Source organism: Manis pentadactyla, chromosome 3, assembly GCF_030020395.1.
Source record: "Manis pentadactyla isolate mManPen7 chromosome 3, mManPen7.hap1, whole genome shotgun sequence".
Taxonomy (NCBI): Eukaryota; Metazoa; Chordata; class Mammalia; order Pholidota; family Manidae; genus Manis; species Manis pentadactyla.
The window spans coordinates 207,746,849-207,854,274 of NC_080021.1; the positions used below are offsets into that span (position 1 = coordinate 207,746,849).

The 107,426-nt window shown below is 36.9% G+C and overlaps 1 protein-coding gene across 2 annotated transcripts; it reads right to left on the reverse strand.

Moving 5' to 3' along the window:
* Window positions 1-3,176: 3,176 nt before the first annotated feature.
* MEGF9 (multiple EGF like domains 9) lies at window positions 3,177-103,030 on the reverse strand. Of its 2 annotated transcripts, none has more exons than XM_036915497.2 (6): window positions 102,323-103,030; window positions 58,907-59,108; window positions 37,359-37,498; window positions 10,495-10,638; window positions 9,788-9,958; window positions 3,177-7,930 (listed from the first exon to the last, which is right to left on the reverse strand). In XM_036915497.2, exons 1-6 carry the CDS (start codon window positions 102,894-102,896, stop codon window positions 7,479-7,481), a joined length of 1,683 nt encoding a protein of 560 aa, XP_036771392.1. In that variant the 5' UTR covers window positions 102,897-103,030; the 3' UTR covers window positions 3,177-7,478. The 2 variants fall into 2 exon arrangements, with proteins under 2 accessions (XP_036771392.1, XP_036771391.1); XM_036915496.2 differs by having other exon boundaries at window positions 9,689-9,958.
* Window positions 103,031-107,426: the final 4,396 nt, after the last annotated feature.

A 107,426-nucleotide genomic window follows, 5' to 3' on the forward strand; every position in this document is an offset into this window, starting at 1 on the left:
CTCTCTTATGTTCCTTTGAATCTCTGTGGTATCAGTTGCAATACTGTTTCTTTAGTACAGATATCACCAAGTTCCTTCCAAACATTTTCTGTATTTTTCAACACAGTTAAAGTCGTGTTGTATCTACCAGTTTACATCCTATTAAAAATTTTCACCATGAAATGTTACACGTATACCCGAGGAGGGATAGGTATATATATACACACATTTAAAAAAGAATACTATGAAACACATGTACAAACACACTACCTAAGAAAGAACATTACCAATACCTATGAAGTCATCTGTGCATCCCCCTTTCTTTTCCAAAGTTATCTTTCCTTTTTTATTAATCATTCCCAGGTTTTTCTTTAGTTTTCCCATATATTTTTAAACAACATATTCCATTTCCCATTTTTGGCCATTATATAAAAAGAAATTATATATATTCTCTATGATTGCTTTTTTTGCTTGACATGTTTTTGAGATTCATCCATATTGATATATATAGCTGTAATACATTCATTTTCTACTATTGCATTAAATTCTGTTCCAAGTATATGGATAGAACACAATTTATCCATCCTTCTACTAACAGTTGGGATGTTTCCAATTAATTTGCTGTAAAAAAAGATGCTGCACTGAAGAATTTGAAATGTGGATCCTGGTGCACATATAAGGGTTTCTCTAAACTATATACCACACAGTGGAATTCTATGCATATCTTCAAAATATCCTGTTTTTCTCCACTAAACTTTGTTTTTTTTCTAACCATTCTTCCTAATACTTTTTAATGACTGTATATTATGTCAACAAGTGTATGCACTAAGCCACATCTCTGTTGTTGAACATCTAGAGTTTGTCCCTATTTCTTTCTTTCTTTCTTTTTTTTTTTTTTACTTTATACACTACTCTGGGGGGAAAAAACATTTTTGCACATGTCTTTGCTTTTTAGGTAGTTTCCTTATGAGGGATTCCCAGAAGCAGATTTTTTAAATTAAGGCTGTACCAATTTACATTCAGTGGGAGAGTTTTTATTGCTGAAATACACAAAGTAATCCCCATCCAAGTAGCTGTTAATCCTCTTGGGAGCATAGATCCCCTGGAGACTGATTAAAAGTATGGACATTTTCTCCAGAATAAAACAACACACAAATTGTTTGTATTCACAAACAAAGCAACATACAATTACAAGAAGTTTATCAGACCCTCAGAAGCCCATATGCTGACGTCTCTATTAAACATGACTTACCTACTGAATATAAGATTTCTTATAATACACCAAATACATTTACATATGAACTCAAGTACCTTTGTTTTAAATCACCATTTACTGAGTACCCACAATGTGCCAGTTCTACCCCAGATACTAGAAATAGAATTAAATGCTCCTAAATTCAAGGAATATGAGTCTACTGGGGAAGACATAAAATAACAAGTACTTACAACAAATTATATGCAGTATCAGAGGTATTCATTAGACAAAATGGAGATGTAAATTAAGGATCAACCAATTTTTCTTTTATCAAGGAGTTTCAAAAAAATGAATAAACATTCTTAAGGTTGTTATAAATAAATAGTACTAGCAAAGGGAGAAAGACATCAGATAACCTAGCATATATAGGAAATGCATATGTGAGTTTAACGTGGTTGGGTTAGAACATCAGGGAACATAGGAGGGGGAGAGACTTTTCCTTATTAAGGGCAGAGATGAAGAAAAACTATACAGCCATGAAAGACTTTAGCTGTTGGTCTGACAACACAAAGGAAACCACAAAATAAGATTTCCTCCCAAACACTTCCTTTATTACCCAAACCTACACTTACTATAATCAGAGAAAACCTTCAGTTTGCTTTTTCTGTAGCAGTTCAGTGTTCAACACACAAGGTCTAAAACCTACTCATTAATATAAGCAAGCAACACATTTAAACAGTGGCTTTCACTTTGTAAGCAAGAGTATTAGAAAGCCTGTGCAATAATTGCAATAATTTCTTCAGAGTTGCCTTGAATAACTAAATGATAGGTGAAACTATGATGTTTAAACACTTAGAATATTGCTTTTCAGCTGATCAGTTAACACTATCATCGCATGAAAAGCATCTTTTTAAATTTAGCTTAACTATTTATTGAAGTATAGTTGATATTACCTTAACTTTTTAAATGTAACTGAGCACAACTATTACTTTGAAGTTACTGATTTAATTGTAAATGGGAGATTTTTTTTAAAAACATGCATCTTATACTTCTGTGTAAAATTAAAACAATTAAGTTTGGTAACGTAATCTAGTAAATGTCTTTACTTGATAGACTTTCATCAAAAGTAGGAATACAATACTACAAAAGTAATGTTCTTGACAATATTTCCCTTTGGTGTGGTAAGACTGTATAAATATTCACTGAAATTTTAATTTGTTTAAATTTTTGCCATGCTCACTGTTTCCTTAAAATAATACCCAACTCATATACATCATAGAACTGCATGTATAGATGATGTGTATAAATATGTAAGGAGGCATTATAGTGTACTACAATTTATTTTCTTGTGTGATTAGAAAAGAAAGGAAAAACAACAGGGTTTTAAAGTTTAAATATCAACCAATTGAGGTTGAATAAGCCAACTGGAGTTTACCAAGCTCTCAGTACAAAGGCCTGACTTTTTCTTCTTTTTTGAAGTACCCCTTGGATCTCCAGATGGCATCCCATTAAAACCACTGAGCTTTGTCAAAATCGAGGATCTTTAAGGGGATCTCAAAATAATAAGATGATGTACTCTCATTTTCTAAAGAGGCACAGATTATCTAATAAACACATACAACATGGTTCCTTTCAGGTATATACTAAAGAAAGGAAATTTTTTACATGTATTAAAAAGAAACCCAAAAGGGGCAAGTGCTTTCTATGAAAATTTTCATGGAAACCCCAGTGGATCTCATAGGGGACAGGCAAAAACACAAACAAGAATATATGCTTTTTTTCTCAGGGTTTTTAGTTTTGTCCTAAGAGGGGAAACTTCATGTGGCTTTTTTTTTTTCCTAAGTGGAAACCATTCTTTAAAGGAAAAACAAAAAATGGTCAATAAAGGAAGAATTCAAAGATTTTCCTGAAGTGGTTTGAAAATAAATGGGTTGTGATGTATATCAAAAGACTTCCAAGAAAATTCTGACCACATAAAAAAGTAAAACAAATCTACAATAGGTACAAATTATATACATTTATTTTTTAATAATTTTAAATAACACTCTTGTATAAATTCTTTCATATATTCAAATCATACACAAATTTAGAAATGCATCATGAAGCTTAGTACAGCATATGTATGAGCCATGTTTTTAAAATTTGTGTTAAAATTTTAGTGACATAAATACAAGTTTAATGCTTCAGAGACATTCCCTAATTACTTGGGCTGAAATTTAATGTATTACAGAGTGCTTATGCCTAGCATTAAAACTAAACTTTAAACCATGTAGCTTTTGGACTTAGATCTGAATGAAGCCCTGGGCTCACATTCTAGGGCCGCTGTCATGGTTACTGCATATGCATAAGTAACAAGTAAGAAAGATTCCCAACTGCCTTTGAAAAAAGCATCATTCAACCACTGACATTTTAATGATCCAAAACCTTCATTCTACTTGATTTCTATTTGACTCCTTTGGATGATTCAGTGTGTTCTTCCTGCTTTCCCCTTGGCATAGTCATGGGGTCAGGGTTAGAGAGAAAACTTGCACTAACTTTCCATTACTCCCCTGCACACACACCAAACTCATTTTAGCTCCCAAACTCCATCCTATCAAGAAGATCATAACATACCAAATGTTCTTTGTGGATGAAACCAGAGGTGCTTTCTTGGCTGCAAACAGGTTCCACTGGGTTGGTTTTTACTTCTCTGAACTTTTTATCAGAGAGCTTCACTTGAGATATATAAATTCAACTCCTACCCACATACCTCAAAATATCAGAACCAGGGAATGTCCATTAAAAATAGTATTATGTTCACCATGTGTCCTACAAAAAACATAGGACCAAGGTGAATGATCTAATAGCCCAGTCCCAACTGAGGCTGTCAGGAGGACAAGCTATTGCTTTAGTTCTCTGCCTCCAAAGCAGCACAAGAAAGGCTAACTGTCCTGAAGGCACTCAGCTGACCTAAGTGAACTAGTGGGGCAGTGACTGCTGCTTTAATGATCTCTCTTCCTGGAAATATTGGCGCTAGAGAAGAGCCATATAATTGGATGCCTCTACAAATCTTTTCCCCCCAAAATCTTAACTCCTCCCATCCCATGTCTGCTGTGTTCTCTTAAAATTCAGGTATCCCTAAGAGGAACACATGAAGTCCATAGGATCTGAGTATAAATGAGGTTTAACTTTTATTATTTTTCTCTATAACTGAAGAAATTCCATTAATAAAGAGACTTCTGGGAGCCTGAGGGTGGAGGGAGGAAGGGGAAAGTAAGGGAGGACAAACATATTTAACAACACTACCTAGGACATCTGTCAGAAATGCATAAAGGCTTACTAATATAAATTAATGAATATAAAAGTACCACTTAATAGCAATATCTGTCATTTATCAATAGATTCACACTAGTCTTATCTTGTTTGACAATAAAGACATTTCTAATCCTTAGATCGTAATTTTTCCCATATTAGTTTTTCTGTAGGACTGATGAGCTCCTGATGCTGAACCCTATAGCTCATGGGATCGTGCCTTTACAGGAATAAATACTGAATATGTGCCATACTACTATTCTAGTCTGATTTTGGTGGTAGATCACCTCATGATTGATTTATATTTTAGAGCAAAACTGTTTCCACCAGCAAAAAACAGGGGAGACTAAAGAATATTATTTAGAACAAATTTTAAGACCTCAGTTTTTTTCCATTGGGAAAAATTAAGAACATGGCCTAAGAGCAATTAATAAACTACTTAAAGGCAAACATTCTTTGTGATTCAATTTTTGCAATACCTTTTAAAGTCTGCTTCCAGGAATCTCTACATGGCCAGAATCCAGACAACTTGGTTTTGGCTCTGATATCCCCAGCAGACACTCATTCTTTCTCTGTGGGCTAACTTCTGTTTAACAGATGTTTATTCTCACCATTCTCAAAACCTGACTTTGAGGGGGCAGTAATCTGGGCGAAAAGCAGGTATGTCCGTTTTCACAATTCCGTGGAATTGCGCAGTACACCGCCTGTGTACACATACGTGGCAGATGCTGGGGAAAGCAGGTTTTCCCTCCTTGCTTGGGAGGATTAGTTCACTTAAATGAAGCACAAACTGGTAGTTTTGTTTTCTCATCACAAATACTGGCTTCAGATAGTAATCCTCCTGTGTTCTTTCCATGAAGTCCTTCACAGCTGTGTGGCCCCGGATTTCACCTCATACTCACAAAAACCAGAAACATTCAGACAGGACTCCTCCTCCAGCCTTCTTGTATCTGGGGCTAGGCCATTTCTGCACTAGATCCAGTTAAAAGAACATGTGCTTTAGAGCTAGATTCCTGATTCCAAGCCTAATAATGACATATTGTGTTGCCTTAAACAAGACACTTAACCTCATCTATGAGATGGGGACAACAATTACTGCCTCAGGGACTATAGTGAGAAACAAAGGACACACATATGGAAAGGTGCTTTGCAAACTGCAAAGGGCTATAGAAATTTTCACTACTTTAATATCATATAATGTAACCTCCATTCTCATGAGCAATGGCTAAATATTCACAGCATCTCAGGTTACCAAAAGTAGATTATCTACCTGCACGTCCTCCAGCGTCATCTCCGAACCCTGAGAACAATTTAGGGGTCTCCTACAGAGGGATGACCAAATTCCAAGTTTTTCTCTGGGGAAGTTAGGCAAAGTTGTCAACTTGGATTTCTTCGGTCTAGTAAGTTTTTGCATTTTTTTCTAACCACTTGATAGTTTGCTGTTCCTCCTAATAAATATCTATATTTGACTTCTGGCTGCTTGTCCTGGCCTGTTTAATTCACAATCTGTCAATATCATAACAGATGAGAGCAACAGTAGATGGTCTCTAGGAAATAACTGTGTAGAAGCAGGCACTAACTATGCCCACCCGACTACAGACCCATTCTCAAACCAGACAAGAAGACAGGGGAACTGAAGCACTGCAGAGAGACGGTACACACCTCATGGCATATGAGTGATAAGCTATGTTTAAATGGAGGAGGTATTTTTTTGAAGTAGGGGAAGAATATAACAGGTATGAACACAGGGGTTCCCAAGTGATATGATGGCTTTTCTTTTGGAACTAAAATATTTCTAATTCCTTTGGAAGACAATCTGTTACATTTTAAAAAACCCATTTTTTAATGAGGGTATATTTTACATTAATCTATAGAATATATAGAGTGGGTAGTGTCTAATCCAGTGAGTAGTTTGGAGAGCACAGCCTGTGTCCCAGCTTAAGAATCACTGACTTCAAAATCTATTGCTTGACTCTACAGTAGGTCAAAGAACATACAACTCTACTTTCAGGTTGAGAGAGGGAAAGAAAGATTAGAAACATTCAACCTCTTATAAATTTCAACAATGTCCAAAGAGGGACTAAAAATGAATGATGCTCACCAGAGTCCCAGCTCTAGCAATATTGCCATCTATTTTACAATATTTCAACCAATCCCCATATTTTCTTTTTACAACACCAGTAACTACTGTACAAATAAATTCTAGATGATAAAATATGACATGATTTTTTACAAATAGATACAAATACAATGTTGACCAGATATGCTACATTAATTATATACACATTACTTCTCTAGAGGCAAGAATATTCCTTGTTTTTAGACAATTTCCCATTTACACTGAGACCCTAAGGAGGACCAGCAGCTTCCTGCTCCCTGATGTTGCCTTCCCCTCTCTACTATTAGAAGCTTGTCCTGTGCTTTAATCCTATCACTGAGCAAGCATTCTGGAAGGAAAAATCAAGCCCTTCTAAAAATCTTATTGGTACTTTTCTGCCCCTATTCTAGAAACAATCAAGATTGCTTATTGTGATACAGCCCAGTATCAGCTCTTCCTTGCTGATGTCTTTCAGTGCAGTGAGACGGACATCATCCCTCACTCTCCTTTAAAACTGCGTCTCGGGTATGGAGATGAAGCCTTCCAGCAGTCCTTCCCCTCCATTCCCATCGTCCTGTTTTCGCTGATGTGGTGGACACTTCCCCCGGAGTCTATATGGAGATAATAGTGGATTTGGGCTGCACTATGGAGTTCAGCCTTTCTATACTCTCATGTGGTTTGGTACAAAAATATACTTTACTTCAAGTCCTTCCTGACAGTGACTGCTTCAGATCTTCATAGGAAAAACCAAGAAGAACAGGCTAAGTGCATTACACATTGGTGCCTGAAAATCCCAGCTGTGCTCTATGCCTTTGCTTTCTCAGCGATCTCCACCAAGGCTTTGTCTGGCCCAGGAGCTGACACTGTCACAGTAAGCACTGTGGTCTAACAATGCAGGAGAAGAGTTCGAGCGCCTTAGGCTTTGTAGTTATGTATGGGAGTCGTCAGGGTCAGTTGCCCATTGGGGGCCACTTCATTGCCATCATCTTCCAGCAATCCTGACACATCTGCATTGGGAATGCTGTCATGGTAGCTGCTGAAACTGATGTTGTCCTCTTTCAGCTCGATGGTCCAAAAGGGGGCATTGAGCTTCCGGTTTTGGTACTCCCGGTACATGTATACAGCCCCCACAAATCCCATCAGCAGCACCACCACAATGATGATGACTGTCAAAATGATGATGTTAAACTGGGTCCATGATACATCAGCTAAGGCTGATGTGCTGTTCTCAGCAGAGCTCACTGAAAAGATAGTCTGCTGGGTTGTGGGGGCAAATGTACTATTTATAACAGGGGTGGGCACTGATGTGGTCAAAGAGGCATTGGAAACCAAAATGGTAGAACCTTCAGGTGTTGGAACAATAACTTCTGAAAATAAAAACAGAGAATGAAATGTAAAAGACAAAATTATCTAGTTTTAAGAAACAAAAGAAATACACATGGGAGTGGAAGTTGATATGGGATGTTGACATGATAGTCTGCTATAAGGTAATGCAAGTTAAAAATAATTTTTAAAGAAATGTAATCTGGGTGAAAATAATCTGGGTGTAGCAAGCTAGATTACTACATCCATGGCTGTTCTCCAAAATGTATTTCTGTGTATGTTGGAGTTTTCCATCCTTCTTTATTCTTGGAGAGATTCATACAAATTCCTGCAAAGGCAGTAAATATGTCACTACTGAGTTCTAAATCACTTGGTTAAAAGCGACAGGGATAGGTGACAATCATTTGAACTAAAATAAGTTCAACATGTCCAATGGCATTTCATAAAGGTAAAATTCTCTTCACAGAGCAAAAACAAACTAGGAAAAACAGTACTTTTATTACTTCTGAAAAACATAATTTAAATGTCGAAAACTGATGTCAATCAAGAGAAAAAAAAACAGCCTTCGATTTCATGAGTAGTAATTCTTCTTTTGTATTGATTATAGCTGTTCATAACTAAGGTGCTATGCTTTGTACTTCTAATTCAACATAGCTCAGTGGATATACCAAAGGCTTTGCAATCAAGCAGAACTGTGTGGCTAATGATAAGAAAGTCAATCTTTTTAAAATCGAGGTTCCTCTTCTGTAAAATGGGAATAATAATGTCTACTTTGCAGAGTTCTTAGGAAGGCTTAAAGGAGAAAATGCTATATACAACAATACCACATTTAATTGTTACATAGTAGGCTTTGCATGTAGTAGGAACTCAACAGAATGATTACTAATAGCACTATAATTCATCACTCCCAAGCCAGTAACATTAATCTATCCTAAAAAGAGGCATGTTTTACATTATCTAATAACTAATAAGAAAAATCATCACAGTCCTGTCAGCTAAGTATGGGCAAAGTATGCCTCTAAATGGGAAAGAGAATTGAGTGACAATCTCCAGGTCAGTGACAGGGTTCAAAGAGAGTCCTTCCACGTGATCACAACAGAATAAGGGCATCCAGAGAAGGGCAGGAGGATGACATTTGCCACAGACCCAACTGTCCATCAGCCCAGTATTCAGCATCTGGCAGAGTAAGAGTGGTTTTCGTAAGACTATGGTCTAATCTCTCTGTGACCTAGTAAAGCTTGAATAGCCCTAACTTGTCCTGAACTTTTGATCATTAATTTTTACCTAAACCCTTATTGAACATTCCTGTAAGAAACACTTTGCCATATGAATAACTTTTTTTTTTTTAAGTCAAAAGGAATATTACTACTATTCCCTCCATCACACATGGGAAAACTTCAGCCCAAATTAGGACAGATGCTAGAAGCAACTATTGTTTCTCAGCTAGAACTTCTAACCAGATTACTGTTGATGGTCACTGGAAGTGATGAGAATACAGGAAGCAAAGGATAAAAGAAATGATAGGACTTTTAAATTATTAACATAAAAATAAAAATAGATGAAGAGAAAATGTGAGAATACTGCAATGACTTTGTCTTGGTCCTCAAATTTGTGGAGTCGACTCTGGAGTATCAGGAGAGCAGTAGGAAAGAAGGCAATCTCTTTAGGGAAATATTTATCACAATCTATTTCCAGAAAACTCCTCTTGTGGGATTGGAAGATTTTATAGTTAAAGGCAGCTGTCCTGAAATTTTCACTGCTAGGCTCAGATATTAAGTTTACAACCTTAGGTGAAGTTTTACCTTTCTTGATGCAATTTTCCTCGAGGTCTCGAACATAACCTTCTAAGCAGTTCTCACACCAAAACCCAGTGGTGTTACGGAGGCAGTTGATGCACTCACCACTCTCGGGCTTGCAAATCTTAGGAGTTTTAATTGGGTCCACGTGGCCATGACATTGGCATTTTATACAGATGCTGTCAGAATTGTAATAGCCATTTTCACACTTATTGCAGTTCTGGCCTGTGTAACCATCTTTACACTGGACACATTTAGGTTCCAATTCACCCAGTTCTAAAAGAGAGAGAACACCAAATAATTTAGTACAGTCTCAAGCTACAATTAAAAATGCAAAACAACTACTAGTCCTCAAAATGGTTTATAAACCCTCCCTACTATCTCCTCTCAAACTTAAGACACATGATATCAAATTGATGATCTGCACTTTATTTATTAATTATCCAGTTCATAGTGAAAATGATTGGGCCATCCAGAGAGCTTATTTAGATAGAGTACAAAAGAAATATGCTCATATAAGGAGTCTGAATAATTGTAATGGATGATTATTTTATATTTTTTTATTCCTTCCTCTCTAGTTATGACAGGTGGAATAAAATATGATTTTAACAAAAACTCCTTACCCTTTCCTCAAGTCTCATATCACACATGTATAGGAATTTGATTGTAAATCCTTAGAAAGGAAAACCTTTGCTATTTTTATAATTCCCTTTCACTACAGCATCAAGGACTTTATCAACATGCGTTATACCTATTGATAACTGATTGACTGATTTTTCCTTTAAAAATGAAGATTGGGAGAAAGGCCTTACTTATGATGCAACTGCCTGTAGATGTCACTAATGAACAAGGGCAGTGAAGACATTCTCCAGTGACATCAGGACTCTGATAGTACCCCTCTTTGCATTCTTCACAGTGATCGCCTTTGCTGTTTTCCTGGCAGTTTAAACAAGCACCTAAAGGAAGCAAATTATTTTAAGAAGTTAAAGATTTACTCTGAAAGCAGAGTAGCTTGAAGTAAAATCACACATGCAGCCAGAAGACCATACTACTTAACTAGAAAAAGTTACCTAGTAGGGATTGGACAGAGTTCAGTTTCTACCTCTTTTTTTTTTATATATACTATCCAGGTCTACAGATTCTATGTCTCCTACTAGATTGTAAACTCTTTAAAAAAAGGCTGGGTACATGAGTCATAATAAGCCCTTGTTGAATGACTGAGTAGCATACTGTAAGCAGTCCAGATATTTAAACAGAAAAAATAAAAACAATTTAAGGATTCATTAAAAGAAGAGCAGATAAATTGTAGTATTTTTATAGTTAGGATAATTAGCTCAGTAAGTGAACTAGACCTACATGCATGAATATGTATAAATCTGTAAAACATCAGTGGCTGAAAAAAAGCATATTGCAGAATGATACATACAGAAGAATACTTACTGTTTTTGTAAATTTAAAAAAACCCACATTAAATAATACTAAGTAAATGGAAACAATACACTAAGCATATGGACATATACATAAAGGCAAAAATTAAATGTGAGCTGAGAGGGCACAGGCAAGTTTCATGCTCTGCTTATCTCTGACTAGGGAAGAAAACTTTATTTATAATTACGTATTTCAAATATATAACTATATACACATATGTATAAATATTAAGCAAGATTTCAAAATGTTAATATTTATTAATTCTAGGTGTGGGTATATGCAAGGTTGTTTGTTATAATATTTTCTATACGTTTTTATATTTAAAAATTCAAAATAAAAATGAAAACAATTAACTAATAAAGAAAATGAAAAAGGAGGCAAGCAAAGTTATGAGTTTAATAATAGTAATACTCCTTTTGTACCCTATTAGTAAGGATATTCTACAGGTACCAAAGAAGCATAATATCTGAAAACAGGAAAGGAAAAAGTACAGTGTAATCTACATTCCTTTTTTTGGGGGGCCACAGAAATTCAAAGGGACATTCAGAACTGCTATTACAGAAATAAGTGAGTAAACTGTATATGGAAATCTAAGAAGACAATGAAATTTTATATGATAAGCTAAATACAGTTCAATGTTCAAACTATTCATAAACAGTTTTATTTATTTTTTCTTACTAGTGAAATATTTACAAAAAAGGGAAGAGAGAATGAGGCTGTGAAATAAAATGGTCTGACAACTAGAGCAAGATTTGAAATAAAAAAATGAAAATGTTATTAACATATGTGTTGAATCTCATTTCTTAAGAAATGAGTTACAGCACAGTTCCCAGAAACTCCATGAATTTACTGAGAAAGACATCTTTAAAAGTTTATTACCTGAACACCTGGAGTTAAACTTGCATGTAAATATCATCACTTCCAATCATCTAATTTTTAAGGCCTGATCACGTTAATGATATTTTACACATATGTAACAAAGTAGTATGTACTGATTTTTCTCCAGATCTTTTTTTCTGATCCCTCTTTGGCTATGTATGTTTGTGACAATAAAAATAGCTGAAAATACATATTAGGAAAAAGCAGGTTTTAGCTCTAAAAAGAATAATCTTAAATGTCAAAGTGCATTCTACAGGTTGGAAAACTCAAAACCTGCATTATGTGTAAATCTTCCTAGTTGCTGTCCCTCCCCCTATTAAAAATGTCCAATGGAAATAAGTTTTAAGAAATGAAGTTCTGATAAAGTCCTAAACTTTAATATAAAAGTACCTCAAAAAAGTTAATAGTTCTATATCAAAATGTAGATGGTTGGAGAAATAGGGGTTTCAATAATATGTCATTTGCATGTGACAAATGTGGCAAGAAAGATCATGTTAAGAAGTCTCATTAAAGAATGGTAAATATATATACTTTTAATACTTTGCTCCTACAGTGCTACTGGGCCTACATGCTTATTATTTGATATTCTAGATAAGATCCCAAGCTTTGTGCTTATCACAATATAATTTCACTTTCTTAAATCATTTATATTAGAATATTTAAAATTTTTTTCCAGAATAATTTATTTCTATGTTTTATGCCATATCTTGCAATAAGAAAAAAAAAATCCTACAGGAAACTCATTCCATCCTCTTGGCTAGGAAGAATTAATATAGTCAAAATGGCCATCCTGCCCAAAGCAATATACAGATTTGATGCAATCCCTATCAAATTACCAACAACATTCTTCAACGAACTGGAACAAATAGTTCAAAAATTCATATGGAAACACCAAAGACCCCAAATAGCCAAAGCAATCCTGAGAAAGAAGAATAAAGTGGTGGGGATCTCACTCCCCAACTTCAAGCTCTATTACAAAGCCACAGTAATCAAGACAATTTGGTACTGGCACAAGAACAGAGCCACAGACCAGTGGAACAGATTAGAGACTCCAGACATTAATCCAAACATATATGGTCAATTAATATTCGATAAAGGAGCCATGGACATACAATGGGGAAATGACAGTCTGTTCAACAGATGGTGCTGGCAGAACTGGACAGCTACATGTAGGAGAATGAAACTGGATCACTGTCTAACCCCATACACAAAAGTAAATTCAAAATGGATCAAAGACCTGAATGTAAATCATGAAACCATAAAACTCTTAGAAAAAAACATAGGCAAAAATCTCTTGGATATAAACATGAGCAACTTCTTCATGAATATATCTCCCCAGGCAAGGAAAACAAAAGCAAAAATGAACAAGTGGGACTATATCAAGCTGAAATGCTTCTGTACAGCAAAGGACACCATCAATAGAACAAAAAGGTACCCTACAGTATGGGAGAATATTTTCGTAAATGACAGATCTGATAAAGGGTTGACATCCAAAATATATAAAGAGCTCATGCTCCTTAACAAACAAAAAGCAAATAATCCAATTAAAAAACGGGCAGAGCTGAACAGACAGTTCTCCAAAGAAGAAATTCAGATGGCCAACAGACACATGAAAAGATGCTCCACATCACTAGTTATCAGAGAAATGCAAATTAAAATCACAATGAGATATCACCTCACACCAGTAAGGATGGCCACCATCCAAAAGACAAACAACAACAAATGTTGGCGAGGTTGTGGAGAAAGGGGAACCCTCCTACACTGCTAGTGGGAATGTAAATTAGTTCAACCATTGTGGAAAGCAATATGGAGGTTCCTCAAAATGCTCAAAATAAGACTTACCATTTGACCCAGGAATTCCACTTCTAGGAATTTACCCTAAGGATGCAGCACTCCAGTTTGAAAAAGACAGATGCACCCCAATGTTTATCACAGCACTATTTACAGTAGCCAAGAAATGGAAGCAACCTAAGTGTCCATCAGCAGATGAATGGATAAAGAAGATGTGGTATATATACACAATGGAATATTATTCAGCCATAAGAAGAAAACAAATCCTACCATTTGCAACAACATGGATGGAGCTATAGGGTATGATGCTCAGTGAAATAAGCCAAGCAGAGAAAGACAAATACCAAATGATTTTACTCATCTGTGGAGTATAGGAACAAAAGAAAAACTGAAGGAACAAAAGAGCAGCAGAATCACAGAACCCAAGTATGGACTAACAGTTACCAAAGGGAAAGAGACTGGGGAGAATGGGAGGGTAGGGAGGGATAAGGGCGGGGAAGAAGAAAGGGGGTATTATGATTAGCATGTATAATACGGGGGGTGGGGGAAAGGGGAAGGCTTTGCAACACAGAGAAGACAAGTAGTGATTCTACAACATCTTACTATGCTGATGGATAGTGACTGTAATGGGGTTTGTCGGGGGGACTTGGGGTAGGGGAGAGCCTAGTAAACATAAAAAAAAAATGTAAATGAATCTACCCTTAAACGTAAAAAAAAAAAAGAATTCCTAGTAAAATTAAGTCTACACAAATTTTTTGTTATTGAAGATATCATTAGACAGTGTCGAAGAACTAAATTTATTTCGATAATCATTACAATGATGAAAAAATTCCTTGCTTCAATAATTGATTTATGCATCATTTAAATGTACAGAGTAGTTCCAATATAATTTCTTATTAACTCTAATGACAAATTTTAAAGTAGCATGGCTCTGAAATAAAGATGAAAATTCTCCATACAACTTATTGCATTTAAATGGATTTAATATTTAATATTTAAAAAATCATTTGATGTAAATAGCCATCATGAATCACTGCAAATATACTAAGATGTAATTAAACGCTTTTTTTCTTTAAAAAAAAAAATAATAATCCTACATGGTAAATACAGTCTCAAAAATAAAGATGAAAACTTTACTCAAAAGTAAAAATGAAAACATGTATAACAATAAAACTCATCAACTCTACATTGCTTTTAAAATAGCATACACCTTGAACACAGTTATAGAAAAAGAAGATTAATAAATTAAAGGCAGTTCAGACATAATACACCAAAATGCTAACAGTAGTTGTGAGGGGCAGCTGTCCTTTCAGTATTTTTCCCTCTAATTCGCAAATTGTCTCTGCTATGCATGTGTTGAGATAGGTAGGGGAAAAAATGGAAAGTCCAGTCCAACCTCACATACCTAAGTCTTGACAAAGTGCCATGTAACTCAGTACATCTTGTTTTTCATGTCAACCTATTGTTTTAACAAGTTTTATAGCCACCAGTTTAAGTTTGGAGACCCCTTGGAGATAATCAATGGGCCAAGACACAACTTGTGACACGTACATAAAGTAAATTTGGTGTTGGGTAGTTGACTTTTTCTCATTATATACTAAATTTCCCACCCCTGGGTGGAGGTTTCATATGCTAATGCTACGAGATGACATTGCAACATACATGTATGTAATCCAACTACACATATGCTAATTGAAACCCTCCCTACTCATGCTAGGTGACCGAATAACTGATGAATGAACAGTTTCGCTCCTCATAATAGGAGCCATCCTGATTCTTCTCAGTGCTGACTCTCTCTTGAGCAGCCCACCTTGGCCTATCAAGGTGTTTCTGTTTCCTCACTTCTCTAATAAAGTGCACTGCTTGTTTGCATACTCCTAAGTCTCAGTGGTAAATTCTTTAAATATGCAAGGACAAGTACTGGGGACCCCATTCTAGTTGTCTGCTAGTAACACTATCACTTTTATTTTTATTATCTTGGCTTTTTTCAAATTATAAAATGAATACACCATAATGTATATTACATGAATACTGTAAAGTGTTTCAAAAAGTCAAGCAGTTAAAAAATATCTCATGTAGAAACTTGAAGATTGATTTTTAAATCTAATATTTAAATAAAAATAAGGATCATGACCTTTAAAATCCATACACAGTAGGAAGTAATCATGTGAATTTGCTCTTCTAACAGTTTACAACTTCTCTCTGAGAGGCAGCATAGCATATGAAAAATGGCATGGTATTTAATGTCACATCTGAGTTCCATTCCCAGCTGAACCTCTTACCAGCTATGTGACCTTCAATAAGTAGCTTCTCTGAGTTTTACTTTTCCAATCTGTAAAATGGGTTAATAATTCCTTGGCTAATGATTTAATATAATGTGAGTATTTCAAAGGGTGAAAAACTATTCAATATGACATGTTTTCTCTCTCTGGTTTAGTTTCCTCATTAAACTTAAGAAAACTCAACTAGATGAGGTCTAAGTTCTCCTTAATATCAAATTTGAGGATCTTTCTTTTATAATAAATGACATATAAAAGTTAGCTGAAGTTTAATTTTGTTCATTATGCTTTGCTTGGAATCTCCCAAATAACAATACTGCCTTAAAAATCACATTCTCTTTGCTGAAAGATGGCCAAGGAATCACCATTAAAAAAAAAAAGGAATGAGTGTTTCTTGAAGATGATCTCATGATCCTTGGCTAAGCATCAAAACATTTGGTAGGGTAACCAAGACAATAACTGGTCAAAGAAAAGAATGCCAGGCCCCTTTCCAAGCAATTCAGTGATAAGCTTTGAAATCATAAATCACCACCTGTAAAAAGCCTTTTCCTTTTTTATTTTGCTGTTTCAAAGTTTATATATAAACCTGTCAGAAATAGAGCAGTGTACTTTGTTGTAGGAAGAAATGACTGATCCTCTGTCCAAGACAGAAGGCAGCGTTACCCTGTCAAAGAGAAAGAAAGCCAAGTCTGAGTGAACAAAGGCAGAAAGGAACAGGAGACAAGTTGGAGAGAAAGGGAGGCAGGAGCCAAAAACTGTAAAGTCATTTAGGCCATGGAAAGAAGTTTGCATTTTATTCCAAGAGGGATGGGAAGCCACTGGAGGGTTCAATCATGGGAATGATGTGATTTGGTTTTACATTTTTAGAAGCTCATTCTGGTTACTAAATGGAGACAGGACTTGGGTGGGGTAGGGGTGGGGGGATTAGAGAAAAGGTTAGGGCAGACAGATCAGATGAGAGAATGTCAAAATGGCTCAGAGAGATGACAGTAGCTTGGACAAGGATGAAAACAATAAACGTCATGAACACTAATCACATTCAGGGTGTATTTGAATGTTGGGCTGATAGAACTTGCTGATGGATTAGATATTCGCAGTAAGGAAAAGAAAGGAATTAAGTATGACTCTTGAGGTTTTGGACTGACAACTGGCTGAATGATGCCAGTCACCAAAATGAAGAATGCTCAGAGTATAGCAAGCTTGGCTTAGAGGGTAGAATAATGAGTTGTCTTGGGTGTGTTAGGGTTAGGAAGCCAATTAAAGCATTCAGTAAAGATACCAAGTGAACTGTTAGGTCTGTGAGTGTGAAGCTCAAGGGAGAAATATAAATTTGGTAATCAACATATATGGAGATGACACTTAAATGAAATGCAGGGGACTAAATGAGATCACCTAGGGAGAATAATTGGAGAAGACAAACAACAAAGACTTAGCTTTCTTAAGGCACTCCCGTGCTTACATTTGAACAGAGGAAGATCTAGCTGAGCTGACTGAGAAGAAACAAGGAAAGTGTGATATCCTAAAGTGAATAAAGTCATTGAGGAGTGAAGGAGTGATCAACTCACTTGAGCTGCTGCAGTCACATTACTAACTGTCAGACACAGTGAATACAGGACACCACCTTGAGTTCTTAAAAAGAAGTATGGTATATGAACATAAAGATCTAGTTTAAAAAATAGCCCCCTACTACCATTTTAAGGGAAATATGTACTCAATAAAGAAAATCTAGAAAAATATAGGAGAGTAGTAAGAAGAAGAAGAAAATCACCCTAAGAAATCTGTCCTTAAGATTTTGAGTAATTTTCCTTGAAATCTTTCCTAATGTATAGAGATTTGGGGCTTGCTTGCTTTTTTTATCATTATTTATTTAATTTTTTAAAAATTAAGGTGGTATTGATATACACTCTTCTTTTATTATTATTAAGGTATCATTGATATACATTCTTACAAAGATTTCACAAGAAAAACAATGTGTAACTACATTCACCCTTATTGAGTACACCCCATACCACATTGTGCACTAATCATGATAACCCACAATCCCCTTTACCCTCCCTTCCCACCCACCCAACACACTTCTCCCCTTTGGTAACCCCTACTCCCTTCTTGGAGTCTGTGGGTCTGCTGCTATTATGTTCCTTCAGTTTTGCTTCGTTGTTATATTCCACCAATGAGGGAAATCTTTTAGTATTTGTCTTTCTCTGCCTGACTTATTTCACTGAACATAATACCCTCTAGCTCCACCCACGTTGTTGCAAATGATAGGATTAGTTTCTTTTGGCTGAATAGTATTCCATTGTGTGTATGTACGACATCTTCTTTATCCATTCATCTACTGAGGGACACTTGGGTTGCTTCCATATCTTGGCTATTGTAAATAGTGCTGCAGTAAACATAGGGGTGCATATGTCTTTTTGAATCTGACAAGTTGTATTCTTTGGGTAAATTCCTAGGAGTGGAATTCTCAAGTCAAATAGTATTTCTATTTTTAGTTTTTTGAGGAACCTCCATATTGCTTTCCACAATGGTTGAACTAGTTTACATTCCCACCAGCAGGGTAGGAGGGTTCCCCTTTCTCCGCATCCTTGCCAGCATTTGTTGTTCCTAGTCTTTTCGATTTTGGCTATCCTAACTGGTGTGAGGTGATATCTCATTGTGGTTATAATTTGCATTTCCCTAACAATTAGCAATGTGGAGCATCTTTTCATGTGCCTGTTAGCTATCTGAATCTCTTCTTTGGAGAAGTGTCTGTTCATATCCTCTGCCCGTTTTTGAATAGAGTTATTTGTGTTTTGGGTGTTGAGGCATGTGAATTTGTTATATATTTTGGATGTTAACCCTGTCAGATATGTCACTTACAAATATATTCTCCTATACTGTAGGATGCCTTTTTGTTCTATTGATAATTTCCTTTGCTGTACAGAAGCTTTTTAGCATGATGTAGTCCCATTTGTTCATTTTTTATTTTGTTTCCCTTCCTGAGGAGATGAGTTCAGGAAAAAGTTGCTCCTGTTTATATTCAAGAGATTTTTGCCTAAGTTTTCTTCTAAGAGTTTTATGGTTTCATGACTTACATTCAAGTCTTTGATCCATTTTGAGTTTACTTTTGTGTATGGGGTTAGACAATAATCCAGTTTCATTCTCTTGCATGTAGCTGTCCAGTTTTGCCAACACCAGTTGGTGAAGAGGCTGTCATTTCCCCATTGTATATCCGTGGCTTCTTTATCATATAGTAATTGACCATATAAGCTTAGGTTTATATCTGGGCTCTCTGGTCTGTTCCATTGGTTTATGGGTCTGTTCTTGTGCCAGTACCAAATTGTCTTGATTACTGTGGCTTTGTAGTAGAGCTTGAAGTCGGGGAGCATAATCCCCCCCCCCACTTTATTCTTCCTCCTCAGGATTCCTTTGGCTGTTCGGGGTCTTCTGTGATTCCAATGAATTTTAGAACTATTTGCTCTAGTTCATTGAAGAAAGCTGTTGGTATTTTGATAGGGATTGCATTGAATTTGTAGATTGCTTTAGGCAGGATGGCCATTTTGATAATATTAATTCTTCCTATCCATGAGCACGAGATGTGTTTCCATTTATTGGTATCTTTTTAATTTCTCTCATGAGTGTCTTGTAGTTTACAGGGTATAGGTCTTTCACTTCCTTGGTTAGGTTTATTCCTAGGTATTTTATTCTTTTGATGCAATTGTGAATGGAATTGTTTTACTGATTTCTCTTTCTGCTAGTTCATCATTAGTGTGAAATGCAACAGATTTCTGTGTGTTAATTTTGTATCCTGCAGCTTTGCTGAATTCAGATATTACATCTAGTACTTTCGGAGTGGAGTCTTTAGGGTTTTTATGTACAATATCATATCATCTGCAAACAAGGAGAGTTTAACTTCTTCCTTGCCAATCTGAATGTCTTTTATTTTCGTGTTGTCTGATTGCCATGGCTAGGACCTCCAGAACTATGTTGAATAAAAGTGGGGACAGTGGCATCCTTGTCTTGTTCCCAATCTTAAAGGAAAGGATTTCAGCTTCTCGCTGTTAAGTATGATGTTGACTGTGGGTTTGTCATATATGGCCTTTATTATGTTGAGGTACTTTCCCTCTATACTCATTTTGTTGAGAGTTTTTACCAGGAATGGATGTTGAATTTTGTCGAATGCTTTTTCAGCGTCTATGGAGATGATCATGTGGTTTTTGACCTTTTTTTTGTTGATGTGGTGGATGATGTTAATGGATTTTCGAATGTTGTATCATCCTTGCATCCCTGCAATAAATCCTACTTGATCATGATGAATGATGTTTTTGATGTATATTTGAATTCAGTTTGCTAATATTTTGTTGAGTATTTTTGCATCTATGCTCATTGGGGATACTGTTCTGTAATTTTCTTTATTGTGGTGCCTTTGCCTGGTTTTGATATTGAGTGATGCTGGCCTTGTAGAACAAGTTTGGGAGTATTCCACTGTCTTCTACTTTTTGGAAAACTTTAATGATGATGGGCATTAGGTCTTCACTAAATGTTTGATAAAATTTCGTGGTGTAATCATCTGGTCCAGGGAATTTGTTCTTTGGTAGTTTTTTGATTACCAATTCAATTTCCTTGCTGGTAATTGGTCTGTTCAGATTTTCTGTTTCTTCCTGGGTCAGCCTTGGAAGGTCGTATTTTTCTAGAAAGTTTTGCATTTCTTCTAGGTTATCCAGTTTGTTACCATATAATTTTTCATAGTATTCTTTCATAATTCTTTGTGTTTCTGTGGTGTCATAGTGATTTTTCCTTTCTCATTTCTGATTCTGTTTATGTGTGTAGACTCTCTTTTTTTCTTGATATGTCTGCCTAGGGGTTTATCTATTTTGTTTATTTTCTTGAAGAACCAGCTCCTGCTTTCATTGATTCTTTTGTTTTATTCTTCTCAATTTTATTTATTTCTGCTCTAATCTTTATTATGTCCTTCCTCCCACTGACTGTGGGCCTCATTTATTCTTCTTTTTCTAGTTTCGTTAATTATGAGTTTATTCATAAGGGATTGTTCTTCTTTCCTGAGGCAGGCCTGTATTGTGATGTACTTCCCTCTTAGCACAGCCTTCGCTGAGACTCACAGGTTTTGTGGTGTTGAATTATTGTTATTTGTCTCTATATATTGTTTGATCTCTGTTTTTATTTGGTCATTGATCCATTGATTATTTAGGAACATGTTGTTAAGCCTCCATGTGTTTATGGGTTTTCTCATTTTCTTTGTATAATTTATTTCTAGTTTCATACCTTTGTGGTCTGAGAAGCTGACGGTACAATTTCAATCTTTTTTAATTTACTGAGGCTCTTTTTGTGGCCTAGTATATGATCTATTCTTGAAAATGTTCCATGTGCTCTTGAGAAGAATGTGTATCCTGTTGCTTTTGGATGGAGTGTTCTGTAGATGTCCATTAGGTTCATCTGCTCTAATGTGTTGTTCGCCTCTATCTTCTTATTTATTTTCTGTCTGGTTGATCTGTCCTTCGGAGTGAGTGGAGTGTTGAAGTCTCCTAGCATGAATGCATTGCATTCTATTTCCCCTTTTAATTGTTAGTATTTGTTTCACCTATGCAGGTGCTCCTATGTTGGGTGCATAGGTATTTTTTTTTTTTTTTAATAATTATTTTTTATTGAAGGGTAGTTGACACACAGTATTACATTACATGAGTTTCAAGTGTACAACACAGTGGTAGAACATTTATATACATAATTCTAGGTTCCAGCTATCACCCTACCAGGCTGTTACAATATCTTGACTATATTCCTTATGCTATACATTACATCCCGTTTACTTATTTATTTTACCATTGGAAGTCTGTCCTTCTTTTTTTTTTTTTTTTTTTTTTTTTTGTGAGGGCATCTTTCATATTTATTGTTCAAATGGTTGTTAACGACAATAAAATTCTGTATAGGGGAGTCAATGCTCAATGCACAATCATTATTCCACCCCAAGCCTAATTTTTGTCAGTCTCCAATCTTCTGAGGCATAACAAACAAGTTTTTACATGTAGAACAAATTCTTACATAATGAATAAGTTACATAATGAACAGTACAAGGGCAGTCATCACAGAAACTTTCGGTTTTGCTCATGCATTGTGAACTATAAACAGTCAGTTCAAATATGAATACTCATTTGGTTTTTATACTTGATTTATATGTGGATACCACATTTCTCTCTTTATTATTATTATTTTTAATAAAATGCTGAAGTGGTAGGTAGATACAAGATAAAGGTAGAAAACATAGTTTAGTGTTGTAAGAGAGCAAATGTAGATGATCAGGTGTGTGCCTGTAGACTATGTGTTAATCCAAGCTAGACCAGGGCAATAAAACATCCACGTATGCAGAAGATTTCTCTCAGAACGGGGGGGGGAGGTTCTAAGCCTCACCTCTGTTGATCCCCAATTTCTCACCTGATGGCCCCCCTGCGACTGTGCCTGTCTTAGGTTGTTCCTCCCTTGAGGAATCTTACCCGTCTCTGGCTAACCAGTCATCTTCCGGGGCCATACAGGGAAATGTGAAGTTGGTAAGTGAGAGAGAAGCCTTATTGTTTGAAAAAGTTAGCTTTTTACTTCTTTGCATATTTATGCCCTGTGGCTTCTATGCCCAGCATTTGTCTTGAGGTATCTTTACCACTTGGAAGAATTATGATACTCGGTAAATTTGATATGAGGCACGAATTCTATTTAAGGGTTGTAATTAGGAAGGAAGAAGAAAAGCTATAGAAGTAGCAGGCAGAAGAAAATATGGGAAGATTGATTCTTTCTTTGATATATCTTCTTTTTTTTTTTTTTTTTTTTTTTACGTTTTATTTTTTTTTTTTTATTTTTTATTTTTTTTAGATAATTATTTTTTATTGAAGGGTAGTTGACACACAGTATTACATTACATTAGTTTCAGGTGTACAACACAGTGATTCAACATTTATATACATGATAATTCTAAGTACCAGCTATCACCATACCAAGTTGTTACAATATTTTGACTATATTCCTTATGCTATACATTACATCCCGGTTGCTTATTTATTTTACAATTGGAAGTGTGTACTTTTTCTTGGTTGTTGTTGTTAGGGCATCTCTCATTTTTATTGATCAAATGGTTGTTAACAACAATAAAATTCTGTATAGAGGAGTCAATGCTCAATGCACAATCATTAATCCACCCCAAGCCTAATTTTCGTCAGTCTCCAATCTTCCGAAGCATAACGAACAAGTTCTTACATGGAGAACAAATTCTTACATAGTGAATAAGTTACATGGTGAACAGTACAAGGGCAGTCATCACAGAAACTTTTGGTTTTGCTCATGCATTATGAACTATAAACAGTCAGTTCAAATATGAATACACATTTGATTTTTATACTTGATTTATATGTGGATACCACATTTCTCTCTTTATTATTTTTAATAAGATGCTGAAGTGGTAGGTAGATACAACATAAAGGTAGAAAACATAGTTTAGTGTTGTAAGAGAGCAAATGTAGATGATCAGGTGTGTGCCTGTAGACTATGTGTTAATCCAAGCTAGACAAGGGCAATAAAACATCCACATATGCAGAAGATTTCTCTCAGTACAGGGGGGGTGAGGTTCTAAGCCTCACCTCTGTTGATCCCCAATTTCTCACCTGATGACCCCCCAGCGACTGTGCCTGTCTTAGGTTGTTCCTCCCTTGAGGAATCTTACCCGTCTCTGGCTAACCAGTCATCTTCCGGGGCCACACAGGGAAATGTTAAGTTGGTAAGTGAGAGAGAAGCCTTATTGTTTGAAATGGTTAGCTTTTTATTTCTTTGCATATTTATGCCCTGTGGCTTCTATGCCCAGCATTTGTCTTGAGGTATCTTTACCACTTGGAGGAGTTATGATACTCGGTAAATTTGATATGAGGCCCGAATTCTATTTAAGAATTCGTTGTAATTAGGAAGGAAGAAGAAAAGCTATAGAAGTAGCAGGCGGGAGAAAACATGGGAAGATTGATTATTTCTTTGACATATCTTCTTGTAGAGTAACTTCAGCATGTATATATTTTAAGCTACTACTTAAATTGCGCACACACATTAACATAATAGGAGTATAGTTACATAACCAAAGCGTACCTGTAATTACCAGCCATCTCCAGTGAAACCAAGAAAACCAGTTAGGCACCCTAGGCATTTGTGAAAACTTATCAATGATATGATGGTTATTATCTAACTGAATTTGAATAGTTTGAGAAAAATCAGACAAATTAAAACAACCCATTCCTGGGCACTGTTCACATCCCATATGTTCTTTTAACAGTAAATAGTCTGTAGTTGTAAGATTTTGGAGCACTACAATTTGCACTTCTCCTAATTCTTGGTTGAGTTCCAACAGTATAGATCCAGTCAAATTTGTTGTTTTACTGTATGCACAGGCCAGCTTAGATATCTCCTTCATTCCCATGGCAAGTCCAGGAGCTGGTGGGATGAGTGCATCTACAGCTGTAGCAGTGATATATCTTCTTGTAGAGTAACTTCAGCATGTATAGGTTTTAAGCTACTACTTAAATTGCACACACACATTAACATAATAGGAGTATAGTTACATAACCAAAGCATATCTGTAATTACCAGCCATCTGCAGTGAAACCAAGAAAACCAGTTAGGCACCTTAGGCATTTGTGAAAACTTATCTATGATATGGTGGATATTGTCCAACTGAACTTGAACAGTCTGAGAGAAATCAGACAAATTAAAACAACCCATTCCTGGGGACTGTTCACATGCCATATGTTCTTTTAACAATAAATAGTTTGTACTTGTAAGATTTTTGGAGCGCTACAATTTGCACTTCTCCAAATTCTTGGTTGAGTTCCAACAGTATAGATCCAGTCCAATTTTGTTGTTTTACTGTATGCACAGGCCAGCTTAGATATCTCCTTCCTCATTCCCATGGCAAGTCCAGGAACTGGTGGGATGAGTGCATCTACAGCTGTAGCAGTGCGTGGATCTTTGTTGGGGTTTTTTGATGATCATCTTCTGGCATGAGTCTTCCAGAGAGTGCAGATGTTGGAAGTTCTTTTTCATATCGTATCTTAGTTCATTTTCGGGGTAGCCCAATTAGGCTTTGATCCTCTGTATAAACACAAACAGACCCTTTGCCTACATTTTTATATGCCCTTTATACCCTTGTGTAGAACACGTTGGAGGTTACCACACAGGAACTGCCCTTTTTTTTTTTTTTTTTTTTTTTTTTTGCTATCACTAATCTACACTTACATGACGAATATTATGTTTACTAGGCTCTCCCCTATACCAGGTCTCCCCTACAAACCCCTTTACAGTCACTGTCCATCAGCATAGCAAAATGTTGTAGAATCACTACTTGCCTTCTCTGTGTTGTACAGCCCTCCCTTTTCTCCTACCCCCCCATGCATGCTAATCTTAATACCCCCCTACTTCTCCCCCCCTTATCCCTCCCTACCCACCCATCCTCCCCAGTCCCTTTCCCTTTGGTACCTGTTAGTCCATTCTTGAGTTCTGTGATTCTGCTGCTGTTTTGTTCCTTCAGTTTTTCCTTTGTTCTTATATTCCACAGATAAGAGAAATCATTTGGTATTTCTCTTTCTCCACTTGGCTTGTTTCACTGAGCATAATACCCTCCAGCTCCATCCATGTTGCTGCAAATGATTGGATTTGCCCTTTTCTTATGGCTGAGTAGTATTCCATTGTGTATATGTACCACACCTTCTTTATCCATTCATCTATTGATGGACATTTAGGTTGCTTCCAATTCTTGGCTATTGTAAATAGTGCTGCAATAAACATAGGGGTGCATCTGTCTTTCTCAAACTTGATTGCTGCGTTCTTAGGGTAAATTCCTAGGAGTGGAATTCCTGGGTCAAATGGTAAGTCTGTTTTGAGCATTTTGATGTACCTCCATACTGCTTTCCACAATGGTTGAACTAACTTACATTCCCACCAGCAGTGTAGGAGGGTTCCCCTTTCTCCACAGCCTCGCCAACATTTGTTGTTGTTTGTCTTTTGGATGGCAGCCATCCTTACTGGTGTGAGGTGATACCTCATTGTAGTTTTAATTTGCATTTCTCTGATAATTAGCGATGTGGAGCATCTTTTCATGTGTCTGTTGGCCATCTGTATTTCTTTTTTGGAGAACTGTCTGTTCAGTTCCTCTGCCCATTTTTTAATTGGGTTATTTGTTTTTTGTTTGTTGAGGCGTGAGAGCTCTTTATATATTCTGGACGTCAAGCCTTTATCGGATGTGTCATTTTCAAATATATTCTCCCATACTGTAGGGATCCTTCTTGTTCTATTGATGGTGTCTTTTGCTGTACAGAAGCTTTTCAGCTTAATATAGTCCCACTTACTCATTTTTGCTGTTGTTTTCCTTGCCCGGGGAGATATGTTCAAGAAGAGGTCACTCATGTTTATGTCTAAGAGGTTTTCGCCTATGTTTTCTTCCAAGAGTTTAATGGTTTCATGGCTTACATTCAGGTCTTTGATCCATTTTGAGTTTACTTTTGTATATGGGGTTAGACAATGGTCCAGTTTCATTCTCCTACATGTAGCTGTCCAGTTTTGCCAGCACCACCTGTTGAAGAGACTGTCATTTCGCCATTGTATGTCCATGGCTCCTTTATCAAATATTAATTGACCATATATGTCTCGGTTAATGTCTGGATTCTCTAGTCTGTTCCATTGGTCTGTGGCTCTGCTCTTGTGCCAGTACCAAATTGTCTTGATTACTATGGCTTTATAGTAGAGCTTGAAGTTGGGGAGTGAGATCCCCCCTACTTTATTCTTCTTTCTCAGGATTGCTTTGGCTATTCGGGGTCTTTGGTATTTCCATATGAATTTTTGAATTATTTGTTCCAGTTCATTGAAGAATGTTGCTGGTAGTTTCGTAGGGATTGCATCAAATCTGTATATTGCTTTGGGCAGGATGGCCATTTTGACGATATTAATTCTTCCTAGCCACGAGCATGGGATGAGTTTCCATCTGTTAGTGTCCCCTTTAATTTCTCTTAAGAGTGACTTGTAGTTTTCAGAGTATAAGTCTTTCACTTCTTTGGTTAGGTTTATTCCTAGGTATTTTATTTTTTTTGATGCAATTGTGAATGGAGTTGTTTTCCTGATTTCTCTTTCTGTTGGTTCATTGTTAGTATATAGGAAAGCCACAGATTTCTGTGTGTTGATTTTGTATCCTGCAACTTTGCTGTATTCCGATATCAGTTCTAGTAGTTTTGGGGTGGAGTCTTTAGGGTTTTTTATGTACAGTATCATGTCATCTGCAAATAGTGACAGTTTAACTTCTTCTTTACCAATCTGGATTCCTTGTATTTCTTTATTTTGTCTGATTGCCGTGGCTAGGACCTCCAGTACTATGTTAAATAACAGTGGAGAGAGTGGGCATCCCTGTCTAGTTCCCGATCTCAGAGGAAATGCTTTCAGCTTCTCGCTGTTCAATATAATGTTGGATGTGGGTTTATCATAGATGGCCTTTATTATGTTGAGGTACTTGCCCTCTATTCCCATTTTGCTGAGAGTTTTTAACATGAATGGATGTTGAACTTTGTCAAATGCTTTTTCAGCATCTATGGAGATGATCATGTGGTTTTTGTCTTTCTTTTTGTTGATGTGGTGGATGATGTTGATGGACTTTCGAATGTTGTACCATCCTTGCATCCCTGGGATGAATCCCACTTGGTCATGGTGTATGATCCTTTTGATGTATTTTTGAATTCGGTTTGCTAATATTTTGTTGAGTATTTTTGCATCTACGTTCATCAGGGATATTGGTCTGTAGTTTTCTTTTTTGGTGGGGTCTTTGCCTGGTTTTCGTATTAGGGTGATGTTAGCTTCATAGAATGAGTTTGGGAGTATCCCCTCCTCCTCTATTTTTTGGAAAACTTTAAAGAGAATGGGTATTATGTCTTCCCTGTATGTCTGATAAAATTCTGAGGTAAATCCATCTGGCCCGGGGGTTTTGTTCTTTGGTAGTTTTTTGATTACCTCTTCAATTTCGTTGCTGGTAATTGGTCTGTTTAGATTTTCTGTTTCTTCCTGGGTCAATCTTGGAAGGTTATATTTTTCTAGGAAGTTGTCCATTTCTCCTAGGTTTCCCAGCTTGTTAGCATATAGGTTTTCATAGTATTCTCCAATAATTCTTTGCATTTCCGTGGGGTCCGTCGTGATTTTTCCTTTCTCGTTTCTGATACTGTTGATTTGTGTTGACTCTCTTTTCTTCTTAATAAGTCTGGCTAGAGGCTTATCTATTTTGTTTATTTTCTCGAAGAACCAGCTCTTGGTTTCATTGATTTTTGCTATTGTTTTATTCTTCTCAATTTTATTTATTTCTTCTCTGATCTTTATTATGTCCCTCCTTCTGCTGACCTTAGGCCTCATCTGTTCTTCTTTTTCCAATTTCGATAATTGTGACATTAGACCATTCATTTGGGATTGCTCTTCCTTTTTTAAATATGCTTGGATTGCTATATACTTTCCTCTTAAGACTGCTTTTGCTGTGTCCCACAGAAGTTGGGGCTTAGTGTTGTTGTTGTCATTTGTTTCCATATATTGCTGGATCTCCATTTTGATTTGGTCATTGATCCATTGATTATTTAGGAGCGTGTTGTTAAGCCTCCATGTGTTTGTGAGACTCTTTGCTTTCTTTGTACAGTTTATTTCTAGTTTTATGTCTTTGTGGTCTGAAAAGTTGGTTGGTAGGATTTCAATCTTTTGGAATTTTCTGAGGCTCTTTTTGTGGCCTAGTATGTGGTCTATTCTGGAGAATGTTCCATGTGCACTTGAGAAGTATGTATATCCCGCTGCTTTTGGATGTAGAGTTCTATAGATGTCTATTAGGTCCATCTGCTCTACTGTGTTGTTCAGTGCTTCCGTGTCCTTACTTATTTTCTGCCCAGTGGATCTATCCTTTGGGGTGAGTGGTGTGTTGAAGTCTCCTAGAATGAATGCATTGCAGTCTATATCCCCCTTTAGTTCTGTTAGTATTTGTTTCACATATGCTGGTGCTCCTGTGTTGGGTGCATATATATTTAGAATGGTTATATCCTCTTGTTTGACTGAGCCCTTTATCATTATGTAGTGTCCTTCTTTATCTCTTGTTACTTTCTTTGTTTTGAAGTCTATTTTGTCTGATATTAGTACTGCAACCCCTGCTTTCTTCTCACTGTTGTTTGCTTGAAATATGTTTTTCCATCCCTTGACTTTTAGTCTGTACATGTCTTTCGGTTTGAGGTGAGTTTCTTGTAAGCAGCATATAGATGGGTCTTGCTTTTTTATCCATTCTGTTACTCTGTGTCTTTTGATTGGTGCATTCAACCCATTAACATTTAGGGTGACTATTGAAAGATATGTACTTATTGCCATTGCAGGCTTTAAATTCGTGGTTACCAAACGTTCAAGGTTAGCCTCTTTAGTATCTTACTGCCTAACTTAGCTCGCTTATTGAGCTGTTATATACACTGTCTGGAGATTCTTTTCTTCTCTCCCTTCTTGTTCCTCCTCCTCGATTCTTCATATGTTGGGTGTTTTGTGCTGTGCTCTTTCTAGGAGTGCTCCCATCTAGAGCAGTCCATGTAAGATGTTCTGTAGAGGTGGTTTGTGGAAAGCAAATTCCCTCAGCTTTTGTTTGTCTGGGAATTGTTTAATCCCACCTTCATATTTGAATGATAGTCGTGCTGGATACAGTATCCTTGGTTCAAGGCCCTTCTGTTTCATTGTATTAAATATATCATGCCATTCTCTTCTGGCCTGTAGGGTTTCGGTTGAGAAATCTGACGTTAGCCTGATGGGTTTCCCTTTATAGGTGACCTTTTTCTCTCTAGCTGCCTTTAACACTCTTTCCTTGTCCTTGATCTTTGCCATTTTAATTATTATGTGTCTTGGTGTTGCCCTTCTTGGATCCTTTCTGTTGGGGGTTCTGTGTATTTCCGTGGTCTGTTTGATTACTTCCTCCCCCAGTGTGGGGAAGTTTTCAGCAATTATTTCTTCTAAGATACTTTCCATCTCTTTTCCTCTCTCTTCTTCTTCTGGGACCCCTATAATACGGATATTGTTCCTTTTGGATTGGTCACACAGTTCTCTTAATATTGTTTCATTCCTGGAGATCCTTTTGTCTCTCTCTATGTCAGCTTCTATGCGTTCCTGTTCTCTGATTTCAATTCCATCAATGGCCTCTTGCATTCTATCCATTCTGCTTATAAACCCTTCCAGAGTTTGTTTCATTTCTGCGATCTCCTTTCTGGCATCTGTGATCTCTTTCCGGACTTCATCCCATTTTTCTTGCGTATTTCTGTGCATCTCTGTCAGCATGTTTATGATTCTTATTTTGAATTCTTTGTCAGGAAGACTGGTTAGGTCTGTCTCCTTCTCTGGTGTTGTCTCTGTGATCTTTGTCTGCCTGTAGCTTTGCCTTTTCATGGTGATAAGAATAGTTTGCAGAGCTGGGACGAGTGACGGCTGGAAGGACTTCCTTTCTTGTTGGTTTGTGGCCCTCCTCTCCTGGGAGAAGAGCGGCCTCTAGTGGCTTGTGCTGCGCAGCTGCGCGCAGACAGGGTTTCTGCTTCCTGCCCGGCTGCTATGGAGTTAATCTCCGCTGTTGATGTGGGCGTGGCCTGGCTCGGGCAGCTACTCCAAAATGGTGGAGTCGCGTTGGAGCAGGAGCTGCTGGGAGGCTATTTATCTCCGTAAGGGGCCTCCCTGCTCCCTGCAGCCCAGGGGTTAGGGTGCCCAGAGATCCCGGATTCCCTACCTCTGGATTAAGTGACCTGCCCTGCCCCTTTAAGACTTCCAAAAAGCACCCGCCAAAACAAACAACGACCACAAAAAAAAACAAGAAAAAAAATTTTTTTAATTAAAAAAAAAAATTTTTAATTAAAAAAAAAAGGTGGTCGTTCGTTTTTCTTTATTCTCCGGTGCCAGCCTCAGGCCTCTGCTCACCGGTCTTTCTGCCCTGTTTCCCTAGTATTGGGGTCCCTGTCCCTTTAAGACTTCCAAAAAGCGCTCGCCAAAATAAAGCAGCAAAAAAGCAAAAAAAAAAAAAAATGGTCGCGCGCTTTTCTTATGTCCTCTGTCGCCCAGCCTCCAGTGCCTGCTCACTGTTCTTGCTGCCCTGTTTTCCCAGTATCGAGGGCCCTGCACTCTGGCCCGGATGGCTGGGGCTGGGTGTTCGGCAGCCCTGGGCTCCGTCTCCCTCCCGCTCTGCCTGCTCTTCTCCCGCCGGGAGCTGGGGGGAGGGGCGCTCGGCTCCCGCGGGGCCGGGGCTTGTATCTTACCCGCTTCGCGAGGCGCTGGGTTCTCTCAGGTGCGGATGTGGTCTGGATATTGTCCTGTGTCCTCTGGTCTTTATTCTAGGAAGGGTTGTCTTTGTTATATTTTCATAGATATATGTTGTTTTGGGAGGAGATTTCCGCTGCTCTACTCACGCTGCCATCTTCCGCCCCTCCCTCTGCATAGGTATTTATAATGGGTATATCCTCTTGTTGGACTGACCCCTTTATTATTATGTGATGTCCTTCTTTGTCTCATGTTACTTTCTTTGTTTTGAAGTCTATTTTGTCTAATACAAGTACTGCAACTCCTGCTTTTTTCTCCCTATTATTTGCATGAAATATCTTTTTTCATCTCTTAATTTTTAGTCTGTGTATGTCTTTGGATTTGAAGTGAGTCTCTTATAGGCAGCATATAGACAGGTCTTTTTTTTATCCATTCAGTGACTCTATGTCTTTTGTTTGATGTATTCAGACCATTTACATTTAGGATGATTACCTATAGGTATGTACTTATTGCCATTGCAGGCTTTAGATTTGTGGTTACCAAAGGTTCAAGGGTAATTCCCTTACTATCTAACAGACTAATTTAACTCACTTTGTATGCTATTACAAACACAACCTAAAGGTTCTCTCTTTTTTTCCCCTTCTTTTTCTTCCTCCTCCATTCTTTATATATTAGGTATCATATTTTGTACTCTTTTTCTATCCCTTGACTGACTTTGGGGGTAGTTGATTTGATTTTGCATCTGCTTAGTAATTAATTTTTCTAGTTTCTTTACTGTGATTTTATTTCCCCTGGTGACAGCTATATAGCCTTAGGAACACTTCCATCTATAGCAGTCCCTCCAATATACACTGTAGAGGTGGTTTGCGGGAGGTAAATTCTCTCAGCTTTGCTTATGTGGAAATTGTTTAATCTCTTCTTCAAAGTGAAATGATAATCTTTCTGGGTAGAATGTTCTTGGTTTGAGGCCCTTCTGTTTCATTGCATTAAATATATCATGCCACTCCCTTCTGGACTGTAAGGTTTCTGCTGAGAAGTCTGATGACAGCCTGCTGGGTTTTCCTTTGTATGTGATCTTTTTTCTCTCTCTGGCTGTTTTTAATAGTCTGTCCTTATCCTTGATCTTTGCCATTTTAATTATTATATGTCTTGATGTTGTCGTCCTTGGATCTCTCATGTTGGGAGATCTATACACCTCCACGGCCTGAGAGACTATCTCCTTCCCCAGACTGGGGAAGTTTTCAGTAATTACCTCCTCAAAGACACTTTCTATCCCTTTTTCTGTCTTCTTCTTCTTCTGATACCCCCATAATGCAAATATTGTTCCGTTTGGATTAGTCACACAGTTCTCTCAATATTCTTTCATTCCTAGAGATCCTTTTTTCTATATGTGCCTCAGCTTCTTTGTATTCCTCTTCTCTAATTTCTATTCCATTTACCATCTCTTCTACTACATCTAATCTTCTTTTAAATGACTCCATTGCATGTTTCATTTCAGATATGGAATTCCTTAATGATTGGATCTCCATCCTAAATTCATCCCTGAGTTCTTGAATATTTTTCTGTACCTCCATGAGCATGGTTATGATTTTTATTTTGAACTCTCTTTCAGGAAGATTGATGAGTTCAGTTTCACCTGGCCCTTTTTCTGGTGTTTGTGGGATTTTTGTTTGAACCAGGTTCCTTTGACATTTCATATATGTATGTGGCGCCCTCTAGTGCCCAGAAGATTTACTCTCTGGAGCTGCTCAGCCCCTGGAGTGATGTTGGTAGTTGCAGAGGAGTGGTACTGGTGCCTGGCGGGAGGAAAGATGTTTCCTGCTTCCCAGCTGCTGTGCCTGCCTCCACTGTCAGAACCAGTGGGCTGAGCACAAAGGTGTAAGCCTCTGTGCTTTGCATCTGTAGCTGCCTTAGGTAGGGTCTCCCTCTGTCTGGCCTGTCGCCAGGGCAGGAACTGCCCGTTTGCGAGCCGGTGCCAGAAGGCCAGGAGGAAGGCACAGCAGGCTGTGTATCACGGTGGAGGGTCTCAGAGCTGAGTAGTCAGCCAGGGGGATGGAACACCTTCAGCTCCTGAAAGTTTCCAACCTGCTGGGCAGAGTGCGCTTGGACAATTTTTCCACCTATCCTTTCTCCTGAGCAGCAAACTGTGCAATCCTTGCCTCTTTAGCAGCCCTCTCAATGTTAGGAAGTCTCTCAGACTGCCCACCTTTCTCTTGTCCCAGAATAGTCAGATGTGGATCTGTTTTCCGCAAATGGCTGGAATCTCAGTCTCTCCAAGTATTCTGCCTGTCTTAGCTTAGCAACTCCACTAATCTCCAGAGCACCAGTGCAATGTAGGTTCATGTTCCCAAAGCAGATCTCCAGGGCTGACTGTTCAGCAGTCCTAGGTTTTCACCTGCTCCCGGCTCCATTTCTCTTCCTTCCGCTGGTGAGCTGGGTGGGGGAAGGGCTTGGTTCCTGCCAGATCAAGGCTTTGGTACGTTACCATGTTTCATAAGGTCTGCTCTTCTCTCCTGGTGTATGCAGTCTGGCACAGCCTTCTTTCCTGCTGCACTTTTAGGATTAGTTGTATTAACTATATCTTCGTATTATATGTGGTTTTGGGAGTTCACTCTCACCTGTCATGCCACCATCTTTAATCTTCTCTGATACACACTCTTATGAAGGTTTCACATGAAAAACATTGTGGTTACTACATTCACCCATATTATCAAGTCCCCCCCATACTGGGGCTTGCTTTTTAAATCATCAAGGCTCATGTCCTTTTTACCGTGCTTTTTTTCTCTCATGTTGTTACATATCACAGTGTAAAACAATTTAATGGCAATATAATAGTCACCATTTATTGGTTGCTTATCATGAGTCAGACACTTGTTAGAGGCTTTATACAGATAACTCCATTAATCTTCACAACAGTCTATTAGGCAGTTATGTTATTACCTCAAATTTCTAGATGAGAAAACAGATGAAGTAACTTGCCCGTGGTAAAGTCACGATTTCACTAGCAACATAATCTGCTTCATTTCCTGTTCTTAGAAATAGGGTTGTCTAATTTTTTTAGTATCATAACTAACACTTTGGTGAGTTTCTTTGAACATGAAGTTTTTTATGAACTAAGAATTATTTCCTCAGAATAGATTCCTGGAAGCAGAATTATTGGATCAAGTCAGTATTTTTAAGACTCTTATTCTCATTGTCAAACTATTTTCCAAAGTGTTTTTACCAATATTTTTTATCACAAAAAGGTTACTTTAAAGATTTACTTCAATCTAAAACACAGGTATAGAAAAGGACTATAATAATGACTGTGAAATCCACATAGGAAGTGGCCACCAGAGGGCAATCAAATCACAGCACTATTGAAAAAAATCTCATTGGAGACAAAAGGAGAGACTGATTTATTTTAAGCATGGAATTTTAAATCAAGTATTTGCCCTCCTTCATGTTGATTTTTATTATATTTCCAAATGCAGAAAACACTTATTTCTCTTATTACTAGCTGCTTTTAGGAATTATAACCATGGAAAGGATTTTTTTTTGCCAAAAATTATGTCCAGAGCAAGAACAAGCTGGGATTAGCTTAACATTAAAGACAGCTATCTCACTGCTGCAAGGATAAGTAGAAGTGAAAGCCAGCAATGGAGACTGCTTTCTGATCCTGTACAAGACCTGGTGAGAAATTTAAATCAACTTGGTGTAATGCAGCATTCCTGTCATTACCCAGGTTGAAATTCATCTTTCCTCTAATTGTTTTTCCATTCATTTTTTTCACATACTCAAACTTTTAGTGAGTACTTACTGTGTATCAAGCTCCATGCTAGAGATTATGTACAATGGTGAACAAAATTGATATTGCTGCTACCCTCATGAAACTTATAATGTAGTGTGTAAGCCATATATGACTCATAATCAGAAATAAATATATAATTATAAACTGGAATAAGTGCTCTGAAGAAAAACCCAAGTGTATATATGAGTGTATAATTGGGAATCATCATTTATACTGGAGCATCAGGAACTGCTTTCTAATGAAATTACCTTCACCTGAAGGCATGAAGGAAAACTGTGATTTGATAAAGCACAGGGGCTGGGGGTAGGGGTAAAGGAGTATTAGAAAGACCATTCTAGGCAGAGGAAAAATCATATATGAGAACCTTGGCACAAGGGAACACAGCTTGTTTTCAGAATAGAAGTCAGTAAGGACAAGACCATAGACAGTAAAGAAAAAGAATAGCACAAGAGAGAAATCGCAAGTAAGCAGGGACCAGAACACATAACAAAGAAAATAACACCATTTCATGTATATCAATTTGCTTCACCATAGAGAAGAGGATCAGAATGAAGAAAAAGTTTTCATAAATTTCAAATATTCTGCTACCCTGATATCATAAAAACACTTGTACTTATCATACTAGTTTGCTCCATTTTCTGTTGGGGGAAAATAGATTTCTGAGGAAGTATCTCTAATCCTAACATTTAGGAAAACTGGAGATCAGAACAGCTCCTTGTCTTTATTTTTTAATAATTTGCCTAGATGTGGTTTTGCTTGTTTTATACTGCTGAGTTTGCTGAGCTTTCTGAATCTGTAGGTTGATGTCTTTCATCAGTTTGGAAAACGATTGGCTGTTATCTCTTCAAATACTGCTTCTATCCCAATATCTTTCTCTTTTCTTTCTGGGTTTACAATAACATTTATTTTAGACCTTTCGGCTATATCTCATGTGTGTTTGTTGCTATGTTCTTTCATTTTTTTTCTCCGGGCTTCAGTTTGAATATTTTTAACTGAGCTATATTCAAGTCTACTAACCTCGTTTTCACTGTGCAATCTGCTGCTAAACCCATGTAATGAGTTATTAATTTCAAGTGTTGTATTTTTTAGTTCTAGATTGTCCTTTTGATTATTTTTATAAATTCAATTCTGTTGAAATTTTGCCTCTTTACTGATTGACTGGTTTTTCCTCTATTTTCTTAAAATATTAATTTTAGTTATCTCAAAGGCATTGTTTGCTAACTCTAACATCTGGATCATCTGTGGGTCTGCTTCCATTGTTTACTTTTTCTCTTTATTATTGTTTACACTTTCCAATCTCAGCATTGTGTAGTATTTTTACTGCATGCCAGATACAGTATAAAAAGAACCACAGATGACTCCCCCTTACCTCTGTTAAGACATATGAGAGGATCACCTCAATCCAATTAGAAATTGAGATGGGTTGAGGATGGACTGCAATTTTAGTATGAGTCATTTCACCTTGGGTTCAACACTTTTCCTTGGTCATGGCCCTCTAAAACTTTAGATTGGGCATATAGCAGGCATAAGTCTCCACAGCTCTGAAAGACTGCAACAGACCCAGAACTGCCCTGTAGTGGTTTGAGCCAAGGTTCCACTCCATGCACCTTCAGATCTAGCAATGTCTTGGGAGAGATGGTCATATGCTGTAACAGGCCCTCTGTTCCTAAAGAGATTTTGACTCCCAAACACCACAAGACAGAGACTTCTTTATACCTTTTGAACCAGCCTCCCATCTCCTGCAGGGTCAGCTAATGTCCTCTGGGAACATTGGCCTTGTGTTTAAGGCTCCTTGAGTTTATGATTCCTCATGCAAGCCCCAAACAATTGCCAAAAGTTCTTCTTGTATCTCTTTACTAAGAAGAATTCCTTTGCTTGGGCCAAGTCTGCTCCTTAGTCGGTGCCCAGAATCAGCACATGTTCCCTGGAAAGAAAATGGCTGCTGATCATCAGCTTACTCAGGAAGAGTTCTACCCTTTCTGGAATTTTAGCTTCCTTGCTTCCATAGCTCTCCAATCAATATGACTTTTGAAATGTACGTATTTTATTTTCAAGTTGCTATACTAGGCATTTGGCTTGTTATGGCTTGCTATTGCATCCTACTTAGGATAGAAAGCCCCTTACATACTATTTAGGAAGAATGAGCCTATAAACGAAGGACTTGGAAATGAAAAGAACAATAGGCTAATTACATAACAAGCTTAAGGCATGTATGTACCTGTGAGGGCATCACAACTGGCAGACCGATTGTGGCATCTGCAGGGCAAGCAGCCACTCTTATTAAAGTCATAATACCCGTCTTGGCATCGATCACATGTAGAGCCGGTGACACCCACTTTGCACTGGCACATTCCGGAACTGCAAATGGAAGCAAATACAATGAATAAATCAGTTTGAAAGGTTTCTTGCCTAACATCCCATCACAGGTGATCTTAATGAAGAAATACTTTCAACTAGATTTTTGTTATTACAAGTACTGTGATTTTTATTTTGAACTGGAAGCCAACTTCATGGCTGTATAATTCAAGTAACATGGTACTAATATTAACTATTTGTGACAATGTAATCCTCTGCACTTGGGTAGTTTAAAATAAATGATAAAGGAGCCATAGAGAATATAAGTCCCCCATGCTTAGAAATCTTTGCTAAGCACCGGGCATAGAACTGGTACCAATGCTACATCTCATTCGGATCATTCCACAGTTCCATCACCCCTCCCAATCTAGAGAAGAGCCTTCACCCAACCTAGCTTCTGGTTGAAGAATATGAAGACCACGATCCTAATGAAACTTGATGTAATTTTCTGCTTTAGATCCAAACTGTATTAAAATCATATTTCTGGTAGTTAAACTGGATTCATAATTAAGTAAACATGACTATAATGGGGACCCCTATTGCTTTCCAGATTAAGTCCATATAAAAATTCTAGACTGCCAACCCAAAAAGAATAAAAATATAAAGAAGAATATTTTATTTAGTAATCCATCTCTTATTAACCTATTTTCTTTCAGTGTCCATTACATCAACAATATCATCTCTCTCCAATCAATGAAACTCAAAACTTTCTTGTGATTTTCAACTCCTCTATCTCTACCCCAAGCTTGTATGACAACTCACTCATATTCAACATATCATCAATTTGTCAAATTTTCTTTCAAAATATCTCTTGGTATTGTTTTCTTCTACAATTATCCCTCCTTTTCACCTCTCAAAAATTTTCCTGCTTTCAGGCTTATCTTTTTCTATGAAACTTTCCCCTGACTGGTCTGCAGAGATCTTTTGGCTTCCTGACTTCACATTTTCTATGCCATACATTTTAATCTTAATTATGATCTGTCCTATATTCTTGCATATACGTTAAGTCTTGTTTCTCTAGTAAGACTGTTAAGGACCTGAGGCAAAGGCTGTATCATGCAGGCCTTTTTAAATTTTTATCCTCAAGACCTAGCACAAGCCTAGGGATAGTGTACTATTTTCATTTCACACACCTTACTCAGGAAGTTTCCTGAGTACAGGGACTACATCTTAGCCATTCTGGTCTCCTCAGAGTCTAGTATGGTACCTGGTTTGTTGTAGGCACTTACTATATGCCTGATAAATAAATGCTCAATAAATGCATAAAACTGAATTTTAGAGGTAAGCACTAGGAGGGAAAAAGAAAGATGAGAGGCTATACTGATTACTAGGGTTCTAAGAACAGCTCAGATATTTTCCCTTTTTTCCAAAAGTGTGATCCTTCTTTATATGCTCATTCTCACTCACATTTTAAGACTTTACCTGAGTAGATTATGGCACCAGTTATATTGTATGGGAGAAAACTTAAAATAGAACTGCTTTCAGTGTAATTTTTTAAAAGAGACTCAGCTCCTAAAAATAAGCCCCCATGGGGTTATCATTTTAGTTCAGGAGCCCAAGTTAAAATTGTTAATACTTACACAGCTCTTACACATATCAGTTAAAGTAATCCCCTACTATTTCTATAATATCCCATATTCCTATTTCTGTAACAAAAACAGAAGTTCTAAATTTGAGAGTTACTGGAATTCTGGGTTGAGCTTCGCAGATTGGAAGTAAAGCAATTTTCAACCATGTATATTCTACTTGTAGTACACAACCTAAGGATTGTTATTGTTGTTATTATTATTGTTTGAGATTTGCCTCTCTGTTTGCCAGCATCCCCTGGAATAAGTAATGAAGCTTTTGCCTTCTATCCCTAATAAACTATTTTGAGCAGCTAGAATTGAAATTTACTTCTCTCTCCCCACTTATGGGTCTCTGCACTATCCCAGGTTATGCCAAAAAGGAATAGAAAAGTAGGAAAACTGTTGTACATGGAATATTTTAGGGTTTTATTCAAACACAACCATCCCAGAAGGGAAAGAAAGACAGGCTTATGTAAATAATATATACTTTACATATCTCAAACCCTTGTATGCTAAGAAGTCACATACCATATATTCCTATATTAAAAGCTGTCTAGTGTATTGGGTTATGCAATTTCTTGACTAACAAATAACTTGACAAAAAATATAAAACAGAGGCATCTGAAAGGAGTGATGATGATGATGATGATGATAAAAACAATGAGCCATCATTTATTGAAGACCTGTGTCAATATCTCCAACCCTCAAAATAACCCTAGTAGGTAGAGTTCATAATCCTCGCTTTATTATTGAGAAATTCAGAGATGTTAAAGTTATTGTCCACACCTAGTAAGTCAGGTTTATTTATACACAGCCAGACTTTTCCTTCTACACCATGCTATGTGCCCTTCCTAAGTTTGACTCTACATTTCTACAAGAAACTTTGCCTGCCAAATTATGTGATATCTACAGGGTATCAAGCTTCATGTAGTAGATTCCAAGCACCACTGTTCATCATTTCTTTAGGTTCTGACTCCAGTGAGCTATTTCTAACTTGCCCAGAATAAACCCCGGTCTCTTCTCTCACTGCCAGCAAATTTCAGGTCTTCCTTAACAAGAAAATGAGAGTTCTTACTACTTGAAGAAAAACTGCAGCCTAACAAAGTCCAAGGTTATCAGAGATAAAAGGCCAAATATTTTGATGCTTAAAGCTTAGTTAAATAATTTGTACTGATCATAGTATAGAAGATGAGCACTGATTTTTAAAATGCAACAGAAATGTACATAACCAAGCACATCTCTTAAGTAACTTTGCAAAAAAGAAAACAGAAGGAAAAAACCCACACACGTACATATACACAGTCTTACACAAGAATATCCCAAGATATTTAAAGATCTAGCAAATAAATCTGTGTTCGTCAAATGTGAAGTTCAGCATTAGCTTGCGACTCCACATGAAGGAACCAGTCGATTTAGGGCTCACTATATTGTCAGAAAACTATAAAGGATATAATGTACCTCTCAAAGAACGGCTAACAACAATTTGTTAGCCAATTTCCAAAGCTTTTAAAATGTTAATCAAAATATGCTTGTTCCTCATTTCTCTACAGACATTAGGTTATTTGGTATAAAGAAGAATAAGCAGTTATTTTTAATTAACAGCACATGCCCAATCTACTACCTACAAAAAAATGGTACTATTATCTTGGAATACCTAATGACTCAATAAAATCTCATAACCATAAGATGGTCAGTATTCTCAAAGTAGTTGTTATTCCTATAAATGGACTTCCCCTTCATAATTCTACTCTGGGCACTCAAAAGATAGATTTAAGCAGACATCTTTACCCCCAGAAAATATGATCCTTAGTTGCTAATTTAAAAAAATATATATGAATAGCTTTATGAACCCTGATAAAGCAGTTGTTGACTGGTCTAGATACCATGTTTCACTCTTTCCTAACTAGATCTTAAAACAACAGGAAAGGAGGTGCTTTCTTAGAATGGAGTGGGGAAGTTTGGTGGCGAGGCTGCATTAATATTGCTTTTCCATCATGTTACTCATGGCCCATGGCCAATTTCTGCATGTATAAGATTTAAATCACTCAGCAAATATAAAGCTTTCCCTGTGTGACTTCTTTTACAGAATAAAGCCTTTATAACACCCCCTTTTATGGTCTCCCTCTGTTAAAGACTGTTGAATGCTTTTTGAAGCAAAGATCAATGATATAAATGCAAGGGGGAAAAAAAGGCCTGTTAACAGACCACTTATGCTTATCCATAGGTTTGAAATGAAAGAACCAAAGACTCACAGCTTCATATATGGAAAATAAGGGCAAGAACTGGATTTTTTTTAATATAAGTCAGAAACCTATACTACCGAGATTAAATAACAAAAGAGTGTAAGATAGAATTTGTTCATCTGATGTCACTTTTTATAAACATGAGCTAGTTGCTAGGAAGTACTAATGTAGTATGGAGAATTATATCAGAAATAAGAATATAGAATTATTTATAAAGGAAGTATAGCATTGTGGAACTAAGCTGGATTAAGTGTAAATACACAGATACTATGTATTTTCTAAATTATCCCAAATAGAATTCTCCAATTTTCTTATGGTGTAAAGTGCTTAGTTATAGAATTTATAACACTCATAGGAGTGAACAACTATTACAGAGTTTGAACACTTAAAATATTGTCTCTTAAAATGCAAACAGATATTTTCTGATATTAATTTATAATAAAGTTATTAATTTTTGAAAAGGAAATTCAGTGATGTATCATCTCAAGATATGGTACATATTTATGTCATACAAGTACTAACCAAACTGTCCATTTTAAGGTTCTGTTCTATCTAAGATGAGTGGGTAGAGAATTTTCAGAATTTCCATTATTTTATAATCACATTGATTAGGGTGGGAAGGGCAGAACACAGGGAGGTATCGGTCTCTGGAAAATTCATAGCCTAAAGAGACAGAGAGCTTGGTTCATAGTACAGCTCTGTTAGTAACTAGCCAGTACCAAGTACTTACTCTATCTTAGACTCAGTATTCTCATGTATAAAATGAATACAATTATACCGAACTTTGTAGAATGACTATGAGAATTAAAGATTGCATATGTGGGTACTTAGCACAGTGCCTGACACTAATCAGTACTCAAAAATGAAGCAATTATGAAGATGGTGACAACACTCCTAGATCTAGAATTTTTCTGAGAATTGTAAAGAACATAGATTAGAATCTCCAGTAGGTAAAAACAGACAAGACTAAGCTATTTGCTTTTAAAATTCTGTTAACAAACCTAGAAAAATGGCAAGAATTTATGGGGTAATTACTGGTTGGAGCAAAAATGTGGCTAGAAAAAGAGCACACCATGAACACATGGTAGAAATGGTTTTGGAAAGAAAATTTTTAAATTGAGAAGGAAAGGGATCTTCAAAATCCTACATTAGGTGGGACCAAAGCCAACGAGATGTGACATGCTTTTGTACCAACTAGCTAATTGATTTTTTTCTAAGCTGTCAAATGTCTCGGCATGTTTGGTGTTACCAAAAACCTTGTCTGTTTTCTTCCTAAGATTTTTAAGGTATAAATTATGTATGGTGGCATACTTTTAGACATCATGTTATCAATTTTAATTCAAGCAGTCACAGAATGAATAAAAAGATACAGTTCTAAAAGGGGAAGTTATGTTGTTTGTGGTGATTCAGAAGCCTTGTTTTTCCTCCTTCTTCTTCAGACAGTTTGCATGTTAGTAGTCTGAGATGGAAAGAACAAGAAACAGAAAAAATAGTTACTTAAGTGTATCAATTTTCTTCTTCTTCTTCTATTTTTAATAACTAAAACCAATTTAGTTTAGGAAGAGATGAAACTACTAGTTAAAATAGAGTCTGAAATTAACAGAAAATAGCTGATTTTTAAACTCTCAATATATTTAAAAAATATTAAAAACCAGCTAGGAAAAGTAAGTTTTTCTAGCTAGAAAAAGCTTTTACATGGGAAAACAAACAAAATGAAAAGTTATTAGGGATTCTTAATTTCATGTTTAGGTCATAGTAAAAAAAAGTACTTTCTCCTTTTTGTTATGAAAGAAACTCAATAATTGGACATTTTGGCAAAAGACCATCTGCATTTAGTGTTCTTTTATCTTCTAAAATCCTGGAAAAGACCATTATGCAGTGAGCAAAGTTCCTTTTCTGGAGGAAATAAAAAGATAGCTTTATTGCTGGAAACATTGGGCTATTATACTAAACATTCCTAGTATTTTTGAGGGCAAGTAGTCTAAAATATGTTTAGAAGAAATCCATATTCAGACAGAAATTCTTAATATTAAAAGAGTATTGCCTAAGTGCAAAAATATTTTCTGATAGCTGATCTTATAAAAATCAAATTTAAACATTTATTTGGAAAGGCAGAAGTAAAACTTAATGGCAAAAGAATAAAAAGTGTCATATTTCCAAAGCCACACTTGGGGAGACTAATTCAACTAGGAAAGTTACTTCTTTCTTCCTTTACTTTTTTTTTAAATGGAATAAATACAACCATAAGAATCCTCAAACCCACACAATTACTCCATTATTTGGGAGAGAATTCTGCATTTTGAAAGTCATTTTGAAGAGAGTAAAAGCAGAAGTTCCAGTATCATTATCTTGAAAAGAAGATGCTTCTCAAATACGTGAACATTTGTATTCTTTTTATAACCATTATAAAAGGTTTGCCTAATGAAAGGGTAATCATTAGTATTTGATTTGTGTACATGCTGTGTTCTAAAAATTAACTTATAGTGCCTAGAATTTAGAACTCATTTTCTCACAGAAATGACAGCATCAGTGGTGGCTTAGTTTCCAGATAAGCAACAAAAACCTGTTTAACTCAAAATGTTGCCATTGACAGTGCTGAGGAACAAGTCCCTTAACTCAAGTCCTAAGCTTTTGAGTTCTGAACCCTGTAGGGGGTGGAGTCATCAGGAGGCAATATTAACATTTATTGAGTTCTTACTGTGGGGTTGTAAATGAAGTGCATAGCACAATATTTATATATGCATTACTTAATTTAGTCTTTACAATGATTCTATAATATTGATAAGTCTCAGCTATGTCACTTTCTAGCTGTTTGATTATTGGGCAAGTTAAGTTTTCACATTTGAAAATTAATAATCATCCCTGTTTCAAAAGGTTGTGAAAATAAGGTAAAAATATTACTTATTTAAGTACTTTCCAAATATTAGGTTGATAGATGACAAAATACTAATACTCAACACCCCCAATCAGTGGAGACTCAGCAACTTAAACTGACTCAGTTTTCAAGGTCACAGCCAGAGGGTAGTCAGAACTAGAATCTAGGTCTTCTGCCTAATGATACTATGGCTTTTTTCTCTCTCATATTATACATTACCTCTAGGCATTTAATGAAAGCAAGACAGAAAGATTTACTTAATAAATCTGCCACACTCTTAGAAGCTGCTTTTTGTTGTTATCATTAATCTACAATTACCTGCAGAACATTATGTTTACTAGGCTCCCCTCTTCACCAAGTCCCCCCCACAATCCCCATTACAGTCACTGTCCATTAGTGTAATAAGATGCTGTATAATCACTACTTGTCTTCTCTGTGTTGTACAGCCCTCCCCATTCCCCTCCCCACATTATACATGCTAATCATAAGGCCCCCTTTCTTTTTCCCCGCCCTTATCCCTCCCTTCCCACCCATCCTCCCCAGTCCCTTTCCCTTTGGTAACTATTAGTCCATTCTTGGGTTCTGTGATTCTGCTGCTGTTTTGTTCCTTCAGTTTTTCTTTGTTCTTATACTCCACATATGAGTGAAATCATTTGGTACTTGCCTTTCTCCTCCTGGCTTATTTCACTGAGCATAATACCCTCTAGCTCCATCCATGTTGTTGCAAATGGTAGGATTTGTTTTCTTCTTATGGCTGAATAATATTTCATTGTGTATATGTACCACATAGAAGCTGCTTTTTTTGTTAATCTTCTCTTGGCTCAATTGTCAGTCATTTAAATATTTCCTTTGATGAATGGGATTTTAAAATAATTGCCGAAGAAATGAGACATTGCTTTTGATCTGTCTCAATACAATTCTAAGACGTGGGAGCTCTAGTTTCCTACCTGTATCTATTTGCAAATGCTCCCATTCTAGCCAGTTTCCTTGCAAAACATTTTCCCCCCAACAGCTTTACTGATATAACTGATTAAAAGCTTTTTTAATCTTCATTTTTAAATTGTGAAATATATTCATTCATTCAGAAATTTAAAGATAATAGAATTAAAATAACAAACTCAACACTTTGATTCCCACTAGAAAGACATTTGAAGCTCCTTGTGTGGCCCTCTTTAATTGTACTTCCTTCTCTTGTTTCAGATGAAACTAAGTTTTAATCACTCTTTAGCTCTTTGGTAAGAGTTTTACCATCTCTGTATGTTATACTAAATAATATATCATGTAATTTTGCCTGATCTTCAACTTTATATTAATAAAAATTATGATGTATTCATCAATCATACATTTGATGTATGTTTTTTTGTAGTATTATGTTTTTGAGATTCATCAGTGTAAATTTGTATAGCTGTAGTCATTCATTTTTCACTGCTGTATTATATCTCATCAAATGAATATAACCCTATTTATTTATTCATTCTTCTAGACATTTGGATTGTTTTCACTTGGTATTATTGATAATGCTTCTGTGTACTTTCTTGTATATGTCTTCTGGTGCACATGAGCATGCTTTTCTCCAGTGTATATACCAAGGAATGGAACTGCTAGGTAACAGGGTGTCCATGTGATCAGCTTTACTAAGCAATGCCTAACTGCTTTCCAAAGTGGCAATATCAATTTATACTCCCATTAGCAGTGGAATAATGGTCTCATTGCTCTGTTTTCTCACCAACACTAGATATCATCAGCTTTAAAATTTTTGTCAAACTGGAAACTTAAAGTGGTATCTCATTGTGGTTTTTAATTGCATTCTCCTGATTATTAATGAGCTAGAACATGTTTTCACATTTATTGGCCATCTGAGTTTCCTCTTCTATGAAGAATCTGCCCAAGCATATTTTTTATTTAAGTATAATTGACATGCACCATTATTTTAGTTTCAGGTGTACAATATAATGATTCTATACTTACATACATTGCAAAAAGAATCACAATAAGTCTAGTTACCATCCGTCACCATACAGTTCCACAATTTTTTCCTCAAAGTATTTCTGACATTAATTTGTAGATGTTCTTTACATATCCCTGGAAAAGCAATCCTTTGTCAGTTTAATGTGCTACAATTATCATCTCTCAATTTGTGGCTTGTCTTCATACTCTTTTTGTAAGTTTTATAGTTTAATGAAGTAGTTAAGATAGGAACTCTGGAGCTAAACTACCTGAATTCAAATCCTGGCTTTATCACTTACTAGCCATATGCCCTTAAGTAAATTACTTAAACTCTTTGTATCTCAGTTTCTTAACTTGTAAAATAGAGAAAATGATAGTATCTCTCACACAGATTTGCTGTAAAGATTAACTTAGTTGATATGTTAAGCAGGTAGAGAATCTGACACATAGTAAAAACAATATGAGTATTACTATCACATTAACATTACTGAAAAAATCCTCTCCCACCTCAAGGCCATTAAGATGTTTTCCTAAAAGCTTTAAGTTTTGCCTTTCACATTTAGGTCTTTAATCCACCCAAACTTTATTTTTGAATATGTTAGAGGTCCAATCTCATTTTCTTCCTTACAGTTAACCAAACTCCAGTACTATTCATTAAAAGTCCTCTGCTTTTCCCTAAGCTTTAGTACCTCCTCTGCCATATGTCTTTCTTCACATGCATTGTTTCAGGGCCTTTTGTTTTGTCCTTACCTATTTGTCTACCCGTGAACCAATAGCAAGTTGTCTTAATACTATAGCTTCCCCCGACCCACATTTTTCATATAAAATTTTTCAAAAACACAGGTATGTTGAAAGAACAGTATTTCTTATAACTGTGTATATATTTTGCTTCAACAGTACTCCCCTAATAGACCTTCTCCCAGCTTACATCACTTAAGCTATTGCTCAAATGTTCCGGGCTTGTTCCTGCATCAGGGACCCAGCACTTGCTACATTAGCAATACCCTGCATGCAAGAGACCCTCATGGCATGCTCCCTTACTTCTTTTTACTATTCATTCAAATGTCATATTCTAAACAAGGCCTTAGCTAGCCACACCATCTAAAATTAAAATATTTCTTACTACTTACTATGTAATATACTATATATTTCATTTTATTATTTATTATCTCTCTCACCATCTAGAATATCAGCTTTATGAGATGAGGAGGTTTTAACTCTTTTTTCCACAGCTGTATTCCCAGGACCAGGCACAGTGCCTGGCACATGATAGACATTCAAACTTTTTGTTTAATGATTGTGTAATCTGGCTCCAAAATCGATGCATACTTTCTTCATCAACTCATGATGCCTTCTGAGTACAATATTTGTCTTCAATTTAGGCTATTGAATATTTTCCAAGCACCTAATCTTGTTACTTTATGTCACATTTAAATAAAATTTGTAGAATCTTGGAAATTGGATATTTATTCTAGGTGAGCAAAATGAGACATTTAATAACTGGTCCATGATGGGCCAATCAACCTTGTAAGACACTGATTCCTTGCATTTGTTCTTTAAAATAGACAAAGAAAAACTGATGGAAAAATTTACTGGCCCTCAAAGAAAAGTTAACCCCAATATTCTATTATGACCCTGCAAAAAGGGCCTCTTTAGTTTATATAATCCTCATACAAACAAAGAACAAAGGTTGGAATGCCTCACACAAGCCTACTTTTAATTTGTTCTGGTTTTCTTCTGCATGTAAAGTGACCTTAGGGTTTTGGGGCAACATACTGTCCACCAGATCAGTGGTTCTCAAACTTTAGCATGTATCAAAATCATCTGCAACAATTTGTATAAACTGATTGCTAGGCCCTATCCAGAATTTCTGATTCAGTAAGTCTGAGGTTAGGCCCAAGAATTTACATTTCTAACCAATTCCCAGGTTATGGTAATATTGGTCTGGGGACCATGCTTGGAGAACCACTGTACTAGATTAACTGGAAAAATATAGCTAGTACTTATTTCACTCCCTACTTTTTATAGTTCTGAACCCTTAATTTGGTATCAGTTCTGACCTAAGAAGAGGGTACTTAAGATAATCAAACTCAGTGATCTGTCATTATGTTCCATTTGCTACTGGTTCCTCTGACCTCTGTCCCCTATATTCTCAGTGTCTGAATTACAACAATTGTCCCTAGTTTCTCAATGTCTGACTCCTGGTCACAGTTGTCCTGTCTCTCCACTTCCCACCCCCATGACCAGGGCCATGGCATTTGCTCTCAGATCTCCCACATGTCAAATGCCTGCCATTTAAACCCCAGCAAGTCAGGTGCACTCAGCTCAGGTATTTATAATGTCTTAATCTCTGCCCTTCAAATGATTCTCTATGGATACTTTCATTACTTCATATTGCCTTTTCCTATACAATATTTATTTTCATTGTAGCTTAGATCTGACTTTGAGATTTATGTATTCATGGATCAGTCCCTAAATTGGTGGATCAAAATCAATTCAAAACAAGCAGAACTAAAACTTAATTTAAGACATGGTCATAGTGTATGTGTTAGGAGTTGGCAGAAGAGAAGGAAAGGATTCTGTTATTCACAATATAAGCCATATTTTCATTGCTGCTTTTGGCAATATAAGAAGAATGTCTATGTCCTTCCTGTATAGTATTCAAAACAAAACTTTTTAATCTTGATGGTATCTCAGATCTGTCTGAGAATCTGCTGACTTTGTCCACAGGAAAACGTACATATTCACCATAACATTTCATGTGCTTCCCTCTTCTCAGGTTAAGACTCTAACCTCAAGCATAGGGGCATATACTAACCTAAAACTGAATGCCATGAGAGTTTAAAGCAACAGAAAGAACTCAGGATATGGTGTCAGAAGACTCTGAATTGACTCTTTATGTTCTGCTTATTTAATAGATACCCAAGCTTAGGCTTATCATGTAAACTTGCAATTATTCTCATCTGTAATTTGGTAGATAATCATCCTCACTTACCTCTCAGGGTTGTTGTTAGAATCAAATGAGAAAGTGTACGTGAGAAAATAATACTACTAATTGTAAATGACTTTAAAGGTATTAGTTATTAACATTCCTTGGAAAACTACTGAATTTATAAACACAGGAACAAGCTTGAAATATCCAAATTGTTGAAACACATGGAATACATCATACCAGAGGATTCATTTAATATGTGAAGAACCACAATAACAGAATTAGAATTAGTAATTTTTATACTAGTCCTATATACTTTGAATGTCAAGATAATCATGGGTAAAGCACTTATATCCCTTTTTATAGGAAATCTGGAGAAAACTCAAGTCCAAATCTCTCTCTGGGATTGACAAATTTAGATATTTTGAGTGGAATCAAACCCAAGGAGAAAAAAATATGAATAGTCCCATATTTCTCTCTACCCACTAGGAAACATTTCTTGCTAAGAAAAAAAAAAAACCTTGAGATGGAAAAAAGTCATGCTGATTTAATTTTTTTTCAAAGGACAGAGGGGAAGACAAAGCCTCCTCTATGGAAACAAGAATCCATCTATTTCAGCTTAAGTCTACTAAAATAAGTTTTAGAAGCTCTTATTTTAAAGCTTTAGAGAAAAAAGATATTTGAAACATTAAAATAGGCTATGACTATAAGTGTATATTCTAACCACAACATCATACACCTAAAATGACAGTTGTTCATGCCAGCAAAGTAAATTTACTTCCTTATCCTGATTCCTCTTCTGGATGTAAGGCTAAGAATTATCACTGGGACCACCTCTGCCCTCATAACAAGATGGTATTACCATTCATAATCCCTCAACTGACTGCTCCAAATAACAATTCTGTTAACTTTTTATTTTGAAATAATACTAGATTTAAAGAAAAGTTGTAAAGATAGTACAAAAAGTTCTTGCATACCAGTCACCCAACTTCCCCTGTTAATTATATATACATACATATATATATATTTATATAACCATAGCATATTCATCCAAACTGAAAATTAGCATTGCTACAATGCTATTCACTAAACTATACTCCTTATTAGATTTCCCTCATTTTTACACTAATATCCTTTTCTGTTCCAGGATCCAGTCCAGGATATCACCTTACATTTACTCATCATGTCTCCTTAGCCTCCTTCAATCTCATAGCTTCTCGGCCTTTTCTTGTCTTTTATGACCTTAAAGCTTTGAATAAAGGCACTGCTCAGGTATTTATAAAACATTCCTCACTGTGGGTTTGTCTGATGTCTTGTCATGATTAGACTAAGGTTATAGATTTTAGGGAAGAATATCACAGACATAATGGGATCTTCTCATTGCATCCTATTAGGGGGTACATATGATGATAGCAGCCATGGGACATATTACTGATGATGTTATCTTAATCACTCGAATAATAACTTTCATACTAGTAATCTGTATGGTAGCTAAACTAAGGATGGTTAACAGGCTTATTTAGAAAATAAGCAGAGGTTCAGCCATTAAATTAACAAACACTGGGACCTACTAAAGGAAGTATAGTCACACAGGTGTTGGTCTGAGCCTGTTTCTGCCACCTATTTGTTGTCTGTCTGGGGACAAATTATTCACGTCTCAGTTTCCTCATCTGTAAAATAAGACTAATGGCACTTTAATCAGTTGTTATTTTTCATTACAAGATAGTATATATAAAGCACTTAGCCTGGCACTTGGAAACATTCAATAAATGTTAATTCTGTTCATTCTAGGGTTGATGGTGGTAGTAATGTTAATAGTATTTATCAAGTTGTGTTGGTATTTTCATTTCAGAAGTCCAACTACAGATCAAGAAAACACTGTTTGCAAGATTTTAAAACTTTTTAAGTATCACAAAATGTCCTATCAGAAAGATTTTTAACTAGAGATTAAATTTGTGGTGTCTTTCTTCTTTAGCAAGAGAAGTTTGTAATTGTTTTGCCATTTGGGCAGGGGTAGAAAATAATATTGAAGAAGATCCTCCTGATGGGGTGACGAATCATTTAAATTAGGTTTTTCTTAGTTATGTAAATATAGAGTGAATAGGCAGCCTGACCTAAGAGAAAGGTTTAATAACACCTTTTGTATTAGAGAGGAAGGGAGATTTGAGGTTTGTTAAGTAAAAGATTCTACAAAATGTCCTAAACCAGTACTCTCAAGGCTAGCTTGCACCCTGGAAAATGGCTGCATGTATAAATTGAAACAGCCATTTGTTAAGATAGAACTTTGGACCCCCAATTTGGAGACTCTTTGAAAGAACTTGGCACTGAGAAAGTGGGTTCATTCTCCCTCAAGAATCATAGCTGCCTCTACAAGGATCTGGACCCATAGAAGCATCATCACAGTAGTGAGTGAGCATCATCCGTCAGGTTGTTCAAGGTCAGGCCTCAACCTAGCAATTCCATGCAGGCTTGAGAAACAGCAGTATCAATGAACTGAACAGAATCATGTTCCCTTGATACTTAGCATCACAGGAGGATTGACTCCTAGAGCTATTGGAAAGTTAGTAATTAATTGCTGGAGAATGGGTTCCCTCAAAAGGAAGGGCACTAGATTCATGCTACTGAGGCATATGAGTGTCAGAGTAATTAATTGGAAAAAGAAAAGAGGTAAGCCTACATTTGAACACTGTGGAAGAATTTGTCAGTTATGTAAGCTTTCAACTTCCTCATATCTATTATATTTGCTACCCCCATAGACCTCTCTATAAATATGAATAGTTTGTAAAACTCTTAAAAGGTAAAGGGTTCCTGGATTTATTTTTAGCAACACAGAAAGAACATGGGTATGGGGACACTGCTTGACACCCAGCAGCAAGGCTTGTGGGAGAATAAGAATCCCATGGGACACAGTGGTGGTAGCAGCTACAGAAGCATAGGAAAGCAGATCCAATTCCTGCAGCCTGCAACAAAGGGAGACCGTGTGTGCCTGAAAAGGAACCCTGGGACTGAACAATTCCTTAAATTCGACTTAGAATTACAAACTACCTTTAGATTTGTGTCTGTGTGTGTCAATGCCAAACTCACAAACTTCCTAGAGATGGAAACACAGATGCAGTGCTTCCATGGGGCATATCACCCTACTCACTCTTTTCCAGTATCTCAATATTCTCTCCATTCTCATTATTATCATGCTAATTTTAGCCCTCTCAAGTTTTCACTCTGCCTCTCCTCTGCTCTACTTATATCCACCCATTCTGCTACTGCTGGAACACAGTGCTAATGTTTCTTCTGCTTAAAAACTGCTTCATGAATAAAATCCAAATCATTTGTCTAGCCCTTTACGGCCCTCTGTGTCCTGACCTTAGCAGGACTTGCCCAATTTATCTCTTCTGACCATTCTTCTCTTCCACCTTACATCCTGTGTAAGTACAACTCTGAGACATTAACCTTGCTGTTTCCTGTTCTATAATACCCTTTCCCACCTTTTCCTCTTCTGTGTATCTAAATCCTTTCCTTTCTCCAAAACTGAGGTCAAAAGCTGTCTCCTCAATGAAATCATCTCTGATTTTCCCAGCTGTAAGTGAGGTCTCCCAGAGTCTTAATCCCTTTTACATCTTATTTTTATATTTTATAATGTTGATCAAATTTAACTTCTATTATAATTATTTATATATATTTCTTAGTGTCCTTACTAGGCTAAGTTTCTTTGAAATAAAGCCTATTGTCTTATTTACTTTTTATTTACCACAAGGTCTATTACTGTATTTTGCACATAATTTATTGAATAAGTAACATATTCTGCATTGATATGAACTTGAATATTTCTTCTATTAGCATATGTACAACTACAGATTTGGGAGGGCTTTTCAGAAGAAGTGAAATAAATGATCTTTTAATATTACCAATATCAAAACTTTAACTTTAAAATATTTCTTTTAAAAATTCCAAACTAGCCTAAAAGTGGCTTAATAAAATAAAAAACATGCAATATGGTTTAAGGAGAGTAACATGTTTGATTGACAACAACTACATCAATTCACTGTGACATGTTATGTTGATGTTCACAAAGGTCACCAATAGCTGGGGAAAAGGTGATGATGGTGTTTCTTCATTCATTTGACTATAGTTGATATCTGGTTAATTAGAAGACTAGGGGGCAGACCAGGCTCTGTAATGAATGGAGGATTTAAAATAGATATGCACTGAAAAACACACAGAGCTTTCCACACTATAATAGACATGCATTATTTACACTTAAACTTCAACGCCTTGCTGCTGGGTGTCAAGCAGTGTCCCCATACCCATGTTCTTTCTGTGCTGCCTTTTTCTGAATAAGCCTGTCTGGCTATTTATTAACATTCAAATTTTAGTCTAATTTTTTTAACATAAATGTAACATGATACTTGGTGTAATGTGCTTAAAATATCTTCTAAGACAAACTATTTGGTACTATACATTTATTGAAACAAGTCAGCCACAATAGGATAAAGGCTGAGATCAGTTACCTTCTTTTGACTGACAGCTACCTGTTAAAATTCTACCTTCAAGGAAAAAAATATTGACATGTACAAAAAAAAAAAGGTAATTTAAGCTAGAGATTGGTACAATTGCAAGAGTAATAACTGGGGTATAGAATAAAATTATTTTTAAATATATGAGGCTTTACTCTGTTATCCTATTTTTAAAAAACCATAAGAATATGCTAGTTCAGAAGATTTCTTGAGTTTGGCACACAATATATATGCAACTGTCTACCAAACAACTCTATCTGAATGTCCAACAGTCACTTCAGAATGAACGTGTTTGAAACCTAACACCATCGTCATCTCCCATCAACTTTCTTCTTTATCTGTATTCTTTATCTAGTTAATGGAATATCTCTGTATTCTTCTGCCTAAGCCAGAAATAAACATGGGAGTCATCTCTCTCTTTCTCCCTTACTCCATACATACAATCAGCCATCTAGCCCTGCACATTTTATCTTCCAAATACCTCTCACTTGGATTCCCTCCTCTCCAGCACCACTGCCAGTGCCCATGTCAATGCTTTAAATCAGGACTTTAACTTCTGCTTGGATGGTTACAGCAGCCAGCCTTCTCACTAGTCTCTTTCCCTGAGCTTGCTCTCTCCAGCCACCAGACTTTTGACAGAGTAATTTTTCGAAAAAGCAAATCCAAATGTCACTCCTCACTCCATATTACACAATGGGTTAACTAATTTGCATAGCACACCAAACCCTTCATGGACTGGCCCTGTTTATTCTTCCTTCATTTAATTCATTCATCAAGTACTGAATCTACTTTGCCCCAGGATACTATTCAAGGTATTAGAGACATAACAGGAAACAAATAGACAAATGTCTCCTCTCTTACCATTTCCCACTCCTTCAACCCTTCCTCTCCACCATTACCAAGTGTTCCTCAGCTTCATGAAATAGTGAGTCACTTGCAATCTACTAAAGATGCTTGCTCTTTCATACAAACTTCTACTCATCCTTCAGCTCTCAATTTAAATGCAATTTCCTGTCTCAAGACCTCCCTGGATCTACTAGGCACCTTATGCACACTCACATTTTGTTTGCATTTCAATCTTCCCACTAGACATTAAGTTTCTTGAACACGGGGATAATGTCTTTGGATACACAGTTGGCAAATGGAATGTCTTTATTAAATAAGTGAATAAAATGAAGCTTTCCTCAATTGCTAATTGTTTGCAGTGATCAAATAACTTTTTCCCTGATCTCCTTATATTATAGGCCAAGTAATAAATAAGAGTTTACTCAAGCAGCTGCTACTCCCAATTGTTACACAAGAGATGATTTTTAGAGCCCCATAGGAATGTGAGCCTCGGAGGTTTTGTCATCTTTCTGTTTGACATTTATTTCAGTGTAAGTTTACTTCATGAGTAAAATCTTGCCCTCTGTCCTGGGGCATATTCCCATAATTAAAAATGCAGAGAAGTAAATATTTCAAAATATCCTGTACAACAGCAACCATGGATTTTATGGAAAATGATATTATACCATTATAAAACTTATTTGTTATCTTACAGAGACAGTCAGAAATGATGCACTTTGTATTCAATTATGAATACACGTAAAAATCTCAAATCAGTATGTAACTGCCTACATATGAAGTCAGCCCTGATAATATTTTAATGGTTAAATTAAGAGATTCAGGCTCTTACGAGGCATACTGATTTTTTAGATAAAATGCTGACTTCTCCATTCATCTATTAAGCATATGTCCAAATGTAAATCAGGAAAATATTAGAAATGCATTCCAAAAGCAAAACTGAAAACTTAAAATATTGTAGACCAACTCCTCCCCAGTAAAACAGGTTGGAACACCAATGGTGATGTGACGGGGTGGCCATCTGCCAGTACATAAAGGACTTTGTGTTTGCACACACAAAGACATTGCTCAACCCACATCTGGCTCCCATAGCCAAACTCTACCCTTAGCAGGGTAACTCCCACTGACACAGAGGGGCACAAAGAACAGGGAAATGAATTTTTTAAAAGCCAGCTGTTCATTCCATGGGCATTATATATGAAAGAATCAGTAAAGAACTGAGTCCACTTTTCCACTTTTATCTATTTTTAAAAAGAGAACAAACATGGAGGTCAAAACAGAAGAGAATTTGAGCAGGTGTTAGGTCAGGTTTCTTGTCTCACTGTACAATCTTAGGAAATTCATTTGAATTCACATGGCTCTTTTCTCCTGATAAAGTCTTCTCATCTCTCTGCCTTCCCAAATCATAACTTGGAAGGCACATGTCAGTTCCCATTTCCTCTGGAAAGCTTTTCCGTATTACTTCAGCTCATTCCTGCTCTTTTCCCACACTAAACTACTCCACTTAGAAACTTAGCAAATACTTATGAACTGTTTTGTACTGGCTTCTGGTAGTTTGGTCTCCTTTATTCTTGCAGAGATTGAAACAGATTAAGCACAAAGAGACAGCAGTATAATAGATATTTTAATTGATAATTACGGATTGAAGGGCTGATCCTCTCTCTGATGGTCTCAACTTCTACTAAGCGAAAATGGATTAGTCCTTACCAAGAAGAGTTATTTATACAGCATGAGTCACACCACTCCAGGATCAGGGTCCAACCACCAGAGGACAACCAGAAGAAATTCCTTTAAAATATTAAGTAGTGTGCACCACAGCACCCGTTCTTACGATGCTTAATCACTTTGCCCAATATCTGAGATTCTGAGATTCTGAGAAAGGCTGAATGAGCACAGTGAATAGGAATACATACTCTACATCAGCCTGCAAATGTTTCAGCCCCAACTCTTTTACTTACTGGCTGTTACCCCAGAAATTAGACAAATTATCTAACTTATAATATTTTTCCTGTGCAAATGAGAATAATAATAATAGTGCCTACCTGATACAGCTTCTGTGAGGACTAAATGAATTACTACATGCAAAAGGCTTAGGATAGTGTCTAGTAAGTGTTCAATTAATTTTAGCTATTATTATTATTCTAAAATATAGAATGTCCAATTGCACAAGATTTAATGGGTTTCTTTATGAAAATGAAAGAAAATAAACTTTTTTTTTCTGTTAGAATGAACAATTTCTTCTTTAGCCTACCAGCAAAAACAAATGCCCAATTCCTACTCACACCCAAGTCTGGTGAACTTAATCCTCTTCTTTGTGAGTTAACAATTCTATTCCTCAATTTTTGTCCTTTAAAAACAGAATCAACTGCTGGGGAGTTATTGAGCCAAATCTATGTGCCAACCACACATAAGCAGGTACAGAAACACACACACATATAATTTAATTCTAACAAAAATCCTTCATGCTACATATATTAATTCTTTATAAATGGAAACACTGAGGCTCACAGAGGTCAAATATCTGAATGTCATACAGTTAGTAAGTAGCTAAACCAAGAATGGAATCCAAGTCACTAATTTCAGATTCCACTTCCTTTTGCACTACTTGCCTACAATTTCCTTTTTTCCCATAATGCACTCACATATAATTTACAGCAGAGCAGAACACAGAGGTGTTTCCTCATTGTTCAACCATATATTCTTGCCAAAGCATATAGTCCTGCAACCTCCCAGGTCTGTTCATCTAGTCTCAGATCAGTTTAACTTCCTTTCATAAGAAATGCCATGCTTAGAGCTGGCTTTAGAGCTCTGAGGCCTTCCTTCTAAATACTTCCTTTAAGTACAGGCTTTTAGATGACTTTAGTGATGTACTGCTGGTTCTGACAAATTCCCTGACATTCTGAAATAATGTTGTTAAAAATTTTATATTAAATGTTACTCTGCAATAACCCATAGAAAAGAATTACGGATTTAACTCGAAACTTAATATGCCTATCCTTCTAGCCAAAGATAATCAAGAAATAGGGCAAGTAAAAGAAATAAAGGCTGGAAGGAACATGAAAGAAACATCAAGAAAATGAGAGGCCAATGCCTTGTGAGAGCCATCTGGATGCTGAAACCATTCAGAATTATGACACATGCAGTGTCAGAGAGACAACAGTGAGCCATGTGTAAGAAATAAGGGGTATTAACCTGGGAGGGGGAGCAACAACAGGAGGTGTCACAGCATATAGTTTGTTGGTACAAGCTTCAAGGCTGAGATTTTTAGAAAGGAAGAAGGGCAGCACTCTGGGAGTGGAAATAAGGAGCAAGCAAGTGATCTATTCCAATTCCAGGTCCAGAGGTGAGAAGAGTGAGAGAGATACAACAGCCATCAAATTGTAAGGGCTGCAGGGGAAGCAAGGTCCCCAGATTTCAATTAGAAGATGATGGTAAAGAATGTGAGAAGTCAGTATACAGTATACTCTGACAATATGCAGATAATACAAAGTTATATGTTACTCATTTTTTATAAAGACCTACTAAGAATAATAGAATTTAGCAAGTTTACTTAGAAAATAGTCCATGTAGATCATGTAATAATAATAATATAGTTATCTTCTACTTCCTGCTTAGCATCAATAATCCACTAGTGAAAATCAGATATTCTACATGAAGTGATAACAAATAACTTATTTTCCAATATTTTAAATGCAAAAAATTATAGTTCATTACCCAAAATTACAATTACAACCTAAAGCTGCTAATCAACTTCTTGAAGTGTAACTATCTAAAACACAGTAAAGTACCTATACAAAAGTAACAAACTCCCATATTAAGATGTAAAATGCTTAAAATATCATGTTCCTGATCAAAAAAAGTTCTATGGCTTATACTGCACATCTTTGTTAACATGTGGTATTCTTCACAAATTGTCTACATGTGATCCTGACATTCTACCAATTACATTTGGAATTTAATACAAGAGTTACCATATATTATTTTGTTTAAAATGTTGTGTAAGGCTTTATTGAGTTTCTGGGACATAAATACAAAAAGAAATGCCAAAACACATTGAATTGAGAGACAGGACATGGATTATTTTCTTCACTTCATAAATGAAAAGACCAAAGCATAAAGAAGTAAAGTGACTTGCAAAGCTACACGGTTACCTGACCAATACCTGCCGCAATTGGAACCCTAAACCAGGGGTGTGCAAACTTTCTCTTAAAGAGCCAGATAGCAAATATTTTAGGCCTACAGGCCATATAATCTCTGGTGTAACATGTCACCTGTGCCAGTGCATGACAGAGCAGCCATGGATAATGTGTAAACAAATGGATGCACCACTGCTCCCGTGACACTGTTTACAAAAATAGGCAGTGGGTTAGATTTCGTTCCAATGGTAACTACTATATTCCCCCTTTATTTAAATCAGTCTGGTCCTCTAGAGCAGATGTCTGCTTTTCTTGATAAAATAAAATTAACTTCACCTCCACCCTCTGCAACTTACCTGTTGCAAAGTATGCTGAGGGCTCCATGCGGACTACAGTCACAGGGCAAACAGAGCCCAGAAGTGTGATTCAGGTAAGAGCCCTCCTTGCAGGTGTCACAGTGAAGTCCCTGATAATGTGGCTGACACTCACACTGCCCTGTGGTCTGGTTGCAGCTATTCTTATCCAGGCTTCCGACCACAGAGCAGTTACACACATATTCTGCAAAGGAAAGAAGGAAAGAGACAATATTAACTAAGATTTAATGATTTCTTAATAAAATGAACTCTACTTTATTTTTCTTTATAAATGTTCATGACAACTTTGTAAAGATGGATAAAATTCATTCTAGTTCAAATTCATTTTCTGTTCTGTTTAAATTGGGAAATACATACAATAAAGTACATAAAACCATGTATCATTCATAATTAAGAAACTAACATCCTCATTTTCCTTCCCAGTACTCTCATCTTCTAGCCTGGTTACCCTAATGAGAGAACTCATTAAATGTTTTTCTGGATTAGAAGCCTACAAAGGCAGAGTCTATACTTACCTACATGGCACTGAGAGCACATGCTGCAAAGGACAACATGTTAAATAATAAATAATTCCATTGTATAGCAGTAAAAGCCTAAGGCTCCAATAGTTGATTGTGGTAACTTATACAGGTCAGACAAGATTGTGCTATAACTGGAATCTTAAGCTAGTATGTTCTTCCCAGGAAGAAATCAATGGAGAATAGAAACTTTAGGGTGAGGAAATGAACAATAAATCCCAAATGAGAAGGCTTATAGGGTCATCCTTGATCATGGGTTAAAATCAATCACATTTTGAATCTCTTTCCCAAGTTAAAAGATTTAGAAAATAAACATTTTCTTTAGATACATTTCTAACAGTCCTTTGGATGAAAATATTTACAAGTCCTTGGCTTTAGCCTTTCAATGAAAATACATTTAAAAGCCAGCTAGGGTTTGGATTTTGCTATTTTTTATACTCACTTTGTCAAGAAGAAAGAATTTTCAAAATAGTTAATAGTATCAACATAGGCTTTGTAAGCATGTGCAAAAACATGTACTTAAAGTCAAATGCAGATAAAATAAAACCCTGTGCATATTTTAGGAATAAATCCCATTTCAAGTTAGCTATGAATCTAGGTTTAACAAGCCCAGAGAAATCTACAGTACAAATTATACTTCTGAATAGGTGACATACCATATAAAATGGCATATATTGATAAATGTTTAGTTTGGGAAAAAATCTTTAATGTAATTTTTAGTTCTTTTTAATTACTAAACTAAAAGTTTCTACATAACTGCAAATCTAGAGTCTTAAATAGAAAGTTATAAAGGAGTTCGCTTTTCTATTCTAGAAAAGGAAATTAATCTTAAAAATTCTTAATGTCATCAAAAGCAGCTTATCTACACAAGTCAAAACAAAGGATTCCACAAAGAAATTCCCACTTGGCCAGGTCTCTGCCAACTCTGCCTCCCACATTTCTTCAGTTCCTAACCAGCTTCTATCTCTGCTCCTCACCTCTTCTAATTTGTAAATATATCAGATGAATGAATATAGGTATATTGATGAGTGACTTGTTTGTTTTACGTATATTTCAAACTTGGGTGTTGAATTAGTTACAAAACCCAGAGGAGATTTCAAGATTTTTTCAGCTCCAATCTTAAGAAAGGAATGAGCTTCCTATCTTAATTAAAATTCTTATTTTTACTAGACTACTTAAATATGACATTTATTTGACAGAGTTACAGGTTTTCACATTATTTCTAGTTTCTGTGTGTGTGTCTGTGGTTTTTGTAAACAAGGAAGCCATGTTCAGGAGTCTGAAAACCTGGCAATAACAACTTCATGGCAAGAACTTCATTCCCCCAAAAATGACCAGAACACTTAACATGTTTCTCCCAGAATCTGTCAGAATTTCAAAATAGATCCAACTGCTCCTGCTGGACCAATTTCTCCCAAGTTAAACTAACCAAATTATGTTGGTGTGGGCAGAACTGTTGGTGTGGGCAGAACTAGCTCAAGAAAACAAACAGGTTAAAAAACTCTAATAAAGACTGAAATTGGAATCTGAATCAGTGTTCCCAGTGAATGAGATACGATTCATAGTATTTTTTAAAAAGAACCTAATTAACGTAAAAAATTTGAAACAAATTTGAGACAAATTAAGCTTTTCAGTAAAGTTCTAATAGATAAATCTTCAGTACTTAAACAAGTTCATTGGTTATTTATTATTTCTATAGAGTTAATTTAATCTGTTTATCTCCTAAGCACACTCTTTTTAGTTCCATCTTCAAATCCTTGCTCATTCTGTGTTCCTTGGAACGCTCTCATCTCTTCATATATTCAAACCTATCCCCAATTTCAAAAATCAGCTGAAACTTACTCCCCCACAAACTTTAACTCTATTGCTCCAAGTGTGGATCCATAATAACATCTGTTACCTATAACACTCATATGACAATTTGAAGAGGCAGTGAAGTGAAGCTCTATGAGCACAGACTGAAGAGGCAGAGAGTTACAGGTTTAAATCCAGGACTCACTAACTTCATGACCTTAGGCAAGTTATTTAGCCTCCTGTATCTTCCTTTCTCATCCATAATCAGGGCATAATACTTGCAACACAGCCCCAACACATAATCTGGAAAGGGTTTGGAGCACTGCAATAATTAATACAATAGCTGGAAGAAAGAGATACCAGATAAAATAACGGAAGTACAATTCAGGTGGCAGATCCATAGGCTACAGCTTTGTTATACCTTCTGGACAAGATCTTAAAGTCTGGGATCAGGTTTATTACCATAGCAGTCTTGGACTGTGTCTGGGAAACAGAATTGGTGTCCTGATATTCAGAAAGCCAAGTTGTGTGTCATCTAGGTAGAGATAAGAGGGTATCCTACTTGGGCTCCATATACTACTAATATGAATGCCTACAAATACAATGATGGAAACAGAAAGGTTTAGGACATGGTTTCAGAGAGGATGAAAAGAGTATTTAATGATTATATCCACTTGGTATTAATCATGCTAAGCAGTAATGGAGTGAATGACAAATATTTCAGCAAGAGAGCACCCTACTGCCAGGAAGGGGGCTGATGTACCAAGACAAAAAAAAAAAGCACTATCCTCCCCACATTAACTGAAGGAAAGGAACGGGGAAGTGAAACATAACAAGTACCAGGGAACATGTGCATCTATTTTGTTTGGTGCTCAGAATATATGAAGCCTTATCTCAGTAATCAACCTCAAATGAAATGACCAAAGTTAAATGAATAGTATGAGCAACAGTAATAAATGTAAAGCACTATGAATATCCATTAAATTGTGTCAGGATAACTTGTTAGCTTATAAGTAGAGTAAAAACATAGAGCCTTCACAGTTCTTGACATTCATGTGGAACCAGACAGGAGTTAATACAGAAACAAGGCAATTTACTGGGATGTTGGCAATAGGAAAAAGAAGAAAGTAAATTTCAACTGATAGAAGCAGTGGGAAGGACCAGCCAAAGACAAGAGATGAAGTGCTGACTTTTTAATGAGGTAGAATCTTAGATACCAGAGCACTGCAAAGGAGTCTGTGACTAATGGCAAGTCACTAGTGTGGATCTTAATAGGAATGCAATAGTATGAAGAGGACACAAAAAGCCAATCACAGATAAGTCCAAATGAAATGCCAAAAACCTCATTTGCTTGCCAAAGAGTAAATAAATTCTCCATCATTTGAGTAGCAGCTTCCTTTCAATAAAGAGCATAATTCTTAGGAAAACTCTATAGAGAAATAAATAATTATTAAAGAAATAAATGTTAGCAGAAAGATGACAATCTTTAGCAATGTTTCTCCTTTTTGTTTAGCTTCCCAAGAGCAATGAAAAACAGTCATTTGAACCTTGAAGAAGAATAAGAAACTAAAATCTGGTACCAACCTGTTTGAAAATAGAAATATAAAGAAAAGAAAAAAGATAAATAAAAAACAAATTGGCATTTTTCTCTAAGAACTTAACTTATGTGATGATTATGATGTAAAAATAGCGAAAGCAATCACTGCATTTAAATCAAACACTCTACTTTTTCAAACCTTCCTTACCAAGAACCAAGAGATGAAAGTTTTAAGCACTGAAAAAATAAAACAGTAATTTTGTTTGGAAGTCCCATAAATCCCCTCTCCATACACAGACACCTGTCCTGGAAAGGGATTATCCCCTTGAACATACTGAAGGCCTTTTCTGGGCCTTTCATACACACCTGATAGGTTTCTCTCTGCATCCAACTTTTAACCACTCATGTCTCTACTCAGTAAAAAGTCCATCATGTCTTCCAGAGAATTTTAATTGTGTTTTTGTATCTGTAGCTACTTTGATAGAAGTTTTTAGAAAAATATTAATTGCAATAATATGTCCTAATTAATGTGTCCTCTCTCACTCTGTGCCTCTTTTTGAAGTCCTTTCTGAGTGCTGTTATTAACTATGATGTCTGGAGACTCCAGTAATTTGGTAGAATAGTGTGTTAGCCTTTTGCAGATAAAAAAAGAACTTTAAAAGCAGTAAATGAAAGATCTGAATAAGGAAATGAAAAAATTGTGTCCTCAGCCAATGTTAATGGATAATAGCACTGCTGTTGAACTAAAATGATTACAAAACAAGTATTACATTTAAGCACATATACTGGAAAAATACTTGTAAACGTAACACTGAGTACTCATAGTTATCTGGTTCAGAAACATAGCCTGAAATACCATCTATAACCTTCTGTGAAACTGTGGAAATACCTTTGCAAAACTTAGTTTCTGACTCCTTTTAATTTATTCAGCAATAATATCATTCTTGCTATTCAATGTTTTCAGATATTAGAAAAATTAAAAATCTAGCAAGAATTTAAAAAATGTTCTAAGCTATTCTGAAACTTTTCACTCTTCCCCATATTTAAGAGACATACAAAATGTACCATAATATTGATGGCATCTTCTGTACAATCTCAAAGTAACAAAAACTAGAAGATATGTATTTAAAATGTATCTAAGTCCAGTACTTAATCTTATAGCCAAAATTTTAAACAAAAATTTCAATATTTAAAATCTGAAAAATATTTTTAAAACACTATCAATATGAGCTATAAAGAAAGTATTCTAAAGTGTATTTTTTGTTCTTATTTAGTATTATAAAAGGTAGTTTTTAGAAGCACCATCAGGTTTCTAATTTTCCAAGTGTTCCTTAGAGCAGGGGAAGGATTTACTCCCAGGGCTTCAAAATATCTATAAATTACATTTCTATTTGATAGGCATACTATGCTTTAGTATCTTCATCAGTAAAACATAACTATTTTGAGAGTCAGTATAATAACAGAGAAACTGAGTTTCTCAGGCTTTATTATTAAATGGTAATAAGCTGATTCCAAGATGTATACTTGGGAAGCTTTATGAACTGGGGTCATATGATGGGTCATGTCATCACCCATCAGACTAGAACAATTGTTACCATCTCCTGCATTGTACCCTAAAGCCAAAAATAAAAACACACGTTTCCTACCAAATGATTTCACTCATCTGTGGAGTATAAAAACAAAGCATAACTGAAGGAACCAAACAGCAAGAGACTCACAGACTCCAAGAAGGGACTAGGAGTTACCAAAGGGGAGGGGTGGGGAAGGGTAGTTGGAAAAGGAAGGAGAAGGGGATTGAAGGGCATTATGATTGGTACACATGGTGTGCGCAGGGGGTCACAGGGAAGACAGTGTACCACAGTGAAGACAAGTAGTGACTCTGTAGCATCTTACTTCGCAGTGATTGCAATGGGGTATGAGCGGGACTTGATAATATGGGTGAATGTTGTAACCACAATGTTGATCATATGAAACCTTCATAAAAGTATATATCAATGATACCTTAATAAAAAAAAATACACCTTTCCAACTTCCCATGAAATAATCTCCTATTCCTCTATTCCTTTTCCTCTTTTTTTCCCTATTAACTGTGGTCTAATGCTTGATAATTACATGAGACAAAGAATGCAATGCAAAGTAGATATGCAGTACAACATAAAATATTATTTTTAATATTTGGACACACATTATAATTTAGTATCTTTATCAGAAGATCATGATCACTTAGCATTTTTCCAGAGCTAAACAGTATTTATTTATTTATTCAAATCCTAAGTACAAAATGGATATTACAGTTATTAAAAGAGTTAGAACCACAGCCTGACTTGCACAAATGAACAGAAGTAGTTCTATTCTCTACACACACAATGCAGCCACTGAATAGAAGTCAAAGAGCAAACTGCACATTAAGAGAAATAACCACCCACCTGTTAGAATGGCTAAAATTAAGTAAACAAAAAACCCTGAAAATGTCAATTGCTGGCATGGATGCAGAGCAACTCAAACTTTCAAAAAATACCGGTATGAATACAAAATAGTACAGATACTTTGGAAAATAGTTTGACAGTTTCTTATAAAGTTAAATATACCTTTACCCTTTGACCCAGCAATTCTATTCCTAGGTATTTATCCCAGAAAAGTGAAAACCTATGTTCACACAATGTTTAAAGCAGCTATATTCAGAATCACTGAAATCCATAAATAACCTGAATGTCCTTCATCTGGTGAATTGGATAGACTGTGTGTTATATCCTTACAACAGAATACTACTCAGCAATAAAAAGGAATGAGCCAATGATACAAAAATATGGATGGATCTCAAATGTACTATGTTAAATAAAAGAAGCCAGATGTATTGTATGAGTCCATTTACACGACATTCTGGAAAAGGCAAAACTACAACAGCAGAGAACAGATCCTGGCTTTGCCAGGAGTTGGAGGTTAAGGGAAGGGCTAATTACAAAGGAGTAACACAAAGGAATTTTGAGAGGGTAATGAAACTGTTTGTATCTTGGTTGTGCATTTGTCAAAACTAATGGAACTGAATAGCATAGAGAAGACAAGTAGTGACTCTGTGGCATCTTACTACACTGATGGACAGTGACTGCAATGGGGTGTGTGTGGGGGTACTTGATAATATGGGTGAATGTTGTAACCACAATGTTGCTCATGTGAAACCTTCATAAGATTGTATATCAACGATATTAATAAAAATTTTTTTAATAAATTAATAAATAATAGAACTGAATACAACTGAGTAAATTTTATTGGATTTAAACTTAAATATAAACAAAGACTTTTTTAAAAAAGCAATGAACTTTTACTAGACTACATTCTTAAATTTTGCTGGAGGGAAGCCTTGGTGTACCACAAGAAACTACTTGAGCTGGACTGTGGCACTAATGTCGACATGGGACCCAAGTAATAACTCAGTCTCTTTCAAAGCTAATGTTACAATTTAGACAGTAAGAACTGATCAGTGCTTCAGCTGATTATTGCATAAGGAGTTGTGGAACATCTTAGGATTTAAAATAATATTTAACTAAAAAGAGTAGAATCTTTTCCCTTTGGCTCCAACTTAAGCCTTGGCTTATAATTGCCCCTGTGTAGAACTAGGGAGAAGAGTAAAAAAAGGATTGCCATCCTTTTTTCATGTACAATTGTTTATTTCCTTTTGAGAGTCAACATTCAAAATTATACTGTTGACAACAGGCTTGATTTCCTAGGTGTATGGTGTTATTTCTTAAGTGTACTTTTAATTAATACAGTATTTCATCATTGTAGGTGTAAAGGAATCTCAAAAAGGCCTCATTCTAGGGAAAAGGAATTATCAACACAGAGTTTTTATTCTTACAAAAGGTCTTACTCTAGAATAACACTGATCCTCAAATTACATTTCACATTTATGTTATGCCAGGGCAGGGTCACAAATCTTTGCAAAGCTGGGAAACTTAATATTAAGCTGATGATTTTCTTGAGTTAAACCAGACTTTATAGAAACACGGAAAGTTTTAGTTACCAATTTTAAAGAAAAGCTTTAAGCTTTACCTTTTAAAATAAAAATCTGTCCAGTAAAATTCCCAGTCACAATTCACTACTGCAAAACCTTTTCTTCTACTTTATGGTAGACATTAGAATAAAACAGCGTAACATGATACAGGTTTTGTAGAAACCTTTCTGTCTCATGCTTAAGGACCATATTGTTAGCACTTGTCCCTCCCTAGCTCACTGCCAATTTTCCACTATTCAAAGACAATTCATCTTATTAATGAGACAGGATGACAAGTTATGGGAAAGGTTGTAACAATGATATTTTACTACTAATAATGACAAAGATGATATTACCAGTTATTGAAAATGTACTACATGTCTATCAAACATCACACTAAAAACCTTAGTCTTTTTTTGTCTTCACCACAATGCTATGAGTTAGGTACACTGAAAGGGGGCACTGAGTCAGAGGGAGGAAATAAATCATACAGTGAACTGAAAATAGATAGGAACCCAAACTGAGTAACTCCAAAATCCATGTCTTTTCACTATGTGAAATTTCTGCCTATGAAAACCAGTAGAAAAAACACAAGACAGACCCAGAACACCTTAAAACCAGAATTTGTTGCTCATTAACCAGCTCTGTGACTATCAGTAATTCTAGTAATTCTAACTGCTCTGAGTTTCAGCATCTCAATCTATAAAATGTGGATAATTCTTGCCATCTATCTATATGAAATGTTTAATCATAAACTTAATATGTGTATGATCTTTATGCTAAAAACTATAAGATGCTGATTAAAAAAACCTAAATAAATGGAGAGACATACCATAATAATTAGATCAAGAGATGCAATGAACCCCAATAAAAAATCTAGCAGAATTTTTTTGGTAAATATTCACAAGGTGAATAAATAAACATGAAAAAGGAAAGAAATGAGAACAGCCAAAGAAGAACACAGTTGGAAGACTCTCAATAGCTGATTTCAAGATGTACTATAAAGCTACAGTAATCAAGACAATGTGTTATTGGTGAAAGAATAGACACAAAGGTCAAAGGAACAGAATAGAGAGCCCAGGAATCAACCATCACAAATATCATCAACTAATGTGGCAAAGTATAAAGGCAATTCAATTTCCATTGAGACTGGTATTGGAACAGCTGGACATCCATATGCAAAAAGTTGAACGGTGTCCAAACTTCACACCTTGTAGAAAAGTTAACTCAAAATAGACCATGGCTCCAGATTAAAACCTAAAACTATAATACCTCCAGAAGAAAATGTAAGAAAAAATCTGATTGACCTTGTGTTGGGCAAAGAATTTGATTTATTTACTTACTTACTTATTTTATTTTGTTATCATTAATCTACAATTACATGAAGAACATTATGTTTACTAGGCTCCCCCCTTCACCAAGTCCCCCCCACAAGCCCCATTACAGTCACTGTCCATCAGTGTAGTAAGATGCTATAAAATCACTACTTGTCTTCTCTGTGTTGCACAGCCCTCCCCGTGCCTCCCCCCACATTACACATGCTAATTGTAATGTCCCCTTTCTTTTTCTCCCCCCTTGTCCCTCCCTTCTCACCTATCCTCCCCAGTCCCTTTCCCTTTGGTAACTGTTAGTCCGTTCTTAGGTTCTGTGATTCTGCTGCTGTTTTGTTCCTTCAGTTTTTTTCTTTGTTCTTATACTCCACATATGATTGAAATCATTTGGTACTTGTCTTTCTCCTCCTGGCTTATTTCACTGAGCATAATACCCTCTAGCTCCAACCATGTTGTTGCAAATGGTAGGATCTGTTTTCTTCTTATGGCTGAATAATATTCCATTGTGTATATGTACCACATCTTCTTTATCCATTCATCTACTGATGGACACTTAGGTTGCTTCCATTTCTTGGCTATTGTAAATAGTGCTGCGGTAAACATAGGGGTGCATCTGTCTTTTTCAAACTGGACTGCTGTATTCTTAGGGTAAATTCCTAGAAGAGGAATTCCTGGGTCAAATGGTATTTCTATTTTGAGCATGTTGAGGAATCTCCATACTGCTTTCCACAATGGTTGGACTAATTTACATTCCCACCAGCAGTGTAGGAAGGTTCCCCTTTCTCCACAACCTCGCCAACATTTGTTTTTGTTTGTCTTTTGGATGGTGGTGATCCTTACTGGTGTGAGGTGATAACTCATTGTGGTTTTAATTTGCATTTCTCTGATGACTAGCAATGTGGAGCATCTTTTCATGTGTCTGTTGGCCATCTGAATTTCTTCTTTGGAGAACTGTCTGTTCAGCTCCTCTGCCCATTTTTTAATTGGGCAAAGAATTTTTAGATACAAAACCAAAAACAAAATCCATAAGACAATAAAGTATATATTGGACTTTAAATTTTGCTATTTAAAAAGACTAAGAGAATGAAAACAGCCACTAACAGGGAAAATATTTGCAAATCACATTTCTGTCAAAGGACTTGCTTCAAGAATATACAAAGATTTCTCAAAACTCAATAATAAAAAACAATTTAAAAATGGGGAAAAGTCTGAACAGACATTTCACCAAAGATGTATATATAGCAAATAAGCACTTGAAAAGATGCTCAACATCTTTTATTAGGGAAATGTAAATTAAAACCATAATGATATACTACTACACATCTAATAGAATGGCTAAGTTTTTTTAAAACCTGACATTTCCAAGGGCTGACAAGGATGCTGAGCAAATAGAACTTTTACATGTTGCTGACAGGAATGCCGGGAAAACAATCTGTCAGTTCCTTATAAATTTAAATTTGTACCTACCCTATGACCCAGCAATTCTACTCCTAGGTATTTACCCAAGAAAAATGAAAACTTATGTTCACACATAAATCTAAGTGAATGTTTATATCACTTTTATTCATAATCATTAAATAACCTAAATGTCTCCGAACTGGTATATTTTTTAAATTAAAGTATCATTGATATGCAATCTCATGTTGGTTTCCCTTATACAACACAGTGGTTCAACAGTTACCCATATTATCAAATCCTCATCCCTTCTAGTATGGTCACTATCAACGTAGTAAGATGTTACAGAATCATCAACTGTATTCTCCATGCTGTTCTACCATTCCTGTGACCAACTTATATTGTGATTGTGAATTATTGTGCCCCTTTATCCCCTCCCTATTCCCCCCACATCCCAACCCCCACTTTGGTAACCACTAGTCCCTTCTTGGTGTATATGAATCTACTGCTATTTTGTTCCTTCTATTTTGCTTTGTTTTTATATCCCACAAATAAGTGAGATCATTTGCTATTTGTCTTTCTCTGCCTGGCTTATTTCACTGAGCATAATATCCTCTAGGTCCATCCATGTTGCTGCAAATCGGATGATTTCTTTTCTTTTTATAGCTGAATAGTATCCCACTGTGTGTATGTACCACATCTTCTTTATCCATTCATCAACTGATGGACACTTAGGTTGCTTCCATGTCTTGGCTATTGCAAATAGATAAACATAGGGATGTATACGTCTTTTCGAATCAGCAATTTTGTGGGGGTTTTTTGGATAAATTCCTAGGAGCGGAATTACTGGGTCAAATGGTATTTCTATTTTTAGTTTTCTGAAGACTCTCCATACTGCTTTCCACAATGGTTGCACCAATTTACATTCTCACAACTGGTACATTGTTAACATCTACGAGCACAGGTATGTCTCTCCATTTATTGTCTTCTTTTCTATCTCAGTGAAATTTTATTATTAAAAAACACATGTATATAAGTTTCATATATATCATGGCAAGTCTATTCCTGAACTTTTTATCATTAGTGGAAGTGGTAGCAGTAGTGGTTAGAATTGTGATCTTTTTTTCCCATTATCTCAGCTAATTAGGATTAGTAATATGTATAACTTAGATTTTTGGGGATTTGTACATAGTCATTTTTATGAACCCTGTTATTATTTCTAATGGTTTTTCCCTTGACTCTTTTGAAAGTCTTCTATGTTTAAGTTACACGGAGTGAGGATGGACAGTGACTGCAATGGGGTATGGGTGGGGACTTGACAATATGGGTAAATGTAGTAACCACATTGTTTTTTCATGTGAAACCTTCATAAGAGTGTATACCAATAGTACCTTAATAAAAAAAAAAGTTACATGGAGTGAGGTCTTCCACTGAAGGTCATATCTTACCTGCCTAACAATAGATATAATTCTGAGTTTCCTCAACCACAAGTTTGCAGGTAAAATAGAGAAAACCATTTTACACAACTGCTTATCTTAATTTCTAGGTTAGCCTTATTATTAATAATAGTAAAAGTGATTACCACTCACTATTACCTACAATGTTTCAGCCTTTGTTAGAAATTTTACTTGCATGAACATTTAGCTTCACAACAACCTTGCAAGGATTGTTTATTAACAGGAAAACTAGAACTTAAAGAAGCTAAGTTCTTGCCCAAGACCACAGAGTTACAGTGAGTGGTTAAGACAGCATTCAAACCCAGGTTTATCTGACTACCGTCCTTCCTCATTCCACTTTACCACAGATCTTTCTTCCTTTAAAAAAAAAAGGGTAAGAGGAGGGAGAGGAGGAATGTGAAAGAAGAAAAAGAAAAAGAAAAAGGAATAAATTCTACCTAGTACTATTAAATGTGATTCGTTTCTTTTTTTCATCTGTATTCTTTGTGATCAAGTGACAGCCAGTTAAACAATTACCAAACAGTTGTGGGGGGTGGGGCTAGGGCACTTATTCAAGCTACAAAAATAATTCTCAACTGGAGACTAAGAACACTTTGCATTTGCTTTTGGCTTGTAAGTCTTAACATATTTTTGAGAGCCAAAGACACATGCACATGATTTCATATTTGGAATCTCTTTTTATAAAGAAATGCATTTATTTTATTTAAATGCAGTTTTATAGCTATAGTAGAATGGATAATTAGTATTTCTAGTATCTCTCTAAAAATTCTGGATATGGGCTACCCTAAACTGCCAAAGGGCTACCTGCACATAGGCAAAAAATTTTTTTTGTGCCTCCATTTTCCCATTTGTTTGAATTTTTCAGGACTTTGAAAAAAAACCTCATCTTGCCAGTTAATTGTTTAATTTAATTAAGCATTTAATTCTGACAGCCCATTATCAAATTTAGAATGCTCTGAAGGAACTGACCAAATACTACCTATATGGCTTGAAAGAATAGCTATTCTCTCAAATTTTGAATTTATATGAGCTTTTCTATTTACAGCATTTGCACAATATCCTTAAGTTTAAGGGGAGGTGGGGAGTAGGGAAGGAGCAAATACAAAAAATGAATTTGGACAACTTAAAATCTGGCTTCAGGCCACAGTAGAAAGACATCAGTCCATGAGATCAAGGGAGGGACCTGGTCCCAAAACTAGGACCCTTATTTATAAGCTCTATGATGTTAAATTTTATGTTCTTTTGTAAAGATTGTTTGTAAAATTGGAATAAAGATACCTAATTTATGAGGATTTTCTAAAAATTAGAGGAGACAAAGCAAAGAAAACACCTAGGACAGGCCTTCTCTTTCTCCATCCTACTTTTTTATTATAAGCAATTTTTTAGCAAAGCAGCATCCTTAGATGTTACTACAGATTGCAAGAATCGGGAACTGAAAGGGATCATCAGAGATCAGAGATCTCAGAGTGCACTCAAATTACCCTACACAATTTCATTAATGCCTTAAATTTGTAGCAATAGAGCAAAAGGTAAGAAAAATAACATAACTTTAGTTTTAAGTATTGCCAATTGCTACTGAGGTTGGGACTAGAGTTGCTTTACTGTCTCTGTTTACAGAGCACAGCTGAGCAACTTAAAAGGCTGGAACTATTTGCTCACTCTAATACCAGGAAAATTCGTTTAGAGAAAAGGAGTACAAAGAGACCAAGAGTAAAGGTCAATTTAAAAATACTATCCTAAGTCACCCAGTGATGTAATCTAGGAACTGTTTCATAATTTTCAAAAAAGGGAAGATTAGTCCAACGTATTACAGTTTAACATTCATCCCAGCCTATTTTTAAACACATTAAATGGATGGTTTCTGGATTAATGGGAATAAATAAGTATTCGATCACAAAATTACATGATACTGTCCCAGGCAAATACTGATGGGGATATAGAGGGAAGGTAGAGAAAAATCTATTTATTATAGTTGCAACAAAGACTGGCAGGGAGGAATAAAAGGAGAAAATACATATTAGAAAGGTATACTGGGGCCCTGAATTCCAGTCTAAGGAGTTTTGCACTTAATCCTACATGGAATGATTCTCAAAATAAATTAACACCTGCTTCAAAATCACCTGGCAAGCCCAGTGAAAACTGATTCCTGGGTTCCATCCTACATCTATTGACTAGAAATCTCTGGTGTGGGCTCAGGAAGATGCATTTTTTACAAGCTTTGAAAATGATTCTGATAAACCCAAAAAGTTTGCTACAAGCAAAAGGGAACATGGAAGGAGAGTAATGATGTGACCAGAGTTGGGCTTTGTAAGTAAAAAATAACAACAAAAATAGCAATAATAATGACGACAATAGTAACTATGTCTACTACTATTTATTATTTCTTTACTTATTACATGCCAGGCATTGTTTTATATACTTTCATATGCAAGAACATTTAAAGTTTTCAAGGAACCTATAAGGTAAGTACAAGGTGATACAGGGGATAAAATAAGGTTGTAGAGGCACAGAGAACTTAAGCAATTTCCCAAGAGTCAGATGGTGTGGAGTAAACTGCAGAATTTCCAGAATCTCCTGCCTAGCCTTAGTTCAATTACGTATCAAGAGGTATTTACAACTGCCTAGGCTCCCTAAATCCAGGGCAAGGGGTGGAGAGATAACTGGCCATTCTCTCCTCCCCTCCATTTCTGGTACATAACTGGTCTGGAGTCTGCCAGTCACCAAGGACCTGCCAATGGGGTTCCTCCCGGAAGGGGCGGGCAGGAAGCAGAGAGTGCTCTGTGGCTGCAGAGCAAGAGTGGCGGCCAGAAGAAATGGTCAAGGTTAGGCCATTTAGCGAATTCAAGCAAGCTGTGAGCAATAAAAATGATTTCTCCCAACCCACCCTTTCCCTTGACTTATTTCGGTTTCATCAATTTCATAGAGGATTCGCCCGGGCCGGGAACACCCTTCCGCCAGGAGATAGATGGTATAAGGCATCCAGCTGGGATTAGATGGCTCTCAGCAGCAGTGTAAAAGAGGATTAGAGTGGGGAGACTGGAGGTGATAGGTTTATTGATAAACAATTGTAGCAGTCTAACAGGATATCTGAATTTGGGCACTGTAACAAGCAAAGATTGCTTCTGCCAACATACAAATATGTATGGGTATTTTATACAGTGAAAATAAGTCTTCTTGCTTTCTGAATAAACAAACTGCAAGGTAGAAAATATACCTGTCCGATTTGTCTGCAGTGCTAAAAGTTTAATAGATTTGGATTTAAGAACCAAGTAATATAGCTGATCCTTAGGTTATTCCAAAGGACACTTAAAAGAAGTCTTTTTTTGGAACTGGAAGTGGGCTATCTTACTTTGTGTTCTAATCCTTTTACTCCTCAAAACATGCTGGTGAACTTTTCCCATTCTCCTGCCACTCTTCACTATCATCAAACACTTATACAGTATAAACGTTGTTCTACACTGCAAGCTGTGAAGTTCCCTGCTTTTTCATCATGACTAAGCATTTGGTAACACTTCAAATTATCAAAACTAAAAGCACAAGAGAGAAGAAGCCCTTCTAACTCCAATGCTCACTCCTGCCCTTGTACACACCATTGGAGGCACCTGATCACCGTTCTTTTACACACACACAGCAGAGTCCTCAAAAGAAAACTGAAATGGTCAGAAATCACAAAACTAAACATGGATTGGGATGCATCATTTTTTTTTAATGAGAATTTGGGAGCACCAAGATGTTAAAGACCTTCAAGTTTGCAAACAATAAAAAACACAACCTTCACACTTACCCTAATCATTGGTAAGGCACTACTAGAAGTTAATAATCTCAGAAATTCTCAGGGACCAGTAGTCAATAATAAGTCAAAAAGGAAATAATTTGGCTCCCTCCCCCATTCCTAAAGTAACAGTCTTGGAGAAGCAAGCAGTGTTAGCTAAAATATCTAGGGAACAGATATTGGCTAAGAGAAATTTACCTCCACACTAGTGGAATTTTTTACCTATTCTTCCTACCTCACTTCTAATTTCATGTACCCTATTCACTATTTTCTGTACCATTAGAAATTATCATCACACTGTTGGTGGGACTATAAAATGATACAACTGCTATGGAAAACAGTATAGAGAGTCCTTAAAAAATTAAAAATTAATACCATATAATCCAGCAATACCACTTTGGGGTATATATAAAAAAGAATTGAAAGCAGAGCCTTGAACCATACACTTGTTCACAGCAATTCATAATAGCTAAGATGTGGAAACAACCCAAAGGTCTGTCAATGGATGAATGGATAAACAAAATGTGGAGCATGTATACACAATGGAATATCATCTAGCCTTAAAAAGCAATGGAAATCCTGTCACATGCTACAACAGGGATGAACCTTGAAGTCATTTTGGTAATTGAAATCAGCCAGTCACATAAAGACAAATACTACATGATTGTATTTATATGAGGTATCTAAATTAGTCAAATTCAGATAAATAGAATAGAATGATAGTTACCAGGGATTGGGGGAGCTGGAGGAGGGAGAGGGAAAAGAGGGAGTTTTGTTTAATGGGTAGAGCGTTTCAAATTTGTGAGATGAAAAAGTTCTGGAGATCTGTTTTCAAAACAATGTAAATATACCCAACACTACTGAACAGTACACTTATAGATGGTTATAATGGTAGATTTTATGTATATTTTTTAATCATAATAAAAAAATATTATGGGTGGGGTGGAAGCTATCATCATATAGTATGTGTGTATAGACTTAATGTACCAAAGAAACCAGGAATTTTTAAGTAGTGGAACTTAAGGGTCTGATTATCTGGTCAACCCCCTTTTTACAGATAATTGAAGCTAAGAGTAGTAAACTGATTCGCCACATAACCACTGAAGTCAGACAGACTGGACTACAAACACTAGCTCTAATACCTAGCTGTGAGTCTATACAAATGTGGGGGCTGTATGAAACAATAAGGCACAGTGCATGACACATAGTTCTCCCTCCATTTCAGCAGTCTGGGATAATTCATTTTAGGGTCAGATCCCAGTCTCTCTCTCTCTCTCTCTCTCTCTCTCTATATATATATATATATATATGTGTGTGTGTGTGTGTGTGTGTGTGTATACACACACACACATATATATAATTTAGATCAACTCCTAAGAAATGTTGAAATTAAGCTAATTATCCACTGAAGTAATTTTGCATTTAAAAAAATGTTTTCCCTCCCAAAAATCTATCTTATTTTAGAAAGAGAACGATTACAGATTAAATTTAAACAGTCATCTAAAAGAGGTTGTTCCTGGAACAACCAAATCTCTCATATACTCCTAATAGAAATATAAACTGGCAGATCTTCAGAGAACAATGTGGCAATATCTAGGAAGATAATGAAGTCCTACAACCTAGCAGTGCCTTAGAACTCACAGTGTGGTCACCTGGGAACTTGAGAAATGCAGATTCACAGCCTCACCTCAGACCAACTGAATCAGCATTTACATTTTAACAAGATACCTAAGTGATTCTAAGGCTCATTAATTGCGAAGCACGGCCCTAGAGAAACTCTCCCACAGGTGAAGAAAGAGACATGCACACAGTTATTCATGGCAGTATTATTAGAAATAGGAAAGAAAAGCATTATCTGAAATGACTATCAATAAAAAAATGGATATACTGCAGTATATTTACATAGTGGAAAACTATACACAGCAACTTAGATAATCTAGAATTACATGAATCAAAGATAAATATCAGAAAAATGTTGAGTGAAAAAACATGGTAAAATCCCACTGTGCAAAGTTTAAACATTAAAACAACACTATATTTAGTGTGTGTGCGTGTATACAAACATTCTTTAATGCACAGGACCAACTTCAGAATAGTGGTTATACCTAAGTAGGGAAGGAAGAAAATGGGATAAAAGATGAACATTTGAGGCTTTAATTGTATGTAGTATTTTTTTTAATCCCAAACAAATGGGGGAGAAAATTCAGGTACTACAAAACTGAGAGGATGTTCACTATATCACTTTCTATACTTTTCTGGAAGCTTGATATATTTCATAATTTTTATGAAACTTAAGTTTCTCCCCATTAAAATTTCTCCTATTAATCCTAAGTAAATATTATCCCACTCAATTTTGTACTATAGTTACTTATTTACTTGTATATGTAGGTTCTAGAAGAACAGGTTTTACATCTGACCCAACTCTGAATGCATCCTCCTCACCCCACCTGGCGCACATAACATGGCCCTTTGGGCTTCAGGCACCAGGTTAGGAGATGCAGAGGTCATATTTAAGTGGAGTGATGATTACCTGAGGCAATAAAAGGGATAAACAGAATCTTTGCCTGGGGTTGCAAAATTATGGCCTCAAAACAGAATTAAATATAAAGTCTAAAAAATTAAAGAAAGAAAACAAACAGCACAGTACTGAAAGAAGGACTGAGTCAGGTGCATTGAAAAGGTAAAAAAGAAAAAGATGCACATCTGAGGGCATAGATTTATTCATTCACTCATCAAATATGTATTGGCTTACTATGTGCCAGACACTGTATTAGATGCTTGGGATGCAGCAACAAATAAAATAGACAAAAATTCATGCCCTGGTGGGCCTTACATCTTAGCTGGGGGGAGACATACCAACAAGTTAAATGCCTAATATGTTAGAACAGTAAGGAGGAAAGCCAGCAGGGAAGGGAAACGTGGTAGTCAGTGGGGCACTATATGTATGCATGCTGGGGAGTGCCATGGTAGTAGATACGATGGACAAAAGAAAAATATGGTAAGTATATACAGTTGTTTTCCTTTTGCATGTTCTTTACATGTGCTTCTGGGCAAGGTATGGAGGTTTAAAAGGTTCAAAACAATGTTCTGTTGAATAACTGACTGAATAAATAAATATGACTAGAAGATGGGAAGAAAAATATCAAGGATATGAAAACAAAATCCTAATTCCTATCTGAGGTTGCTAGAGAAGAGAGTCTTGGCAAAGCACATGATTATTAATTGAATCATTCAACAAATTAGTATTGTACCAGAAATGAGGAGTATAATTTCTAGATGCCAGGGATATAACAATGTGGAAGAAAGACATGATCCCTGCTCTCATATAGCTCACAGCCTGACAGAGGAGAGAAAAACAAAGAAGCAATATAGTGTGATAAACGTTAAAATGGAAATATGCACACAGTGTTATAGGAAAACACAATATGTGTTTTTTGCACAGGGAGGAACACCTAATTAAGACTTTTCAGAGGAATAAATCTAAACTGGACCACAAAGAATGAGGGTTAGCCAAGCATACTAAATGCAAAGGAGGAGCATGTGTAAATGACCTGGAGATAAGACAGAGCAGAGTGCCAGAGAGAACTGAAAAAAGTTTCTGTGGCTCTAGCATAGAATAGGAGGCAGAAGTAATGAAACACGGGCAGGGCTTTCATAAGTACAAGTGGGTAGCTATGGAAGAACTGTATACAAAAGAGAATGATATGACCTGATCTACATTTAAGAATAATTCTACCTGCACTATAAAAATGAACTGGGAAATACTGAAGGCAAAGAGACCTTTTGTAGCTGTCTGAAGTCATCCAGTTGAAAGATAAATGGAAAAATAAATGCATGTACATGCTATGACTACGGGAAATTCATCATTACTTGGGCTGGATGGCATGCTCATGTCCTAAAAACCTAGTTTTCTACTGTAGAAAAAAACCAAATTATATGTGCCAATAAATTATCAATGTCTCTAGGAAGGTAAGGACTGCATAATATCAAAGACCCTAGTAAAACAGGCCCATAAAAATGTTATCAGAGTTGTGCTTTATAACCAGCTAGTCATTCATTATGCTCTTCCCTAAGAAAGCACCTTCACTGCACATTATGAAAATATCTGATAACAATTTTCATCTTTCCCTTCCCAAAACAATCACTGTACCCATTTTAACAACTTCTGAGACCTTGAGAACCATGCCTGACTGTGTCAAAAGGCAAGTACAGCTTTTCAGCTGAATAAACAAACACAGACAATGAGGGCAATGTGGCAAACAAGTCTGCCCACTCAGATATTTTCCAGCGTAGGAGTTCATGCCCCGGCTCCCTTAGTTGGAAAACCCAGGGGAATAAACATTCCAGATATATAACTGACCCAATATTAAAGACAGATTTCATCAGCACTATCATTTCTGCTAATTGTTGAGTGGACAGTATACAGAACTGTGGGGAAATTATGAGGTGTAAGGGGCTTAAAAATTAAAGAACAGGAATAAAGAAGGCAGGTACATGGGGGAATTTTGTTGACACCACCAGACCTAGCACATTAAAACAATTTTACTCACACACAAAGACCAGGAAGACAATGAGCTTTTATCAATGCCCTCTAGAAGTCAGCCTGTGAGCATATTAAAAGATATGTGGCTGCAGTCAATGATGGCACCACTCAAAATGAAAATTATTTGTATGTTAGGGTATATTCTAAAAGACTAATATTTTGTATCAACTACATATCAGATGTAGAATGTTTGACTTGGGTGATGCAATGTTTGAGGCAGCATCTCCATCCTTTTTTCTCACTCAAAATGAACAGTACATTCCTAACGAGATCTGCTCAGACACCCAGGGTGCCAGTGAATGGTAGTACAGACTCTTCAGTGACCAAGCAACCAATATTCTGGAATTTGAAAAGAACTTTTTATAATGAAGAGTTCTACTATCAATAGGCCATTTGCCTGAGTTGTTTTCATAGCTGGAACTGACCCTCTGCTGGAGACCACAATTTCCCCTGTATTAGTCCTAAAGTCACTCCACAAGCTAAAAATTAAGATAGGACAGAGAAGGGGGAATGTCTTTTAAAATTTTAAGACAATAAAAGAAGAAATTAGGTGACCAAAGAGAAGAATGACCTTGTTATAAAAATAATGTGGGTCACAGACATTTAAAAAGAAATATAAACAGTTTCTTGAACTCAATAAATACTTACATAATAAGCATGGTTCAAATAACAAATTTCAGCACAAGTTGTTTGCAGTTTATATAACCATTTACAAATCATTTCTTTGAGTCAGTTGACTCACATGTCAAAACTAGAATTAATCTTTCCCCAATTCTACCCAGTTAAAAGGAGTCCTTATATTGCTAGTTCCCATCTTCATTTGGGCTATATGAAGTATTCAGCAATGTCAGAGACAACAACAAAAAATGCCAATTTTCTTTACTTCTCCCAAAAAAATGATCAAGTCTCTAGATTTAGCTTAAAAAAAAAAAGATCCCCCCCAATCATAAAGCATTTTGCTGACTTGTACTTGGTGACATTAAGAAGTTACTCATTTTTGTTTGTTTAGGTATGACAATAACTCTGTGGCTATTTAAGAAAAAGGGGAGAAGCCTTGTATTTTAGAAATACATTCTTAAATATTTATAGATGAAATTATAGATGTCTGAGATTTATTTCAAAAAAAGAGAAAGGCAAAAGGATTGAGGGAGGGATGAGGCAGGACTGGCCTGGATGGTTGTCCATGTGAGTGACAGGAATGAGAGAGGTCATTACAATATTAACTTTTGTATATTTTTCCAAATTTTTCCATAATCAAAAAAATTTTAACTGTCTTTATTCTACTTTCACAGGCATATTTTCTTAGGTTTTTGTTTGTGATGGCAAGGTCATTTGCTAATGCAAATATGCACACTAGGCAAAATCTCTTCACCAAGACTGATCTGAATAAGGTAGGTTGGTATAAACGGATTTTAACAAAATTTCCTGAACGTTTGGAAAATAGATAAGTTGCTATTTCGAATATGATTTTAACAGCTAACAATATTGAATTGTTTCCCTGTGCTTTTCCTGCTTTAAGTGCTTCAGCAGCATTAGCTCATAACAGTACTCAGGACTCTGTGAAGTGGACCGACAAACTCAGATAACTAGTGGAACTGGGATTTGAACCCAGACAATATGACTTCAGAGCCTGCACTTTTAACCACCAATGACTGTCTCCTTTGAGGCTAAATGGTCCTGGTTTGGGTAGTACTGGAAAGAACTAATTGAAGACGGGAAGAAAATGACTCCAGGCTTGAAAATATATGTGCATTGCCTTGTCAGGGGAAGCATATGTATATGGTGTTGGGAGGGGCAAATGGAAAAAATTTGGATTTAGATAGAACAAATATTGAATTATAGGTACTTACCATTCATTATTACATGACCTTGACTAAGTTAAATACCTCTCTTAGTAGATCTTTAATATTCTCACCATAACATCAACAAGAAAATAGTAATTATGTGAGGTGAACTACGTGTTAACTAAATATTTTGCAATTTATATGTGTATCAAATCATCATGGTGTGCACCCTAAATTCCAACAATGTTATGTCAGTTCTACCTAAATAAAGCTGAAAAAAACCCTATCTTATACCCTCAGTTCTCTCATCCATACTTCAAAGGTTTGAAATTACAGATGGAAAGTGAAAATGTACATAAAAGAAGTAATATTTGAGTGTTCTAAGGCATTTACACACAAGTCTGTCCCCCTACCAGATTGTAAATACCGAAGTCATTCACCATTCTATCCTCACCTCCTAGCACAGTGCCCAGCACACAAAGGGCACCTGGGTTTGTTCATTCAGAAACCTGATCCTTTAAAAGGTCCAGCACCAATTGTTGGCTTTATTTGTCAAGTCTCTAATTTTAGTAGGTAAGTCTGTGTATTATACCAACAAGCAAAATAGGTTTCATATGATTGCTTAATAAGAGAGGACAGAAAACTAAGTTATGTCCCCCTCCCTATTATATTATCTTAGCAATGTATACCCTTTAATCCCTTAAAATTAATGCTGGAAAAGATTTAGAGAGACAGGCAGTGGCCTTTAATTCTCTTTGCTGGGAATCACTCTTTCAGGAGTACACTGCAGTTCCTGGACTGATCTTACACACAAACCTTCCCATGTCACTTCCAGGCTTATACTTCCTTCATTGGTTTTAGAATAAATTTCTGAACATGACATAGAAAGCATTTCATGGTTTGATGACTGCTGACCATTCTAGCCTCAAATCTTACCATTATCTGTTCTACCCTCACATATCCTTTCCTCATCTACTAGAACCACTCAGGACTTCAGTTCCCTGAATAGGTCATTCATGTGCTTTCTTACTGTGGTACTTTTTATATTCTGTTTTCTTTTCCTAGAGGATCATCCCCCCCTCCTCCAGCTGGCTAATTCCTATTCATTTCTCAGGACTCAGCTCTGAGAAAACTTCTTCCAGATAGGCTTCTCTGACATCGTCCTTTCCCATCCCCAGAAAAAGTCTGGGTGAGGAGTCCCTTTTTGCTCCTGTAGTATGTGCATACTACTACCATGGCATTTATCATTCTGCAGTCTGATTTTCTTTATCCTCCACTATGTTCTCACGGACAGGAACCATGTCTTATTTGTCTCTCCAGCATCTGTCTAGACTAGCACTAGATGCACAGCAACATGAAAAATGAAGAAAACAAACTTACTCTGTTAACATGGAAAGCCCAATGTAAACTTATGGACAAAAGCATGCCCATTTCCCTATTACTTAAATAAAAATTAATGCAACAACCTAAGCTGAACCAGCCTCATGAAACACACTGAAGGCTAGTTTGAACATGAAGAGACAAAAAAATGTCAGGCAAAAAGATGTCTGAAAATCTTGTCTGGTTAAAAAAAAGAAGAAATGAAAGAAAAAAAAAAAGAAGATACCATTTTTAGTTCTTTGAGAAAATAAACAAAATAGATAAACCCCTAGCCAGACTTAAGAAGAAAAAAAGACTCTACACACATAAACAGAATCAGAAATGAGAAAGGAAAAATCACTATTGACACCACAGAAATACAAAGAATTATTAGAGAATACTATGAAAAATTATATGCTAACAAACTGGATAACCTAGAAGAAATGCAAAACTGTCTAGAAACATAAAACCTTCCAAGGCTGACCAAGAAAGAAACAGAAAATCAGAAGAGACCAATTACTAGCAACAAAATTGAACTGGTTTATCAAAAAACTACTTAAGAACACCCCTGGACCAGATGGCTTCACCGCTGAATTTTATCAAACATTTAGTGAAGACCCAATACCCATTCTCCTTAAAGTTTTCCAAAAAGTAGAAGAGGAGGGAATACTTCCAAACTCATTCTATGAGGCCAGCATCACCCTAATACCAAAACCAGGCAAAGACACCACAAAAAAAGAAAATCACAGACCAATATCCCTGATGAACACAAATGCAAAAATATGCAACAAAATATTAGCAAACCAAATTCAAAAATACATCAAAAAGATCATGCATCATGATCAAGTAGGATTTATTCCAGGGATGCAAGGATGGTACAATATTAGAAAATCCATCAACATCATCCTCCACATCAACAAAAAGAAGGACAAAAATAGCATGATCTTCTCCATAGATGCTTAAAAAGCATTCAACAATATTCAACATCCATTCATGACAAAAATTCTCAACAAAATGGCTAGAGAGGGCAAGTACCTCAACATAATAAAGGCCATATATGACAAAACCACAGCCAACATTATACTTAACAGTGAGAAGCTGAAATCCTCTCCTTTAAGATTGGGAACAAGACAAGGATGCCCACTCTCCCCACTTTTATTTGACATAGTTCTGGAGGTCCTCGCCACAGCAATCAGACAATACAAAGAAATAAAAGGCATCCAGATTGGTAAAGAAGAAATTAAACTGTCACTCTTTGCAGATGACATGATATTGTACATAAAAAACCCTAAAGAATCCACTCCAAAACTACTAGATCTAATATCTGAATTCAGCAAAGTTGCAGGATACAAAATTAATACACAGAAATCTGTTGCATTCCTATACACTAATGATGAACTAGCAGAAAGAGAAATCAGGAAAACAACTCCATTCACAATTGCATCAAAAAAAAAATACCTAGGAATAAACCTAACCAAGGAAGTGAAAGACCTATACCCTGAAAACTACAAGACATTCATGAGAAATTAAAGAAGATACCAATAAATGGAAACACATCCCGTGCTCATGGATAGGAAGAATTAATATTATCAAAATGGCCATTCTGCCTAAAGCAATCTACAAATTCAATGCAACCCCTATCAAAATACCAACAGCATTCTTCAACAAACTAGAGAAAATTGTTCTAAAATTCATATGGAACCACAGAAGACCCTGAATAGCCAAAGCAATCCTGAGAGGGAAGAATAAAGTGGGGGTGAGATTACACTCCCTAACTTCAAGCTCTACTACAAAGCCACAATAATCAAGAATTTGGTATTGGCACAAGATCAGACCCATAGACTAATGGAACAGACCAGAGAGCCCAGATATAAACCCAACCATATGTGGTCAATTAATATACAATAAAGGAGCCATGGACATACAATGGGGAAATGACAGCCTCTTCAAAAACTGGTGTTGGCAAAATGGGACAGCTACATACAAGAGAATGAAACTGGATTGTTGTCTATCCCCATACACAAAAGTAAACTCAAAATGGATCAAAGACCTGTAAGTCATGAAACCACAAAACTCTTAGAAGACAACGTAGGAAAAAATCTCCTGAATATAAACATGAGCAACTTTTTTCTGAATGCATCTCCTCAAACAAGGGAAACAAAAGCAAAAATGAACAAATGGGACTACATCATGCTAAAAAGCTTCTGTACAGCAAAGGACACCATCAACAGAACAAAAAGGTATCCTACAGTATGGGAGAATATATTTGTAAACGACCTATCCAACAAGGGGTTAACACCCAAAATATATAAAGAACTCACATGCCTCAACACCCAAAAAGCAAATAAGCCAATTAAAAAATGGGCAGAGGATCTGAACAGACACTTCTCCAAAGAAGAAATTCAGACGGCCAACAGGCACATGAAAAGATGCTCAACATCACCAATTATCAGGGAAATGCAAATAAAAACCACAATGAGTTATCACCTCACACTAGTTAGGATGGCCAAAATCGAAAAGACTAAGAACAGCAAATGCTGGCGAGGATGTGGAGAAGGAGGAACCCTCCTACACTGCTGGTGGGACTGTAAACTAGTTCAACCACTGTGGAAAGCAATATGGAGGGTCCTCAAAAAAATAAAAATAAAAATATCATTTGACCCGGGAATTCCACTCCTAGCAATTTACCCAAAGAAAACAAGATCTCAGATTCAAAAAGACATATGTACCCCTAGGTTTATTGCAGCACTATTTACAATAGTCAAGATATGGAAGCAACCTAAGTGTCCATCAGTAGATGAATGAATAAAGAAAACGTGGTACATATACACAATGGAATACTATTCTGCCATAAGAAAAAACAAATCCTACCATTTGCAACAACATGGATGGAGCTGGAGGATATTATGCTCAGTGAAATAAGCCAGGCAGAGAAAGACAAGTACCAAATGATTTCCCTCCTTGTGGAGTATAACAACGAAGCAAAACTGAAGGAACAAAACAGCAACAGACTCACAGACTCCAAGAAGGGACTAGCAGTTACCAAAGGGGAGGTGGGGGGAGGGCGGGTGGAGAGGGAGGGAGAAGGGGATTGAGGGGTATTATGATTGGCACACATGGTGTGGGGGGGATCATGGGGAAGACAGTGTAGCACAGAGAAGGCAAACAGTGACTCTGTGGCATCTTACTACACTGATGGGCAGTGACTGCAATGGGGTATGGTTGAGACACGATAACATGGGTGAATGTAGTAACCACATTGTTTTTCATGTGAAACCTTCATAAGAGTGTATATCACTAATACCTTAATTAAAAATAAATAAATAAATAAATAAAAAGAAGCTACCATTGCAGACTGGCTAAATGATAAGGAAACAGAAAGTAATAGCTTCCTGACACTTGTGACTTTAGGCCCTGCAGACTCCTTAGTCACTGATTTCAAGGATTTCTAAATGGGTGATCTACTAAACAAAATCATCAACTAAAAGAAATATAGAAAAGAGAGATCCTTCCCTTCTGATAAACTGTTAAAAACCTTGTTAAACCAAAAGATAATATGCTAAGAGGAATAATTCTCTAAAACAATAAATTTAAGTAAACATTTTTTTTTTGCAAAGATTACCTGGAGTCCACTTGGAATTTCTCAAGAGAAGTTTTATGCACAAGTTAAACAATGATCAATACATACAAAAGTACTTTACTAGGTTGCGAAGCTTTTGTAACAATTCAATATCATTATCTGATATTGTCTCTATTTCTGATAAATTTGTATTTCATCTTTTACATTGACTGAAATAACCTTATGTTTTTGGATATATGCTATTTGCTCTTAAATGCTATCCTAGCATAAGATCATGCATAAAGTTACTTATCTGACTCATAATAGGTATCTAAGTCCTCTATTCTAGAAGCCAATCCACTGTACAGATCAATTAGGCTAACAAAACAATGAAAGTAAAATTAAAATGGACAGTCATAGTAGTATGAGGATATGCTTTGGTCTTTCAGGTAAAGCACATATACTTTCTACAAATACAGAGAATCCAGAGAAAAACCAATGAGGGTGGTAAACAGCTCAATGGTATGGACAAAAAAAAAATACTACAAGTCAGAAAAGAGAGTGCTAGTGGCAAGGAAAAAAAGATGCATTAAAACTAGCAACAGTGGTCAGAAGGATATATAAGAGCACATTAAACTCACTCTACTTTTAGTGTATTATTTTGCCATGATAGGAAGAGCTTCAAAAATAAGATAAATTTGGATTTGAATTCCAACTAACTAGTACTTCCCAGCTATGTGACTACTGGGCAAAAAACTTCATCTCAGGTTCTCTGTAAAATAGGGTAATAATACTAATTCAGAATTGAAAATATGAGAAGTACTGAGGAACAGAAAGGATTGAAAGTAGTGTAAGTAAATAGGAATTCAAAATATAATAATAAAAAGACCAGCTAACATTTAGAAGACCCACTTATGTCTGGCATTCTAAGCATTTCATATATTATCATTTAATTCTGATGGTAACCCTGTGAAATAGACACTATTATTATGCCCATTTTACAGATGAGGAAAGTGAAGCATAGCCCAAGGCCACACAGTTAGCTAAGTACTAGAGAAAATGATTCAAATCTAGGCAGTCTGGCTCCAGAGACGACAGCTATCACTAATAACAATAATAATTCTTAAGTTGGCTTGAACAAAAACTTTCTTTCAGCTTGACTTAATTTTGCTTTTGTTCCCTCCAAAAAGCTAACCTCTAAAGCCACAGAACTTTAGAACACAGTACATCTCTGTTGCTCTACTGCCCTTGTACAAATCATTTCACAATTACAGGCCTTCATTTCCTCATTTCTTCAAAGTGCCTTAGGTTATTTTACTTTTTAAACGAGGATACAACACAGTTTGCCCAATAGCCTTTTCTTCCCTGAGTAGATGCAATCTCAGGATACAGCTGGCTATACAAAGGGCGATAAAAAAGGTTTCATGTCAGACAGGTATGGTACTTCAGGCCGTTTTTGTGGCTAACGACTATGGTGGTAGGTCTGGGAAAGAATGTCAAATTTCCTTTTTTCTGGTTATGCTTCTGGATAGCAGGAAGGTGTAACCAGAGGTGAAAAAGTTTCTGGCCTCAAACTATGTGTAGGCCTGTCAGAAATTGATATAGGACTTTGAATCTGCCATTCACATTCAAAGGTCTTTCTGACTGTGGCATTCCCAGAAATAAATAATTTACTATTTAGGAGAATTTGTTTATTCTATAAATATTTACTGAGGACCTACCACATGCTAGGAATTAATCTAGGGGCTGGGAATACAGTAGTTAAAGAGAGACACAGACAAGAACTCCTGGCTTTCTGGAACTTACATCCTTGTGATGGTGGGTGGGAGGACTTATGTTTCAGCTCAGTTCAGCGATTTATTGAGCACTAACAATGTACTGAACATTATCCTAGATAGATGCTAGAAGTACAAACATCAACAAGATATAGCCTGTAAGTTACGTGAGAACAAGTCACAGCGGAGTCAGTTACATAAACAAGTAATATCTAAAACTTAAAACAAGGATGCTTAAAAAGCAAGTAATCAAAAGATACAATATACACTAATATTAAAATGTATAAGGTACAAAAGTATAGGCGGTTGCATGGATGATGTTTTTCAAGGACAAATAAATTTTTCAGGTAAAAGAAAGGGATGTGGCAGACATCTGTCATTCTTTTTGGCAGCCTACCATAGTATAATTTCCCATTATTTCAGAATCCTTATTTGGGGAAATAAGCCTTGCTATTCCACCATAAAGGTTAATAATGCCAAATTACTGTTTTCCCTGCCTTTTCTGCATCCAAGGCATGGGCAAGGAACTGAGGCTCCAACAATCACATGGCGTGGAATTAGCAACTAATGATTCAAAGGAATGAGCATGAGGTCCTTTCTCTGGTGGCAGAGGAGATGGTTCCAATATGACAAGTGGCAGTAGCACTTGCTATTGCATCCAGTACCCAGTGTGCCAACTATAGCGTCTAACACTCAGTGGAGGTGTCAGTGGCATGTCAATGGACCTCTCTGTGGCGCAGCTGAGCATTACCATGTCCTGAATTTGGTTCTCCTGGAGATTCAGTGAAGTCTTCAATATCCTTTTAAGACACACTTCGGATTAAATCAACAAAAATTGGTTTCTGTTGCTTACAATTAAGGCCCTTATTAAAATGGAAGAGAAGGGGATTTCAGGCAGAGGGAACAGCATAAGCAAATGAGAGGCCAGTTGACTTAACGATGAACAAAGGAGGCTCTGAGGCTAGACAGATCTGAATTTAAATCAAGGTTCTACATTTTACTAGCTATGAGTATATTAAACTCAGCGCATTTAAACTCTCAAAGTCTTGATTCCTATGTAGTAGAGCTAATAATACATATTTCTTATTAGATTCTTTTGGAAAATTAAACACATTCATGACAATTCATTTAAAGCTCTTAGTTTCTGACACAGAGTAAGACCTCCACAGATGACTGCTTTATTAATAATAATAAATAATGATGATAAGCATGGTATTTGGGGGAAATATAAACAATTTGATTCTGCTGGAGTTTAAAGCAACAGAGAGGGGTGGTAGAAAATGAGAACAGAGACAGACTATGAAGAAGTTTTGTCACATTAAGAAACCTGAGCATTATGGGCTGGGATCACTTATTGTGATTAAATAGGAAAATTATACTGAAGTCTAAATATTATATTAAACTATTAACTAAGAGAGTGGTATGATGAAGATTTGCACTGGGTATGTATTCTCCACAGCTACAGTTGTATAGTTGGACCTGCCACTGTACTGGTACACTTGCAGGATGTAATCATATACATTGTTATTGTTGAGTCCAATGCCATACAAAACAGAAGCTATTTAACTCTTTCTAATAAAAATAAGCCTTCCAAAATTGTGCGTGTCATCTGTTGGTATGTTTTGCAACTGGATCTATATTTGAAATAATAGCTTCTCCTTTGTCTAATCTGAGAGAACAACTGACCTTTGAGTGAGGAGGGAAGTTTATAAAGTGAGGAGGGGCAAATGCATCTCAGGTGACCACTGGCAGGATTATGAATCACATGTGCAAGTCTGAGATTCTTCTATGATTTTTAAGTAATCAAATATCACCTGCTACTTTTTACAACATACTGTTTTGCATCAGCATTTCAATATAGAGTTCATATTAAGTTAAAGAAGAAAGGTTTGATTGTCAAGAACAGTCACTACTACCATTTTGCAATGTATGGTATTTCATTGACTGTAAGCACCAATCTTTCTGGCACTGAGTAGACAATCTCATAGTTACTGCTCAGTTCTGCTTTACATTTACCATGGTTGTCTACCTGTTTACTCTCATCTAATTTCCACCAATAATTTCTCTCCCTACCTCTGCTCCACACCCAAACTAGCTCTGTCCTTCTATCAACAGAAATACTCAGATCTAATTTTGATTTTCATAGTAGCTAATCAAACCTGAGTCGTTATGTAATTCAAAATGAGTACTGAGAAGGACAATGTATGGGCTTGCTGGGGGAGGCTACGGAAGGCAACAAAAACAGAACCCCAAATGTGCTCTGTAACCACTGAATGCTTTATTTCATTTTCTGCTACTCCCACCTGTTCCAGCAATGCAGCACAGTTTAGTCAAAAGAAAAAAGAGCACAGACATTTAAGCTGGATGGAGCTGAGTTTGAATTCTAGGTCAACATTCAGAAACCCTATAAGGTTGGTACTATTGTATTTATGTTACAAAAGATAGTATAGAAGCCCAGGGAGATGATGTGACTTGCACTGTTTTTGTTCATGTTGTATTTGCCATGCTTTCAAAAATATCAATGTGCAATCAATACAAAATTAAGTGGTCATTCCATTCTTTGGGCTCAGTCTTATTTTTGCTTTACTGGGTCATTTGTAGGGCTTAATACCTACAAAATGTCCCAGGTCATATACATCTGCCAGACCTGACAATGCCTGTTTCAAGGATTCCCTAAAGTCCTATTTTTGCATTTGCTTTTGGAAAAAAGCTTCCATTCAGTCCAGTTCTGAGCAGTACCCATTACTGTTGTATCTGGCAACATGGCACAGGATAATTCTGGCTTGACCTGGGCCACTCTAACAGAATAGGAGGTAGCCTTTTGCAACAAGTGTATTGGTCCTACCCTGCACCTTAAAATCACCTGTTAGAAAAGATTAATAATGTGCAAGGCTTCCTGATGACCAACGTGCTTGTCGCCAGTGTACAAGACTGTGTCCAAGAAGATGGTAAATTCATTAATTAAGAATTGACAAAGTTCTCTCTGCTGATTTTCAAATATTGTGAATAGATAATAAAAACAATATTAATAATAATGACAGCTAACTTGAAGTGTTTACTATGTGCTGATTTATTAATCTATGTGCTGATCTTAAGTACTGCTAAATTAAGTGTTTTACATGCATTAATTAATTTAATCTTCTCTCAATAACACTATGGTTCATTATTGCTTTGATTTAAAAATTTTAGCCTTTTCTTCACAAAATTCAAAGTACAGAGATCATTGTAGATAACAGCTTCCTGAAGGCCAGAGCCATTCTTTGACAAATTATTTAGCACCGCACCTAGGCCTTTTTTGGCAATATATGAGCCAAGCAGATGGACACCTTGACTTCTCTCATCACATAACTGAAAAAGCAAGTGCCTGGATTGGTTCCAGACTGTTTGGGCTTTCAGGGGCCACTTGAATCCAAGAAAAATCATGCTTGTACTGGAGCAGACACACAGGAACTAGTCACTAGTTCGGTTCTGACAAGGAGTATCAAGTCTCCAGTAATGCATTATATGGAGTCTGAGATCTCTGTTCAGAATAGATTTATATAGTTTTTGGTGATATGACAAATAATTTAAATGCGAACTTTTCCCCATTTTGATGTGTCACATACTTGACTTCAGAAGAGTGCTAAATCCAACTCATGCTTCTGTTTTCATAACAAATAAGTGATCTCATTTATTGTTGTGAGAAATGGAGCAATGTATGCAGTAATAAAATATTAAACTCAGTAATTAAAAGCTTTATGGTATAGTTTTTTCTATAACTATTAGTAGACACCTAATATAGTAAATTAGTAAAGACTCAGAAACAGATAGTTTAAATTACAGTAATATCTCCAATATAGTACTACTTTCAACTTCATTTGAAAGATGTCCCATTTCAAAATGTTAAAATATTTGAAATATATTATGTTAAAGACTAGTTTCAGTATATCCATGCAGAATTATCTTACTGGCAGGGAGGAGGATAAAGTAGATATTGATATAAAAAAAATTCTGTAGTTACCACTAAAATGTTAACTTTATCTCTTTGTTCCTTTTTTGTCTTTATACTCCTTTATATTTTCTAAAATGAACATGTTATTTTTATAATCATAAAAAAGATTAAGTAGAACCTACTCTAGATAAACCAAAAATAATTTTAAAGATCTACAAAAGCCTAACTTTTTTATTTAATAAGTTTAGTATGTGATAAAGATTATTTTATTTTCCCAAGGTACTATGGGAATAAAAATAATACTGAAGGATCCCAAGACTTCGGAAAACACCATTACTGTCTATAAATTATACAAATATGTTAACTACAAAATGGCATAAAAATATATTTGCATAAAGAAATGACATATAAATGCATGTTTGTTTCTTTGTTATATTTAGTCAATAGCTACCTTCTCCACACTGTATTATAAGCTAATATCAACCACATAATCAAGGAAGAATATCAGAAAACAGTTTTTGAATTCTATAAAGCCTGTGTGTTTGAGAAAAGCCCACCATAATTTCCACATGTGACTTCTCAAAAGCCTTAGGAGGCCAGAAGTAACAGGTTTCATTTTATAGTTAGAGAAGCTAAGTCATAGAGCCATTTTTAAAAATATGCTCAGGAACCCACAAAAGTGAATGGAAAGAAAGACTAGAATTTAGTTCTGACTGTTATTGCACTGATTAGCTGGACCATTCAGCCTTGCCTTTGGACAAGATGAAGCAATGAACTTAAAAACTAAAACCAGTTGAACAGGATAGGTTTGCAGGCAATACACCAACAATTCAGGGTAATAATACACAACAGCTAGGTTGCTTTGTATTTTTGGTACACTTCATAACCATTCATTAACCCATATAACATCAGTAGATGATGGGGCTATATTAATGCAACTCATAGAGAACGGATGAATCAAAACACACTGTAAGATTATAACGAATATGAACTCAAATGAGAAATCTACAGCAGAAAAAGCCCAATGTCTTCTTCTAATCAAAGCCTCAGTACACAAATAAAACAGGATAAATATGTTGGAATACCAAGCATCCCCTCTTTTCCTTCATTATTTCCATTAACCCTTCCCAAAGTACCATTACATCCTTGTAATTGATAGATAGGACAGAAGAGAACCTAAAAGCTACTCAGTTCATCCAATTTCCTTCAGAGAGGATAACATCTAAACTTCCTTTAGAATGCTTTTCAAGAAATTTCACCTTATAAAGACCATTACCAAAATTAAAAGGAACTAGAGAGAATGATGCTTTCCTTACAGTTAACAATGCTATCCTAATCTTCATTTTGCTTACATGCATCTAGTAAAAGCAATTGATTAAAAAAAAAAATAGTAAAGATCTAATAAGGACTCTGGTAATATGCCAGTTTCTAAGAAGCATGTAAGACTGAAAAAATGTTATCAAAATCAGATATCTAAAGAGTCTAAAATTTACTAAGTAAAGATTACTTAACATCCCTCATTGAAAGCATGCCTATTTCTTATTGTTTTCCCTGTGACTACAAAGAATACATTTTTTTCCAACTGAATAAATTTCCCCTTCCTTCAGACCTTAGTTGTCTCCCTGGCAAGGATATCATATAGAACAGCTGTTATATTACCAATATAAAAGCAATCCCATCTGAACTTATTGTAAAACATATGGACAGACTGAAACCAAATTTTGGGGACCTCTAATTCTTTAAAGGAAGAAATAATCAAAGATCTTCTATTGGTAAAAGCGGTGAACAATGCCATGAATTTAAATTTTGCACAATTTAAAAAGATCTATTTCAATAAGCTACTTTAATCAATTTTAAGTGCATGTTTTAAATTCCCTAGAGAGAATGAAATGGATAAAGAATCAGCTCTGTTTTCAGCCTCTGCTAAGATCTCAATTAAACCTTCCCTAAAGGTACCAAATCTTAGAAATGTCATTCCTACCCTATGTTTAAGATTTGTCAGGCCTCAGAAACTTTCCTTTCTTGGGTATTGTCTTTAGCAATCTCTTTTCTTCAGAACCACAACTGAGACTAAGCAAATATCTCTGATGCAGATCAAACTTGCTGAGTCAGTGGTAGAAATTACAGAAAAGTGGCCCCAGGTAGTATCAACTGACATGATTTCATATAAATAAAGGCTTGCTGCCAAGCTTATCATAACTTTTTATTCATTTCTAATTTTATTTATTTATTTTTATAACTGTAAAACTGAAATTGGATATATTCATTTGAAAAAAACTTAGGGAAATTTGGAAAAACACAAAGAGTAGTTCAAATTACCCATAATCCCATTACTTAGCTTTAGCCACTTAGATTTTGGTATATTTCTCTATGTATATTGCTACTAAATGTAATGTAAGCATTTTAATGGCTGCATAATAGTTCACAGGTTATCATAATTTCTTTATAATAGAATTTTAAAGTACAAGAACTCCTATTTCAAAAATCTTTACCGAAACAAACCCAGTTTATAAACCAGACAAGAGCAGAGCCAAGTGTGGTGATGTAGCAGTGAGAAGCAAGGGCTTGGGGTTTAGGGACCAAAGTAGACCCACTTGGCCTTCTCAGACCCCATATGGGCTCCTAAACACATCCAAGGAACCCTAGGTCACAGATAATGCAGTTTAAAAACCACAAATCTGTCTAAGCCTCTCATTTTACAGATGGAATTACCTGCCCAAGATCACAGAACTGGAGAAAGAGCTAAGAACTTAGGGTCTCGTGTTTTGTGAACAAATGCTTGGCTTTTCCAACTTAGCTGCTCTCCATACAAAAGTCATCAGATAATCATTTGTCTATTGCTGTTCTTTCTTTAACCAAGAAAGTAGTAGGGATAAACTTAGGTAACAACAACAACAACAAAAGAATAATTAATGTGATTTGCTATATCTCAAATAACTCCACTTGCCCTAAGTAGGTTCTCATACTATTCCTATGAGTTAAAGGGAAAAGGAGGAGGAAAGATCATTTCTAAACTAAGGAAATAAGCCATGGGATTACATTATTTTCCTCAAGAATACACTGCATGTATAGTGTAGCTTTACTCATTCAGTCATTAAATATTTATTGAGAAGCTGTTGTGGGCCAGGCACTGGGATACAACTGTGAATAAAACAAACAGAAAGTCCCTGTCCTCATGGAGAGGTTTGATAGGTTTAAGCAAGCGACTTTATCTTTCTGAATCTCAGTATTTGCCATCTGTAAACTAAGAATAAGAATATTTAACTACTACATTGTTTAAGAAGTAAATAACATGATGTATGCAAAGGAAAATCCTGATGGGTAACTAGGCATATAATATGTGCTGAATTAACATTAGTTACCTCTCCTGCCAAAGTGTTAAATATTAGGTTGGAAATGAGAGGTGAGACAGTACAAAGTCTCTTTGCTACTAACACAATGATTTGAGGCAATACAACTGTAATGGTATATGAAGATAATTCCAAACAGTTTCCTACACTAGGAAAGAAGTAAATGATATTTTAATCTGAAGAAATTAAATTTACATGAGCTCTCTCAATCAAGTTCTGTAGTTCACCTTGTTATGCACATCACTATTTACTTTCAGTTACCACTGGGTTCTTTCTATAATATTCAGTCCCATATGGTGCCTACGAAAGAAAATATGCAGGAAGCAATCCTTGTCTCCAAATACCATTTTTCCATCCTGTAAATATGGGCAACTAAACTAAGGATTTACATTCAACAAAATAAACTTAAAAGACAACAGTTTGAAATTCAAAATATCACATGTGAAACACACGAAAAACCTGTAAAGGTTTGGTCAATATTCATCAATAAAAGTACCAACAGAGGACAGAAGTTAGCTTCTCACTTACATAATACCCAGAAATCAACAAAATAAAGGCAGCAAAGTCTTGGAGATTCTAAGAGCACCTTGTAAACCATAAAGCACTGCACGTTTGTTAATTATTAGAAGCAGTCTGTTTACTATTAACTTTAATTAGATTTCTACAGGGCAAATTCTGTCATTCAGAAGATCAAACATTGTTTCCAACCAAATTTAACCTTCTCTATTGGTATGCAGCCCAAACCCACCTACCCAATAAAACTGCTCATATCATTCAGAAATAGAAAAAGAAATTTGCTGCTTATTCAGAGTATTTGATTTTTTTTTTTTCAAGGTAGATAATACCTGTTAGGACAATTTTTTCTGTATTGTTCTTCAGGAGAAAGGGGTGGGGGGAAGCTGGGCAATAAATAAGACCCCAGAGCAAAAAGAGAATCTTTTCTCATTTTTTTCAAAAACAGAATTAATACCATGTCCTGAATATTACATAAATTACAACATTTTCTTATCAAAATGAGCTTAATAATCTAAATGAAATAGACTAAAAATAAATCCATGTGTCAAAGTCACAAAGTCAAACACTCTGACTGCAAAGTATTACACCCTACGCACACTGTTAACAGGACATCTTCAAGGATATCTTTTGTTCCTCCAGAAAGACTTCTTGGAAGAACTGGGCTTTGAGGAGCACTGAAAGAGGACAAAGTGGTGTACTGTTGAATAGAGAATAATTTAGTTCCTTAAAGAACATGAAAGAATGGATGGGGCTAGGAATAAGAGACAGGAGTGAATGGAACACATAGAGGAGTTTAAAGTGAAAAAAATGAGCAACGAGAATAGAAGAAAGATATTTTTAAATGAAAAAGTAAGAGAAGAAAGGTTTCTTCTGACAATATTTATCTGTGAAACAGTGGCATTATTAGAGAGATTATTTTGACACAAATTCATCACATGTATTTTGATAGATACATCTAAATGGATAATTATTTTGAGTAAACTTACTGTGGTCCCAACACATATATATCAAGACAGTATCTTTTCCATCACAATTTGTTTAAATCTCCCTTCAAAGTTACCATTGTAGTTAAGGTAATTGTTTCCAGTGAAAAACAGATAAACCGAAATGCATACTTGAAAAAAGACTAAGTGACCACAGAAGAGGTGCCTATAATATAATCTCAACATTAGTAATAAAGACTTTCATATCATACTAAAGAAAACTTATAAAAATTAAAATCAAGACAAAAGACATGAATTAAAGCTACTTATAATTAAAAATATCATCCAACACTGTCTTTCAGTTATACAAGATCTTATATTTCTAGTCTCTTCTGATTTACTAAGTGTCCTAGAGTAGTAATCTCTCTATCCATAATTTACCCATCAGTAAAAACAGCACTATGATACTTTTCTGCCATCCTTTTAATAAGGGTGCCAGGATGTCTGGAAGTTAATATGTATACATGTTTAGAAATGTTGAGATGAAAAGTAATGCACACTTTAATTTTATGGGTCTTTTAAAAAAATCAAGATAAAAGACCTAGTCAAATTATTTCAACATGTAAATTTCCAACTAGCCAGAAGGCTTCTTGGGAACATAATTCAGAAGATTTTAAACTAATGTTCTGGAGTTTAACTATGCTCTTCCAGAAACTAATCAGACTAAAGAATTTCTACAGAAAACTAGGCACTTAGTCCAGGAAAAAGATACAGTGAATTTGAGAAGTCCCTGGGCCTTGCCCTAAAGAGACTACAAACAAATTTCTCTATCACAGACCATATTAGAATCTAGCAAAGGAAGAATCGGAGCTTTAGTTTAAAAATCATAGTTGTAAAACAGAAAATCTGAGGAGGTGAATGAATGGTGCACAGTGGAGTGAAGGAGTAAATGCCAAAGAATAGTGGAAATGTTTTCAGATTAGTATCCAAGGACCAATATTTTTAGCAAAATTATTACCTTCTTTTCTCTTCTATGTAACTATTTCTTCAAATGCCAGTAATATGGATTCTGGAACCAGAAAGACTGGATCTAAATCTGGGCTCCACCATAGCTGGGCTTTTCTGAGCCTCAGTTTGCTTATCTATACAATGAAGACAATAATGGTACCTAATTAGATTGGACCTAAATGCTATGAAGATTAAATAAGTTAATATAGATAGGGTACTTAGACAGTGCCTGAAACATAGTAAGTATTCTGTGTGCCTGCAATTACCATTACAGTGGTCCACAATCCCTCAGACCTGATGCTAAACAGCAGAAGATCCAAAAACCAAAATTTTCTTTGTAATTCATTTGGGAGAAAAATCTGACCTGAACAAATGTAAGGCTATTTGTAGTCTTTATCTATACTACTCAGTGTGAATATACATGCATTTTGCTGTAATATCTTCATGTGTTTGATTACTGGATGCTGCCCCAGACTTCACTGGGGTATACTTATTAACTTCCTAAAATTTGAAAAAAATTGTAATTGTGAAACATATCCAACGTCACAGGTTTTAGATTAAAAATTGTGGAGCTATGTATCACCTTTGGAGCCTGAACAACTTGATTTCCTAAAATGAATGGTATCTTCTTATATAATCCAAGCAAATAACACCCTGAAACTAGTGGTAGAGAACTTTAAGATGAAGAAAACATTTCCCAATACACTTAGGAGAGCCCTGCATTCTCAGAATGTTCCTTTCAATTATAAAATGCATTCATATTTTATTAACACATCATAATAGTCAGAGTTTTCAAACTTTAGATTCTAGGACTTGCTTAAACAAAGCCTATTCTCTTAACTTAGATCACAAATTATTAAGGCTCTTTGGGGGGCATTAATGTGCCCCGAATCATGCATACCAAATCATCGCAGAACTTCACAGCTGGAAGAGACCGGTGACAACTAATCTAAACTATTATTCCTTCCCTTCCAAACTGTTTTATCATCCATAAAGTTACTTTACCCTGTGAGGTCAGACTAACCTGCCCTAACCTGTCCTTAAGAATCTGTAGGAACACCCTGTAGGTGAATGTGAATAAACTGGGTGGAGTACGCTGACAGACTTGGGATCTAAAAGGATGGATTCAATCTGACACAGTAAGTCCTACATGTTGGCAAATGTCTCATCTTATACTCTAGAAAATAATAATTTCCCAGTCCAGAATGAAGAAAGACTCATCCAGTACATGTTTGTTTGTTTTTCTTAACAGACTCAATGAGTCAACAATATAACGTGGCTGCCAAAAAAGCTACTGTGATTAGGAGATAACTGCATCAACAGTAATATAGCATCCAGAAAGAACGAGGTAACTGCCCTCCCTACTATGAGCTAGTCAGAGCACATGTGGAGTATTATGTTCAGCTCTGTGCTCCACACTCTGGGAGAGACACAGAAAGTCTGAAAAAGTCCAGAAGAGGAGTAACCAGGATAGTGAGAGAATTTGAAACCATGTCACATAAAACAGTTGAGGGAGCTGAAGTCACTTAGTACAGACCCGGAGGGAACATGATCACTGTCCTCAAATCCCTGAAGAACTGTCACGGTACAAAGCATGACCCCGAAGGGCAGAACCAGAACCAGTCGGTGTTAACCAGAAAAACATTTCAGCTAAGTCTATGCAACTAATTCTTAAAATGTGGGGCCACATTAGGAGGCAGTGATTTCTAAAGTCCTACTGAGCCCTCAAGGTCCACAATTTTAAAAAGCAAACATCTGTCATCACCTTGCTGTCCTACTGCTGATAACTACTGTCCTCTAGCATCACAGCTTCTCCCTTCACCCTCCTCAAAATATCCTACTCAGCCAACAAATCAGGCCAATGTTTTGCCAGGTCTGTAGGAGGGAAGTGCCGACTTGCTGGGCAATTCGTTTCAGTTTGCAGTTCAGTGCCCCTGTAAACAAAAGAGGGCGCTAACTGAGAGGCACAGGCAAGAGCTCTCAACCAGACCTTCATGAAAAAAAATTATTATTAAACCAAAGAGCAGCTGGAAGACCCATTCAATCACATAATATATTACCAATGGCATTCAGTCCTCACAGGAACATTAATATCAAATACCCTGTACAACCCATCTTGCCAAATGCCAGAGAATCCAGTTTTGCAAGTCAAACTCAGTCTCTCAAATTCATCTAGAAGTTTTCCTTCTGTCAGAGAGGTTTTACTGTTTGAAGTAAACTAGAACCCACTCTCAGATACAAAGGCTGTACTTGATTATATCACAGTAAAGCTAAGATTACCTATCAATAGGCCACAAAGTCAGTTCAGCTGCTGAGAACTAAACACAGGCAATCCACAGCGAATTCACAAAAAAGTACAAACCATGGAAAATTTAAAACACAGGAGCGTTGCCAAAATTGGACAGTCTTCTAAAACTTTTATCAACCAAAGACCACCAGAGACATAGGTATATCTTAGTCCATGGAAATTACTAAAAGCTTTGAACAGTTCAGATGGCAAATATTAATCAATCCAGCTTTACTTCACTTGAAATTGGTTTGGATTCTATGAAACGCCATCCAAGGTATTAGAGAATATTATATATATTATTATATAATACATATATATAGTGGACTTAAGAAGAACACATTATTCTCTGTGCTTTTTAAAGTGAAGCCCAGAAGCAATCTAAGTGTCCATAAATAAGGGATTAGTTAAATAAATCATGATATATTCTTATGACAAAAAAATGCAACTGTTAAAAAGAATAGGGCAGACCTTAGGTACCGACATGAAAAAGAAGTCCATGGTACATAGTTAAATGATACAGCAAGTTGCAAAACAGTATGTATAAGGCTGTTTTTGAGTTTTTAAAAACTATTCTTAAAAACCCTGTGTGTTATGTTCATATATGCCCAGAAAAATGCCCCAAAAGAGGTCAGCAAACTGTTAGCACAGTAGTAACCCCTAGGGACTGACTGGAACTACATGGCAGTAAAGGAGTGACTTTGACTTTTTCCTTAATAGACTTCTGGCTGGTTGTATTTTTTGGAAGGAAAGGTTACCTTTGTGATTTTAAAATAACAATACAAAAATAATAAAAATAAAATAACATCAATTACACAGATTTATCATATACTAACCATTCAAAACAGTGATTTTGTTACTTAAATGCTACCATGTGCTTCAAACTAGAAAATCTAATTCACCCTTTTTCTATTATACTTAACTACAACAAATAGAAATCATTGCAAGTCCTTACTAGGTTTCTCAAATGCTTTCTACCCCACAAAAATACTTCTAGTCATAAGGATAGCTAACATACACATGGTGCTTACTCTGTCCCAGACTGTTCAAGCACTATAGATGTATTAACCTATTTAATCTTCACAGCAATTCTATGAGGTAAGTACTATCATTATCTTCATTTTAAAGTTGAAGAGAAATTAAGTGTCCTGCCCAAGATTATACAGTTAATAAGGGGCAAATATAGGATTTAACCCAAGAATGGATGCCAGGATCTGTACTCTCAACCTATGATTCCTGTCTCTCAGCAGTACATTGATTTCTCTACACCAAGGCCAAAAAAGGTTACAGTCAAAATCCAGCTAGTTAACATACTCTTTGAGGCTGAAAGAGATGCAAACTTAGGTTTTTATGGATGAATAATCTACATTCCTACTCATATCAATGCCAAGCTCCAACACAAAATTCAAGACTGTATTAAGACTTATAATCATGTGGGAAAACTCTCTACAAATTCAACTATGGTCCAAAGTCCATACCTGGCTCTGCAATAAATCACTGAGCCTAAGAATTAGGTCAGAGATCCATTCATGTAGACAAATGGTTTGGATAAATCTTCACCCCAACTCAAAGCATAGGACTTCAGAAACTCTTGTCTAATGTCTTGCCAGGGTAGGTTTCATTTGTTTAGTTCCAGGCACACTTTAGATTCAAAGGGGAAAAGAATGGGAGTCGTTTCTAACAAACAGGAAAGAACCTTATTTACTATGTGGACTCAAACAGAAATTGGCATTTATCAGCCATCAGCACACTTGAAAATTCTAGCTTAAGAAGGGAAATGGGCATCGCTGCTTAAATTGTGTATTTGGCCAAACATATTGACCTTGTAACTGAGGAAATAAAAGAATGGCTCAAGGAAGGGATTTAACCTAATTTATAGATGTGCTCAACCTAGATACACAACTGTCCCAAATAACCTACTGAATCCACTTTTGTGCAGGGAAAATATGCATTGTGTGTTTTTGTTTTGTTTGCTTTTTCATCTTTTTGTCCTTAAGTGGTCTGTACCACCGTTTGTAAATGAAATCCTCTCCGAATCTCTTCCACCTGTCACATGCAATCTGGTATGTGTGTGTGCCTGCGTGTTTGTGTATAATAAACAAGGTGAAACGAACAAGGGAACTAGAGCTTTGAGAAGAATCCCATATACCCAGTTTTTGACCCATTGGTTGAAGGAGATACTGTGCTGGCTTTCAAACTTCCCCAAATAACCCAGGCAGAGAAGCAGGGCAAGCAAACCGAACCAAAAAAGTTTGTGCCCACGCTGGGTCTCTGACAAAGGCCAGAGAGCCCTGTTTGGAAGGAGGTGCGATGCCTTCCATACAGCAGTAGCCCCCCACCCGAAGAAGCACAGCCCAGGGGGTACAAAAGACTTTGCAGACTGGGGAGGCGAGGGGAAGAGGGTAGGCCAGCTGAAGGTTGGACCTCCCCTTGGGGGTGGAAATCTGGGGAACACTTGGGCAAGAAACGATCAGTTCCAGCCAGGAGCCCAACCCTAGAGGCCGGGGGCTGGGGTAAAGCTGGGAGGCCGCTGGGAAAGAGTCTAGCCCGCAGGGAAGCGCTGGGACTCACCTGGAGGAGGAGGAGAAGGGGCCTCGGTGGCAGGTGGGGTGGGCGGGACGCTGCTGCCGCCGGGAACAACGGGAGTCGGCGGCAGCTGAGTGGTGGGCGCCGGTACAGTGGGCGCTACGGGGGTGATCGGCGCCGGGCCGGCGGTCGTGGAGACGGTGGTCGGCTGGGGTCTGGTCGTCGCGCGAGGGGTGGTCGGAGTGTGTTCCACCGCCGGAGCGGTGGCCGGCGAGGAGCCGAGTGGCGCCTGAAAGGTGGTGGGAGAGGATCCGGCCGTCGCCTGAGGAGGGGTGGTCTCCGGAGACCGGGCTGAGGAGGAAGCAACCAGGGATGGGTGGACGGTAGTGAGCAGAGGTCCGGTCCTCGGGGCCTGGGCCGTGGGAGTCGTCGCATTAGAGAAAGCGTGACTGGGCTCGTCCCCCAGCCCCGGGCCCGGCGACGCGTCCACCTGCCCTGCGGCCCCGCCGCCGCTGGTGACATTCCCCGCCGAGGTTGCTGAGGCGGCGGCACAGCACAACAGGGCGAGGGCGCCCAGGCTCGGCAGGCTCCTCATGGCGCGCTCGGCTCCGCCATTCATTCATTCATTCAGTCGGTCGGTCAGTCATCTTCTCCTCTCGGCACTCGGACCAGGGAAGCTGTCGCAGCCGCCACCGCCACCGGGCGCACCATCGCCACCCCCCTCTGACAGGCGGCCGGCCCCGCGGGCGGGCCCCAGCGCGGAGGGAGCTACCGGGCGGTGCACGGACAGCCCGCCCTCTCCGATTGGCAGCTTTGCTGGCCAATGGGAGGTTACGCTGAGCCACGTGACCCAACCGGTTCCCGGCCTCTTTGTAGCCCCGCGGGCCAATCAGAGGGCGTCTAGGATAGGGGGCGGTGCTAAGGCGGGAGGCGGGTGGTGTGAGCCCCTCTCTTGCCGGTCGGGCTCGCGGCAGCGCCGGCTTTGTCTGCCCAAGTAGCGGGGCGCGGGCCTCGGGCACAGGGTGCCGCGGAAGAGACAAAGGACGCGCCCCTCGCGGCAGACGCCGAGCCAAGTAGTCTGCTCCACTGGGCGGAGAAAGCGACCCGGGGCGGGGAAACCTCTCTCGAGTGCTTCCCCGCCTTCTTGAACAATGAGGTGCCGGCTCTGTACCTGGGCGCGGGCGGGGACTGGGCTGGAACCCCTGCGATGGCGAGGGCGGCGGCAGCGAGGATATAGAGGTCAGCATTGCCTCTTTTGCCTGAGAGTCCCTAACCTCGGCCCTGCGATTTCTTTGCGGCCATTCCCATTTCTGAGATGGGGAAACTGAGCGTTGCTGAGGGCTCCACTGAACCTGGACTCACGTCCTGATCAGGCACCTGCTGTGGGCCAGGCGATGTGCCAAGCAGGAGGGAGGGTCCTAGAGACCCGTCAGGAGCCGAACGTGCAACCTTCCAGCGGAGGGAAGACAAGGATCGCATGCACTTTACCCTAAACCCCAGGGAGAATGGGATCAGCAAGGACTGAACCTTAGCTTCTTGTTTCCTAGTGAGTGATTATGTAGCCTGAAAGCAGTTTTCTCACCTCTAAAATGGAGATGATAAGACGCCTGTCTCTCACCCTCCTTTTATCAGAGATCTAAGGACTAAGTAATGTACTGGAAGGGCTTACTTACCCTGGCGCCTGGCACACAGTAAAACCCTTCTTAATGCTGACTACTCTCGGCGTTCTGTTAGGACAAGTCCCACGCCACAGCCCTGCTGTGTCCCCAGAGCCGCATGCCTATTGCAGGGACTGGGGTGGGTCTGATAGCAGAGCTTGGCTCTGGGTGACACTAAACCCTGTATAAAGCTGGAATTGAGGTGCGCAGACTCATAGCATCCGCCCAGGATCCAGAGCTTGCTCAAGCGCTGCATGCAGCCTCGGTTTAGTAAGCTTCTAGGGCGAACCAGGCAGGGCGGGTTTGTCATCTGACAGGGCTTAAACCCAGCCCCAAAACCAACCTATTCCTGGCCTCCCCTACGTGAGGCTTGCCTTTGTGCATGGTTTCCCATTAGTCACTGGCCTCCAACCAGAACAACAGACTGAGACTGTCAACTTGTGTATATGTTAATTTTAAAAAGCACTACTGTGTGAGTAGTGAGTGGGGAGAGCATAGATGTGCTTGTATATGAAAGCATAAATACCTTTGTGAGTCTGTGTGTATGAATATTGTATGTATCTGTGTGAACTTATGAGTTGGGGAGATAGTATCTATTTTTGTGTATTATGTGTTGTAAGTATCAGCATGTGCACTGGTATGTGTTTTATGTATATTTTTTATGGGGTTTTTATTTGTTTGCATTTGTGAGTACCTATGGGTGTTTCGGGGTAGGTCTGTCTATGTATGGGGGAGGGCAAAATGAGAGGAGAGTGTGGGTGTCCTGGTTTCAGACCAATACGTAGCAATCACAAAATCAAGATTCTGCTTTTATTCTCTTGGTCAAGGGGGTGAACAGGTCATGCCCTGTCCCTATGTTCTCCTATTGATTCTTCCTAGCCCTCACAACTCAGCCAAAATACCATATTCTCTCAAAGACTTTCCTGGATCTCTGAATGGGAATTAATCTCTCCCTCCCATTTTCCAACTGCCCTTTGTTCATTCACTGATTATAGCCTTGATCTGTCAATCCATCTCTCCCCTGCCTCTTCCTAAAAGGATTAAGGATAGCTTTCAGAAATAAATACAGTAGGACAAATTGAACTGCCCCCACAGCTTTATTAGTTCTCACAGGCAAGCATCAGCTGTAACACTACGACTTCCAACTTCTGTGTCTGTCTCTCCCATTAGGCTGTTCTCTGCTCACAGTGCCAAGCAGGGCTCGTATGTGTGAGTGCTAATCCATATTGGATAAACTGAATTAAAATGAAGAGATCCTGTGGTGCCATGGGAAGAGCTCATATCTTTAGAGTCAGACAGCTCTGGTCACGACTCTGCCAGCTCTGTAGCCTTGGAGGAAACATTTTACCTCTCGGAGCCTCACTTTCCTCATCTATAAAATGGGGCCAATAAATTCTGTCTCAGTCAAGCTGAGGAAGGGAATGCTTTAACAGAGCCTGGCACACAGAAGGTGCTCAATCTGTGCAGGTTCATTTTTCATTTATACCAGTGCTAACTTTGAGCCTTATTGAAACCTCTGTCCCATAACTTCCCCATCAGGTGACATGGCCTGACAGGTGCCCTACCAGATATCCCTGAATGAGAGCTGAAAAATGCTGGGTTGACCCTAAGCTGTGCTCTATCAAAGATTCTCTGGCAACAGGGAAGAAAAACTGATGCAGCTTCTTTGCCTGGAGAATCACAGAGAAAGACTAGAAGACCTCGCCTAAGTGGTCCAGGCCAGCTCTCTGCCTCAGGAATCACCCACACCTGGGGTGCTAGGAGGGGTTAATTACCATATAATATGTATAGAAAACGCTGAGTTACTTTGAAAGATAATTTAAGTGTACTCATATTGATTCACTCGATATTTAATTCTTAAATTTCTTGTTCTGCCTTTCTCTCTAAACCACAGGGTGAGTTTTTTTTCCCTTAGGAATTTTACTTTGTATTTAAAAATCAGAAACAACTTAAATATGCAACAGCAGAGAATGTTACTATTTTCTCTGTTCAATTTAGTCGTATAAAATCATTTTAAGAGTAGCTTTGAAAATAGTATAGTAAATATTATTAATAATAGATCACTGAGTTCTTACTATGTGCTTGACATTATACGAAGAGCTACAAACGAAGTATTTTGTTTAATCCTAAGAACCCCAGGAAGTAGGTACTATTATTAGCCCTATTTTACAGAAATGGAAACTAGGGCACAGAGAGGTTAAGCAACTTGCCCAGGGTCACTCAGTAAGTGATAGGGCCAGAAACCACACTGAGGCTGTCTTGCTCTGGTGCTTCCCTTAACAGCTATGCTATCATGGGGAAATGCTTGTGATACAATGTTAAGAAGAAAAGAGAAAACAAACATCATAGCTGGGACCCTGTGTAACAGAATATTGACTGGAACTTTCCCTGTTGCTCCAGAATCGCTAAGGCTCAGGGCCCTAAAGAGAGCTGTCAAAGCCACCCATGATATATGGGGCCATAGGACATAATGAGGGGCCACAGATCAGCAGGGGTCAGAGAGGGCCTTGTCAGAGCTGATGAGTAGCCAAAACTTTCCGCTATAGAGAGTAGAGATGCTGTAAAGGGCCCCATCTGGTTCTTCTTTGTATACTCAGCACCTAGCATAGTGTCATATACACAGAAGTGGCTCAAGAATTGTTTATTGAGCTAAACAGTCTTATGATATGGCAGACACCGTATGCTAGGAGATTTGTATTCACAACACGTTTACTCCCCAAAGGCAGGGCTGTCACCCATACTTGAAAGAAGAGTGAACTGAGCCTCTGAGAGGTTAAGGGACTCACCCACAATCTGCCCAAGTTCAGAGCTCAGGCACTTCTCTAGACTCCAGAGACCATTAATGTGGCCACTGTGCACTGCACATAGTAGGAGACTGATGAACACATACTGAAGGTAGCGACACGTAGACACCAAACTTAACCCTCCTGCTAGGGCAGAATTTAAGAAAGAAAAAGCTTTAGGAGTAGGAAGAAAAAAGAAGGCATAATAATGTAATAGATGTGGCTCAGCAAAATAACTTCATCTCCCAGATTCCAATAAAACATGGTAACTTTCCCCTTTCTGGTTTAGTTGAAACAGCAGTGCTGACATGGACTATTTCTGATCCTGCTATTTCTAAGCCTGGCTTCCTATCAAATGTGCCTCAATGCAAGATTTGGCATCGTCTGCAGATAACTTTAGGATTATGGGGGCCACTACTAACAAAGTGTGCTTAGCAAAGAACACTGAGTGACAACTCCCAGAAAGCTGCCCTACCAGATATCCCTGAATGAGAGCTGAAAAATGCTGGGTTGACCCTAAGCTGTGCTCTATCAAAGATTCTCTGGCAACAGGGAAGAAAAGCTGATGCAGCTTCTTTGCCTCGAGAATCACAGAGAAAGACTAGAAGACCTTGCCTAAGTGGTCCAGGCCAGCTCTCTGCCTCAGGAATCACCCACACCTGGGGTGCTAGGAGGGGTTAATTACCATATAATATGTATAGAAAATGC

Excerpts from the sequence above, each read along its gene's own strand:
- MEGF9 (XM_036915496.2), bottom strand. The coding sequence starts at position 102,896 with ATGAATGGCGGAGCCGAGCGCGCCATGAGGAGCCTGCCGAGCCTGGGC. Across the intron at positions 59,109-102,322 it reads CCCTTCTCCTCCTCCTCCAG|AATATGTGTGTAACTGCTCT; the intron begins GTGAGTCCCAGC and ends TTTCCTTTGCAG. Across the intron at positions 10,639-37,358 it reads CAGTTGTGATGCCCTCACAG|GTGCTTGTTTAAACTGCCAG; the intron begins GTACATACATGC and ends TGCTTCCTTTAG.